Consider the following 144,179-nt stretch of genomic DNA (forward strand, 5'->3'; position numbering starts at 1 on the left):
AAACACTGTGTGTGTGTGTGTGTGTGTGTGTGTGTGTGTGTGTGTGTGTGTGTGTGTGTGTGTGTGTGTGTGTGTGTGTGTGTGAGAGAGAGAGGGGAAAGCACCAGCGTGGTCAGGATTACAGTATGTGATAAAATATTTCTGTCACTAGGTGGCAGCATCACCCTGCGTGTGTGTGAAAATGTGAATTTTCTGCATGTTTTTAATAAAATTATATTTCATGGGTGTCGTGTAACTTACAGAAATGAGTCGAATACATTGTGTTTGTGTGTTTTGGTTAAAGCAGCTGCTTCAGTGGGTCAAAGGTCGTCCAGGCTCACCCTGTAAAGCACACGCAGGAACCCACCTGTAGGTGGCAGTGTAAGGCCACAGTTCATCTGTCATGTACGCTCCACCATAAGTTCACACACCTCCATCTCAGCAATGAAACCCTGGTTAGAGTTCAGGCCTGAGACACAGCACCACCCTCAGAGGTCAGACGAAGGGTGGCTGTGAGAGTCTCACTGAAAATCCACCCACATCAAATCTGACTTTTACACAGAAGCCTGTTTCCAGGCAACACCAAGTATGTGTTTAATAATGCAGCCATCCAACCGTCCTTATTGATCATCCGACCAAACACCGGATCATGTCCGACTGAACACGTTCCTAAAAAGACGAGGGAGCCGTCACATATCACCAGTGGTTCTGTGATGATTGACTGGGTTAATCAATGCCTTTCTTCCTCCAGTGTGTATTACATCACAGGGGCAGAAGATCTTAATGTTGCCTCAGATTCGCTTAAATAGCCAAAGATCCTGGTTGGATCCCAGAGGAGACGCTGGTGGCTCGAGACTGAGCCGGGAACAGTAAATACGAAGCTGTGGCGTCCCCTGTGACAAAGATGGCAGCACACAGGCACTTCTATCGCTGCCTGGACTGTCGTTACATAAATCATAAAGACAGAAAATCAGTTGTGTTCTCTTTGTTTTACTGGTACATCGCATCGTCTTCTACACATTGAGCTCATATTCTTCTTAAAATTGTGGCATTCTCAGTTTAAACATCTGGATTCTAACTCCTCTGCAGAAGCCCTGGCCCTCTGTGCGCCCCCAGTGCTTCTTCACAGGCTATTTGGCATTTCCTGCTGCAACAGCTGAGTTGCTCCTGGGAGACACGACATGAAGGGTCCGCTGGTAATTCAACCACAGTCCTCCTCATCCTGCTCCACTACCCAGCAGGAAGCTAGGGCACTGAGAGGCAGGAGGAAGCAGCATGCCCTGACCCCTGCTGCTTCCAGCCTCCAGGACCTGCCCCACCTGATCTCACCTTTGGTTTTTGAGATGAGTTAAACCGTGACCAATAAGGCAGTGAGCATCGTAGCTTACAGCGGACAAGGCATCCAATGTGCAACGTCGGCCCCGTGAGCAGCACGCTGGATTCTCTCTGCAGAGAGACTCACTCGCCGGGCATCAGCCACAGAGAGGTGCCGTTGGGTAACAAGCCCAGAAAGATCACGGCCAGCTTAGAGTGTGAACCCGCACGACCACGGCCAGTAGGCCAGAAGGGAACCGGTCACAGTCACTGTGGAGGAACTGACAGGGCAGCCACACAGGTAAGGGGACTAATGCTGTCACCCAAACTCAACCACACACAAAGTCTCAACGCAAGAGTCTGTTAATACCTGACTGTAGCTTCATCACATGTTCCCTGACCCACACAGGCGGCGTTTGACTGTTTAGCCTCATCGCTTGACTGATCCTACTGGCACCAGCAGCTAAGCTAGGCCCACGGCGATGGGAACACAGGAGCAGGGTCATCTTCGGCTCCTCGCCCTGAAGTCTCCGCCTCCTCCTGCTGTGTCTGCACCTTGGTCCGGCACCTTCATGACAGTGATGTCACAGGTGTCACATGACACCCAGGACCTCAAATAGACCCAGAGATCCTTTTAAACTCAGAGACGAGACCAGAGAACAATGCATCAGACAGAAAGAGCAACAACAAGGGTCAACAGCCAGAGTTTTAGGGTCCAACAGCCCATTTTTAGCTTGTGTAATATCCTGAGTTATTCGTAATTAGAGCCATCTTCTTATATTTTGTAACTGGCTGTTGTTACAGTCTTGCAGCATCTGTGGCTCCATAATTTCCTCAGGGATGAATAAATATTGTGATTGAATCTTCACTTTCATCAACACTGATTGGACTCCACAGACTGCACAATGCTGAAAACGGTCTCAAACACGACAAATTATCTCCAAATATCCACTCTAGAGTCTAACTCTGAACTCCAATCAGCTTTTCTCACACTGAAAACTCAGTTTCAGCTCTGAACGCGTGCACCCTGAGCTAATAAGCAGAAAGACATCAGAGATTCACCATGGCAACAGCCTCCAATTCAGTCCAATGAAAGCGGACCGTGAAGGAGAAAAGAGGGTTTTTATTTATCGTCGTCCACTCAGGCATCGTTTAATGGACTTCTGCTTCACAGAGACCCAGCTGGAGTCCAGCAGATGTTACACACTGACCGACCCGACGGTTTACTGTCAGACTCAGACTGTTAATGATGTGTTTGAACACCTGAACATATTCAAACACATTCAGACTGTCTGCAAGAGCAAACAGCACCTTTAGACCATGGCTGGTCTCAGTGGCTCTGTGGTAAAGTGGTTAACACAGTCTCTGGCTTGAGCTCCAGAGCAGCCACGTCAGGATAAATCAGCGGTGGCGCCCCCTGGATTCTTAAAGCCCCGTCAGACTCATTTTCACTCAGGTATTCCCATCACTTCAAGCATGTGTTTGGTTTAAACAGGGATTCCTGCAGAGAACTTTTTTATGTCAGCGTAATAAAGTCAGAGTTTTAATGAGGATGTGATCACAGCAGGATCGGACATGTGGCTGCCCTTCGGCCCCACAGAACCAGAGTCTGACCCTCGCTGCCTTTAGTCCACGTGGCCTTGCTCCCTGCGGTGTCTCAGCACAGCTCGGCCCAGCATCAGCAGGAAAAACACGGTCGTCATGGCAGCATACGATCCCAGCACGGTCTGCACGGCGGCTGGAAAGTCGGGATGCGACAGAAGCGACTGGCTGCCAAAGTGGGGGTACACGAGGAGGTGGATCTCTGCCGCCCGGCGACCGTGCAGCCAGCAGTAATACACACCTGCAAGTGTAAAGACACCTCAATCAAACTGAGCAGCACAGAGGTCGGACCTCATCATCGTCACCGCTGAACTGAAATATGATTCAGAGCGTCTAAATAACAAATCTGATGCGGGCCAAACACCGACTTCAGATGGAGCATCAGGTAAGAGCCTCTGCGTGCCCTTCCTCACCTATGACCCCCTACTGTGGGCAGTGACCACCCTGTGATTGCGTGACCCCACACTTCCTGCACCCTCCTGGTTGAGGCACTTCCTGTACAGGGAGGAGACCCCAGATATGCACAGATTTGGTGGCAGGTCTGGGATCCCCAATTTCTCCAGGGTTAGCTTCACAGCTTCACCTGCTGCCACCATAAAGTTCGGAAAAGGGTGGAGAAGACCCCGAGTGTAAAGAGTTATCTCAGAGTCAGCAGCCAAATATATTCACAAAGAGACATCTCGAGTAAAGGTCACCTGATGTGAGCTTCATGACTGGACAATGAGATGAGACCACCTGATGGGGGCGCTGTTCATACCTGAGTCCTGCGTTTGAGCCGGCTGGAACAGCAGGTGGTGCCCGGTGTCTATGAGCAGTCTGAGGTCTGCGCCTGAAGAGTGTTCAGACCTGTAGATGGGTTCGTTCCCTCGGTCCCAGGCGACCGCCATGTCAGGGCGCGCCCCGGGACAGCCCAGGGTGAGGACCTGCCCGTCGGGATGGGTCAGGTAGTACAGAGGTAGCCCGGTTGGCAATGAGGCAGAACTGTGACACAGAAAAACCCAGAGGTGAAACATCTGGATTCAACAGCAAAGAGCACCGCAGGAAATCTTCAGGACACAATCTCAGAGATGATTCACGGAGACATTCGGACACTGTGGTTCCAAGCAGGGCGACCACGCGTCCATGTGTCAGAGACGACAGGTGAGAGCGCACGAGGGTCACCACAAACAAAACTTTACTGGCACAAAACGCAAAAAGGAAAAAAACTACACGGGAACAAAGAGAAGACCAAAAACAAAGACTACATCTACACAGGGGGCTGACTCCAAGCCAGGACATGACAGGAAGTGACACGTACAGAAGAATAGCATGACCGACAGGAAACAGGTGAGAGTGAAGAGACTGTGTCATGAAGAACAAGTTTAGCATGAATAACTAAATAACATGTCAGACAGACGTCCACACACGGACGCGTCTCTGAGTTTTAGCTTCAATAACAAGAAAATAAAACCATGACTCTGGTTTGAAAGGAGCCCCCGTGAGGTCCAGCAGCAGACGGGTTCACCATCACAGTGGTCACAAGCCACTGGGAATCTAAAGGCCTTCTTATTAATTCGATCTTCAGAGAGGAGGATTATGTAAATGTTTCTATACTGACTGCTGACAATCAGACTGGATTGAGACAGGTTGTGCATCATCTTCAGTATCTCTCTGCAGGACCAGTGAGTGATTTTATTAAAGCCTTCGCCTCGACTGACCCGAGCCACTGTGAGAGGGGACTGAATCTGCACAGATGCTCTGTCGTGTCAGGGAGTGAAAGAGTTAGTGTAAAAAGGGAAGCAACTATTAGTGTAATGGGTCAGTGCAATATCAGGAAGGTCAGGGCATGTGCAACACTGGGGTTTGTGCAACAAAACTGATGTGTTTCTGTTACTGATCTCTATACTGTCCTCTGTGTCCACTCGTCATTGTTCTAGTATAATGTGATCACTGTTTTTGTCCTTGTCACATGACCTGTAAATAGTGTCTCTGTATGTTTTTGCTAACGTGTGTGTGTAACACCAGCCTGCCAGAGGGTCTGCAGAGGCTGTAATCTGGCATATTTACATTTGTTAAAGTATTCAATAATATGTAGAGCTCCTCTTTCTAAATAAAAACAATTATAATAACTAAAAGTTCATTACTGAAATACACTTTGACCCCTGAAGATCGGGGGACGTCCAAACCGAGAGACATCAAGCTTCTGATTTGACCTCTGACTTCCTGAGTAACAGGAAGTCTGTAATTGAGCACAGTGACCGGCTTGGTGCTGGACGGGTGTCACGCACACGCTCACCTGGACCCAAAAAGAGACATCAGACCGAGCAGCTTGGAGGGCGGGGCCTGGGACGGACATGTCATACGACAGCTTCTGACCTCCAGCTTTGCTGCGACTCTGCTTTGCTTTAAACCGAAGGCTCTTGGCACCGCCCCCGAGCCGCAAGAAACGACCGTCTGATTGGCCCGCCTGTAGCGCACGTTCAGGAAGCGGGAGCGTATGTAGCAGAGCCCGGCTCGGACCTGCTCGCCCGGCACGCCGCAGCGGTCGCACACAGACCACGGCTGGAAGCTGGTGAAGAGGCGGTACAGAGCGCTGAGGTCGGCGCTCTGGTCCCGTTTCCCGTCGCTAGCCTCTGAAGCGAGTCTGCAAACATCAGCTGATCGTTATTTCTTAAATATCGATTGATTATTAAGCTTAAACAAGCAGGTTCGTGGTTGTCATGAATTCAGTATGTGCTCAGCGCACCTGTTGGTGAAGCTGAGCGTGGGAGCCTCCTGGATGTCCAGGTCGTAACCATAGAAGAAGTCTTTGTGGGCGGAGCCACAGATATAGATGCCTGCATCATCGGGCCCAGCTCTGAAGATCAGCAGGCTGAAGAGTCGGATGGAGAAGCGACTCCGCAGGTCTCCGCTGTGAGGAACCTGGCTGGGATCGAGCAGGTGGTTGCCATGGTGATCAGTCAGCGTTTTGGTGTCCTCTGATCGTTCCAGATGTTTCCGGAAAAACCAGACAACCGACTGGACCTGAAACCGATATTTGAACCTTTTTCAGTCTGCACAGTTGGAAGAGGTTCTTAAATAGACGGAGGGGCTCCAGCTAGAGCCGCTACTCCTCCACAGCGAGCGCAGCACCTCCTGGCGAGGTGTGTCGGACGCCACGGTCATCCTCGGATGGCCACCGGCGAGGGGGTCCTGATACAGTTAAAACCATGAAGTCGTAAATGAAATCTAGACGTTTGATTTGACTTTGTGCAGATGGAAAACCAACAGGAATAAAATAAAGAGGAAATGTTTTTCAGGTTGGTGACATTCGTTGTCGCAGTTTGCCTCACGAGGCTTCGATGTTTAAGGCATCGAACGTCTCAGAGTCAAAAACTTGTGTTTTCACTATAAAACCGAAAGCTCACCTCCAGCATACGCCCTCCATACAATCATATCAACAGACTAAAACTAAACTCTGCAAACTGAAACAGATTCAACACAAAATATGAACCAACACTAACTGGATATTATAAAAACTACAGTTTCTCTGCGCAGATACCTGACACCCCAGGTGTGCAGTAGAAAACAGATGGTTAGTTACTCGTGTACTCTACCTGCTCTGGTTTGCAGAGGCAGGGCAGCTCCACGGTGACTCCTGACAGGTAGGCAGCGTTGGTGAAGGTCAGGAAGGCGGGACACGCCGTTCTCGCAAAAACGTCCTGTTTGTCTTCAGGGGCCTCGTAGCTCCACGCCTTTGGAGTCAGGAAGAGGAGGAAGAGCAGGGACAAGGATGGCAAAGGCATCTCTGAGGAGGAAACAGTTTTTTTTAAACAGTCTGAAGAATGTTTACTTTCAAAGACAAACCGATGAGCTGAACTGTCCACTCCAATGACCTGCAGGAGTCTAAATATGACTGTGGGATCTTTGGGATCTCTGCTTACAGGAAAGACAAACCTGGAGTCAACAGTAATGCACATTTACTCGCTCATAATGAAACAAACTCACATATTTTCATAAGGTGGGAGATTCTCGAGCAGCGAGCACGACTGAACCTCAGCGTGTGGCCCCAGGTGTGAACAGGTGAGAGTAATGCAGCAGTGATGAGGCTCAGCAAACGTGTTTCTGAGGAAGGTGAGAACGAGTGCGCCTGCATGCGTGGCGGCTGAAAGCGCTGAGCAGCTCTATGAATAGGGATGGGTATCGAAACCCGGTTCTTGTTGAGAACCGGTTCCCACTGTTTCAGTTCCTTGGAATAGTTTGCCATTTTTGCAAACGATTCCCTTATCGATTCCAGTCGCCACGAATGACGTCACCACGTTGCGGAGCGTCATTTACCTGGCAGGAAACACGGCGCCTACGCACCACAAACGCTCAAAAGTTTGGTTACACTTTACAAGAACGGATGACGACAGGGCAACTTGCAATACTTGCAAAGTAGATATTTCATTTAAGGGAGGAAACACTACGAATATGCAAAAGCATTTGCTCACAAAACACGCGATGACCTTAAATGAATGTCGTGTTTTTAATTCGCTCCAGGTAAATAATCAACTAACAGTGCATATTATGTTAGCGCGATCTGCCTTATTACAAAACCTGCCATTACTGTGCATTTAGTGACCATGATGAGACAGACAGAGTCTGGCTCAGATGCTGGCAGTTCTCGCTGCAGTCTGCCGGTAGCGTCTCCTTTCAGGCAGGATAGACGAATGTCACCGAGCAGTGACTCAGTTTGTGGTCAAAGGCTTGCACCCATTTGCCACAGCAGATGATTTTCAGTAAGTGAATGTGTTTAATTGTAGGCAGGGACATTACTGGATATTCTTGTGTAATTGCTACAGAATAATTTATGTTATACTTTGTTATTGCTACAGAAGAATATTTATTTTATTATTTTACATTTACAATGTTTTTTCCTGGGGACCCTGTGACACCCCATTGAAGAGCCGCAGGCTGGATCTCTTAAGATCTCACTGTTGGGTTTGTAAGGCCATGTTACTCCTAAATTTCTATCTTGTTCAAAGAGAAGATATAAAACAAAGTTCTAAGCTAGTCGACCTTAGTGTCCTCCGTTTTTAAAAAGAATCGATAAAGAATCGAATCGTTAAACAGAATCGAAAATGGAATCGGAATCGTGAAAATCTTATCAGTACCCATCCCTAGACATGAACGCGTTTCATTTATTCAGAGGCTGCTCGAGTGTTTGCTGATGTTAAAACGTGTCACTCTGCCACTCTGCTTCCATTAGCGTTTGACATTTATTTTATTTGCTGCTTCATTCTGTTCCCTGAAAAGACAAACGTGTTAAAAAAAAAACATTTCCCTCACTTAATGCTGTCAGCGGGAAACAGGACGTTTTACTCCAGGAAGGTCTCCCATTCAAACCAGCTCTTATCCTCTGACCAGTTCATCCATCCTGTGTCAGGGTCGTGGAGGGACTGGAACATAGCCCTGCTACACCTGGACAGGTGGCCAACCCGACACATGGTTAACACAGAGAGACAGATGACCATCCACGTTCACATTTGGAATCACCAGCTTACCTAACCGCACTAACTGCGTGTTTGGACTGTGGGAGGAAGTCAGAGATACTGGAGAGAGCCCCAGGGAGAACATGCCAACTCTACTCAGTTGAACCCTGGACCTTCTTGTGACAGCCCCAACCACTACATCACCTGCTGCCACCTGCTTATGGCGATACCACTACGGCTCTCATCTGAGCTTTAGTTTTATTTATTGGTACCAAATGGCAACAGCAGTCACTTCAAGGCACTTCAATCAATCACATGACCAACGATGACTTTCACTGAGAACATGGAGGGAGGACAGCCACAAGTCTGAGTCTAACAAACATGTGCGTCTGTGTTTGTGGCTCATGCACCCACAAACACAGACGCATGAAGAAGTAGTGCCATGTAGTGCATGAAATAAACTGCAGAGTGGTGCCAGTGTTGCTCGTTAATACAGCGTCCACATCAGCACAGCGACGTCCTGAGCTCTCATCTGTGGAGATCACTGAGTGAACCAGGACTGGCCCTTCAACGTTCTGGTTCAAACTACTTCCTGTTTCCTCTTTAGCAGGGCTGTAAACGCTCACCTGCACAGTCACCTGCTTATCTGTCCTCATTACGGCTGCAGAAACGTGCACACACACTAACGAGGACTACAAAGATGCATTTAATGCTATGCAGCAGGTCTCGCCGGTCTCTGTTATAAGAACTCCAAATGTCATTTCTGCTTTGTGCTGAAAATAATTCCTCGTGTTCAGAGAAAGACGAGGACGAGTGGGCTGAAGCAGACGTTTAATGGACCTTCAGAGCGAGCCAGGGCTTGTAATGGTTGAGAGACAAACACTGAAGGACCTGAGCTGCAGAATCAATGCTATTAGTTAGTCAATAACCGGGGAGCGGGGTCCGATACCTGAAGCTGCACCGATGTGCTGTTTGTCTTTAGTTTGTCACATTAAAGATGCATAGGATGTAATCACAGTGTCACTGCTCTGATGCAGAGGAAAGCAATGAGATGAAGAGTGATGGGAGTAACAATATTACACAATAAACTTTCTTTGACTGATGAAGGGCGTAGAAACATCACTGCCTTCCCCATGATCACATGGTAAAACCTGAAGCGTGCTGGCGCCTGCAGCTAACCTCGGCAGTGTGGAGGCTCTCTCGCTGCACCACCTGAGCCTCCAAATAGAAAGTGGACCAACTGCAGTCCTGCAGAGCGGCTCAAAGATGACCAGAGCGTTTCATAAAAGCAGACATGCTTTAATATCTGAAACCCACAGGACGGCACCCACACATCGCACTGAGCTCAGCTGCTCCCCTCAACGGTTTCAGCTGCTGTTTTCTCTACGATGGGCCCCGGCGGCCTTTTAGAATCAGAGTCAGCCACTCTGACTCCACTTTAAAAAATAAACCTTCTTTTATTTTAGAAATAGGCAGTACATACAAAGAAAAATAAACCAAAAGTGATGCCATGTGCACATGTTACACATGATATAACAGCAGGGGTTCATCAGAGCGACAGCCTCGGGGAACAAACTGTGCCGGCTCGTTTCAGTAAACAGCGCTCTGCAGCAAAGTCTCCCTTCATGCATGTGATTTCTCTATTGTGCTGAAATCAGCAGCCTCACCTGCAGCGAATCCTGTAGCAGCAGCTGACGATTCATTCATCTCACTGAGAAAACCTGATCCTCCTGCAACATAAACTACCTGCTGTTGATCCTGTTCTTCCTCCATCCATGCTTCCATTTCCTCCGGACTGCTGTCTCCTCAGACCTGAGTCCAGCTCGCTCGTCTTTTACTGAACCCACAGAGACGTCACTCCTCCCTGACTGGATCTGAGTCCATGTCCACACTAACATGTTTTCATTTGCAAACTTCCGTCCACACTGAGACGGCGTTTTTGGAACACAGAGCTTTTTAAAAGGCTCTCCAAAGCAGATACATTTGAAAACGCCGTTTTGGCGTGTGGACCGTGAAAGCTGAGGCAATTTTAAGTGCTACGATGGTCTGTCTCTCTTCCATTGTTTAATGCCTTTTTCTCACTGTGTCAAGGCTTCATCATTCACTGCTGCAGAACAGCGGTTTGTTAATCCATGTTGTGTTCCCTGAAAAAGCCTCTTTGAATAATCTGAAATGCACATCATTTTCAGTTTTGGGAAACCTTTTTTTAACGTCTGGCCGTTCACCACTTACCTTTGTACTATTTCAGCTGTTCACTGGACTTGAGCGACGTGAACTGCAATGAATAACTGGAAAAACTGGGGGTGACCAGTAGTGTAGACAAATACACACACGTACAGTCCCGCCCTCATGCATACATATACAAATACAAAGCACTCCTTAGAGTGCTCAGAGCTGTTTGCAACCTCAGAGGGGCAATCGGCCCCAGACCCAGGTCCAGGGGGGTCCTGGGCCCAGAGGTGAGGCTGAATCAACAGACCGTCCTCTGGCACATCCACCAAAACACAACCCTGGCGACACACCACCCGTGACCCAAGCCCCCCATGCCCAGCCAGAACCCCAGCCTGGAGCCAAAGCACCCTCAGAACGGGAGGATTGCCTTCCTTACTGTGTTGGTGGAATATTACTTTCTCCTACTCCCTTGACAAGTGCACACTACAACTATAACCCAGTGATCCATGCCACTTTGCGAATTTGGAAACAAATAATTAAGCACTTTAATCTGAAACCACTATCAGTGTGCATCCCTGTTACATCTACCTCCTGTCCTTCCATCATGTGCAGACGGAGCTTTCAACGTGTGGCATGAACTTGGTATTCGTAAATTAAAAGACTTGTATTCAAACGATACCTTCATGTCATTTCAACAATTGAAAGATAGATTTGGACTACCGTGCAGCCATTTTTTTTATATCCGTACACATCTGCTGCAGTTTGAAAGCATGCCGTCCGACACCTTGGATAGATGCCTTAGTGATAGCCGGGGGTCCGAACAGAGAGTCTCATTATTCTATAACTCACTACAGGAGATGAGTACACCTTCTACTCATCCAATTAAAGAGGAGTGGGAAAAGGAATTTGGGATCTCCCTATCGGAATGTTTTTGGCAGGTCTTACGCAACATAAATGTGCTTTTTATTAATTCCTGTCATTGTTTAATTCAGTATAAAATTGTACACAGGTTACATTACTCAAGGGAAAGACTTCACAAAATGTATCCAGACTCCCCTCTGTGGAAAACGTGTGACACATTATGGAAATCTGTTACATAGTTTTGCACTTTGTCCGAGGCTTCAGGGCTTTTGGTGACATCTTCACCCATCTGTCTAATATTCTTAACACCAAGATTCATCCAAATCCAACAGTAATTATCTTTGGGCTCTCCAAAGAAACACAAAGTTTACAACATGCTCAAAAAGGTCTTGTGTCATATGCACTGATCATCGCAAAGAAACTGCTCCTGCAGCTTTGGAAAGGCAAAGAGGTTCCTGTGTTGAAGATGTGGCTCGCAGAGCTTACAAATACACTTCACCGTGAAAAAATAAGATACACCATGAATGCCGATGTGAAAGATTTTGAACTAATTTGGCGTCCTGTGCTTGCATATCTTGGGAAAATGCAACTTTCTGGCAGTCAGGAACGGACTTGAAATCTACTTTAATCATCCAAATCATCGATTGGTGGATTTTTTGTTCGTCTGCTTATTTATTTAGAGAAAAGGGGGCATAAGTCTTATTAACCTGTAACAACTGTGATACTTGCTTCTAATAAAAGGTATTTGAAACAAAGCACCCTCAGAACCACAACCCCGCCCTGGACCCACCCAGGAGCAGCATGGCTACCAAGCACAGACTCCCCCCAGCAGCAACCACCAGAAAAACACCGCCTAAGAGCCACCAAAGCCCCATCCAGGTCTACACCCCCCACACTGAAGTCCCCCAAGAATCCCACCCCTAGGGAACCCCCAGATGTACGGTGTATTTAATGATTTCTCTCATCTTTTTGTTGTTTCTTACATTAGTATGACTAGCTTCTACAGCTTACACCAGCCTCCAACTAACTGACCTCTGCGGTTTAGTGTTCAGTGCCACTATATTAAACTCGTTCATATTCCTTCTGCATCGATCTTAATGGCATCCATTCACGTCCCGTTAACGGGTGTGGCTGATGGGGACCGGGCCTGTTAGCGGTATCTCAGGCCTTCTGGTTTCTTCTCAGATTAAGCAGGGTAGACACTGGGAGGTCGAGGCAGTTAGAACTGGACTTATTCCTCACCCATCGGCTCTGCACAGCCTGCTGGGTAAGACCCATGGGATCAGGGTGAGTGAAAGGAACGCTGGTCCCACCAGACTGACAGTGTTCTCCAAGGTAATAAAGATATAAGGTTACAAATCCTTGTTTTAACCTCACACCGTCCAATCACACTGCTCAGAAGGATTTTATCGGAGCACTCACACGTTTAAAATTCCAGATTCTGGCTTTGTTAAGACTCAAGCGAAAGCCTTCATAAATCAGCCCCTGGAACATTTTGGCTTCTCCAGCAGCTCCCCTCTCATCCTCTTCATTTTTCTCCACCCTTCACCCATCCGTGAAATCACAGCATCACTGAAGCCTCAAATACATTTAACGCTTTCACCTCCTCGCATTCCTCTCTCCTTATATCTGTCCTGCTCTGAATATCCTCCTCCTCACCCTCTGCAGTCTTCAGACTCTGTCCTCCAAACCCTCAGACTGATGCGCTGATATCGCTGACATTTACTCTGCTGTTAAAGTTTAATCTAATTAAACTCATATGCAGCCTTCACCTTTTTCACCTCCTTATTTCCTCTACTCCTCCTTCCTGTTGGATTTCCCAATTAAGTTAAATGTCAGGTCAGCCCAAACTGAAGGTCCTCATTTTATTCATATCATTGCATTACCCTCTGCAGTTCCTGCATTTCAGCCCATTAGCTGATTTCTGATCACTTGAACAATCCAACATCTTAAACAGCTGCACCGCTCAGATTCCCTGCAGTCTTTAAATGCATCATCAGAGCTGGACTGAATAGATTTGATTAATAAGAGCTTCTGTTATTTTTGTCAGACTAACAGTCCCATGACAGCTGCGCACAGACTTGTCTGGAAACTGAAGGGTTTTTGATTGGATGATAGTATCGATATCCATAAACCAGCTTGTTTTCCCCAGTGCCCTAATGACCTACCGGAGACTCCAGACTTTGTTTCTGGGAATAATTTTAGAGCCATCCATGAGGGTTATGTTTTATACCTGAACACTCAAAGACGAATCTGACAACTCTCAATGAACTTTAACCTTTAAGAACCATCATGTGACTTTGTCCCCATATTTTATTCACAGGAGCTCACACAGCTTCAGAAGGATGGAAGGACAGGCAAACGGACAGCCTGATGGATGGATGGACAGATGCAGGGCCGGCCCGTGGCATAGGCCGTATAGGCAAATGCTAAGGGCGCCGTCCATCAGGGGGCGCCACGCCAGTGCCACAAATGTTGAAAAAAAAAGAAAAAAGTTGGTACTATTATTTCTAAATACAAAAAATAATCCCACGTTAATTAAAATGCAAAGTAAAGCTTATTTAATAGAAATATTATTTGTTACAACGTTACACTACACTGCTGATGTAGGGGGGCGCCACCTAAAATCTTGCCTAGGGCGCCAGATTGGTTAGGGCCGTTTCTGGACAGATGGATGGGTACTTTATTGTACGTACTTGACTCAAGCCATGTTTTTATCATTTATTGTGAAATGCAAAGGAAATCCAGTCAAATAGTTTACTGACTGTGGTCGTCTTTCCTGATTGTTAGCGTGAGAATGTTCATGTTACACCGCTGAAATGATGGGCCAACTCATCTCCCGTGCAACATATTTATTTTTACAGAAACCTGTAAAGACAGAAAAGTGTGATTAATCGGTTCTTTCGGCGCGCAGGCCGTACGCTGCCTCTTCACCACTGACACTACTTCTTCTAGTGTAGCTGACATCACTTTATACAAGTAACTTATACAGCTTCATATTCACATGCACCACTCTTATAAACTGCTTAAATCACAAAAATACATTTTACTATACGCATGAATAACATAGTGAACTCTGATTACAGTTTTATCTTGTTTTTACTACTGTTTTAATCTATTTATGAACCTGTCTTATTAACACTATTTATTTAACTCTATCCCTTTCAAATAAACACTTTTCTTAACATATTTCTATAGCATTCACTCGTCATGAACTAAACATAAAGCAACTTACATTTCTCTTATTGTGCAAAACATATTAAGTGTGGCTTTAACCCAACAATATACCTGCAATGAACTCACAAACTTTAGGTACCGTCTAACACCTCGATCGGCACAGGCTAACAACTGGACCAACTTGGAAATTAGCTCTTTAGCTTAACATTCGCCACAAACAAAACATTTATCATTAATCGCCACTGCTGTCTGTCACTTTTAGAACCTCTGTTTTATATTACCAACCACCCAGCTTACCTGTAAAGACAGAAAAATGTCTGATTAATCAGTTCTTTCGGCACGCGGGCCGTAGGCTGCCTCTTCACCGCTGACACTACTTCTAGCGTCAGCTACCGATGCACAGGACTGAGTGCCCTCTGCTGGTGGAACTTATACAACAGTAAAACTGACATTACAGTGGCCTTACTAAAAGAAAATGTCTCTGAGCATCAAATAAAATGGGGGGCTACTATTTTCATGTCTCTGTCTTTAACATAGTGCCACATTCACAAAGGTCGATAATGTTTATACAGCACTGTGCAAAAGGCTTTTCACTTCTTTACATTTTGCTTCCAAGGAGCCAAACTTCGTCTGTGCTCTTTTTTTCTTTTTTCTTTTTTTTTTGGCCTGTCCCGTTTGGCTCTTTTGCATCAGAATTGTTGTCTAAAGGCAAACAAAGATGCCCAACGGATTTACTTTGCCAAATTGACCATCCCAGCCTTGCCGTAATGGTCCATTTGATTCACCTTTTATTGTTTATTTTATTTTCACTTACTGAATACGGGACAGACTTGACTGGGGGAAAGAAGGGGAGAAAGAAAGAGGGAAAGAGAAACAGCTGAGAAGAGGGACGGGGGAGAAGGGCAAAAGACAAAAACCAACAGAACGGGCAGAGAAAAAAAATGCATATATCAATCACCTGGATCACCTGTTGAGAAAGAAAAAAGAAAACAAGCAGAAGAGAACAAGAGTAATAGAATAAACAACATCACAATGATATATGGGAATATGACAGTAAATACTAAATGTTAAACATTATTGTGCAGCACATAAGATCAACAGAACACAGTGTGCTTTGAGGTAGGAGCCAAAAAGGGTGTAGTTTGTGGGTGTGATCACCCGTGTGTACACCTGTGAGCATGGACGCGCTTGTTTTTTGTTTTTAAAAGGTTCCTTCATGTAATAATCTGCTAGAGGGTGTGGGGGGGCCACAGCCCCGTCCTCCAGGGCATGAAGCAGGTATGGAGGAGATCAAAACTCCAGACATCCAGAGGCCCCCAGAACACAAGAGACCAAGGAAGACCAACAGAGGGGCAGCTGCGCCACTGTCCCAGAAAGAGCTGAGGAGAGTCCCAGATGAGGGCTCACTCAGCAGCCGCGGAGCAGAAGCCGGGGGGAGTTGCAGTGACGCGCCCGTGAGCTCCGCCGGCAGCCAGCCGTGCCTGAGTGACCGAGCCCCAGGCCGAGAGGCCGGGGGCACCCCACCTCCGAAGTGGCCCGAGCGAGCCCCAGGCTCCAGGCCCCGATAAGCGGCCGCCAAGGAGTGAGCCGGTGTGTACCTGGACGCCCACCCCCGGACACAAAGAACCACCAATGCACCGATGTCTGAGGGAGTCCGCCACTGGTAGGGGAAGTGGTGGTAGGGGGAGATAGGCCTCCAAACCTTGGAGGGCCTGAGATGTCCCCAGAGAGGTGGCGTCTGATACCCAACCTGACATATAGACACAGAAATACAGGCACACACAGATACAAACATCCATTCCCACCCTCATGCTCTCATATACACTTACTCCACACTCAACCAACGTGGAGACAGACATAAAGAGACGCTGTACACACGATCACACTTCGTCTGTGCTCTTGAGCAACAGTTTTTAAAGTTCTTCTTTGGACATCGGCTGCTTTTGACTCATGTTCAGTCCCTGTACCTGAGCATTTTCACAGGAGTGTTTTTAACCCCTGAACTCTGACCTATGAAGCACTGAGCTCGGAGATGAACCAGTGTTGTGTCTACACATAACAGAAACCTTAGCATTGAACCAGTTTTACATGGTGTCTTTAGGCTCTTTGTTACCACAAACACACACAGTTTGGCATAAAATAGTATTTTTGTACCAACAAGCAGTGCCTTAAAGAGCTGTTAGCTGAAAGCTCTGCATGTCTGACAAACTGGACCAAAAAAGAAGTGTGAGGGCTAAAACCTGAGTAGAGCTCAGTTTCGGAAAGTCACGTCCTGTAGAAAGAGGCACAGCACAGCCAGAACATGGTCAGTGTGTGGGAGGAGGTCAGGAGGAGGTCCAGCAGTCTGCAGCCATCTGTGAGGACGCTACAGGTCAGTCACTGCTGTTGGAGAGCTTTGATCAACTGATGAGTCCGATCCACCGTGCAGCAACATCTGGAAACATCAGCTTCATGTTTCAGCATGACAATGATCCAAACACAGTGAAGGCACAGCTGGATAGAAACACACGGGGGAACAGAGCCAGACCTCAGCATGACTGAAGCAGCGTGGGATCATCCTGACAGGGAACAAAACATCCAAAGAAGTCCTTTGAATGTCCTTCACGGAGCCTGGAAAACTGTTCCTGAAGATCCTCACAGAGCTGACCGAGAGCTGAAGGATGAAACTGCTCGTACCAAATATTAACTTACAGCTAAGAAATGAACAGACTCTGATTTTGTATTTCCATGTAGGACCACCGAACTCTGCACTGTCACACACACGCAAACATGTGTGTATTTATATCTGGGGACATCTCATTGGAATAATGCTTTCCCTAGCTGCTTACCCTAACCATCAAAAATGAACCCTAACCCTGACCCTAACCCTGACCCGAACCCTGACCATGAACTAACTGCAACCCTGACACTAAAACCACATTTTGAGTCTCAAAAACGCTTTCAAACTCATGGGGACCCACGAGGGCTGTTTGTCCCCACAAGTGTAGTAAATTACCAATTTTTGGTCCCCATGAAGATGTTAATACCCATCCAGACTCTCTCTCTCTCTCTCTCACACACACACACACACACACACACACACACACACACACACACACACAGAGACAAACAGACACGTACTCACACACACGCACACAGTCTCACACGCACACAGTCTCACACAGACACACACACAGTCTCACAAATAGACACACACACACACACACAGACACACACTCACACACACACATGTGTCTCTGTGTGTGTCTCTGTGTGTCTCTGTGTGTGTCTGTGTGTGTCTCTGTGTGTGTCTCTGTGTGTCTCTGTGTCTCTGTGTGTGTCTCTGTGTCTCTGTGTGTGTCTCTGTGTGTCTCTGTGTGTGTCTGTGTGTGTCTGTGTGTGTCTCTGTGTGTGTCTCTGTGTGTCTCTGTGTGTGTCTCTGTGTGTCTCTGTGTGTGTCTGTGTGTGTCTGTGTGTGTCTCTGTGTGTGTCTCTGTGTGTGTCTCTGTGTCTCTGTGTGTGTCTCTGTGTGTCTCTGTGTGTGTCTGTGTGTGTCTGTGTGTGTCTCTGTGTGTGTCTCTGTGTGTCTCTATGTGTCTCTGTGTGTGTCTGTGTGTGTCTCTGTGTGTGTCTCTGTGTGTGTCTGTGTGTGTCTCTGTGTGTGTCTCTGTGTGTCTCTGTGTCTCTGTGTGTGTCTCTGTGTGTCTCTGTGTGTGTCTGTGTGTGTCTCTGTCTGTGTCTCTGTCTGTGTCTCTGTGTGTGTCTCTGTGTGTCTCTGTGTCTCTGTGTGTGTCTGTGTGTGTCTCTGTGTGTGTCTCTGTGTGTCTCTGTGTCTCTGTGTGTCTCTGTGTGTGTCTCTGTGTGTGTCTCTGTGTCTCTGTGTGTGTCTCTGTGTGTCTCTGTGTGTCTCTATGTGTCTCTGTGTGTCTGTGTGTGTCTCCGTGTCTCTGTGTGTCTCTGTGTGTGTCTCCGTGTCTCTGTGTGTCTCTGTGTGTGTCTCTGTGTGTCTCTATGTGTCTCTGTGTCTGTGTGTGTCTCCGTGTCTCTGTGTGTGTCTCTGTGTGTCTCTGTGTCTCTGTGTGTGTCTCTGTGTGTCTCTATGTGTCTCTGTGTCTGTGTGTGTCTCTATGTGTCTCTGTGTGTGTCTCTGTGTGTCTCTGTGTCTCTGTGTGTCTCTGTGTGTGTCTCTGTGTGTCTCTGTGTGTGTCTCTGTCTGTGTTTATGTATTGTGACTTCTTGTGTCCTGTTTCTAGTCTGTCACGTCTCCTCTCTCTCTCTCTCTCGTCTGCCTTTCCTCCACTCTTGTCATGTTCAACCGTTTCCTGTTTTATTGTGAAAGTCTTGTGTTTCCATGTTCGGTGTGTCTAGTTTTGCTTCCCTGTGGCGTCATGTTAATTTGTGTCAGTGGTTTTAAGATAAGATAAGATAAGATAAGATAAGATAAGATAAGATAAGATAAGATAACCTTTATTAGTCCCACACGTGGGAAATTTGTTTTGTCACAGCAGGAAGTGGACAGTGCAAGAGTTATGAGGCAAAAATTAGAATACAATAAGAATAAATACAGTACACAACTGTACAGAATAGAATAAAATAAAATACTATATACAGTAGAATAAAATAAAATAAAAATACAATAAGATAAAAATAGAATACAAATACAAATACTATATACAACTGAGTAAAAATACAACGATGACAGAAAGGATTATTGCACTTAGTATTATTGCATATGTATGGATGTGTGTGCTTGATCAGTTAAAGTCTTTATTATGGAGTCTGACAGCAGTGGGGAGGAAAGACCTGCGAAATCTCTCCATCCCACACCGTGGGTGCCGCAGTCTCCCACTGAAGGAGCTGCTCAGTGCTGTCACAGTCTGCTGCATGGGGTGGGAGATGTTGTCCATCAGGGATGACAGCTTAGCCGCCGTTCTCCTGTCACTCACCACCTCCACTGGGTCCAGAGGGCATCCTAGAACAGAGCTGGCCCTTCGGATCACCCTGTTCAGTCTCTTCCTGTCCCCAGCAGAGATGCTGCCGCCCCAGCAGACCACGCCATAAAAGATAGCAGAAGCCACAACAGAGTCATAGAAGGTCTTCAGGAGTGGGCCCTCCACTCCAAACGACCTGAGTCTCCGCAGCAGGTACAGCCTGCTCTGCCCTTTCCTGTAGAGGGCGTCTGAGTTATGAGTCCAGTCCAGTCTATTGTTCAGATGAACACCAAGGTACCTGTAGCTGTCCACAGCCTCAATGTCCATACCTTGGATGTTCAGTGGTTGCAGTGGAGAATGCTTGTGCCTGCGGAAGTCTACCACCAGTTCCTTGGTTTTACTGGCGTTGATCTGGAGGTAGTTCAGCTGGCACCAGTCCACAAAGTCTTGGGTCAGTCCTCTGTACTCCTTGTCGTCCCCATCAGTGATGAGGCCGACTATTGCAGAGTCATCAGAGAACTTCTGCAGGAAGCACTGGGTGGAATTGTGGGAGAAGTTTTGCTTCCCGTGTTGTGCTTCTGTGTCTGTGAGTCAGCATCTCCCTCATGGCTGTGTGTTTAGTAATTTCCCAGTTTAGTTTGTATTTCCTGTGTTCAGCAGTAAGGCTGTGTCAGGCCCCCGTGAGTCTGCGCTGGGATCCAGACATTTATGACAGATTGACCCATTTTACTAAAAGATTTTCTCCACAAACATGAAGCTAGCAGACTAATGCTTCTTAAACCAGAGCCGCCTGTCACATTTGACTCCATCTGTCTTGTGGTCAGCTCACCCTGCAGCCTGAACACAGCTGCTGTGTTTACGGCCGTATTTCTCTGAAAAGAGCAGCCAGTCTGAGCGACTGATGCTCGAGAGGCTCTGTGACCGCAGCAGAGATTTCAGGTTCTAACAGGAGAAAATGAAATTCTGAAGCGGTAAAGCAGCGAGACAAAAAGGAGCATTAGAGCCATTTCATTTTTTTCATTTCAGGTTCAGTCACATTTAGCTTGAGGTGAATTCTGGTGAGTTTGTCCGAGGAGATGCTGCCCAAACAAAAACACGCTGCACTCCAAAGAAGACTGCCACAAAGGTCATCCAGCAAATGTGCTCGCACAGAGCTGAAATGTGCTGAAAGGGAGCTGAAGAAAACACGTTGCAGCTTCTCTCAGCGTGTTTGTCACAGAGAGAAACGTGTGAGCTCTTTGTCGGCCAGCAGCGTTGCTGTCTGTGTTCGACCTGCAACTCTTCGTCCGCCTTAAAGAACACCTCACCCTGTCCTGCAGAAAAGCTGCACATTTTTCATTCTTTGTAATAAAGCTCAGCCTTGGTGCACCACGGCAAACATTAAACGCCCTACTGAGAGAGAGTTCAGCCTGCCTCAGCAGCTGTTGGTCCATTTATGCTCTGCAGTACTCTGGGCTCTTCTTCATCCCTGCACGGCTTGGATCGGCACCAAACAGGACAAGAACAGACTGCAGCGCACGGTGAGGTCTGGTGCAGCCAGCACCGCTGCAGCCTGGATGCAACTCCTGCCCTCCTGTACGTGCTCCAGAGCACTGCGGACGCCTGGATTTAAATATCCCTCATACATGATGTGTGCAAGTAAGCGGACTATATATAGTCCTAACCACTTATCCATATCCCTACAAATGGCTGTGTCCTGCTGCTTTGGTCAGTGTGGTCAGTGTGGTCTGCGTGCAGAGCTCGTCATAAAGCTGATTCTCAGCGCAGCCACAGAGCAGGCTCGGAGCTTTCTCTGGGTTAAATCTGATTGGCTGTCAGGAGCTTTACAAACTCTTCATGTGTGAAGCGTCGTTCTGCCTGTCATCCACTGTTTCTGTTGCACATAAGGAAGACCTGAGGACCTTGCAGTGTGAGTGCAGGCCGGCACATTACACCTCTTCTCTGGTCTGAGTGCAGTCATGCTGTTTATTCTCGCAGTATGCACGGGCCTCCCAGCTGCTCCTCCTGCTGTTTGCGACTCTGAGCTCTAAGTTTCTTCAGTGCAGATCCATATTTGTGTGTGAGAGCTATTTTTCCCTCTGTTGGCTTAAAGATTATCAATCTGCTGCTGTTTTCTTTACACAGAGTTTTCTTGTATTGTGTAGCGCTGTTTTTGGTTGTGTTGCTTTATCTGTTTAATACTTCATGTTTAGTATTGGGAGCTGCTCTGATGTTTCTCATTTATCACATATCAGTTAGATAACTAACAGACATGGACCAGGAACACCTGGATCAGCACTGCGGTATGGTCCATGCTACGCATCGAGTCCAGCAGGTTGCAGAGGTCTTTAAAAGGTAAACCTAAGCAAACCTGTTTGTTTGTGGGCCTTTCTGTCTGACTCCAAGCAGTGAAACGCTCAGTTGGGCTAAGATCAGCTGACTGACTTGGCCCTTGAAGAATCTCCCACTCCTTTGCTTGAATAAACTCCTGGCTGTGTGTTTCGGGTCATCTGTATTATGAAACACACTGACACACACACACAGACATATATACACATGCAGATGTACACTCATCCCCCCTCCAAACGCCTTCGACGCTTATTCCCCTCCAATGCTGAGAGATTAAGAGTGTTTTCATGTGCTGAGGTGTTTTTTCTGTTCTCAAACTGATCTCCCTGTTGGAGCTCAGTCTGGGGGGAGTTATTTTTTTCTCCTTATCTTTCCTCATGTGGTGCATTTTCAGAATCAGAATCAGAATCAGAATGGGTTTATTGCCAGATGTTGAGGTTTACAACATTAGGAAATTGCTGCGGTGCTTCAGTGCAGACAATAAGAATTAAAGTGCTATGTAGAAAGAAAGATGTGTGCATGAGATATACATGAGATATATACATGAGAATAAGAATTATGAGTGCTACGTAGAAAGATATATACATGAGTGCAGGTGATGGTCAGTGCCAAACATGAAATGATGCAGTGACACAGCGTAGGGTCATGTGTTGGTGGCGAGAACAGTCATGTGGTTATTGTTCATGTGTCCAACAGCAGAGGGGAAGAAACTGTTCTTGTGGCGAGAGGTTCTGGTGCGAATGGACCGGAGCCTCCTGCCTGAGGGGAGCAGGTCAAACAGACTGTGTCCAGGGTGAGAAGGGTCAGCTGAGATCCGGGCTGCACGCCGCAGTGTCCTGGAGGTGTACAGGTCCTGCAGAGATGGGAGTCTGCAGCCAATCACCTTCTCAGCAGAGCGCACAACACGCTGCAGTCTCTGTTTCCATTGTTATACCTCTCTGACCTGTCTTCCCCATGTGATGTTTGTGTAATGTATGTGTGGTCGGAGGGTAAGATGGCGCCGCCATTGCGTGCAATAGGTCGGCAGCCTTATGAAATTTCCAAATTGTGGGACAAATAAAGGTATATCTCATCTTATCTTATCTTAACACCTCAGAGTTCGTTCTGCTGCTTCGGTCACATCATCATAAACACTCATGTCTAGGGATGGGTACTGATAAGATTTTCACGATTCCGATTCCATTTTCGATTCTGTTTAACGATTCGATTCTTTATCGATTCTTTTTAAAAACGGAGGACACTAAGGTCGATTAGCTCAGAACTTTGTTTTATATCTTCTCTTTGAACAAGATAGAAATTTAGGAGTAACATGGCCTTACAAACCCAACAGTGAGATCTTAAGAGATCCAGCCTACGGCTCTTCAATGGGGTGTCACAGGGTCCCCAGGAAAAAACATTGTAAATGTGAAATAATAAAATAAATATTCTTCTGTAGCAATAACAAAGTATAACATAAATTATTCTGTAGCAATTACACAAGAATATCCAGTAATGTCCCTGCCTACAATTACACACATTCACTTACTGAAAATCATCTGCTGTGGCAAACGGGTGCAAGCCTTTGACCACAAACTGAGTCTCTGCTCGGTGACATTCGTCTATCCCGGCCTGAAAGGAGACGCTACCGGCAGACTGCAGCGAGAACTGCCAGCATCTGAGCCAGACTCTGTCTCTCATCATGGTCACTAAATGCACAGTAATGGCAGGTTTGTAATAAGGCAGATCGCGCTAACATAATATGCACTGTTAGTTGATTATTTACCTGCCGCATTAACGGGAGAGGATGTGCAAACGTTACCGCTGCTGCTGGGTTGAGATTCACGAGTCCAGAATTAAAAACACGACATTCATTTAAGGTCATCGCGTGTTTTGTGAGCAAATGCTTTTGCATATTCGTAGTGTTTCCTCCCTTAAATGAAATATTTACTTTGCAAGTATTGCAAGTTGCCCTGTCGTCATCCGTTCTCGTAAAGTGTAACCAAACTTTTGACCGTTTGAGCCGCCGTGTTTCCTGCCAGGTAAATGACGCTCCACAACGTGGTGACGTCATTCGGGGCGACTGGAATCGATAAGGGAATCGTTTGCAAAAATGGCAAACTATTCCAAGGAACTGAAACAGTGGGAACCGGTTCTCAACAAGAACCGGGTTTCGATACCCATCCCTACTCGTATCCCAGTGCCACTGGCAGCCATGCACGTCCAAACCATCACACTACCTCCACCGTGTGTTACAGATGATGCTGTATGCTTTGGATCACGAGCTGTTCCACGCCTTCTCCATACTTTTCTCTTGATCTTGGCCTCATCTGTCCAAAGAATGTTTTCCCAGAGCTGTGCCGGCGTTTTTAGACGTTTGTAGCCGATCAAGCCTTTCTATTCTCGGGGCTTATGAATGGTTGCACCCTGCAGTGAACCCTCTGTGCTTTCTGTCATACAGTCTGCTCTTTATGCTGCACTTGGGTATCGACACGCCTTCCTCCTGGAGAGTGTTGTTCCCTTGGCTGACGTTGTGAAGAGGTTTCTCTGCACCGTGATTCTGCGAGCATCCACCACCGTTGTCTTCCATGGACGTCCAGGTCTTTTTGCCTTGCTGAGTTCACCAGTGCTCGCTTTCTTTCTCAGGATGATTTTGTCACTCCTAATATTGCAGCAATTTCTCAGACGGTTTGTCTTTGTTTGTTTCAGAGCTGCATTGACTGCATGATGTCTGTTCACAGCAAAATCTTCCAAATGCAAGAACCAAACATCAAATCAAATCTTTAATCTTCTTCACTGATGATGACATGACGAAGGAATTGCCCACACCATCAAACGGCCTTTCAGTCGATTGTCCAATTACTTTTGGTCCCGTTAAATAGAGGGCGGCACATGTTAAAGAGCAGAAACTCTTAAATCCTTCAAGTTTCAAGTTGTATTGTCATGTACAGATAAACAGTGTAGCCACGTTTACCCATAATGAAATTCATTAGTGCTCCTCAGCTTTACATGAGCATATAGAATTTTGGTGATTTTAACATCCATGTAGATGCTAAAAATGACAGCCTCAACATGGCATTTAATCTGTTATTAGACTCAATTGGTTTCTCTCAAAATGTAAAAGAACCCACCCACCACTTTAATCACACTCTAGATCTTGTTTTAACATATGGCGTAGAAACTGAACATTTAACAGTGTTTCCTGAAAACCCTCTGCTGTCTGATCATTTCCTGATAACATTTACATTTACAATAATTGATTACACAGCAGTGGAGAGTAGACTTTATCACAGATGTCTTTCTGAAAGCGCTGTAACTATGTTTAAGAATGTAATCCACCCACTGTTATCATCTTCAATGCCCTGTACCAACATAGAGCAGCAGCTATCTGAACGCTACTCCAACAGAGGTCGATTATCTTGTTAATAATTTCACCTCCTCACTACGTACGACTCTGGATACTGTAGCTCCTGTGAAAACTAAGGTCTCTAATCAGAAGTACCTGACTCCGTGGTATAATTCTCAAACACGTAGCCTAAAGCAGATGACTCGTAATCTGGAGAGGAAATGGCGTGTCACAAATTTAGAGGATCATCATTTAGCCTGGAGGAATAGTTTGCTGCTTTATAAGAAAGCCCTCCACAAAGCCAGAACATCTTACTATTCATCACTGATTGAAGAAAATAAGAACAACCCCAGGTTTCTCTTCAGCTCTGTAGCCAGGCTGACAAACAGTCAGAGCTCTGTTGAGCCAACAATCCCTTTAACGTTAACTAGTAATGACTTCATGAACTTCTTCACAAATAAAATTTTTATCATTAGAGAAAAAATTACCAGTAATCATCCCACAGATGTAATATTATCTACAGCTACTCTTAGTACCATTGATGTTAAGTTAGACTCTTTTTCTCCAATTGATCTTTCTGAGTTAACTTCAATAATTACTTCCTCCAAACCATCAACGTGTCTTTTAGACCCCATTCCTACAAAACTGCTCAAAGAAGTCCTGCCATTAATTAATGCTTCAATCTTAAATATGATCAACCTATCTCTAATGATCGGCTATGTACCACAGGCCTTCAAGCTGGCTGTAGTTAAACCTTTACTCAAAAAGCATCTCTAGACCCAGCAGTCTTAGCTAATTATAGGCCAATCTCCAACCTTCCTTTCATATCAAACATCCTTGAAAGAGTAGTTGTCAAACAGCTAACAGATCATCTGCAGAGGAATGGTTTATTTGAAGAGTTTCAGTCAGGTTTCAGAGCTCATCACAGCACAGAAACAGCTTTAGTGAAGGTTACAAATGATCTTCTTATGGCCTCTGACAGTGGACTCATCTCTGTGCTTGTCCTGCTAGACCTCAGTGCAGCGTTCGATACTGTCGACCATAATATCCTATTAGAGCGATTAGAACATGCTGTAGGTATTACAGGTACTGCACTGCAGTGGTTTGTATCATATCTATCTAATAGACTCCAGTTTGTGCATGTAAATGGAGAGTCCTCTTCACACACTGAGGTTAATTATGGAGTTCCACAGGGTTCAGTGCTAGGACCAATTCTGTTTACATTATACATGCTTCCCTTAGGCAGCATCATTAGAAGACATAGCATACATTTACACTGCTATGCAGATGACACCCAGCTCTATCTGTCCATGAAGCCAGATAGCACACACCAATGAGTTAAACTGCAGGAATGTCTTAAAGACATAAAGACCTGGATGGCCGCTAACTTTCTGCTTCTTAATTCAGATCAAACTGAGGTTATTGTACTCGGCCCTGAAAAGCTTAGAAATATGGTATCTAACCAGATTCTTACTCTGGATGGCATTACCTTGGCCTCCAGTAACACTGTGAGGAACCTTGGAGTCATTTTTGACCAGGACATGTCCTTCAACGCACATATTAAACAAATATGTAAGACTGCGTTCTTCCATTTGCGCAACATCTCTAAAATTAGAAATATCCTGTCTCAGTGTGACGCTGAAAAACTAGTTCATGCATTTATTACTTCCAGGCTGGACGACTGTAATTCATTATTATCAGGAAGTCCTAAAAACTCCCTGAAAAGCCTTCAGCTGATCCAAAATGCTGCAGCAAGAGTCCTGACAGGGACTAGAAAGAGAGAGCAGATTTCTCCTGTTTTGGCTTCCTGTTAAATCCAGAATTCAAAATCCTGCTCCTCACATACAAGGTCTTAAATAATCAGGCCCCATCTTATCTTAATGACCTTGTAGTACCATATCACCCTATTAGAGCACTTCGCTCTCGCTCTGCAGGCCTACTTGTTGTTCCTAGAGTATTTAAAAGTAGAATGGGAGGCAGAGCCTTCAGTTTTCAGGCCCCTCTTCTGTGGAACCAGCTTCCAGTTTGGATTCAGGAGACAGACACTATCTCTACTTTCAAGATTAGGCTTAAAACTTTCCTTTTTGCTAAAGCATATAGTTAGGGCTGGACCAGGTGACCCTGAATCCTCCCTTAGTTATGCTGCAATCCGGTTGTTCAGTGATGACGCGACGAATCCTACTTCCGGGTCTAAAGTAGTCTGCGTTTAATATGGCTTTTGTGTTGTTAACATGTTTAGTGTTATGTATTTTCTTCTATTTGATCTCAAAAAGCTCCTAAAACAGTCAGTGATCACTGTTGACCTCCCTCGGCTTTTATTACCGCTAATCATTTATTTAAGCTCAGTTTTTAAAACCTTACGATGTAACTACAGCCCAGCCCATGCAGCAGTATATGAATGACTAACCTCGTATTGTGGATGGATTATCTCAGTTGTTCTCCTGGCTGAAGTTTGGTCCTTTTACAGCATCCTGCCATGCGATTACATTTGTTCCTGACCACCGAGAACACTCACATTAACTTTTATCGAGTGGAAAAAAAGTTAGCTTGTTTATATTATGCTAACATAGCTGTGTCGCTAGCGGTCACGTAGCACATCATTATATACCAGCTAGCCCAACTTCAGTAACCCTACAAACGTCACTGCTGTTTAGTTTTCTGTCTTCATTTATGCTGGAAGTGATAGCAGAGCTGTACGTTTTAATTTGTTTCCAAAACCCCACAGTCAGGACATGCTATATTGTATTTAGATAGAAGCTAGCGAGCTAACTCCCTGCTAACTTCTAACTCCGTTAAATGTCATAAATTCCGTTTTCATGGATGCCTGGATGTTAAACTCAATTGTTACACCTGGTAGAGCAGAACGCTGATCATTTTATTAAAGATGAAAGACTTTAGACAGTTTTTCAACTCTCAGTAATCCCATAGTGATCGTTTGATATATGGACCTGCAGCGGAGTTTAGACCCAGACACGGCTAGTGACGTCAGACTGAACAACCGGATAGACGTAGGCTGCCGGGGGATTCCCATGATGCATTGAGTTTTTCCTTTCCAGTCACCTTTCTCACTCACTATGTATTAACAGACCTCTCTGCATTGAATCATATCTGTTATTAATCTCTGTCTCTCTTCCACAGCATGTCTTTTATCCGGTCTTCCTTCTCTCACCCCACCCCCAAGCAGATGGCCCCGCCCCTCCCTGAGCCTGGTTCTGCCGGAGGTTTCTTCCTGTTAAAAGGGAGTTTTTCCTTCCCACTTTTGCCAAAGTGCTTGCTCATAGGGGGTCATATGATTGTTGGGTTTTTCTCTGTATCTATGAAGCGCCTTGAGGCGACTTATGTTGTGATTTGGCGCTATATAAATAAAATTGAATTGAATTGAATAGAAGTGTGCAGTTAAATTAGGAAGACAATAACAGAAAATTGCAGCAATAATAATGATAAAGAGAAAAAAGACAAAAAGTATTGAATATTTCGAGAATTTAAGACTAGTATTCATAGTTTGTGCAAGAGTATTTATTATTTTTCATCCAGTTTGAATGTAGATACCCTCGAATGACAGCTGAGAGTGTGCACATGTATATGGAGCTAACAGAGAGACAGGGGTGGAGAGGAGGAAACCTCAGCTGGTCTAACAACACTCACAGCAGAGGCTGCTCCTCCTACGATTCCTGAGCACATCTGGCACATCACCAAAGACCTCAATCATTTTTACGGAGCCTTGTGTGGAAGCTGCAATGTTCAGAATCCACCGGGGTCATCATGAGGGCCCGTGGCACACACCCACAGCACCACCTGTTCACACCCCTGTCCTCAGGCGAAAACTGTCTGAATCACAGACAAAAATGAGCCTCAAACAGCTTCACAGGCCATCAGACTCCCGAATCAGAGACTCCCGAATTCTCCTGAACATCAGGACCATTACGGCTGCTGTGCAAATACTAGGTCACTTCTCCCAGTGGGGACAAAACGGCCCACTGGAGACATAATCCTCAGACATCGGAAAGTCATTCTTTCATTAGCTTTGCACTGGGTGGCAGTGCTTACGGAAGATGCATCGTTTGAGTGTCATAATAAGTCAGTGAGACACCCTGATGTCCCTGCGGATGCCTCGGTCTCAGGTCCTGTTGGTTTACAGTAAATATTTGCAGACGTGTGCTGCAGAGGAATGAACAGACTGAAGGCCAGCAGATGATTGGGTCCATTATTGAAAGCCCACACACAGAAACACAATCAGCAGGTAGCAGAAATGTCATTTGGGTAAAGGTCAGCAGGCTTTTTCCTCGGCGGCAGCTCTTTGTTTGTCTCTTTTCATCTTGTTGTTCTGACTGCACACCAATGAAGACCCTCATTAAGATTCCCCGGGTAGCGATCAAACAGAGGAAACAGTGCTCACTCGGCAGCTCCACCCACACTGGGATGGATTCATTGTGAGAAACAGACATGAAGCTCTGCACGTATCTGCTGCTGGTTTCTCTCTGAATGCTGATGAAGGTAATGCTCAAGCCCGTTCCTCCTCACGCTGACCCTCCACCTGCCTGGAAATGATGTTGGTGTAATTGTTGTGCACTTATTATCTGGTGGTGTCAGGCTGCGGTTTCCATTATGGATGGTTTTTGATCTGTGCTGGCAAACACGCACACACGACAGACCGGCAGGACCCAGGGTTCAAAGACTTCCAAGACACAACAAGATTTTTAAAGAAGAGTTTAAAACACAAGGAAACCAGGAAGGTGAAGACAGGCGAGACAATCCTTCACAGGAAAGGAAAACAGAAATGTGTGCTTAGACACTGGGAATCATGACAATGTGTTCACCTTCCTCATCTGCCTTTGTCGTTGCAGCATATGTCATCGTCTAAAAGGATGTGTTTCCTGATTGGATGTATGAGGGTGGTGGGCGGGGCGCATGGCGGCGTCCTCCCACAGATTTGTGCTCAGGATTCTTTGAGCGTCTCCTGCGTTCAGCCTGTGATTATATGAAAGACACAGATTGAACCTTTCCACAGTGTCTGCAGCAGCAGTGCTGCGACGTTCGACGCACACCGAGGACGCTGAAAGGTTCGTCACTGTCTCGTCATAAAGTCATGGCTGGCAGCGTTTCACACGATCCTCCATCGTGCTGTCACGGCGGGGATAAGAAAAGATTTCCTGCCCCAGAGTCGCTCCCCCGCTGCAGTGATTGAATGAGGCTGTTACCGAGTGGACGTCCGTGTCATAAATCAGTGGCGAGTACACAGTGCTGCTGGCTCACAAAGGCCCATCTCAGTCACTGATCCGTCCAAGGCTTATTTCTGGTTTGTAAACTGATTCATGGGACTAATTTTATTTTAAAGGTTCAAACTCGAGCAGAGCGGCCACACAAAACTGCAGCTTCTTCAGCCCGTAGACACGAACCACGTCAGGGCTGGTGCTGTCCAACTCTTCATGCTGGAGACACTTTAATGTTTGCCTCAGTGATGCTGATCAGATCCTGTTGGTCTGGTCTTAGCTCCACTAGCCCCTGAGCATTGTTGTCCTCTGTTGCGTCTTTCCCCATATGCTCTTCCAGTATTCCTCCACCTGCGGTCTTGGTGGGGCTGTTCTCACGTTGTTCCCGTGTCACTAAGAGTACATGTTGGATGGTTCAGTGCAGAACATCCTGTTTATCTTTGTGCAGTGGCTCCCGGCTTGCTGTCCTGTCCCTGCTCTGGTTCCTGATGTGATCTCAGTTCAATAAATCACCTTTAGCTGTCGTCAGTCGTTGGAGTCTGCTCCGTGGACCCTGACGATGCTCTTCTTATTCCACTGTACTACAGTCTATTAATCAATTCATTTATTTTAAGATCAAAGAAAATTAACCAGCAAAATGTTTTGATAATCAATGAGCTATCTTCCAATTTAACAAATGCACGATGTTACGACCTTTCCAGGAGAACACAGGAAGGATCAGATCTGAAACTTGGGTTCAAAAACCGAATGAACAACTTTTCAGTGTGTGCAGGACGGATGATCGTCCTTTAACAGTCATTCAGCACACGGCAGTCACTCACTTATACACTCGTCAGCACAAACGTGCTCATCAGCCTTCAGCTCCGGAGCGAAACAGACTCCTGGGTGAGAAATGCTGAAGGCCAAGAAAGAGGCCAAGCGGATCATCATGGCCTTGCCATATTGGTCCATTTGATTGGCCTTTATTATAATTATGTATTTATTTTATTTTATTTTCAGTTGTTACAGACGGGACAGACATGACTGGGAGAAAGAATGAGGGGAGAAGAGAGTGAGAAAGGGGGAAGAAAACAAACAAAAACAAACAAAAGTAGCAGAGACATATTTTAATAAAAAGCCACCTTCTCAGGGCTGGACTCGTCTTTGTGGTTCTGGTCATATCCACCCATCAGCAGGCAAATAGGTGAGGAGGTCAAAGGTCTTAGCTGACTTAGTCACAGAGTCAAAAACTGTCAGCCTCTTTGACCTCTCTGAAGGTCGGAGGTCAGCATGTCATGGAAGCAAATAAATATGATGGAACTTAAGCCTGGGGGGAGGGGCACAGGTGGTGTGAGCTGATAACGACCTTTAGTTCACACTTATCGGCACGACCTTCCCCCATCAGGTCCATCGGCTCTCAGCCACTCGCTTGGTAACGTTAGGCTGCTTTTCTCAGCTAATGTTAGCTTGTGTTGCTAACTGCTGATGCTGGGAGCCGAAGGAGGCACCGAGGTCCAAAGAGCTCAACCAGAGGAATCAGCCCATGGGTTGTTAGAGGGATGCTGGGATTGTCACTGTTTAACTGCAGAGAGTTTTTCGCTGCAGCATCTTTGACCTTCCTCCACGTGAGCAGAGCACAGCGGAGCAGCCTGCACATACATGCTGGATATACGAACTCTTCTCACCTAAGAGGCATATGCACTATGCGTAACCTAAGCAGCGGGTCGATGAAAGCAGATGCAGGTCAGAGTGCAGATAGGATGAGGGTGAAAGACGAGCTGAGTGGTCTGAGGGCAGGAAGAAGAGGATGAAAGCAAGCCCACATGCACACACACAGACGTCACACTCTGCACAGGTGAAGTGACGTCTGAAACAGATTCTCTAACACGTGCCTGACGTTTCCTTTGCCGTTTATCTCTCCTCAGCGGCGAGCTGGAAATCAGAGATCAGTGAATTTATCAGCAGAGTGAAATCTCTTCGATTCCACGTCTTTCCTTTCTGTTTGGAAACCAGAGTGGGATCAATAATGCGATTTATTTTTCTGTGAGTGTTTCCAGCAGTGTGACACGAGCACGGATCAGCGACTGCTCCGACACGAAGGTGACGAACGCTCTGAGAGAGGCTGCCGCTCGTGCACACGGAGGCCGTCGTGCTCGGTGACCTGCTGCTGCTCGCTGCGCCTGCCACACTACAACAATGTGTGAAAGAGAAGAAGTCTTTTGTAGTTCATGTATATTCAGCTCCAGTGAAATCATTTAACACAGTGCAGTGGGCTGAATATAAACCCAGCACAGACATTCTGGAAGTTTGTATTTGGATGATTTCCTTGTTGTAACGATGCTTCTTGGCAATAAATCTCACAATGTTGGAAAGGCTGTTTATTCCCCCATAAAAGGCGGCACATTTGTAAGGAAAAAATGGGCTGTGCATGACAAACTTGCCAAATCTTCTCTGCCAACAGCTTTTTCTGCTACTGCTAATCGAGTGCAGCATTATTTGGAGTGAGCCCCAGTTTCCTTTTCAGATAGAAGGCCAAGTTTCATATAACGATGTCAGAGACAGGCTGTGAAGTAGATGACAGCACAAGAAGACCGTTTCCTGGGCAGCCTTTAGTGCAAAGAAACTGTTACATCGAAGAAATCATTCAAACACAACTTCCTTTGCTCTTTGAGCCACGTTTATAATTTATGGTGATAAAGGAAGAAGGGAAAACTCTGCACGTCCATTTGCTGGGCAGACCTCTGATTATCCACGTGCTTGTTACTGATTGACTTTATTTCAGAGCTTCTGTCTGCAGAGCTGCTTTGAAAACATGTCCGATGTGTTTCTATTAACATTTCCCACTGATGGATTATGGAGGTGTTTGGGGGAAGGGCTTCTTACTGCTCCAGTGAGGTCCTCATCACCTGCCAGTGTGCAGCGATGAAGGCCGAGGGTTCACGCTCTAAGCATTTACTGACGAGCTGAATAAGAAAGGAGTGCACGCCGTAGGCTCGGAGCTCATCCAGCTAACTTCAGTTTCAACTTGCTGTTCTCACTGATATCAAAGTGTTGCACTTCTTAGCAGGCTATGTTGCCATGGTAACTGTTGCTTTGGAGCAGGTTATGCTCCTGATAGGAAATCAGCAGGGATGAAATCACTGCTGACTGACCAATTAGATCACTGGAAAACAGCAGACGCTCAGACAGTCACAGGGTCTGAAGGTTCGTCTTTATCTGGGGAGCCAGGAGTACCCTTCAGAGAGAGCTGGAGACTGCTGCAATCACAGCATTGTAAGAGGGTGTAACGTTATCCTTCTTCTATCCTGGATCGCCCCGAGTCTTCCCAGCTTTGACAAATATCCTGGGGTACCTGCATTTACTCAGAGCCTCTCTGATATGTAAATGTAGTGTTTGTAACGTGGGGAAACCTGAGAGACAAGATGTTTAACCCACCGAGAACACAATGTCCAGATGAATAGGACTTCCTTACCTGGATGAGCAACTTTTATCTTCCTTTAGAAAATGTTGTCACTATATGTCCATGTCTCTGATTGGTCAGCAGCTGCAAACTCTGTTATGTCAGTGTGCCATAGCTGGACTGATAAACCAAGTTGATAACAACCTTTATGTGACCTGTTAGCCTCACTGATGATGTCTGACAAGCCAGATAAACAGAAGATATCCTGGATAAATATATGGATATGTTGAAGTGGACTGAGATGAAAGGAACTGGCCCCAACGAGGCGTTCATTATTGAATGAAACTGAACCGAGATCAGCAGCTGCCTGTTTAAATCTGAACCTGCACTGTGACTGCTTCCTGAACGATGAGCTGACAGAATGATGAGCTCAGACCAACTTAATCATCATATCTTTATTCATTTAATAAGCACTGAAAATATACAGTTTAAAATTCAAGCTGAAGCAGAAGGTCTGTCTGCACTGACGACAAGCGAGCGAGCGTAAAGTTCGGTCTGTGAGTGCAGAACGCTAATATGGCTGCAGCCTGGGTCACATGACTCAAACCGCTCCAACGTATTTACGATATGACCAAATATGTGCGATTAAAGCACAGCATCGTCATCATCAGGACGTTTTTCCTGCAGCTGTGTCGTGTGAGTGGCGTGGGGCGGTGTGGGTCAGTCACTCGGGTGCTGAGCTAAGTGCAGTCCACAGTAAAACACAGAGTACATTTATAGATATCTATATATATATATATATATATAACAGACTCTGCCCACCCCACACATTAGAAAGAGTAACAACAGAAACAACAGAAACACCAATGAAACACTTTTTTCCTCTGTTCATAAAGATATAGAAGAACAACAGCAACACGTTAGTTTTCTCTTTGTCAGGTCAAACATTCATGTGGTCTGTAAATGTAAACTAACACGAACTGTTACAGCTGGTGACGAAGAACAACCAGAGAGGTCACATGATCGTGTTTTACATGTTCAAACAGAAAGCTGTACACGCTCCTCTCTACGTGCTACGAAAGAACGGCGAACAGGAGGAGAACGTCACGGACAAAGAGCTCGCGGCAGCGTTAAAGCTCCAGAAACGGAGCCCTCGATGCTCCTACACACAGTCTGCTGGGTTTGTACGAAAGGTGACCTGTGCTCAGAAACCACCTGAGAGCAGCACACGTCCACGGAGAATGCTTTCAACCACGCCTCAGACAGACGTTTACGCCGATGACTCTGGGTCCTGCTTTGGACCTCCAAACCAGCCTTCAGCTGGAAGGAGTCCTGGAGGTGCTACTGCATTACAGTCACACTGATGCAGCATGTTAAATACACTTCACATTCTGATTCATGCTGTGGACCTGACTTCATGATGGAGATGTTTGGAAAACAGCAAACAAACTCGCTTCAGTTTGAGCTGTGGGTGGAGGTCACAGACTACCTTCATCAGTCCAGAGTAGCAGGTATACAACCACCTGTGGCTGAAGGCACCGCTGCAACCGTTCTCTGAAGGCTGATCAGTGTTCTGCATCGGCACCGGGGCCACGAAGGCAGACATGAAGCCTCATTTCTTGTCATACCAGAAGACACTTTTATCCAGTTTACTGATGACCTGAATCGTGCTGCTTAAAACCAGACAGCTTTGTTGACATAAAGCAGTTCGACACATTGCTCCCTGAGCCCGGATGTGCGAGAAGTTTCTTCTTGTTAAAAGGGAGGTTTTCCTTCCCACGGTTACCAAGTGCCTGCTCAGAGGCAGTCGTCTGATTGTTGCTGCTGTTGTTGTGATTTTGAAATGAATATTTGTGAGTAAACCGGTGTACCGTGTGTGCATCACAAACATTATTGTAAGTTTCATTGCATATTATGTATTTGGATGATATGGGGCAAGAATTACTCTGTTTTTCCATCACGTCTGGTTTTATCATGTGATCTGAGACAGTGAATCCAGATGCACAGGGCTCAATAATGAATGTAAGACTACATATTGTGTAGAACTGGAAATTTTTCATAAATATTAAGTATTAGTACTAAATATGTGATTTAAATGTACTGAAAAAAATCTAAACTGGATTGAGATCCACATATTTTCAGTTTCTTACACTGGTTTCAGGATCGACCTGTTATACAAATAAGAAAAGATATTCGTCTCCCTTCAGATGAGAGATTGGCCATTTCTGAAGATGTCATATCTTCCGCGAGAACGAGTGCTGTCCACAGACGGTTTCAGAGTACAGGTCTGAACTAGTATAACTAAGAGCAAAGCACCATAAAACACATTGAATCCAGCCAGAGAGCGAGGTTTAGTGACAGACTTCACTTCGTATTTAAGGCAATGTAAGTTAATTGAAATGTTTCTCTCATAACGAAAGCAAAAGTAAACCAACAGAAGCAATTAAGGTGCTGCTAAGAGTGGCTGCACCTAACGAAACCAGGCAAAACCAAACTGTCATGCTCGTTCTGAAAAACCTGTCTATGAAAAGCGCTTAATAAATAAACTTTACTTTACTTTACTTAAACAGACCTGTTTTAGTCTTAACGAAACGAGCAAACCCAACTTCATAGAGAGACACAAATATAAAAGCAAAGAGGATACTGAGGCGCGAACAGAACACGCAAGTTCTCAAAGGCCGCACAGTTTACAGAACAACCAGCATCCAGCTAAACGTAGAACCCATCTCATACAGATGAGTCTCAACGTCTCTGATTCATCCTCGCACTTCTGTTAGATAAACTTCAGGAGACCAAGGACCCTTTAATCAGATTTAGTGACAGCGAATAGAAATGAAAGTTCGATTTAAAGCATCACAGTAACACTGATCAGAGTACAAACACCAACCGATGAGCGTTTCATAGGGTTTGTTCTGTTTTTGTCAGTGGTACCCGAACGTCACACCAACATGCTCTGTGCAGTCCAGTGCTGTCTGAAACTGTGCAGGATGGTAGGAATGCTCATGTGTTCCTGTTTCACAGCTAGTTTCCTCTTTAAGAGACCAAGAAGAAAGAGAGAGAGAGCCCCTTTGTCCCTTGGATTGGGGTCGGGGCACTGCAACCCTGTCCCCATGCTCCGCCCCTGTGGGGCTGGTAACACCCCCATTGTTTAAAGACCCACAGTTCAACTCTCCCGAACCCGACCTGCCTCTATATCCAAAAACCTGACAGCAGTTGCAGTTCAGTGTCCAGAGGTGGCATTTCCTGAACATCTGGGGTCATCTGACCCCTGTCAGGCCCACTCTGATTGCACCTGTGAGGTGTTTGAAGAGGACTGCTTTTGTGAGGGGGCGCTATTTTATGGCTTCAGTAAAACTACGTTTTCCCTGTTTCCACCTCGGTCCGTATGTACAAGGACGGCTGTAGCTCAAAGTCTGAAAAATGAAGCCAGCGCTGAAGTACCTCAAACCTGCATTGCCTTTAAAGTCCAGCAGGGGTTGACTGTTTGGTCTATAAAAGTCTATGAGAAAATGAACATCTTGTTCAGTTGATCTCTGAGCTCAGTGAACTCTTTAGTGATGAGTTTATGGTCTCAGTCGCTACTCAGGTCTGACTAGATAAAGCACAATGTTCGTTTTGGGAATAGCGGCCCCAGTAGAGTCACGAAGAACCGGGACATCGGGGTTGGGCTGCTACTCTGAGTGACCAGTGTACCTGGTGTTCAGAGTCAGATCCAACCCTCGATCATGACTTCGTCTCAGAATGAAGAAAGATAATGAAAAGTCAAGATTGATCTTCACATCATCCATCTTTTATATTAAATCTGTGACCAGTGGCACAGGGTTAGATTTACTGAGCTGCAGAACTCAGGGGCACACACAAACGTTTACAGGGATCATTTTCAGTGTTTATGAAACAGAACCTTTACCTTTTAACTTTTGTCCTTGTGTTGTGAGGTATCATATGCCTAACCCTTAGAGATCGAAGTCGTTGTTGCCGATTACCCTCATTAACCCTACATTAGCAAAACATGTCATTAAAAAAATGTTCCTCTAAGTCTTGGCTGAAGACAAGAAAATAATTCAAGTTTTTTTCAAGTTTTTTTCTTTTTTCTAAAACACAGGGTAAGTGTAGGAGTCGGGGTCATGGATGGAGTCGGGGGCAGGGTAGGAGTCGAGGGCAGGTTAGCAGTCGAGGTCAGGGTAGGAGTCGGGGGCAGGGTAGCAGTCGGGGGGAAGGGTAGGAGTCAGGGTAGGAGTCGAGGGCAGGTTAGCAGTCGGGGCAGGGTAGGAGTCGGGGGCAGGGTAGGAGTCAGGGGAAGGGTAGCAGTCGAGGTCAGGGTAGGAGTCAGGGGCAGGGTAGCAGTCGGGGGAAGGGTAGGAGTCGGGGCAGGCTAGGAGTCGAGGTCAGGGTAGGAGTCGGGGGCAGGGCAGGAGTCTGGGGCAGGGTAGGAGTCGAGGTCAGGGTAGGAGTCGGGGGCAGGTTAGCAGTCGGGGCAGGGTAGGAGTCAGGGTAGGAGTCGAGGGCAGGTTAGCAGTCGAGGTCAGGGTAGGAGTCGGGGGCAGGGTAGCAGTCGGGGGAAGGGTAGGAGTCGGGGCAGGCTAGGAGTCGAGGTCAGGGTAGGAGTCGAGGGCAGGGTAGCAGTCGGGGGCAGGGTAGGAGTCGGGGGGCAGGGTAGGAGTCAGGGTAGGAGTCAAGGGCAGATTAGCAGTCGGGGCAGGGTAGGAGTCAGGGGAAGGGTAGCAGTCGAGGTCAGGGTAGGAGTTGGGGGCAGGGTAGCAGTCGGGGGAAGGGTAGGAGTCAGGGTAGGAGTCGAGGGCAGATTAGCAGTCGGGGCAGGGTAGGAGTCAGGGGAAGGGTAGCAGTCGAGGTCAGGGTAGGAGTCGGGGGCAGGGTAGCAGTCGGGGGAAGGGTAGGAGTCAGGGTAGGAGTCGAGGGCAGGTTAGCAGTCGAGGTCAGGGTAGGAGTCGGGGGCAGGGCAGGAGTCGGGGGAAGGGTAGGAGTTGGGGTTAGGATTGAGATTATTTAGACCTCACACTGTTGAAGTGTTGAAACAGCATTCACAGATGCTCAGGTAAGGCTGTTTATGTCCCACTTCAAGTGTGAGCTGCAGTTTTGAGTCTTTAACCTCAGATCAAACAGGTATGTATTTCACTTTGTATCTGCCAGTAAAAGTCCATCTGAAAGGCAGCGTTGTCTGAACGCTGAATCTCAGTTGTGATTTTTTTCCATCGGGAGCCAAACAAAGTCATTTTGTCAAAGCTGCTGGTGAGTCTGTTACACACATGTTGTCCTTTGGTTTCCAACTCCTGATTTTCATCACAAAGGCTCACGAGTCTGGTGGACACATTTTAATCTAAACCACAGTCAACAATCCTAAACCAAAATGATTTTTAGCGCCTAAACACTGAACAAAATGAACAAATGGCATCTCCGAACACAAAAGGTCATTAAACCTCGACGCGTTTCTCCACCACAGATCCCAAACAACACCTTATCTAACTGTGAGATGCATCTGGCAACACGGTGCAGTGTAAACCCCCAACCCCCCCGCACACAAGCACCATGTAGAAAGTCAAAGGAAACGTGTCCTTCCATGGGTGTCTTAGGTTTGTTGAGTCTCAGCTGAGAAATGTCACTCAAATAAGAAATGACATTCACCTGACCCCCATATTTAACAGAATCTCGTCTTGCTCTTTTACTTCTACAAGCTGCAGATTTCACATCAGTCCAGTCACACTTCTGGCCCAGTAAAATGCTGGCAGCAGCATATTACATTATGTGGCCTCCATTTACCAAAACCATCACAGCAAAAATGTCCTAGTTCTCCAGACTGAAAGCATTTCAAACTTTAGGAATGATCTGCTCCTTCTCTGCATGTCTTCGTGGTCCAGAGTTTCCGATGTTCTATTTATTTATTGTAAAAGCATCAGAGTTTCTGATTTAGCATCGGCAGCTCCTGTTTAACTCCTCCTGATTTTCATACATTCACTTCACCTCCTGCCTTCTCGTCACAGAGTCATCTCTCCAGGGACGCCACAGATCCAGTTTCTTTTCACAAGGCTGTTGTTTTGGAGCTCGAATGAATATTCATCAGCTCTCTTGAAGCTGGATGAGAGTTTTTCCAGAGGCATTTTAGTATTTTATGTGTCCGTCTTATCGCATAAAGTTTCAAAACACGAGTCTGGGCATCGGACATCTCTGCTACTCTTCACTCTAAACTTGTCCCCACATCCCCTCTTTCCATCCCTAAATCCTTTTCCTTTCAAACTCATCCTCCTTGTCGCCCTCCCCCCCGCCCCAGGCCAGTCTCCTCATTGGGGGGCGGGAGGGCTCGTGCCGCTAGAGAGCTGTAATCTGAGTCAATTCTGTGTTGGAGTTCCCAGTTCCATGGGTCTCTCCCCTCTGTGGGGGGTCCACCCCCACCAAGGGGAGCTCCACGCCTAGTCATGCTGGATTCGGCGTCCCTCCCCCTAGCCCCCCGCCGTCTCCGGCTTTGCAGCTGTAGGCAGCCGCCACCTCCCTGGCGATGGTCCTCATTCTGCCAGACTGCTGGGGGTCGAGGCGGAATGGAGACGGGTGGCAGAACTCTCGGAAGCAGCGCTTGAAGTTTTCATCGAGGAAGGCATATAGCACGGGATTCAAGCTGCTGTTGACGTAGCCTAGTGCGATGCAGAAGTGCATGAGGACCACTGTGAATAGGCTACTCAGGTTGAAGCCCAGAAACTGAGCCAGGACCATGATTTGGATCGGGGTCCAACACACCACAAATGCCGCCACCACGACCAGAACCATCCTGGTGATGCGCCGCAGGTTTCGGTCCTTTTCCTTGGAGCCAGACAGGATGCGGACGCTGCGCAGGCGTTTGACCATCAGGCTGTAGCAGATGCTGATGATGGCCACAGGAATGAGGAAGGAGAAGACGAAGACACAGGTACCAAAGACGGGATCCCAGTGGCTCTTTGGCTCGGGCAGAGCCACTATGCACTCCGAACCTATAAGTTCAAAAGAGAAATAAAGAAGAAGTATTAAATACGGGAGAAAAAGGGGGAGGGCAGGGGGAGATGTAGGTTGGTCGGTGTATGTGTTGTTGGCATGAATGTCAAGGACAGCGGCTGATGTTCTATTAAAGGTGGAATATGTTAGTGTGACGAGTTACACTTTCAAACAGAGAAGTACGCGGCAGGGTTTGTTTTGAATAACGTGATTTTATGAGTTCACAGTGAGAGATCTGCTCTTGCTCTTGACGAAGGCGGTCGCACTTTTCTCCTCCTCCTCCTATCCCTTAGCTTCCCTGCTTAGCCTCTTATGTCCTTGTCTAGTCTCGTGTTTTTTGTATTACTTTCCCTGGAACACTCTCTCACAGTCTGTACTCTAAAACCTAAAAGAGAATTATGGAATGGATCAACTGGTCCCTAAATGCAATTGACACCCCTTTCTCAATGAGAAGTCTGGGCTTGAGTGAGCCTGAGTGCTGAAGATATCTACCTATTCGGAACCATGATAACAGGGTTCTGGCTGATCGGAGCTGGCTTGGCCCTGACTTATCGAAGAATTAAGGAAGCGGAACCGGCTGTTCAAACCCCCACAAGGCTGCCCGCTGGGATTGAAATGATGGGACGAGGCGTGAGTTTCTCAAAATGGGCTCATTGAGTGCAGCACGGAGAAGATCTTGGAGAACGCACGGCTGCCGTGAATACTCAGAACAAGACCTCTGAGTGAAAAACTGGATTACATCTGGGGCTAGCTCGAACAACAACTGTGAGCGCAAATTCGATCACATCTTGGGGGAGTGTACTGTGGTTGTGAGTTCTCAGAACCTGCTCTTAGAGCAAAAAGGACGACAACATCACGGAACGTAAGTTTGGATAACATCATAGAAAGCTCACGGCTCTCCAACGGCAGATTGAGCGACCAGTGTTGGACTGTAGAACTGCTTTGAAATTCATATGAGTTGTTCGCACTAAAGTACAGGGAGTGCAGAATTATTAGGCAAGTTGTATTTTTGAGGAATAATTTTATTATTGAATAACAACCATATTCTCAATGAACCCAAAAAACTCATTAATATCAAAGCTGAATGTCTTTGGAAGTAGTTTTTAGTTTGTTTTTAGTTTTAGCTATTTTAGGGGGATATCTGTGTGTGAAGGTGACTATTACTGTGCATAATTATTAGGCAACTTAGGCAACAACAAAAAACAAATATATACCCATTTCAATTATTTATTTTTACCAGTGAAACCAATATAACATCTCCACATTCACAAATATACATTTCTGACATTCAAAAACAAAACAAAAACAAATCAGCGACCAATATAGCCACCTTTCTTTGCAAGGACACTCAAAAGCCTGCCATCCATGGATTCTGTCAGTGTTTTGATCTGTTCACCATCAACATTGCGTGCAGCAGCAACCACAGCCTCCCAGACACTGTTCAGAGAGGTGTACTGTTTTCCCTCCTTGTAAATCTCACATTTGATGATGGACCACAGGTTCTCAATGGGGTTCAGATCAGGTGAACAAGGAGGCCATGTCATTAGTTTTTCTTCTTTTATACCCTTTCTTGCCAGCCACGCTGTGGAGTACTTGGACGCGTGTGATGGAGCATTGTCCTGCATGAAAATCATGTTTTTCTTGAAGGATGCAGACTTCTTCCTGTACCACTGCTTGAAGAAGGTGTCTTCCAGGAACTGGCAGTAGGACTGGGAGTTGAGCTTGACTCCATCCTCAACCCGAAAAGGCCCCACAAGCTCATCTTTGATGATACCAGCCCAAACCAGTACTCCACCTCCACCTTGCTGGCGTCTGAGTGGGACTGGAGCTCTCTGCCCTTTACCAATCCAGCCACGGGCCCATCCATCTGGCCCATCAAGACTCACTCTCATTTCATCAGTCCATAAAACCTTAGAAAAACCAGTCTTGAGATATTTCTTGGCCCAGTCTTGACGTTTCAGCTTGTGTGTCTTGTTCAGTGGTGGTCGTCTTTCAGCCTTTCTTACCTTGGCCATGTCTCTGAGTATTGCACACCTTGTGCTTTTGGGCACTCCAGTGATGTTGCAGCTCTGAAATATGGCCAAACTGGTGGCAAGTGGCATCTTGGCAGCTGCACGCTTGACTTTTCTCAGTTCATGGGCAGTTATTTTGCGCCTTGGTTTTTCCACACGCTTCTTGCGACCCTGTTGACTATTTTGAATGAGATTGCTGCATCCCTCTGCAAGATATCTCACTATTTTTGACTTTTCTGAGCCTGTCAAGTCCTTCTTTTGACCCATTTTGCCAAAGGAAGGGACGTTGCCTAATAATTATGCACACCTGATATAGGGTGTTGATGTCATTAGACCACACCCCTTCTCATTACAGCGATGCATATCACCTAATATGCTTAATTGGTAGTAGGCTTTCGAGCCTATACAGCTTGGAGTAAGACAACATGCATGAAGAGGATGATGTGGACAAAATACTCATTTGCCTAATAATTCTGCACTCCCTGTAAAAACCACCATCACTTCATGCGGATACCCTCTCGGCGCCAGCTGTGGTCTCAAGGCTGGAGCCGAACAACAACACCCTGATAACGACTGTGTTTAGTCTGTCCCTTCCCATTCATGCAAGGCCACCTGGGTTGGCTGGAAGACTGTTTACTTAGCCTAGCAGGGTGAAGGAGACTGTCTCAGCTGAACTCTGGACACACACACACATACACATGGGGCAGGGATAGCTCAGTAGGTAAAGTGGTCGCCCCATGATCGGAAGGTCGGCGGTTCGAATCCACTTAACGGCTACCCTGAGGTACCCCTGAGCAAGGTACCGTCCCTACACACTGCTCCCCGGGCGCCTGCTTAGTGGGCTGCCCACTGCTTCACTGAGTGAATGGGTCAAATGCAGAGAAAAACAAGTAATTTCCCCATGGGGATCAATAAAGTATCCATTATTATTATTATTATTACATATTCTGATATACACACACTCATCCCCCCTCCCTTTCCAAACGCCTTCGACGTTTATTCCCCTCCGATGCTGACGGTGGATCAAGGAGACCAGCGCACGCACGCCTGGATGTGCTGTCTAAATCGGCTGTCTCTCACCCTTTACCCCCCTGCTGCTTGTCATGTGTTTCTTTGGTGTATTTAGAGTTTTTTCATGTGCAGAGGTGTTTTTTCTGTTCTCAAACTGATCTCCCTGTTGGAGCTCAGTCTGGGGGGAGTTATTTTTTTCTCCTTATCTTTCCTCATGTGGTGCATCTTCCATTGTTATACCTCTCTGACCTGTCTTCCCCATGTGATGTTTGTGTAATGTATGTATGGTCAGAAGGGTAAGTCGGCGCTGGCAAACGTCGGCAGCCTTAACCCAATTTCCTTCGGGGTCAACCTTCAGGATCAATAAAGTTTTATTGAATTGAATTGACGTCGAGTGTACGGCAGCGCTTTGTCCTCATGAGTTCCTGGTGGAGAATCGTGTGTGTTAGACTGCTTTTGATTGGATGTATGCTCCAGTTTTAGTTCAAGGATCCACAGTCCTGCACTCAGAGAGGAGTAAACCTCCAGCTACTCATTTGCAATGCAGCCGGCAGGATGGAAGAGAACCTACAGGGAACAACGTCCCTGATATCTGCATATTAATGTGCTTATTAAAAATGCTAATTAGTATGCTAATAACAGAAACAGGCACATAAAAGCGAAAAGAAAAATGGGAGGTGCAAAGGATAAAAGGTATGAATGTATGAATGAGCAGTGACAGGAGAGTCAGCTGGTTTAATCAGTTTAATCATAATACAGTCTGCAGCTGGAGAAGGCAGACAGGAAGATAAATGTGTCTGAGCCCATGGAGAGATAAGAAAGTAATGACTGCAGAGTTATGCCACAACCCAACGGAGGAGACACCAGAAGGAAAAAGAACAAAAGTTCACCGCAAACACCTGGAAATCCAAAACCAACACACTTCCAAATCAAACACAGGCATGTCAGTGGGACATCACAGCGAGAAACAGCCACGGTTCACAACTGCACCTTAAAACAGCTCCGACCTTCTTCAGCAGGTCAGATACCTGATTGCAGCGCACCCTCATCAGTTCACCTTCATCACCTGCATTCACTAAATAACTGAAAACTGCACCTTAAAGACTCAACTTAGACCTGAGCTCACATACTAGTCTTTTAAGTCCAGCACTGAGAACGATGACCACAGCTCATCCTTCATTTGGAGGAAGAGCCCAAACTCACAAAGATCGGAAAAAATTCCTTCCAGAAACGCAACGTTTCATACCGGAATCGAGTCATGTGACCCCAGTTACCAATCAACCTCGATTAACTGACCTGTCCATTAAATAAAGGTCCACCTTCATCCTCCACCCTCCCTCCTCCACACATGTGCAAACCATCTCAGCCTCTCTGAGCTGTTCCTCTGATGGACTCGTCCTACTCGCACCCTGTGAAGGTCTTTACTGAGATTAAGATGCTCAGACCAACGGTCATGTTCATCTAGAACTTTGACAGGGTTTAGTGTTAAAGTGCTGGGAGGAGTCAGGGGCAGCGCCTGACTCTGTTCCTGCTCAGACGAGCTCCGAGCCTGCCATCGATTCGCCAAAGACGCCACAAACGGGCCTAAAAATGATTGATTACCTGTTGGCAGGTAAGTTTGCTGACATTAGCTGGATTTGATGTTTTATTAATATGCTTGAAGAATGCAGATTACAGGCAGATCTTTTTATTCCTGAGGCCTGAGTGCAGGAGCACGAGCCACGGCCGAGCTCTGCACCAATCAGACGGGTCCTGATCCAACAAGTGTGTTTGTAATGAATTAAGAGCATTTTACAGTCCGCGGAGACTTCACACTAATTACAGCCTACTTTTAACTACAGGGTCAGCACTTTGTTTCTAATTTCTAACCATTTTCACACTGCACAGTTAGCACAAACACTTCCTGTCACCATTAATTCAGCCTTCCCTGAGAAAATGTCCTATGAAAAAGTCACAGCAAACTCTGCAAAGCCATGACAGCGATTCAGCCAGCGAGAGCAATAACCACACACACTTCCAAATATGTCCCACTGCAGCCTCTGCTTAACCGTCTACATGATGTTAAAGCTGTTAACACAGAGTTTTCTCACCCTAAACAAAAACCAGACTGAACTGATTGTTTTTGGAGGCCACGCCCCTTTGGATGAGCTAACTCAGAACCTCGGTCCTCTCGCTTGTCATCATTCTCAGACTGTTAGAAACCTCAGAGTGTCTTTAGTCGGATCTTTAAATGAGAGAACCAAGCTGTGAAAAACAGTTTTCATCAGTTCGGTGAAATTGCCAAAGCGATGTCTCATCTTCCTCCTAAAGACCTGGACAAACGTATCGATCACCACTAGACTGGACTACTGCAGTTCTCTCTGTTTGGGTCTCCAACACTCGTCTCTCCGTCGCCTGCAGTTAGTCCAAAATGTTGCTGCACGTCTTTTAACAGGTGTTAGAAGACAAACTTACACCAGCTCCCTGTCCATTATCGTGTTGGTTTTAAGATTTTTAAAGTGTTAAATGGTGGCAACCTCCTCCACATATTTAACCTGAAAACAGCACTGAGATCATCCAACAGATGCTCTTAGTACAGCCGAGGTTAAAGCGTAGAGGAGATTGGGCCTGGACTCTGGAGTAACTTGATATTCGTACTTCAGAGTCTGTGTTTTACGTTTAGTTTGACTACTATCAGGTTTTTTATCAAAGTATCTGCTTCTTCATTTCTAAACCCGACGTGAATGTGTCTCAGTAAAAATGAAGCGCTGCAGTGAGCAGAGGAGAGCACTGATCACTTACACAGGTGTGTGAGTTCTGCACACAGGAAAAGGTTTAAACGACGGAGGGTCAAAGTTCATTCACACTGGAAGACCATAAATTAATGACCACGTCCTCACGCACGAGGACAGTGCAGCCTTAGAGACCCACGACTGGGGCACTACACAGGGATGATTTTCCATCATGCCCACATCTGTGAGTCTCCCAGATGTGTGTGTCAGTTACTAAGACAACGTGCCAACAGTAGTGCAGAACAAGCCGAGTGTGCTCAGAGGTCATGTGACGGTGGACAGATCTACTTTTCAGTCTGTGATTGGTGGAAATCAGAGACACCGCTGCAGTGTGTCGCAGTTCTGGAAAAGGTCAGCCTGCACTCACTCAGTAACGGCTCTTTGTTACTAAGTGACGGATCTTTGGACACGTCTCACATTTTTACAGTAAATGTGACGTAGTGGGTTGACCCCGCCCACCCCAGTTTGGACCTCAAGAGACGGAGACAGAAGATTGACTCTGAGGTGCTTTAGAGTAGAGAGGGTCTGCGTCTGCTCGAGCGTTCACCCATCAGTGCATCACACAACAGTCTCAGCACTTTATGTCGCTGACAAGACTATGGAGATTTTTAACCCTATATAATGCTGAGTTTAAACACACCACTCTAGCTCCGCCCACAAACCACCCTACAATCTCCTTCACGTGACCTCTTCTGTTTCTGTCTGCAGCGCCTCACGTCTGATCCTGATTCTTTCACTATTTCTGTCAATTTTAATTTAAGAGATATATTGATATCGTCGTGACAACCGCTGATTGTCTCTCGCTCAGAGTGAAAAAGCCTTCCTCATCGCTTTCTCCTTTCTTTGTTACACAGTACGGGACGTGTAGCTTTGCTGTGATTGGCTCTTGATGTGCTGCCACCTGAACACGCGAGGGCAGTTAAATTCCCACCTGTGCAGCTCGGTCCAAACCTCCGCGTGTCGATGTTTGACAGGTGGAAGCTTGATCACTGTTCAGTCTTTGGTCCAAACCTGCCACGTGTTAGGACTCAGATAATTCCACGTCATCCCAGTTTTTCTCCTTTAGTGCCGTAAAAAAGCAAAAGTCAGGTTAAACTATCAAAGTGGAAAGCTGTGATCTTCATAGAGAGCAGCATCAGTGTCAGGTCTGAAGATCCAGATGTTGCGATCTGTTTGTCTCTCTACTCTGTACCAGATACAGATCTGCAGGTAGCACGTCCTCAGTAAACCCTCTCCACTGGTCACGTTGGGTCTGCAACATCATCACACGGTCACTTCTATTTATGCTCGCTGTTAAGGTGCTGCAGTATTCTCCTGAACCACAGGTGTCGCCATTCAGTCACAACCGCAGCCAATACTTGCTCAAGTTTTCTCGTCTTTCATCGGGACCGCGGTCCTCCTCAGGAGATGAACAAATGTGCCGTGATGTTTCGTATCATCCATGTCATAGAAACTTGTTGGTTGGTTTCCGGAAAACAACGCCACGCAGAAGCACCTCTGCCAAAATCCTATCTGATGGCCACCAGATGGCGATAAGTCTCCCTGTAGAAGTGTATGTGAAACAGAACCTCCGTAATCAGTGCTGATGACTTCACGCTCAGTCATCATGGATTGGCGGTATGAAACTGCATGCTGATTGGCTAACACCGTGTTGCTCTTTTCGTATCTGAACCAAGATGGTGGCAGCAGTAAAACATCACAAACCAGCGGGGCATGTCACTGAAGCTCCACCCACCTTTCTGTGCTTGTGGATGCTGCGATAACTCCACCCTCTGAAGAGTCTGCAGCACCTGTCGCCGTGTTGTTTTGGACAGATCGGTCTGACAGCAGGGAGCTGCTGATTCTGGCCTCCATCCTGCCGCCCTGTCCTTGTGCAAGGCTTTTGACCCCAATTACTGTGAGCAGCGAGCCGTGACGGTGCCTGCAGCCGTCAGCTTTGAGGCTGCTCGACCCTTTGTTTGTTTGGAGGAGACAGAAGAGGAAGAGGAGCACAGCGAAGCTCCAAGAGCAGGTCAACGAGGTGGAATTACACAGGAAGAAGGAGAGCAGATGGAGAAGGAGGATGGGAACGAAGATGTGAGACAGGAGGAGTTTGAAATTAAATGCAGCAGGGGATAAAGACAAAGATCTAAACTGGAAGTAAAACTAAACAGATGAGAATAAAGAAGAATAAACTCACGAGAGATGAAAGAGAGACAGGAAGGAGAAATGTGTAGTGATTGAAGCCGACAGGTGAGGAAGAGGATGAAAAGAGGACGAAAACAAATCAGAGCAAAGCTGAACAGAGGAGGAGAAACAGGCAATGAAGAGGAGAAGGAGGCAGCAGAGGAGGCGGTGCACATGTAGCTTAGACTAATAAAAGCGATGATGGGATTAGGCCGTCGCTGCAGGCCGATCAATAAGGAGCTGCCGCACTCCGGATCTCTCTGCTGCAGCACATCGCTCCATTCAGCAGCTAATAAGTGTGCTGCGTGCGGCCACGTGTCCCAACGATTAGTTCAGCGCAGAAATAAATGTCAGAAAAGTTCCAGCATCGATTCGAATCAGCGAGTCACGGCGAACAAAGAGAGCGGCGTGCACAGAAACTGTTTTAAGGATGGATTTTATGAGGCTGAACGCCTTTCATCAGCTCACCCTGCAAACACGCCAAAACCAACTGCAGAAAAATCCATTTTTGGGGGGGAGGGGCAACCTCGCTCTCACCTGTAACCACGAGCTTTGGGCAGCGATCTGGGAGCAGAAATCCTGAATGGGGACAGCACCTCCTCAGACAGCACACTGTGTCTGAGGAGGATGTGCGGAGGTGCTTCAGGAAGGTGAACGCACGCAAAGCTACTGGTACGGACGGGATTCCCGGCCGCGTCCTCAAGTCATGCGCGGCTCAGCTGGCTGGAGTGTTCACGCACATCTTCAACCTTTCCCTCTCTCTGTCTGTAGTCCCAGCCTGCTTCAAAATGGCCACCATCGTCCCTGTACCCAAATCCTCCACCACCTCCTCATTGAACGACTGGCGACCTGTAGCCCTGACCCCCATCGTGAGCAAATGCTTCGAGAAGCTGGTCAGGGACTTCATCTGCTCTGCACTACCCGACTCACTGGTCACCCCAGCCATAAACTGTTCAGACTGCTTCCATCAGGAAGGAGGTTCTGCAGCATCCAGTCCCGTACCAGCAGACTGAGAGACAGCTTCTTCCACCAGGCCATCAGACTGCTGAACACGTCATAGACACCTCAGCTTCACTACTGGAACTTTAACATTATGCACTCCATACTGTACAGTAATGCCACTGTTTTGCACATGTCTCAACTCTGTATATTTTTATATATTTTATTTATTGTTTACTCTATTTAATCTGTAAAATATGTGTACACACACACACACACACACACACACACACACACACACACACACACACACACACACACACACACACACACACACACACACACAGGTAGAAAAATATTTAGTATACACATCCAGAAATGCATATACTATTATATATTGTACATATATTTATTAGTTTCAGATGTAGCCATTCTTGTATTTTGCTTGTTTACGTTCTTGTATTTTGCACAACTCTGTTGCTTGTGAAGCTCGCACACAAGAATTTCACTCACATGTGCTGTACCAATGTACCTGCACATGTGATGTGACAATAAAAGTGATTTGATTTGATTTGATTTGATTTGATTTGATTTGATGTTATCGACATGGAACACAAACAGGAAGTGAAAGACACACAGGTGAGTACAGGTGAGCCGAAAGAGTCTGTGTGAGTCTGTGTGTCTGTGTGAGTCTCTGTTGGTCTGTGTGAGTCTGTGTTGGTCTGTGTGAGTCTGTGTTGGACTCTGTGAGTCTGTGTGAGTCTGTGTTGGTCTCTGTTGGTCTCTGTTGGTCTGTGTGAGTCTGTGTTGGTCTGTGTGGGTCTCTGTTGGTCTGTGTGAGTATGTGTGTCTGTGTGAGTCGTGTTGGTCTGTGTTGGTCTGTGTTGGTCTGTGTGAGTCTGTGTTGGTCTGTGTGAGTCTGTGTTTGTCTGTGTGAGTCTGTGTTGGTCTCTGTGAGTCTGTGTGAGTATGTGTTGGTCTGTGTTGGTCTGTGTTGGTCTGTGTGAGTCTGTGTTGGTCTGTGTGAGTCTGTGTTTGTCTGTGTGAGTCTGTGTTGGTCTCTGTGAGTCTGTGTGAGTCTGTGTTGGTCTGTGTGGGTCTCTGTTGGTCTGTGTGAGTATGTGTGTCTGTGTGAGTCGTGTTGGTCTGTGTTGGTCTGTGTTGGTCTGTGTGAGTCTGTGTTGGTCTGTGTGAGTCTGTGTTGGTCTCTGTGAGTCTGTGTTGGTCTCTGTGAGTCTGTGTGAGTATGTGTTGGTCTGTGTGAGTCTGTGTTGGTCTGTGTGAGTCTGTGTTGGTCTCTGTGAGTCTGTGTGAGTATGTGTTGGTCTGTGTGAGTCTGTGTTGGTCTGTGTGAGTCTGTGTTGGTCTGTGTTGGTCTGTGTGAGTCTGTGTTGGTCTGTGTTGGTCTGTGTGAGTCTGTGTGAGTATGTGTGAGTATGTGTTGGTCTGTGTGAGTCTGTGTGAGTCTGTGTGAGTCTGTGTTGGTCTCTGTTGATCTGTGTGAGTATGTGTTGGTCTGTGTGAGTCTGTGTTGGTCTGTGTGAGTCTGTGTTGGTCTGTGTGAGTCTGTGTGAGTCTGTGATGGTCTGTGTTGCTCTCTGTTGGTCTGTGTGAGTCTGTGTTGGTCTGTGTTGGTCTGTGTGAGTCTGTGTTGGTCTGTGTGAGTCTGTGTGAGTCTGTGTTGGTCTGTGTTGGTCTCTGTGAGTCTGTGTGAGTCTGTGTTTGTCTGTGTTGGTCTGTGTTGGTCTGTGTGAGTAGGGTTGATCTGTGTTGGTCTGTGTGAGTCTGTGTTGGTCTGTGTGAGTCTGTGTTTGTCTGTGTGAGTCAGTGTTGGTCTGTGTGAGTCTGTGTTGGTCTGTGTGAATCTGTGTTGGTCTGTGTTGGTCTGTGTGAGTCTGTGTTGGTCTGTGTTGGTCTGTGTGAGTCTGTGTTGGTCTGTGTTGGTCTGTGTGAGTCTGTGTTGGTCTGTGTTGGTCTCTGTGAATCTGTGTGAGTCTGTGTTGGTCTGTTTTGGTCTGTGTGAATCTGTGTGAGTCTGTGTTGGTCTGTGCTGGTCTGCGTGAGTCTGTGTTGGTCTGTGTGAGTCTCTGTGAATCTGTGTGAGTCAGTGTTGGTCTGTGTTGGTCTGTGTGAGTCTGTGTTGGTCTGTGTGAGTCTGTGTTGGTCTGTGTTGGTCTGTGTGAGTCTGTGTTGGTCTGTGCTGGTCTGCGTGAGTCTGTGTTGGTCTGTGTGAGTCTCTGTGAATCTGTGTGAGTCTGTGTTGGTCTGTTTTGGTCTGTGTGAATCTGTGTGAGTCTGTGTTGGTCTGTTTTGGTCTGTGTGAATCTGTGTGAGTCTGTGTTGGTCTGTGTGAGTCTGTGTTGGTCTGTGTTGGTCTGTGTGAGTCTGTGTGAGTCTGTGTTGGTCTGTGTGAGTCTCTGTGAATCTGTGTGAGTCTGTGTTGGTCTGTGTTGGTCTGTGTGAGTAGGGTTGGTCTGTGTTGGTCTGTGTTGGTCTGTGTGAGTCTGTGTTGGTCTGTGTAAGTCTGTGTTGGTCTGTGCTGGTCTGTGTGAGTCTGTGTGAGTCTGTGTTGGTCTGTTTTGGTCTGTGTTGGTCTGTGTGAGTCTGTGTTGGTCTGTGTTGGTCTGTGTGAGTCTGTGTTGGTCTGTGCTGGTCTGTGTGAGTCTGTGTGAGTCTGTGTTGGTCTGTGCTGGTCTGTGTGAGTCTGTGTGAGTCTGTGTTGGTCTGTGTTGGTCTGTGTGAGTCTCTGTGAATCTGTGTGAGTCTGTGTTGGTCTGTGTTGGTCTGTGTTGGTCTGTGTGAGTCTCTGTGAATCTGTGTGAGTCTGTGTTGGTCTGTGTTGGTCTGTGTTGGTCTGTGCTGGTCTGTGTGAGTCTCTGTGAATCTGTGTGAGTCTGTGTTGGTCTGTGTTGGTCTGCGTTCAGGGTTGGTGTGTAGATGCCTTTAGATGGAGAAAAGCTTCTTTTTGTGCGTGCGACTGAACTGAGCAGCATTCTCTGGATATTTTGACCTTTTTAGGAGACAAACGTTTATGTTTGAGCTTCAGCTCCACTCTTCCCTCTCACACAGGCCTGCAGGGTTGTTCATTCATATGAGTTCATAAATATCAACGCGTGTGACTTACATCACCAGATATGAGTGCCTGAGTGGGCTCAGAGTGCAGAGAAGGAGCAGGTGGAGGCATTTAGCAGAAACCGCCGGGTCTATACGGAGAGGAATGAAGAGCAGCGTCTGAGAGCAGATGTGGCAAACACGTAAACTTTCCAACCATTTCATACCTTTGAACATCTGGAGCAGAAACAAGGCTTCATGTCCTGGTTTGTGATTCAAAGCCAGGACCTGCTGACAAGAACAGAAAGGATGACGACGATGTTTTAACTGTGCTACAGGCTGCTTCAGCGGCGGCCCGTTGGCGCTCTGCTGTAAATGGGTAAATGGAGTCTGTGCACCAATAAGAGCAGAGCTCTGTCCTCTAGCACGTGCTCAGTGGCTCTTGTTGCACTTTTTCAGCTCATTTGCAGAATCTGTTCACACCCCAGTCACCTTTCTCACTCACTATGTGTTAACAGACCTCTCTGCATTGAATCATATCTGTTATTAATCTCTGTCTCTCTTCCACAGCATGTCTTTATCCGGTCTTCATTCTCTCACCACAACTGGTCACAGCAGATGGCCCCGCCCTGAACCGGAGGTTTCTTCCTGTTAAAAGGGAGTTTTTCCTTCCCACTGTCGCCAAAGTGCTTGCTCATAGGGGGTTATATGACTGTTGGGTTTTTCTCTGTATCTATGAAGCACCTTGAGGTGACTGCTGTTGTGATTTGGTGCTATATAAATAAAATTGAATTGAATCGCTCACGCTCAGCCAGAGCCTCTGATCAGAATTCCTGCCATCAGACTGGGATTTCCTTTAAAGCTTTCCAACGAGCTGTTTTAGAGTTCACACAATAAACATAAATAAAGTAAATGCTCATTCAACGCTTTCTGCATTTGTTTGGATGTTTGCAAGACTCAGAGGTAACTCATCAGCCCAGTAACCAATCAACCTGCGGTTTGAATTCATGTCATTTTAATATAAACCGTCGCCTGTTTCTAAGACTGTCTCACAAGTTTTTATGATGAAACAAATCAACAGGAATCATTAGCCCGACACATCAACCCTCCAGAACTTCCAGAACTTCTCTTCTTGCACACATGAATGAGCTAATATGTCATGAACTGTGTGTGGAGCAGGCAGGATTGGACCCAAATGTCAGGCAGGACTTGACACAAACACACAACTTTATTGTTGGAACGTCAAAGAAAAACAAAATTAACCTAAACTAACCCAAATGGAGACAGAAACCTAAACAGCAGTGACGTTTGTGGGTTACTGAAGTTGGGCTAGCTGGTATATAATGATGTGCTACGTGGTAGCTAGCTACACAGCTATGTTAGCATAGCATATACACAGTGAAGCTGGAGTATGAACGCTAACTTTTTTCCACTTGATAAAAGTTAACGTGAAGGTTCCTGATGGTTAAACAAATGCAATCGCATAGCAGGATGCTGTAAACGGACCAAACTTCAGTCAGGAGAACAACTGAGATAATCCATCCACAATACAAGGTTAGTCATTAACAGTGTTGGGCAAGTTACTTTGAAAAAGTAATTAATTATAGTTACTATTTACTAGAGGGCCCGGTGGCGCCAGTGTCCGGCAGCCTCGCCTCTGTCAGTGCGCCCCAGGGTGGCTGTGGCTACAATGTAGCTGCCATCACCAGTGTGTGAATGTGTGGATGACTGAATGTGTAAAGCGCTTTGGGGTCCTTAGGGACGAGTAAAGTGCTTTACAAATACAGGCCATTTATTCCCATTAGTGGTCATTAATATACTGCAACAACACGGGAACAGAGCAGCTGTGAGAGAATTCAACATTATTGAATCAATGTTACGGAAGTGGAGGAAGCGCAGTTTTTGGCTTTCCCCATATTCCAAAACGTGCTTCGTCTCTTCACTGTTACTGTCGCGCAACATAATTTGCAGATGATGTTGTTTAACCCTAACCCCTAATGCTTTTGACCAAGACAAACAAACCATCAATATGCGCTATCGTGGTAGAGCGGTACAGTCAAAATCTCTACTGTTGGCCAATTTCATACCGTTTCTATTGCCCACCCCTACTTAGACATAAACCATAATACAAAATGACATCAAAACAGTGGGTCAACTGACCCAGGACATGACAAAATATGAGACTAGATTCAAAATAATTGTGTTCATGTCCAGAAAAACAAATAAATTCAGTTTCATGAACATTTTAAAACCTTTGCTGAAGGCTCCCTACAGAGAGCATGTCAGATGTCACCAAACGAGCCGTGTTAGTGATTAAAGTCCGTCTGAGCCTCACCAGTGCCCAACATTTGCAATTTGTTGCTTGTGTTTTTGGGAGGGGATCAGAGCTCTTCTGACAGATCCTGCCGATATGTTGGAGTGCTGTTGTGTGCTCCAGGTCTTTACGCCAGACGATAAATAATGATGAGAATTTCCATCGAAGCTTAAGCAGCCAGTCAAAACGCCAAACGCTGAAGGACAAAGTGAGGTAAACGCCGCTGAAACACATTATTAATGACGAGCAGCAGAGAACAGGTTAAAGAGCACAGACATGCTCAGCATCAACAAAGAGGCTTCAGAGTACGTCCTGGGAACGAGCGCAGTGGGTTTCATAATTACGGATGTTTGTGCACAGACTTCAGAGAGAGACACAGCCAAGCAAAAACAGCTGAGAAAAGTGAAACAAAGTTTGTTTTACCAGCCCAGTCGGGCCTTCACACCAGGTCAGCACTCATCAACACTCCAGTCATGAGGAAACGGCAAGCCTGATAACATCCCGCTTTGCTCGGCCATTCGCTGTCTGAAGACTCACCTCAGCAGTCCTGAGACGTCTCACGCAGAGAGACGAATTTGAGTTGACTCTAACGCGCCTGCAGTTGATCTGCAGCCATGCCTCAGCTTTTAATAAAATGGCCTGCATTTGTATAGCGCTTTACACTACATCCAGTCATCCACCCATTCACACACTGGTGATGGCAGCTACACTGTAGCCACAGTCACCCTGGGGCGCACTGACAGAGGCGAGGCTGCCGGACACTGGTGCCACCGGGCCCTCTGACCACCACCTGTAGGCAAACGTGGGGTTACTTTCTTGCCCAAGGATATTTGGCATGCAGCCAGCAGGCAGCCTGGGATCGAACCACCGACCTTCTGATTGGTGGCTGACCGGCTCTGCCACCTGAGCTACAGCCAAAATGAAAAGCTTGTCAGGGCTGAGCTCAGCACAGTTGACGGGAACAGAACCTGATCCGGCCTGACTGAAGCAAAGCCGTGCACGTGGCTTCCCGCAGTGCTGCGACGAAGCAGGTTTATGGTCTCGCTCCCAGCCCGTCACAGGTGGATGCTCTATTGACGATGGCGAGCCGCGCTGACCCAGACAGACCTAAAGCAGCACGCGGCCACATGTTCCTGATGGAGTGAGTTCTAATGCTAAACACAGCGTTCAACTCCCTTCTTGGAAAGTTTAACACGTCTGCAGACAGGCTGCACTGATCTGCACACCTTATTGCTCAGAGTCTAACAAGTTCCTCCTCTGGGAGTGATCGCTGATTAGTCTGTGCTGATTGGTTGAGGGTAAACTCTTCAGAGATGCTGCTGAATCTTCTTGCAGCCCGGTGAGCATCAAAAACTTGCTCCTGCTCGATGTGTACATAGCAGGGCCGTGCACCAGCTTCCTTCTTCTTATCCAAAGCGAAGTTGTACTGGCAACAGGGTAGGTTGGGCTCCTCCCGTGCAGTATTTTCCACTATCCAGGTTTTTACAGCCAGACAAGACAGAGATGAGGTCTCTCCAGTGAGTTCTGGGTCTGCTTAGAAAACTTCTAAGAGGAGGCGTCCAAGAGGCCTTCCTGAGCACCCGCCTCCCTTTGAAGGGGCGCAGTAATGGCTCTGGCACCTGTATCCTCAGTCTGCTGGTGTCCTGCCAGAGCTCGCGGTGACGTTAGGACCACAGTCTGCCTGAAAAGCTACTCCTGTCTTCAATGTTACCTATTATACTATTACAGTGATCATCTGAGGATGAAATTATTATATAACCTGGTGAATTTTAAGAGTTTAGGTATAAAAACTTAGTGGAATCCCTGTGACTGTGAAAAGCAACCACAAAGCTCCGTGGGCCTCCCGGCTGACAAACCTGTGATTAATGAGTTTACCCCAAGATGCAGGGCTGTGGTGCAGAGCTGCTGCTGCAGTGCATTCATGAATAAAACACGATGCAGCGTCTTTCGTGATCTGCACCGGTACGGCGACACTGACCTGCACGTGTGCAGGCTCCTTTTAAATGAAAGCCTCGTGTCACTTTAGTTTAGTTCTGCATTATTTGCTTTATTATTCAGTCAAAGTGGTGATAAAGACATGCTGACATTGGTTAACAGCATTAGTCAGACAGCGCGCAGTGACAGCAGTAAGGAGCAGATACTGATCACACCCTCTCTGCAGGCAGCAGTGTGTAAAGCTGCACGTTACTGTATTTAATTAGGGTTTCATCTTTATGGAAGTATCTGAAGGTGCAGTCTGTGCAGGGACGCTCTGTGTTGAAGGTTCAGATCAGTGCACGGCCACGTCTCGCTGCGAAGTACAGCCTTCTAATTCAGCCTCTGCCTCACTTCAGGTTCTTCTTTGTTCCACCCACTAACGTGTCCTCAGGAGAGATAAGAGACTGAGGATCTTTACGCTCCAAGGAGGCGGGACATGCTTAGGGTAATAGCTAACCCGATCGTGCCTCAAGAGTTGGCAGTTTGTCTTGTAATCAGAAGGTTGCCGGTTCGAGCCCCAGTCTCGGTCGTTGTGTCCTTGGGCAAGACACTTCACCCGTTGCCTACTGGTGGTGGTCAGAGGGCCCGGTGGCGCCAGTGTCCGGCAGCCTCGCCTCTGTCAGTGCGCCCCAGGGTGGCTGTGGCTACAAGGTAGCTGCCATTACCAGTGTGTGAATGGGTGGATGACTGGATGTGTAAAGCGCTTTGGGGTCCTTAGGGACGAGTAAAGCGCTATACAGATACATTATAACAGCAGTCTGCATGTTCTAGCGTTAAAGTCTGTCTATCTGCTGTAAGCAGGAAACAGACATCACAGAGTCAGAGCTTCTCACTGGAACAGAGAGGAGTGAGGGCGCTGTGCTACAGCGTTAACAGCCATGTTTCACTCGTAGTTGTCATTAGGATTAAATTCCCCTACAGCCCGAAGCTGTGATTAAATTCAATGCCCTACGGTGCAGGCAGATGAAGTGCTCGTGGGAACAGGTCGCTGCAGCTGATGATGATAATGGTTTTATGTAGACGTGGAGCTGTGCAGGACGTACACGTCAGATCTGCAGCCTGTGGTCCTCGGTGACACTGAGATGTGTGTGTGTGCGCGTGCGTGCGCGTGCGCGTGCGTGCATGTGTGTGTGTGCGCGTGGCGTACTGTTCTCGTGCTCTTCCACATTTCCCAGGAACGTCGCTGGAACTCCGAAGGCGGACGCCAGCACCCACACACAGATGTTCACCACCTGAACACATGAAGACATGAACAGTTTAATGTTTTTAAGACTTCCACATCATCATTTTTACACAAATTAAGAGTCATACACGGAAATTAAAATTTGAAAACAAATTTGTCAGATGGATCAATAAACTCTCCATTTCGAGAAAACTGGAATTTTATATTTCAGCCTTTAAGGGGTTTACAGCCAATCAGGGCTTTATATTTTAAGGTCCTGATACGTCTATAAAAAGAGTCAAAATAACGTAGAAAACCTCTGAAAAGTTCTTTAAACCTGCATTCTACACAATGACCAGCAGGAGGCAACTCCTCTGGCTGAAGACAGCTTATTGTCAGAAAGGTCAGGGAAGCTGCTCACTGGTTCATAACGTTTCACTAATTTAGACTAAACAAACACAAAGTTTCCCTCTGATAGGAGCGAGACGGTGATGTCACAGCGGCGGCTTTTTATGACAGCAGGATAAAACGTACCTTGGCCTTGTGAGGAGTCCTCATGTCCAGCGCTTTGACAGGGTGGCACACAGCCACGTACCTGTCCATGCTCATCACCGTCAGCGTGAAGGTGCTGGTGAACATGTTGTAGTAGTCGATGGACACCATCACTTTGCACAGAGTGTTCCCGAATGGCCAGAAGCCCAGATACAAATCAGTGCCCTGGAAACATCCAGAAAGCAGAGTCTGAGCGTGAATCACACAACTTATCCTGCTCAGGGTCACAGAGCCGGAGCTCCTAGAGGAACAGGTGGTTAACCTACAGAGTTTGCACGCGTGCAGATGATGTCGTACCTGGAAAGGTAGCGTAGCCAGAAAGAGCGAGTCGGCCAGTGCCAGGTTAAAGATGTAGATGTTGGTGGCTGTTTTCATCTTGGTGTACCTGAGCGAGAAGAATCAGTTCAGTCAGACACACAAACACACACCTCAGTGAAGCACCTGACAACAGCAGATAACCACCGGCCCCGCTGACCACTCTCAGTTCATCACTGTCACCAACCAATCAAAATCAAGAAGGGGAGGGACTTGTGGCAAATTTGTAAAAACATTTTTTTTAGTTTGTTTGATTTTTATTGTGGCAGATGAGGAGGAGCACTCGTTCCAGCTGTTCAGCAACCAGACTGCAGGAGGCACGCGTAGCCCTGTGACCTCCCACGGAGGCCGCGTGAACGCGAGCTTCAGTTTCAATGCGACATTTTCAAACTTGAACCGTCACGTGACGCACTTTAGTCACGTATGTGATTTTAGAGACAGCAGGAGGCGCTGTCAACACAGCCACGCCTAGAAGACAGGTTTGTAACCTAGCAACCCGCCTGAGCCTGTAAACAGCGCCCGCCGTAAGCCTGAGCCGAGCCTAAATCTAAAACCAGGTCTAAGGCGGCAGAAGAAGCAGTCGGGTGAGGAGCAAGCTCTGCTTTTTTAACCTTAATTTAGGAACCACGGGGAGGATGGCAGACATCTGGGGTGTAGAAGGAAACACGAACAGAAGCACGCAGCGGAGAGTCATGTGACCTGCGTCTTATCCGAGCGCATCGGCTGCTGCAACTTTGAACCAAGTGTAGAAAACGCAGTGCAGTCAAACCTCCTCCCTGCCCCCAGCCGGTTTCACCCTCGCTCTCTCTCCTCAGCACATCCCCTTCTTTCTTCCACTCTTCCTCTCGTCTCCTCCTCTGCCTCCTTTCCTCTTCAGTCCTCTTATTGTTTCTCCAGCTTCGGTTTTATGTTCCTCGCTTCCTTTACATCCCAACATCTGTGTCTTTCACTCTTTTATGCTTTCGTGCCTCTCGTTGCCTCCCTCTGATGTATCCCTGCTGTACTCAGCCCTCTGACTCCGTCTCCACCTGCAGCTCACAGGAAGCCGCCTTTATTAAGTTAAAATCAGGTCTTAAAGGTCAAAACTGAGAGATGAAGATTCATAGAGAGCGGCTGAGAGAGGCAAAGGAGCGGCGACGTTCAGCCGTCACAATATTAATCCAGGGAAATCTTAATTTCTATTTATGTGCTTCTGAATTATTTCACCCTAAAAAAATGAATTTACTGCTCCACTTAAACACCGGCAGCCTCCGCAGCCAGAGAGGTGGAGGAAGCAGCTGCAGGTGCGTCAGGCAGGAGGTCAAACTTCCTGTTTTTGACTCTCACCATGGTCACGTTCGGTCTGCTATTATCATTATCATTTATTTTCTCCTCCACCTTTCCACTCTTGCTGCTCTTCACTGCTCCACCTCCCAGCTCCAATCAGCTGCTTTCATCTCTCGCCCGGTTCTTTCCTTCCTTCGGTCCTTCCTTTCTGTCTTTCCTTGCTGCCTCCTTCCCTGTGCATGCTGGAGTCTTGCCGGGAGCTCGGGAGTCTTCACACAGAATATTTTATGGTGTTCAGCTGAGCTCTCCGCCCATTTTCACATCGGGACCACATCTCCCCTCCTCTCCACCTCCACCTCCTCTCTCTTCTGTTGCTCTGTTGCTGTAGTTAAAAAACCCTGAAATGCTGATTATGAGTTCAGTGCTCGTGGGCACAAAGGAAGAGGAGAGTGACCGGTGAGGCCGGAGCTCAGAGAAGCGTCGGGCAGTCGTGTCTTCTCACAAACACACACGAACCTTTTTACAGCGTTTGCACCGAGTTTCATCAGCTCTGCTGCTTTGATGATTTACCGCAGGATTGTGTGCTTCACTGCAAAAGCACGCCGACAGTAAGAAACACAAGCACTGAAGACAAACGAGTCCTTCGTGCAGCGGATGCTTAAAGAGCGTCCCAAGACAAGATCCTCAGGAAGAAACAGATCCATCCTCTGCGTGCTGCGCAGAAATGATTCTTCATGAAAACCCTTCAGAATCAGGATGAAGGACAAAGATCATCATTCAGTCAGTCTGCCTGTCAGCAACACAACAAACTGCATCTCTCCATCACAGCTGGAAACTGACCAGAATTCCTCCCGGTTTCTCTTCATTTCTTTTGGTGCGTACATCTGAAGGTACCGGACGTCTGTAAAGGGATCCAAGCCCGACCCCTGAGGACGTCTCCGATGTGTTTAACAGTAATCCTGCTAACATCATGGTCCCGCGTCTGCCGGCCGGCCCTGCAAGGCTACATGTGTTTTTGATTACGCTCTCCTCCTTTCTCTCGCCACTCCGCCTGGGTGGAGCTTACTGCTCCCGCCCTTGGCCCACACACCTGTTGGCCTGCATTTAAGGCTGGGACGCAGGCAGTCTCATCGCTGGATGATTGTGCGACTGAGTGAGCCTTCAGTGAAGTTTTCTTGTGTTAATCTGTGCTTCTGTGTAACCGATGTCTTTTGTGTATAGTTTTCCCGGACCTGTGACCTACCGCCGTGTGGACGTGTGTTAGTTGTAGTGTGAAGTTGAGAGTGAGTGTGAGAGAGCTTCCCCTACCTGGATTTCCACCACCGTATATATTCTGCACCTGGTGACTGTGTAAATAAACTGTGGAACTGAACCCTGCTCTGTGCTTGAGTCCCTGCCATCACTTGTGACAACACAGCGACACACAGTCAGGTCAAATAAAGACCTGAAGAGGGTGAACACGAACCCTGCGACCTCAGTCGCTATCATCCATGACTGCTAATCTCTCACATCTAATTTGTCTATATGATACCGAAAAACGGTGAAAAGCTGTGACATTTCCACGAACCTGTCTTCAGTCCAAAAGCGTGACCCTGCTTTACGTGAAGCCTGTGCAGCAGCCTCCTCGCCATGACGGCGCCCTTCTCCTGCCTCTCTGAGGTCCAGCTGAAGCTTCTGTGTGATAAATGAAGCGCTCACACAGACACTGCTGCTGTGTGTATCCCTCATAATCCTGAAACGAACACTTGATCCTGTTAGCGTTCTCTGTGCGTCTGCACTTAAGGAATCTCCAAAACAAGCATGAAATATTTAAGCATCCATCACAGAGGCTTTACTGCCTCACGCCTCCTCTCAGCTAATTCCTCAGCTCTCACTCTAATTGTCTCCTCACCACTTCTGTGCTCCTCGGAGCCAAGCTAATCCAGCACGCCGCCTCTCACAGCTCCGACCGCGGAGGTCGCTCAGGGCGGGTTGGATTCCTGCTGCACGCCCATCCACCACCCCAAACTCCACCTCCTGACTGGAGGTGGAGTTTGGATGCAAACTAGAGAAATGCATTTAAATAAACGATCTGACACTTCTGTTAGGAAATTACCTCATTCGTGCTTTATCGATGATTACACATCTGTGTTGTTTAAACTTCTCCCCAACTCTTTAACTGGTCACGTCCTGTTTGTGCCACTTTTTTTTAATCGGCAGCTTTTCTTTGTCTCGACTACTGGGCAGAGGGAGGTCTTTGGTACTGACCTTCAACCGTTTAATACATTTTGAACATTTATAATGTGAGTTTGTGTATCTTCTGTGCTGGTGACCCACCTTCTTTCTCTACGACAGCTACGAGCACAGGCAGAGGCTCTCTCAGCTTTCTGCAGACGATATGTCTGCAATGGTTTATCCAGTGATCCAGATCAGCATTCAGCCGAGAGTGAAGCACCACAGATGAGAACTAACACCTCCAATCATGGTGACGGCTCCATCACAGTTCATGAAAAAGGGGTCAGGAGGAGTGGGCGAGTTCAGGTATCTCAGGTTAATGAGCGAGAGGAAAGAGAGGTGTCTGCTTAGACCACTGAGGCAGAAGATGGATGAGAAAGTGCCAACTCAGGGTGGGATCACACCTGAACGCTTCCTTATAAACATTCAAAGCTTCTCTTAGGCTACACTAATCCGAATACATTTGAAAACAGCGTTTTCATCTAAAAACGCTCCACACTATTGTTTTTAATCATTTCCAAACACTTGTTCATCCACAATGAAACGGTCGAAAACGTTGCAGTCCTGCGCATGCGTACAACGCAAGAAGATTCGGCCTGCCTCATTTCTGTCTGCCGCTTATTTACTTTCCGGCTCGTTGAAACGTCGCGGAAGAAAATTGAGGAAAAGCACCGAGTTTGTTAAATGGACTAACGATGAGGTGGAGTCGTTGCTGCGAGTAACACAAAAGTACAAAGTTGCAAAAGCGAGTGAGAATTAAAGAATTTGACAAAGAGCTGTCTGCAGCACGTACAGACTGCCCTATTAATCTTTAATAGGGCTGTCAAACAAAACAACTGCTGTGTAATGCCATCTTAGTTTAATTGGTCACATGACTGCATCACATGATAAAATGTGTTATCGTTTCCATTTCAAAAGTATCTGCTTTCCTTGACCGAAAACGCCGTCTCAGTGTGGACGGAAGACATGGCCTTATCCAGAGGGTGGGGGGTACACCTGGACAGGTCACCAGCAGCAGACACAGAAAACCATTCACCTCTATGTTTTTTAAATGTCACTGAATGAAACTGTGGCCTCGGTGCTGTGATTGATGACAGTCTTTCCTTTAAGTCACCAGCTATTAAACTGAGGCTGAAGTTCATCATGTTTCTCTTTCACTTCAACAAAAGACTCGTTGCTGCCACTTTTTGACCTTTCCTGGATCGCGGTGACATCATTTACACGAAAGCCTATTTCTGGTTGACTGCCCTCTGATTTATCAGAGTACATGTCACACAGTTTGGTGACAGAGTGCACTCTCAAGACATCATCACGTTCGTCGTTCCATCGGTTCGTGCAGAGCTCAGGAAGAAGGCGTTGTCCTTCTCTGCTCCGTCTTCATGGAAGACGTTACAGAAGCACCTGAAGCTCCTCGATTTCACAGACTTCCAACGACGTACAAATGTTTTTGTGAAAAACTTGTCTTTGATACGACTGTGTACATTTTATTGTTGTCTGTTTGTGTGGAACAAGTCTCTCTGGTACATGACACACTGAGTCTCAATGGGACTCAGTTAAGCTAACCCCATTAAGTGCATGTGTTTGGACAGTGGGAGGAGCCTGGTGTACCTGAAGAGAACATAAACTCCACCCAGAAAGCCAAGATGGAGGACGACCAACAGTACTAACCACCGCGGTTAAACCACGTGGTTAGTACGTGCTGTTGGCTGACTTGTGACTGGACGATAATCAGTGATCAGCTTTGGTTTTCAGGTGTTCTTTAGACTGCCCCAGTCTGTTCTTCATTGTGCTGAAGACCGCCAGGCGGAGGGACCCGCCTCCTCGCTCCTGTTGCTTTGGCTGCTCATTGTTGTACTAATAATAAAGGAGACTTCTTCTGCGGTGCCATCGGAGACAGAAAACATCACACAGCCATAAAGCTGATGGAAGTGTGACGAGCATCCTGCCTTCTGCTCTATTAATAATTCACGTCGAGTCAAATTAGAGCAGCTGGAATAATTCAAACCTCTGTGTTTTTGTTGGTTTCCTCTCTTTGATTGCTCGGTTCTCTCTCGCTGCTCACCTTCATATTTCCTCTTCACCTTTCTCCTTTATTTGCATGAGCCCATTATCTTATAATTAATAAATGCAATTAGACCTGTGAACCTTTCAGCAGACACACTCGCAGCAGATAATGAAATGTGCTGCTGCGCGGCGAATAAATGACGACGATGATCGGATCTGCACACAGAAGATGGAGCCCGACCTGTCGTGGTGCGAGACGCTCTTCCTGTAGATGTCCCTGCGGTGGTTCAGCTGGAGGACGAGGCTTTGCCCGAAGCTCCGATTCAAAGCCTCGGCCAGCTGAGGGTTGATGGTACTCAACCCCAGTCTGCTTCACCTCCACTCCCATCATGAGTCACGAGTGCACGCAGACACGAAGGGCTGCAGTGAGTCATCGAGCAATTCCAATAATTCAATTAGAAAACACAAATTCTTTGCTTCGTTTAACACGCGGCTCTGTAGCGCTACTGTCACCGTGGAAACGTGAGCGTTTCACAGACTGACCTGCAGAGAAATGTTTTCAGGAGCAGTGCACGCATGAAACGATTACGCCCACGCACACCGGCGCGTTAGCATGGAGGCAAAGAGGCGGAGCATCCCCATGACGCTTAGCTCAAGTTCCTGTGACCAACATTAAACCTTCACTGCGGTAAAGCTAGCAGGAGTCAGCAAACTGTGCCGTGAAAAAAAGCAAACTCTGTGGCTCCGCCTCTAAGGTTGGCTGATAGTAAACACTTTCCAACCGACGACAGGCGATATATTCACACAGGTGACTTTTTGATGGGCGGGGCGATGTAATCATGCACGGACTGATTTGTGCGTTTAAAATTTATACATTTTGTTTGGAGGGAATTTTTGACCTTCTTTTCTTGTTTGTTTCCATAGTGATGTAGATACTTACTGGATTATTTATTTATTTATTTGAGACGTGAAAAACATAACTTTAAATCAGAGGGTTTTTTTATGTTCGCCCGAAGATACATTTTGATTTTTAACTGAATTTTTGTTGAATTGTGTATTTGTTCTTTGGTTGAGTGTGTAAGACAAACACAGTTAGAGTGGAAATAAGAAGCCAGTTTCTCTTTGCCTCCCTCCACATCACTGTGGGTTTTTATCCAAATCAAATGCAGCCCTAATTTCATCACGTAAAGGCACCGTCTAGACCTTAGACTCAACAACACTCTGACCCAGTGACAGTCAGCAACAACACTTGGACCTAATGATAGTCGGACCTTCATCATGTTTGCTTCCTGTTTCTGAAACTTGCTTCTGGGCAGGAGGACATTGATTTATTGATTTTATTGATTAACATTCAAATTCAAATCTCAGTGAAAACAGTGAAAAAACAAACAAACAAACAAACAATGAAAACAGAACAAAAATCTACACAGCAAATTCAAAAGTGTTAGATTTTTTGGTGTTAATAGTCTTCTTGCAAAAGTAGAGTTAATTTTACTCTAAGCAGAGTCACATTCTTTTAATGTAACTCTGAGGTGTAAAATGATAGTAGTTAAAATCGAGTGTTAAAAATGAGTGTTTCTCTGTCAAATCTGGAGGTGTTACAATGGAAACATTAACTCTTGACCTCTTAACTCTGAACTCCTACAGGGGCTATGACACCAACAGAGTAAATTCACAGATTCCGCCCCCAGCACGGCTCCAATCGAAGCTGAAGTGAAGCCGTTTCAGAACATTTTGCTCTACATATTTGAGTTGTTTGCCATGCTTGGTAAGTCATTTTTTCAAAGATTGTTTCAATTATTATTATGAGCTTTTACTTCTGTGGCTCTTTGGAGTTGAGACAAAGCTGTGTGAAAGGCATTAGCCATGTTGCTCGCTGATAGCATAATATTCTGTTTTAGCTAGCTGAAAGGTATTGTTTGCGTGCAAATACCACAGCCTTGAAAAAAAAAGCTTGCATGTGAATTTTCAGTCAAACGTTTGGTCAAATACACCTAAAACAATGTCTAGAATGTGAAATGTTGGTATAATGGTGCTACTTGAAGCCTGAAAACGATCGCCCATAAAATAAAATAAAAAACGAGCAAACAGCAGTAGCAGACGTCCTGACTGGATTCTACGTTAGCATAGATCCCTCCAGAGTTTGGTGCACACGGTTTAGGTAAAAATGAAAAAGGTTGCGGTTTTACATTTAGTTCAGTATTACCTGTTGCCTGTGTCTTTGTCTTTTGGGAAAATACTTTACACAAGTAATGGCTCAAAGAGGATTCCTTTTTTTTTTTACTGTGCTGCAATTGTTTACTGGATTATTTGTGCCATTAATTGGTGTCAACTAATTTTTATTCGGTCTCCGCACAGGATATGCTTGTGAAGATGGAATATGGGGGAGAGCAGAAGTGCGTTGAAGTTCCACAAAGGGATGAATGAAGGACATGCATATTGTATTGAAGAAATAAGTGATGAGATGCTGTTATTTGCATTTACCATGTCAGACCTTTTGACAAACAAAATTCTAATGAAAGTGAGAACATGTATACTGTTACATCTTTCAGAAAATGTTTTGAAATTGTGGTGCACAGTTCAGAATAAATGTTTTTCAAAAACCATTGCATCTTTTTAGTAAATGTTTATTTCCAAAAGAAATTTCTAGAAGTTCAGAACAGTAAAATTCCCGCTTTTTAGAATGAATTAGAAGATAACTCTTACGTAGTTAAACTAAAATACTCTTTGAGAGTTAATATATAAACTCTTAACACCAAGTGTTAAATTATCAACTCCAGACAGATTTGGTGTTTAACACTAAATCAGAGTTAACGTACCAACTCTCCAAAAAGAGTTAAATTAACACTCTCTGGTGTGGACCCATATAGACACTTTAATAGTGTTGAAATCAAATCTGACAGTGTTAATTTGGACATGCTGGATTTGCTGTGTACCATAAAGAAAGAAAGCATGAGACAAGGCTAATCAAAAGGTATTGGCTGAAGCATTTGCTTATTACGCCAACCCTTTTCACAAAATATTCTTTTTGTATGCAGCTCCTGTACACAGGGCTTGAAGAAAATAATAAAACAAAGCAAAAACCAAACAAACAAAAAAAACCAAAAAAAAAAACAAAGAAAAAAAAACTTTCCACCTTAGATAAGTAACTACATCAAAGCAAAAGAATCAAGAGGTTGTTTTTTTTTCTCCTTTTTGCTCTTTTCATTCTTGATTTCTATATTTTTCTATTACTCTATTTTTAAACATGTTTTTAAACAAGGAAAATGAACTCCACCTTTTTAAATCACTGTCATAACTATTCCACAGGTTACCTCCTCTAACAGAAACACATCTCTGCTTTATATTTGTCCTTATCTTGTTTTTTTTAAAGAAATCTGTTCCCCTTAAGTCATATTGACTCTCTCTGACTTTGAACAGCTTCTGAGTACTGGGGCAAAGCAAGTTATTTTGTGCTTTATACATTATCTGTGCCATTTTATATTCAACTAAATCATAAAATTTCAGGGTATTCAGATTAATAAACAAAATGTTAGTTGGTTCTATATAGTTTGATTGGTTTATAATTCTTATAGCTCTTTTTTGTAACTTGAAAATATGAAGAGTGTTCGTTTTATATGCATTACCCCATATCTCCAGACAGTAAGTCATATATGGAAGCAACAGAGTACAATAAAGTGTGTATAATGTTTTTTTGTTCAGGACATGCTTTGTTTTATAGAGAATAGCAATGGTTTTTGACATTTTTGTTTTCACGTGGTTTATATGAGACTTCCAACTCAGCTTATCAATTATCACGCCAAGAAATTTATTTACGTAAACTCTTTCAACTTCAATTCCATTAACCCTGATTTTAGATACATTTTTCATTTGTCTAGTGCCAAAAATAATCAATTTTGTTTTCTTTATATTTAATGATAACTTATTTACATCAAACCAGTTTTTTAATATATTTAACTCCTTTTCCGCTGCAGTCAGAAGCTGTTCTAAGTTTTTACCTGAGCAGTACAGAGTGGTATCATCAGCAAACAATACACATTTTAACAGTTTGGAAACACTACATATGTCATTTATATATAATATAAATAATTTAGGGCCCAGCACAGAGCCCTGAGGAACACCACAAGTTACCTTCAACTGCTTAGATTTTACATTATTGAATTCGACATATTGATATCTTTCATCCAGATAACTTTTCATCCACTTGTATGCTATCCCTCTTATGCCATATCTCTCTAGTTTATTCATTAATATAGAATGATCAATTGTATCAAATGCCTTTTTTAAGTCTATAAAAACACCAACAGTATATTCCTTATTATCTATTGCATTAGATATCCCTTCAACAAGTTCCATCACTGCCATTGAAGTGGACCTTTTCACTCTAAAGCCATATTGGTTATCACTTAGGAGATTATGCTTCTCAATATATTTATCAAGTCTATTAACAAATAACTTTTCTAAAATTTTTGAGAACTGTGGGAGTAGTGATATTGGCCTATAATTGGTAAACTGACATCTCTCTCCGTTTTTATGGATTGGAATAACTTTTGCTATTTTCATTTGTGAGGGAAACACACCAGTTTGAAAGGACAGATTACAAATGTATGCGAAAGGTTGCACTATATATTCCATAATATATAGTGCGACTTTTACTGCCGTTTTGACGAGCCATCAGGCAGCCTTCACACCTCCAACGGCCCCAACAATAGAGGCACTTTGAACACTAATTCCCCCACCTCTCCCCCCTCCATAGAGCCATCACCACCTTCAAACCGTTCACCTACAACACCCCCCTCCTCACCCCACACAAAAGAGGATTTCACACCACCTCCTCCCACCACAACTCTTCATATTCATGAAGCAGATGTGAGGAAGCAGTTTAAGAGTCTGAATGCTCGGAAAGCTCCCGGCCCAGACGGCGTGTCTCCTGCCACCCTCAGACACTGTGCAAACGAGCTGGCCCCAGTGTTTTCTGGCGTTTTCAACTCCTCACTGCAGGCATGTCATGTGCCTGCCTGCTTCAAGTCCTCCACCATAATCCCTGTCCCCAAGAAACCTAGGATCACTGGACTAAATGACTACAGACCCGTGGCTCTGACATCTGTGGTCATGAAGTCATTTGAGCGCCTGGTTCTCTCCCATCTCAAGACCCTCACGGCCCCCCTCCTGGACCCCCTGCAGTTTGCATATAGAGCCAACAGGTCTGTAGACGACGCCATCAACATGGCCCTACACTTCATCCTGCAGCATCTGGACTCCCCAGGAACCTACGCCAGGATCCTGTTTGTGGACTTCAGCTCTGCCTTCAACACCATCCTTCCAGACCATCTCCGAGGCAAGCTTTCCCAGATGAATGTGCCTGATCCCATCTGCCGGTGGATCACTGACTTCCTGACGGACAGGAAGCAGCACGTGAGGCTGGGGAAGAATGTCTCGGACTCCCGGACCATCAGCACCGGCTCCCCTCAGGGCTGTGTTCTTTCTCCTCTGCTCTTCTCCCTGTACACCAACTGCTGCACCTCCACCCACCAGTCTGTCAAGCTAATCAAGTTTGCAGATGACACCACCGTTATTGGACTCATCTCGGATGGGGACGAGTCTGCCTACAGGAGGGAGGTTGAACGTCTGGTGTCCTGGTGCAGCCACAACAACCTGGTGCTGAATGCCCAGAAGACAGTGGAGATTATTGTGGACTTCAGGAAGCACACAGCCCCACTCCCCCCCATCATCCTGACTGACACCCCCATCACCTCTGTGGACTCATTCCGCTTCCTGGGTACCACCATCACCCAGGACCTGAAGTGGGAGCCCACCATCACCTCCGTCATCAAGAAAGCCCAGCAGAGGATGTACTTCCTGAGGCAGCTGAAGAAATTCAACCTGCCAACACGGACGATGATGCAATTCTACACCGCAATCATCGAGTCCATCCTCACCTCCTCCATCACCGTGTGGTACGCTGGAGCCACTATCAGGGACAAACAGAGACTGCAGCGTGTTGTGCGCTCTGCTGGGAAGGTGATTGGCTGCAGACTCCCATCTTTGCAGGACCTGTACACCTCCAGGACACTGGGGCGTGCAGCTCGGATCTCAGCTGACCCTTCTCACCCTGGACACAGTCTGTTTGACCTGCTCCCCTCAGGCAGGAGGCTCCGGTCCATTCGCACCAGAACCTCTCGCCATAAGAACAGTTTCTTCCCCTCTGCTGTTGGACACATGAACAATAACTGTATGACTGTTCCCTCCACTAACACATGACCCTACGCTGTGTTCACTGCATCATTCTATGTTTGGCACTGATCACCACCTGCACTCATGTATATATCTTTCAACGTAGCACTCTTAATTCTTATTCTCATGTATATATCTCATGTATATCTCATGCACATATCTTTCCACGTAGCACTTTTAATTCTTATTCCTACTTTTATTTTTTTCCATGTCTATTTAAGTGCTATTTATGACACTATGTTTGCACTGAAGCACCGCAGCAATTTCCTAATGTTGTAAACCTGCTCAACATTTGGCAATAAAACCCATTCTGATTCTGATTCTGATTCTGATAATACTTTTAACTAATATCATGTCAATACCAAAACAGTCAGTGGACTTTTTATTTTTAAATGTCTTCACAATGTTAATTATTTCTCTATGAGTTACAGCACCAATAAACATGGAGGACACATTCTGAGTAATATGTTTATTTAGGTCGTTATTATTTCTTGACTGTGGAATTTCTTTTGCTAAATTAAAGCCAACATTTACAAAGAAATCATTAAATTCATTTGCAATGTCTTTAGTTTTATCAAGCACAATATCTTTATCTTTTTTAAAATAATCTGGATAATTCTTATTTTTTGAGCCCTTTTTGATTATACTGTTTAATATCCTCCATGTTTCTTGTGTGTTACTTCTACTTTGCTCCAATAATTTGTGGTAATATTCTTTCTTACTTGTTCTTATAATATTTACTAATCTATTTTTATATAACTTGTACTTTATTTCAGCATCTTTTGTCCTCTGTTTTATGAATCTCTTATATAGATTATTTTTCTTTTTACATGCATCTTCTATCCCCTTTGTGATCCATGGCTTATTTGATCTGTGATGCTTTCTAGTGATTTTCATTAAAGGACAGTGTTTTTCATATAGTGAAATTACAGTTGATAAGAATGCATCATATGCACTATTTGAATCTTCATTTGCAAAATCCTCATTCCAATTGTGTTCCTTTAAGTCCACCTGGAGGGCAGCAATGGCTCTTGTTGTTCTATGTCGTATCATATCAAATATTTGATTCTTTTGTTTAGTTTTAATCCCAAAATAATTTTGAAAAATTGCAAAAACAGGAAGATGATCGCTTATATCAGTTATAAGAAGTCCACCTACTATTTCATGGTCAATTTTATTTGTGAATATATTATCTATCAATGAAGCTGTATCAGTTGTTATTCTACTTGGTTTTATAATTACAGGGGAAAGGGAGTTACTATACATTGTATTGATGAAATCTGTTGTTTTCTGATGTCCATTTGGGTTTAGCAAATCTATATTAAAATCACCACAAATTATTTGCACTTTTTTATCATTTAGGTTGCTAAACATAGCAGCAAGTTTTTCATTGAATATCTCAAGGCATGAACCTGGTGTCCTATAGATGCAACTTATAATTATATTGTTAGCTTTTTCAACATGAATTTCAATAGTGACACATTCCAATATGTTATCTATGGTGCTTGACATACATTCAATCAGACTACATTTCAAAACTTTATCTACATATAAAGCAACACCGCCTCCTTTTTTATTCACCCTGTTCATTGTAAATAATTCATATCCTTCCAGTCCCATTTCACTAACTTTCTCATTATCGAGCCATGTTTCTGATATTGCAATCATATTAAACTTTTTTAACTTACTTAAACATTCTGTAATTTTAGAAAAATTTTTATACAGGCTTCTACTATTGAAATGTATGACCGACAATGCATTTGCCATTTTAATATTCACATTGAATTGGTCATCTGTATAGTACTCACAAGTATTATTGGTGTTATTGTAGAAGTGGGTATCTGGGTCAATGTTACTTTCAGGGTCATGCATGTTGTGCTCTGCATAGTTAAACGTTTTGAAGTTCGTTTTCTCAGCGTGTGTGGCAAAAATAACCACCTTGACAGTCCTTTTCATAATCAAAGTCTTCCTCTTCAATATCTCCGAATGGAAACCTATAATCTGTGTCCAAACTTGTCATTTATGTGTTTTTGTTGTTGTTGTTTCCATTGTTTTTGAGCCATAAGGCCAGAAACACTTTCCATACCCATTGTTCATTATCCAATCGTCACTTTTCCAATAGATTCCATAGCAGATTCCTGATTATTTATATTGCTCTAAGTCTTTGAGTTCTCTTATCATCACAACTTTCGCTTCTTCGGGATTGCCATTTAGTCTTATCATTACTTTGCAGTTCCTCGTCCATGTCGCTTGTATCTTATTTTGTTTTCTCAGGCTGCGTGCCTGTCTTGCAATTTCAGCAGTCTTTTTCGTTAAATGTTCATTTAAATACACACCAGTCCCTTTTAGCTTCTTACCCTGTTTCAGTAACTCAATCTTTGTTTTGCGACTCACAAACCGAAGAATGATTGCTGGCTTTGTTTTACTGTCTTTTCTGGGAAGCGTGTGGCATGCTGCAATATGATGGCTCTGAATACTTACATTCTTCGTTTGAAGGAATTTTATCACTTGCTGTTCAAGCGTTTGCAGCTCCTCTACCGGGGCATCTTCACCGTCTTTACCTCCACCAGCTGTTACTCTGGCGTAGGTTCGGTGTTGCGTCTCCAGACCACTTATGACTAAATCATCCATTCTTGTGTATTGTTCAAGGTCCTCGATTCGCCGTTCCAAGTCGTCTATTTTCTTGTCCTTGTCCTTTATGAGGTTTTTTAGTTGTTTTATTTCATCCATTAGGTCATGTAGCATACCTTGTTGTTTAGCCACTTTGCTCAGTTCATCAGACATGAAATTAAGCGATTTCCTAATCTCCTCCAACTCCTCTTCAACTCCTGGGTTAGCTTTTTTAGGTGGCATTTTGAAAATGGTGAGATTAGTATTTCCTTGTGATGGCCCGTTGAAGTCACTGTTGATTTACTTGTTGGTGCCTTGCTAGAGGAGCCTGGGCCCAGTGGCTGCTGGAGGATCCTGGGCCTGGTGGAGCAGGAGGATCCTGGGCCTAGTGACTGCTGGAAGAGCCTGGGCCTGGTGGCTGCTGGAGGATCCTGGGCCTGGTGGCTGCTGGAAGAGCCTGGGCCTGGTGGCTGCTGGAGGATCCTGGGCCTGGTGGCTGCTGGAAGAGCCTGGGCCTGGTGGCTGCTGGAGGATCCTGGGCCTGGTGGCTGCTGGAAGAGCCTGGGCCTGGTGGCTGCTGCAGGATCCTGGGCCTGGTGGCTGCTGGGAGAGCCTGGGCCTGGTGGCTGCTGGAAGAGCCTGGGCCTGGTGGCTGCTGGAGGATCCTGGGCCTGGTGGCTGCTGGGAGAGCCTGGGCCTGGTGGCTGCTGGAGGATCCTGGACCTGGTGGCTGCTGGAAGAGCCTGGGCCTGGTGGCTGCTGCAGGATCCTGGGCCTGGTGGCTGCTGGAGGATCCTGGGCCTGGTGGCTGCTGGAAGAGCCTGGGCCTGTGGCTGCTGGAGGATCCTGGGCCTGGTGGCTGCTGCAAGAGCCTGGGCCTGGTGGCTGCTGGAGGATCCTGGGCCTGGTGGCTGCTGGAAGAGCCTGGGCCTGGTGGCTGCTGCAGGATCCTGGGCCTGGTGGCTGCTGCAAGAGCCTGGGCCTGGTGGCTGCTGGAAGAGCCTGGGCCTGGTGGCTGCTGCAGGATCCTGGGCCTGGTGGCTGCTGGAAGAGCCTGGGCCTGGTGGCTGCTGCAGGATCCTGGGCCTGGTGGCTGCTGCAAGAGCCTGGGCCTGGTGGCTGCTGGAAGAGCCTGGGCCTGGTGGCTGCTGCAGGATCCTGGGCCTGGTGGCTGCTGCAGGATCCTGGGCCTGGTGGCTGCTGCAGGATCCTGGGCCTGGTGGCTGCTGGAGGATCCTGGGCCTGGTGGCTGCTGGAAGAGCCTGGGCATTGATGCTAGTCTTTGGTTAAAGTCCACCATCAAAGCTTTCTGACTGAAGGCTGAGCAGCTGATGGCCCGAGCTCTGCTGATGGTGAGTGGCCAGTGAAGCAGCAGCTCTTAATGTATGACAGGACGATTCAAAGTGATTTGATGTTTGAACAAGTAAAGGTAAACGGAAACAATGAACGGTTTGATGGTGCTTGTTCTTCGAAGGCTGTCCTCGTCTCTGTGGTTCTCTCAGACTTCATTTCTCTCTCTGCTTCCTCTGATGATTCTTTAATCCACTGAGCCGTTTGGCTTCAAATATTAATAATCACTGAATTATTCACACTACCACTGTGTGTGTGTGTGTGAGGAAACCACAGAGACTGAAACGCTCTTGAAGAAACTTTGATTCTAAATGTTTTGTGAGTTTTTCTCTCTGTTCTCAGCTGCTCAGACTCCACCAGCAGGTGTTCCAGTTATCAGTCATGGATGTGATTAAATAATTTCCCCCAGGGATCAATAAAGTATTCTGATTCTGATTCTGATGATCACAAATCATTCTTCCAATACTCACATGGCATGCTCCACTTCTGTTTCCTTTGGATAAAAGTAAGGAAAGAAAGCAGCACTCTTACATTTATCTTCTATTGACAAACTCAGGGTTACAGACTGGAGGAGGGTGTAGTTAACATCCACCTGCTTCTAAAGAAAGGAGACCTGTCAACAGTACAGCCTCCCCGTCACCCCAAGTGCTGGCCTGGTGGTGTCACCCACCGGTGGTGTCACCTGGTTCTGACTTGGTGGTGTCACTCGGTGGTGTCACGCGGTGGTGTTACCCACCCGGTGGTGTCACCTGGTTCTGACTTGGTGGTGTCACCCGGTGGTGTCACCTGGTGCTGACTTGGTGGTGTCACCCGGTGGTGTCACGTGGTGGTGTTACCCACCCGGTGGTGTCACCTGGTGCTGACTTGGTGGTGTCACGCGGTGGTGTCACCCACCTGGTTGTGTTACTTTGACACGTTGTGACTCACCCGGTGGTATCACCCGATGGTCTCACTCCGTGGTGTCACCCAGTGGTGTCACGCGGTGGTGTTACCCACCCGGTGGTGTCACCTGGTGCTGACTTGGTGGTGTCACCCGGTGGTGTCACGTGGTGGTGTTACCCACCCGGTGGTGTCACCTGGTTCTGACTTGGTGGTGTCACTCGGTGGTGTCACGCGGTGGTGTTACCCACCCGGTGGTGTCACCTGGTTCTGACTTGGTGGTGTCACCCGGTGGTGTCACCTGGTTCTGACTTGGTGGTGTCACTCGGTGGTGTCACGCGGTGGTGTTACCCACCCGGTGGTGTCACCTGGTGCTGACTTGGTGGTGTCACCCGGTGGTGTCACGTGGTGGTGTTACCCACCCGGTGGTGTCACCTGGTTCTGACTTGGTGGTGTCACCCGGTGGTGTCACCTGGTTCTGACTTGGTGGTGTCACTCGGTGGTGTCACGCGGTGGTGTTACCCACCCGGTGGTGTCACCTGGTGCTGACTTGGTGGTGTCACCCGGTGGTGTCACTCGGTGGTGTTACCCACCCGGTGGTGTCACCTGGTTCTGACTTGGTGGTGTCACCCACCCGGTGGTGTCACCCGGTTACAGCACATTCTGTTGCATTTGTGCCGATGGCTCTGTGCCGACGAGCCGCTCTCACACATTGTGCCGTGTGCTGAAGCAAGCCTGAGGCTGATCCACGCTCACAGGAACAAAGTGCTCACGTTCAGAGGAGTTTACAGGAGGTAACGCTGCCTCCGAGAAGCTGCTGCATAAACAGCACTGTGCAGTCTCTGCTTTAATAGCACAGCTCATAAAGACACATTTATCTGCGCCCTGACTCACTCGAAGCTTTTTTATATGCCTGTGTATCTTCAGAGGAAAGAGCTGTTGAAGGAAAGCCTCTCTCAGCGACAATCACAGCCTAATTCACTGCTGGCAGCTGCTGCAGAGGTTCGCAGTATTATCATCCCTCTTCTCGGGTCACAGCATCACCAGCCATGTTCTCAAAGAAAGCCATGCAAAGCATCTACAATTATCTCCACCCTGCTGGATGGAGAGAGAGGGATTACTGAAGCATGTCCCACAGCAGAGGAAGGCTTTTCCTTGTACTCTGAGGATTACACTGCTCCTTTTGAGACTTTAGGACCTCTCCCACTCATTTCTACACAGCTGCTCTCTGTGCAAAACACTAATAGTATTAGACCAAGCAGCCAGCGTGCATCACAGTGACATAAAACAGATGCCTTTAATGCCTCTCAACACTCTCTGCTTGTAGCAGCACAAACATTTTATCCATCCTCACAATGTTCCCGATGGATTCAGCGATCCCAGGTCGTACACGGCCTCTCCACAGACCTCTGGATCTGCTCCTGTTGGCCTGTCCAGAAGAACACACGTGTCCTCTCAGGGTGGAGGAGCTCCTGCCTGAGCCAGGACACCCGTCAGAGGAAACTCCTTCCTGTCACTCTCATTCCTTCTGCCCTGCCCACAGCTGTGCTCACAGCACAGGGGTGAATGAAGACGGCTCAGTAACTCCACAGCTGAAGGCCACAACCTGCTGAGGCCAGCAGCTGTATCGCGTGCAGGAAATGAGGAGGAGACGGGCTCCTCGCAAATCCTGCAATATTACAGATTTTAATATGGAAACTTCTTCACACGAGTTTACCTGTGAAACCTGCGTCTGAGCTCAGAAGCGAGGTGAGTAGTGATGTCTCGGTCGCGAACGAAACGGCTCTTAGAGCCGGGTCTTTGAAGTGAACGACGCTAGCCGGCTCCTTATTGGGAGCCATGGTTTGTTTTCTTTCTCTCGCCCTCTCTCTCGCACTTTTTCCCCTTTTATTATTGTTAATAATAAATTAATTAAAGCAACAAAACAACCCGAAGAGCTGGTTGGGTCTTTTTAGTGAGCTGAGCCGAAAGAGCCAGTTCTCTAAAAAGAGCCGGAAATCCCATCACTAGAGGTGAGTGTGGCGTGACTCCAGAGGTCCTGCCATTTTTAAAAATGTCCACTCACCCGTGAACTCCACAGTGGTGATGGGAATTCTGGCTCTTTTTAGAGAACCGGCTCTTTCGGCTCCCAACCGGCTCTTCAGGTTGTTTTGTTGCTTTAATTAATTTATTATCAACAACAATATAAAATTATGCACAAAAGGAATTACTAATGTAAAAAAAAAAATTGGTTTTATTTATATATGTTTATATATAAATATATGCGGTGGCCGCTAGAGACAAAGCACGTGCAAACTAAAACACATTGCTAGCGTTAAGTGAACTTCAAAACAGCAGCATGTGCAGCATGCTGAAGCAGTGTGTCTTCTGTCTGCCATCAGGCGTCAAACTGCAGCTCTTAGTGCACATTTATACCGTGGACACATCTCTACAAGCCGACAGTCCACTGTTATAACAGTTCATGTGACCACAGTTAGTCTCACTGAGTATTTATCACAGTTGTGTCTTTGTATAATGTGGTGAAAATTGTACTTTTTAACAATAATATGGAGACTTCACATTCAGCACGTTCTGGTAAAAGTGGGACGTTCTTCCAGCGCCGACGCCTGAGCAACAAAGTTGGACGAACCCTGAATCACTGTTCATTACCATCGTCTTTTTTCAAATGAAATTCATCTCTCTCACTGCCACAAAATGTGCAAGCTGCAATGGGCACCATGTTCAGAAGAAAGCTAGGGTGTTTTGTTAACCACGCCCCCACAAATGCGGCATCACCAGAAAGGCCAAACAGATGCTCGACGTACAGGTCTCAGACTGGTGGATAAGAGAGAACGTAACGCTTTACTAACCGAACAAGAGGAGGTGAAAGGAAAATGATCCCGAGCTGAACCTGCAAGGCGCAGACCAGAGGAAATGCCAGCAGACTCTCAGACACACACACGTCCCAGCTGAGTGTGAGAAGAGGTCCTTATCTCTGATCGTGATGATGTCGTCACTAAGCTAACGTTGTTAACTCACAGGGAATATGACGTGTTTACTTACACAGAGAAAAAAGAGTAATCAGACTTCTTCAGACGGTCTGACTTCTGTTTCTGTTGCAGATGAGCAAACCTGCTAAATATTCCTGATGCACACAGTATCGCAAACACTGGCTGTTCTGAGGTGTTGTGTAGATTTTCTGCCTGCAGAGGTGCAAACGGTGATTTTGGTTCATTTCCATTCAGACTTGGTTGTTTCCCATGAGCGCGATGAGCTCAGACTCCATCTGTCAAACGTCTGTTCTGTCTGATCAGGGCTGGTTTTTTTCACGTTCAGCCGTAAGTTCCACCGCTCGAGGGCCGGATATTTGACCTCATCAGTTTAATGCCCGTCTGGTAGACACAGGCTGTCCTCTCTAGGGTTTAAAACAACGATGTTCACATCAGGGTTGGAGATGTGTACTTTTGCTTTGCATCACCATTGGCAGCAGCAGCCCTGAAAGCTGCACCGCCAAAGCTCATTCTGCTTTGACAAGATGAGAACAGGCTGTCTCTGCTCATTATCAGTACCACAGTGGAGGACGACAGAGCGACTCGAGCAGGCTGAAGGACGGGAAAATGCACAAAGTGTTTCTGTGCAAAATAAAACGCTCTTCGTAAAGAGAATTTCTCCTTGAAGAAGCATTTACCCTTTGCACACACACAAAGTCTAAAAGACCTGAAAGCATCTGTGTCGGAGGCAGGCATCAAACACATCACGACATCAGTCCACAGAAGGTGGAAAAGCTTCGGTGATGAGATTCTCACAGACCACAATCCAACACACACGGCTCGGACAGAAAATCAGTGGGTTAATGATCCATCAGGGTTAAACCATCTGCTCCCTTCACACTTCTCCTCAGAAAAACATAAAGGAACGAACTGAAAACTGCAGAATTTATTTTAAAATCGAGTTCACGCGACGATATCAGCATTACAGCAGCAGCACGAACAGCTCAACATGCTTTCAACATCTTTCGCCTGCAGGTTCTAAATTCATCCGTCAGCAGACCTGAATCTGCTCACCCTGTTTAACATGTCAAAGGCAGGCACGGAGCACACGTGCTGCCCTCTGCAGAGGCTGCAGAAGGTAATTCAGCTGCAAATTAGCCACAAATCACAGGCTGAGAGGATGTGCTTTAACCTTTTAATGTGTCCTCGAGTCAGCGTGTTACGCAACAACAAATTTAAGAAGTCATTTACCTGTTTCATTGCTGCTTTTATCCAGAGAGCATGCAGACTTAATGGCAGTCTTTTAAGAGCCACTCAGGAAATTAAAACTACGACGATGACAACCCGAGGACTCACCTGCCACTAAAGGAGACGCAGGTGAAGTCGGCTACACGGCGAGCGCTTCAGCATAACTGCCAACCATGAAACAGCAACAGTGGAGCGAAGGCTCCGAATGATTTACATCATCTCACTGAACACATGGAAGGTCGACCAAACCATACGCGAGTTTGTGACGGTTTCAGACCTCACCGTGTTTGTAGCATCATACGATTATAAACTTGACAGAAACCGACTGCACGCCGCCCTCTGACCAATCGGGCCTGCGTCCTTCACCACATCTGTGATGTCATCACGAAGGTAGCCATTTCCAGGAAAGCACGCAAGCTGGGACTCGAAGCCATGTGACTGTTAGTGACACTGGTCCTGCGCAACGCAACCTCTTTAGTTTACTGCCAGAAACCTCTGGCAGAAGGCGGGACAAAGACACAGCGTGTCTGCAAAAACAACAACAAAAAAAGATCTGCGCTGTGTCACATGAAGCCAGAACAGGGCAGAGCCTGTGGAGTCGGAGGCAGCTGTGGACTTCAACATGCGTCCTTCCTCCCGTTTCCTCACAGCTCAAAGGCTTCCTGTGCTTAGTCCTGACCCGAGCATGCACTCACAGTTGCATCTGCAGGAGTCGTCAACAGACCTGTATGAAGACCTGCAGACACGTGCAGAGCGCAGAGATGTGACGACGTGCGTTTGTCAGAGCCTCACAGCAGCGCTCACTCTGTACCTGCACCCTGAATAATGGATGCTTAAATGTGGAAAAGGAAGTGCTGTGCGTGCTCAGACAGCCGACAGCTCTGCCATCACGCCGCCGGCCTCAGCATGGCCGACTGATGACAGACGCCGTCATAAAACCAGCTGACAGAGCTCATTCATCCTCTTTGGAGCTGCAGATGAGGAGCAGCTTCACTCGTGTTCCTTCATTCAGGTCCAGCTGAGCACTCAGATTAGCTTCATCCTTTTCTTCAGATTTCACTCCTCTGTCCTTTCTTCAGAGAGTCCTAGAAGTGATTTAGGAGCTGGGAAAAACTTAGCATAGATTTGCTTTTATCCATGATGTTTCCAGGAGACTACAAACTGCAGCGGTTCAATTACAGAGTCAGAGGGTGGAAGGAAATCCCACAATTGGCTCAGTTCGTGTATTTATTAGGTCTGAATAAACAGAAGTGAGAGGCGACCGGCACAGCAGCAGCAGCACTCGGGCATCGAGTTTACTCATGCTTTGTGTTTGGAGGAAAGTTCAGCTTGGCTGTCGGTCCTGTTAGCATGTATGTGGTAAACAGCACCTGTCTAACAGTTTGAAGGATCACAACATTAATTACAAGTGTTTAATAAAGAGAAGCCAGCTGCCCCCCCAGAGCCGCCCGCAGCTTCTTCTTTAACCCGATCGTACGCTCGTCCATCACGGATGTAATCCTACCGCCTGCTGCCCGCTGCACTTGTATGATTCCCAAAGCAGGAAGACAAACAGAAAGCAGGTGAGTGTGTTTGCCTCACAGACTGCCTTTGTGCGAGCTGGCCGTGCGTCTAAACCAAACGTTGCCATCTCCTCTCCAAGATCATTGTCAAGAGGGCGCGGCCGTCATCATGTGTGAAATTAGTTTGGATGGGATTCGATGGGGCTCTGTGGGCACATTCAAAGCTGCTCTAATTAGCATGTGGAGCAGCAGAGGAGATAACCGAGGCTGAGCAGGAAACCGTCGGATGCACATTTACTGCACGTCCTGCAGACTCGGGGACTGATCTGTGCTGTTGGGATTTACGAAAGCCAGTCACAGGCGAGGGCACGTCTGACTGCGAATGTGGGAGCTTCTGTTATTTCAGTGAATCCCAAAAACGCCTGTTCACCACCCTGTTACCCTCAGCCGTCTCTCTGGGGGACTGCAGCGGTGGGTGTAGTAACACGTTCTGGCGTAGCTCAGGCCCAGACTTCCGAGTGGATTTACGGATGTAAAATCGAGGCTACTTTAATCTGGAGAGCACAGTCGGAGACTCTTCATTCCCTCCATCAGATCCTGTGATGAAACATCTCACACCTCCCTCCTCTTATTGTAGTTCTTTGCTCCTCTTCATCATTCCTTCACCATCCTCCAGTCTCAGCCCTGCTTTCTGGTTCCTGCTTTAGTCCTTCTTCATCATCAACGCGTTTCTTCATCAAACCAATCAAATTTATTGATCGGTGCACACAGGCAAGAATCGATCGAGGTCTCCTCGATTTAAAGGGCCAGCACTCCAACTGTGGAGGCCGGAGTCCTACAGTAAACCCACCACTCTGCTGCCTTAGTTTTAGGTAAGCAGCAGCACCGTCCTCGGTTACCAGGTGAGCGGCCTCGGCGCCGAGCTGTAGCTTTCGTTGTTGGGGCTGAAACAGGGCAGTGTTTTCTTCTGCATGTGCTGCGAGCTGTGCCGTGACAGAAATCACGTACTCGACAAATAGATCCCATTTTCAGGTTTGTCCACGATGCCGGAGGATCTGCCCGACACTCTTCCTCTTTTTAAATACAAATTGATTTCATAATAGCTTTCTTGATAAACATCACAGTGCTCTTCTTCTTCCTCTTGTCTTCCTCTTCACATCACCCTCCACCTGTCCCTTAACTTTTCTGTTTCTGTTTTTTTCTTCAGTAAGTGCTGTAAATGCAGGTTTTAGAGGCACATCACTCATTTTTACCTCTAAATGGCCTAGAGCTCTTCATGCTCCTCTTCTTCCCCCCTCCCTCCCGCCTCCACCCACTCTCCTCCTTAATTAACAATTCAATTCCCAGCATGCTTCATGGGCACATTCCTGCTTTCTCAGCCCATCTTTTCATTTTCCTCTCTGACTGTTATCTACATATGAATCCACATTTGCTCTGCTGTTCATGGGGCTCACACACACATACGAGAGGATAACCTGCTGGCCAAAAACCTCGTCTGCGCTTTATTAACAACAGCTCAGCTGTGAACATGACCTGTGCTGCTCTTTGTTAACACTGCACATGATTTATTTTAGGGATCTATGTGATTCTTTGATGGCTGCAATCAATACAACAATAAGTCCCAGAAAAGCCATGTGTGATGACACCAAGTTAAATACAGCTTATTAAAAAAGAGGAATATTTATGACCTGCAGCTTGTGATGGAACAGACACAGAGCTCAATAACAGTCAGATTACTGCGCTCGTTTAGAAGCTGCTGCGATGCGTTCACTGTACGCTCACACATAATGGGTTTGCTTTCTGCAGTCTTCTCTGCCTCTCACACCAACTGCTTTTAAGCACACACTCACACACACACCATTAATTATTAATTAATCAGCTCGTTTTCATTCAGCAACAGAGCCGGCGCGCACACGTAGGTGAGGAGGAGAAAGATAGAACAGACTAAACGTTTCAGAAGTGCACACTACCTTTATTTATACTGAACAAAGGGAAAACAAATGCAAACTGCATCCAGGGCAAAAACATCTGCATTACACTGCTAACATCTGCAAGACAGCATGCTAACGCTAAGCTAGTCAAGAATGTTAAAGCTGAGTGTGCAGACTCCAGCCCAGCAGCCAGAGCCTGAACTCCAACAGGTAACAAACTGAAGAGCAATCGGGCTGTTTCTACCTGTTCATGTTTCTATAGCAGCATCACCTTGACGACCGTAAATACTGCGAGAACATTCATGTGTGTCATCATTAGGGACAGCGATTTGTGTTGGTGTGTGTGTGAAAGTAGCCTCAGGTTTATATGTTAATTGTAATTATGTAACAGTGTTTCAGGTCATTTTACACAGTGATGCCACAAATTACTCCCTTTGGCAAGTAATTAAGTAACATATTTTTAACAAAAGTAATGTGTAATAGATTACTTATTTTGAGTAATGACACCACCACACTTTCACAGCCTCTCTCTCTTCAGGATTAATTTCTCTTTCTCACCGTTCTCGTCAAACACGCTACTGCAGGTCTGACCCAAAAGCCGCACAATTAACTCAGCTTATCCTCCTCTGCCTCCTCCTCCTCCGCCTTGCTCTGTCGTCTTTGCTTCCTTCAGGATTACACTGCATGGCAGTGACAGACACACAAACACAGTGATGGGACTTTAATGGATTGTGGTGTTTTAAAATTGCTCTCAGTACCGCAGTTCTGCAGAGAAACTTGAAATGAGGTGGACCTGTGAGGGTGTTTCAGACTCAAACGTGTGACGAAGGCTTTATTTGAACAATATTCGGACCAAATCGAGGCTCTTTGGGTTTTATAAGGTCGTGCCATATCAGTTCGGCTGTGACGCTTAGAGCCTGCGATGGCGCCACTCAGCATGATGCGTTCACAGAAGTTGAAAAAAAAAAATCACAGCTGTCCATTCACACTCCATCTGTCCGCACATTGCTTCCTACTGTAATGCAAATGAAGCACTCCCCGGTCAGAAATCATGCCGGCCCTGCATTGTTAGGAATCAGGAGCAGGTCCTGCAGATGTGGGGCCATGTTTGGGCAGAGCCGAGCACAAATTGGCCGTGCTGATGGTAAATGGCCTGGCTCTGCTTCACCATCTGAGGTCCTCATTAAGGGAAATGCCTCGCAGAGGTCCAGAGTGGGGATGATTGCACACGTCATTAACCAGCCAACACCATGCAGTCTGTGTGTGTGTGCGCGCCTGTGAGTGTGTGTTTTTGAGTCTGTGTGCGTGCAGAGACAATCTCGTGGCGTAGAGAGGAAATGATATGACTGAGCCAAGCTGCATGTTCAACACCAGACGAGCCACCTGCGTTTGGCTAGACGCTGCCACCTTCTCACTTCAGCCTCCATGTCTGCTGAAACTATGAACTCGTTTCTCCACAGATGAAAGAAAACAGCGCCCTTTAGAACAGCACGCAGCAACACTACATATGAGCGGGCGTAGGGAGGTTTGGGGTCTTCACTCACCCCCGTTCTGTTAGCCGTCAGGGCGGGGGGGCTGGGAGGAGGTGCTGGCCGTCGGATTGGGGTCTGGGATGCGGGGCTCCCTGCTACTGCAGATAAGGAGGTGGTCTGGTTTCCTCCACCCCAGAGAGAAGGGTTACATCTCCTGGGTCCGGGTACGGTTTCCCCCTCTGGGGGCGGGGTTACCTGGACCTGGGGTATAGAGTATGTTTGGGGAGTGTGATTGTGTAACAGTGTCTATTTGTGTCTGTCTCCAAGTCGGGTGAGTGCCGAGTGTTTGTTTGTGTATATGGGGGTGGGAATGCACGTTTGTGTCTGCGTGCGCCTGTTCATCGGTGTCTATATGTCAGGTTGGGTCTTAGACTCCACCTCTCTGGGAACATCTCAAGCTCTCCAAAGGCCTATCTCCCCTCACCACACTCCCTGCCAGTGGCCGATGCCCTCAGACGTTGGTGTGTTGGTGATTCTTGGTGTCTGGGGCTGGGCGCTCATGTATGTACCGACTCACTCCTGGTGGCCGATTGGCGGGGCCTGGCGCCTGTGGGCCGGCTGGGACCCTTCCTGGGGGTGGGGTGCCGGCCCGGTCCTCTCTGGCACAGCTGGCAGAGCCGCGGGCACGTCACTGCAGCCCCCTCTGGCCTCTGCTCCGTGGCTGCTGGGTGACCTCTCGTTTGGGGCTCTCCTCAGCTCTTCCCAGGAGGGTGGCACGGTTCCCCCCCTTTGGTGGTCCTCCTTGAGTCCTTGTATTCTGGGGCCTCTGGATGTCTGGAGCCTGGATCTCCTCCATACCTGCTTCATGCCCTGGGGGGCAGGGCTATGGCTCCCCACACCCTCTAGCAGATCATTACATGAAGGAACCTTTTAAATACAAGCATGCTGATCCACACAGGTGTGCCCACAGGTGTACACAGACACAAACTACAGCTTTCTTGGCTGCTACCTCAAAGCACATTGTGCGCTGTCTATCTTGCGTGCTGCACAATATCGTTTATTATTTAGTATCTACTGATATCTACTGCTAGCTAGTTTATTGTGATGGTGCTGTTTTTTTTATTATGTTGCTCTTTGTTGTTTGCTTTCTCTTCTGTTTTTTTCTCCATACAGGTGATCCAGGTGTTTTGTTTGTTTTTCTTTCTTTCTTCCCCCCCTTTCTCACCATCTCTTCTCCCCTCTATTTTTCTTTCTCTCACTCTCTTTCATTCTTTCTCCCTGTCCTATCCCCCAGTCATGTTAATGGCTGGTTGAGCCAATCTTAGCAGCAACAAGTGCAATCAAGCATTTGTGATAACTGGCAATGAGCCTGTTTCAGCACCATGGAGGAAGTTCGGCCCACTCTTCTTTGCAGAATTGTTGTGTGTGTTTTGGATCATTGTCCTGCTGCAGAACCCAACCGTGCTTCAACTCGAACAGATGGCCGGATGTTTTGGTAGACGGCAAAATTCATGGTTCCATTTACCACAGCAAGTCTTCCAAATCATGAGGCAGCAAAACAGCTCCAGACCATCACTCTACTACCAACACACTTTACTGCTGGTATGATGTTGCTTTTCAGAAAGTCTGTGTCCTATTACATGTGGCTGGGACACACACCATTACAAGTTCAACGTTTGTCTCGTCAGTCCACAGAGTACTTTCCCTAAAGTCTTGGAGCTCATCGAGACCATTCCAGGCAGACTCTTTGTTCCTTCTGCTCAGCAGTGGTTTTCTCCTTGAACCACGGACCCCATTGTTGCCCAGTCTCTTTCTTGTGGTGGAGTCATGAACACCAACCTTGACTGAGGCAAGTGAGGCCTGCGGTCCTTTGGATGTTGTTCTGGGGTCTTTTGTGACCTCTTGGGATTATTTTGGTCAGCCGGGCATTCTTAACCCTATTTCACTCACATGTGCTGCACCAGTGTACCAGTAATGTCATGTGACGATAAAAGTGATTAGATTTGATTATTTTGTTTGTCATTTGTTTATCTCAGTTTTTCCTCCTTAATAATAAACACCTTCATCTAAAAACTATATTTTGTTTTTAATTGTGTTATCTTTGTCTAATGTTTAAGTTTGTTTGATGATCTGAAACATTTAAATGTGACAAACATAGAAAAAAATAGAAAATCAAGAAGGGTACAAACACTTTTTCACACACCTGTATCATCAGGTGACCCTGAATCCTCCCTTAGTTATGCTGCAATAGACGTAGGCTGTTTTCCTTTCCAGTCACCTTCTTCACTCACTATGTATTAACAGCCCTCTCTGCATTGAATCATATCTGTTATTAACCTCTGTCTCTCTTCCACAGCATGTCTTTATCCTGTCTTCCTTCTCTCATCCCAACCAATCACAGCAGATGGCCCCGCCCCTCCCTGAGCCTGGTTCTGCTGGAGGTTTCTTCCTGTTAAAAGGGAGTTTTTCCTTCCCACTGTCGCCAAAGTGCTGCTCATAGGGGGTCATATGATTGTTGGGCTTTTCTCTGTATCTATTATTGTACGATCTACTGTACAATATAAAGCGCCTTGAGGCGACTGTTGTTGTCATGGCTGTGTGAAGGTAGGCAGGAATGGTGGACCCAAGAGCTGGACTTGCAGAGGCAAAGTGAACTCAAAACATGCGGTGTTATTGTGGGGTAGCAGACAGAACAGAAAACTAGCTAAACTGGGAAAGAAAAAAATAACAGGCAGGCTGGCAAACAGAACACACAGTGAAGTATGAGGGACAATGCGACAACGAGCTGGGGCAGACACTAAATACAAGAGGTGACAGGACTGAGAAGAAACAGCTGGGAGACACGGACGAGACAGGGAGAGTACAAAACTGAAGGCACTGACATAAGGCACAGACCTACAAAGTAAAACAGGAAGTACACGACAGACACAGCGATCCAGACGAGACACAGAACTTAACAGACGCCGACTCATGAGCAGACATAACAACATCATGGACAGACAGAGGGAACAGAGAGAAGTGGGACCAGGGCAGCACAGAAGCCTAACAAATGGCAAATCATAATGGAAAACACAATCAGAATAAACAAGAACATAAAATACGATAAAACAACACAAAACCCTGAGTCGTCAGACTCAGGACCACGACAGTTGTCATTTGGCACTGTATAAATAAAACTGAAATTGAATTAAAAGTCGGGTCCATGCCAGGAAACCAACAAATTTAAACCAACAAACGGGGAGAGTCATGATAAATCCAACAGAAAACAAACCTGAGAAGGACTGCACTTTGCATCTTTCAAAATAAACCACAAAGTATCGAACGGTCACAGGAGGCACCCAAAGACAGACGGATTCGTCCCCGAATCTCAGATAACGACCGTCGTTTGTTCTTCAGAGCTCTCTGTTCGGATCCAGCTCATTAAATGAATATGAAGAAAAAACGGGAGCAGACAGATGATGAAGATAATCAGAGATGAAAGCATAAAAACAGATAATGAGGGACACAAGCAGAAGAAAGGACCGAGGGCTTCTCCTGCCTCTCCTCGTCCTTTTCTTCTCACTTCTTCAGCTGCTCCGTGATTGAAATGTTCGGCTGATTGGCTGTTCAAAGCCACTCTTCTTCTTCTTTGACAGTGAGAGATGAGCACAAAGTGCACAGATACCAGACATGAAGCAAAGGGAAGAAGAACCAGAGGAAATTAATATTTAACATAAACACAAACATAAAACTAACCTGATGGTACTTCAATTAAAAGCCAGTGTAAAAAAGTGACACCGTATAGAGTGTTGGAGACCCAAACAGAGAGAACTGCGGTAGTCCAGTCTAGTGGTGATCGATACGTTTGTCCAGGTCTTTAGGAGGAAGATGAGACATCGCTTTGGCAATTTCACCGAACTGATGAAAACTGTTTTTCACAGCTTGGTTCTCTCATTTAAAGATCCGACTAAAGACACTGAGGTTTCTAACAGTCTGAGAATGATGACAAGCGAGAGGACCGAGGTTCTGAGTTAGCTCATCCAAAGGGGCGTGGCCTCCAAAAACAATCAGTTCAGTCTGGTTTTTGTTTAGGGTGAGAAAACTCTGTGTTAACAGCTTTAACATCATGTAGACGGTTAAGCAGAGGCTGCAGTGGGACAGAGACATCCAGTTTCAAGGGGAAGTACATTTGGATGTCATCAGCATAACAGTGTTTTCTGAAAATAGATCCCAAAGACAGCATGTATAAGGAGAAGAGACTTGGACTGAAAACAGACCCCTGTGTCACACCACAACTAACAGCGGCAGAGGAAGAGGAGTGTTTCCCAGAAACATACCTCTGTGACGGCTATGAGTTAAACCATGATAAAACTGAGCCTCTGAGACGAACAACGTGTTCAAGTCTGGATGAAAAATGTTCTGATCAAAGGTGGCAGTCAAATCTAAAAGGACTAAAACAGCAGAACAACCCGAGTCGACAGTTAAAAGAAGAAGATTAAAAAGCGTCGTCTCAGCACTGTGACGAGATTCAAAACCAGACCGGAACACTTCACGAACGCTTTGAGGGTCTAAAAATCTCTGAAGGTGCTTAAACACAACTATTTGGACATATAACAGAGTTTAGAGGCCGGTCTGTAGTTAGAATTTGGATCTTTGTTTTTAATAATGGGCTGCACAACTGCATGTTTGAAAGCAGCTGGTACACAACCTGATGACAAGGAAGCATTTAATAAAAATGAAACACTAGGCCCAATAACATGAAGAGCGTTCTTTCGGCTCCCAACCGGCTCTTCAGGTTGTTTTGTTGCTTTAATTTATTTATTATCAACAACAATATAAAATTATGCACAAAAGAAATTACTAATGTAAAAAAAACCAGGGTTTTAATTATATATGTTTATATATAAAAATATGCGGTGGCCCCTAGAGACAAAGCACGTACAAACTCCAAAACACATTTCTAGCATTAACTGAACTTCAAAACAGAGCTACTAGATCACTTAAATTACACAATTGAAAGCATGTGTGTATTGTTTGTGTATTTATACACAGGCACTCGTATATATTTAAATAATTTAAAAAAATGTTCATTTACCTGTTACTGCCACACAACAAATCTGGTCGTTGGTACTTCCTGGCTTGTGTAGCCACTCGGTAACAAAAGCTCAACACTGCCCCCTAGCATCCTGGAGCACTTCTGTTGTGTTTTGTACGTGTTTTGGAGTTTGTACGTGTTTTTTCTCTAGGGGCCACCGTAAATATACTTTTATTTACTCACTCCACATAAAATGTATTAAATAAATCATATGATACAAAAAACAAAAGCTTTAAAAGCTTTTCACAAAGTGCAGAGGAAGCCTCCATAGAAACGGTGGCAAAGGGGTTAATCACACAATGAGAAATATTCAAAAAAACTCGGGGTTTGTGACTGATGACGCTGGACAGAAAAGCAAATTTTGCAGCTCTAACAGTGGTCTATAGTAGGACGCCCAAAGACACCTGGAGTTTGTCCTTTTTCCACTTTGTCTCTGCACGTCGACATTTGCATCTGAGAGCACGAGTGGTTTCATGCAGCCAAGGGTGACGTGAAGATTTAGCGTTTAGTCCTGACATCAGCGACAGAGTACCAGAGCATGTAGAGTTAAAAAGGTCAGCCGGACCTTTAACAGGCAGTTCCACGCTGAGGTCGGCATCGTAGAGGACAGAGTTTGGAAAAGTGGAGGCAAAGTGAATTTCTCATAAATGAAAAAACACTGAAGTGTCAAAGTTTAAAGATGGGCACATGCTAGGTCTCTCTAAAAACACAGTATCAATACACACTGTGCTAAGTCATTACTGTGTTTCTGTCAAACATGCTGACACAGTGCTCATTACATGAGTGTCATTTATAGGTTAAAAGTTTTGCTAACACTGTTGCTTCACAGCACTCGAGTCCAACCTCACAACTTTCAATGTGCACAATGTAACAAAAGCCCTGACATAAATATAGCCCAGTACAGCCACTGCACTTCTTTCACTCAACCTGAGCTCAGTCTCCACCTCTTTGCTGTCCCTGTGTGTAAACAGACTCCGCCTCCACTGCTTGGAGGCGTGGGCTTGATGTGGTCAGACTTTTGATTCGCATGTACTGCAGGTATGTGTTCAGTCGAAACGCTCGTGTTTACATCGTTTGAAACATCGGCGTGTATTAAACGAAGCATCGATGCACAAAGAATCTGAGTAGACAAATCTAATCTAATCTAATAGTTCGAGTTACTTGATGAACGGTTGCGGCCCTGGTTCAGTCTTTTCCCTCTCAGCAGGGGAGCTTCAGCCGCTCGCCTGGCTCTCCTCCTCTGTTAGACATGCACAGGTGATACCTTCAGGTGATTTCTCTTCAGTGTTTCCTCTCACTGCAGCCTCACATTTGCATTATTGTATAGTTTCGTGTTCCCAAGCGCACTGCGGGCTCCTGTAGCTGGTTAGGTTTAGACTTCAGCGTGTTGGAACAAGCGTGCAAAGCCTGGTTGATGGGAACAGATCCAGGACGGTAAAACATTTTGTTTGATTTAGGAGACTTCTGGCCAAAAGAACGCTGGCAATAAAAAAGCTGAGCCAGAGTGAGTGCAGCGTGGATGACTGATGAGCTTTGGTTGAAGTGCAGACGTGGAGCATCAGTCATTGGTCCTATGGCTCAGTTTAACCTCATCACTGCTCTCCTATAAAAGAAATACCTCCAGAGCGCCCAGGCCGGCCTGCAGACGTCAGACTCTGAGGGGAAAACAGCGAGCGTGAAGCCAAACAGCTTCTGTCCCTCTGAGAGTCAGTCGGTCAGAACCAAGCCTCCTCCACAAAAACAGACAGCACTGATGGTCTGGACGCCTCATGGGTGGCGTTTAGCCGTCACCATCTTGTTTTCCTGGCACCACTAGTAACTATATGTTATCAGCTGATGCTAACTACCTATGTTATCAGACTGTATGGGAGCATCGCACAGACTCAGACACCTGGAAATCAGTATCATCCAATCAAAACAATAGAATTTTACTCATTAAACCTGGAGCTCCACTTTCTTGGATGCTCTGTTAATACAGTGACCTCACAGCAGCCATGTTATTGGTCACATGATCCAGCTCAGCCTAGCAGACAGCTAGCAGCTTCATCTGCCTGTGTCACCATCCACTTGTCAGTCAAAGAGGCAGCACCCCTATTATTGCAAACAGGTGAGATCTAAAACCATCATCCCTCCACACATGTGCTATGAAGGGCCAGAATACTAACGGAGACCAGACAGTTTATTTCTGCAGGTGTAAAGATGAACGACCCACCTCTTCCTCCCACAGTACAAGAATAATAATTCACACTGTCCTGTCACCTGGACATTTGACACAGAGACCATCAATAACAGGTTCATGCAAAGCTCCAGTTAATAACACAGACAGGTTATACACATCAGGCTTTGCTGGGAGCCCAGTAAAACTGAGGGTGAAGAAAGGACGGCCGTCTGAGTTTAAAAACATGTAATGTTTATTATAAACTGACACACACAGACACAGACGTCTCCTTCCTCTTCAGCTGTCTTTCTGTCATTCACTCTGGAAACCTGTGAGCCGGTGTTAGACGGGCAGACAGGAACACTGACAGCGTTTTCAGTGCTGTGTGTTTCGTCTGCAGTCAGTACTGTGTTACTGCTGCTGAGAACCACGAACACTCAGTTTACAGTGTTTCTGTTCATGCAAGTGAGAACAGGGGCAGGGACCTGCTTCTGTTTAATAATCAGCTGTGCACAGCAGCTGAAGAAGAGTCTGGCCTGCTCCTCGCACAGTATGATACCGATCATGACCGTACGGACACAGTCAAGGACACTGTCACGGACACGGTCACTGATACGGTCATGGACACAGTCACTGACACGGTCACTGACACGGTCATGGACACAGTCACGGACACAGTCACTGACACGGTTATGGACATGGTCACGGTCACTGACACGGTCACTGACACGGTCATGGACACAGTCACTGACACGGACACAGTCACTGACACGGTCACTGACACGGTTATGGACACGGTCACGGTCACTGACACGATCACGGACACAGTCACTGACACGGTCACTGACACGGTCATTGACACGGACACAGCCACTGACACGGTCACTGACACGGTTATGGACACGGTCACGGTCACTGACACGATCACGGACACAGTCACTGACACGGTCACTGACACGGTCATTGACACGGACACAGCCACTGACACGGTCACTGACACGATCACGGACACAGTCACTGACATGGTCATTGACACGGTCACTGACACGGACACAGCCACTGACACGGTCACTGACACGGTTATGGACACGGTCACGGTCACTGACACGGACACAGTCACGGACACAGTCACTGACACGGTCACTGACACGGTCACGGACACAGTCACTGACACGGACACAGTCACGGACACAGTCACGGACACGGACACAGTCACTGACACGGTCACTGACACGGTTATGGACACGGTCACGGTCACTGACACGATCACGGACACGGTCACTGACACAGTCACTGACACGGTCACGGACACAGTCACTGACACGGACACAGTCACGGACACAGTCACGGACACGGTCACTGACACGGTTATGGACACGGTCACGGTCACTGACACGATCACGGACAGTCACGGACACAGTCACTGACACGGTCACTGACACGGTCACTGACACGGACACAGTCACTGACACGGTCACTGACACGGTCACGGACACAGTCACTGACACGGACACAGTCACGGACACAGTCACGGACACGGACACAGTCACTGACACGGTCACTGACACGGTTATGGACACGGTCACGGTCACTGACACGATCACGGACACAGTCACGGACACAGTCACTGACACGGTCACTGACATGGACACAGTCACTGACACGGTCACTGACACGGTCACGGACACAGTCACTGACACGGACACAGTCACGGACACAGTCACGGACACGGTCACTGACACGGTCGCGGACACAGTCACTGACACGGACACAGTCACTGACACGGTCACTGACACGGTCACGGACACAGTCACTGACACGGACACAGTCACGGACACAGTCACTGACACGGTTATGGACACGGTCACGGACACGGTCACGGTCACTGACACGGTCACTGACACGGTTATGGACACGGTCACGGTCACTGACACGGTCACGGACACGGTCATGGACACAGTCACTGACACGGACACAGTCACTGACACGGTTATGGACACGGTCACTGACACGGTCACTGACACGGTCATGGACACGGTCATGGACACAGTCACCGACACAGTCATGGACAGTCACTGACACAGTCACCGACAGTCACTGGCACAGTCATGGACAGTCACCGGCACAGTCACCGACAGTCACTGACACAGTCATGGACAGTCATGTCAGTGAGCAAGCAGGCAGCAGTACCTGCTGCACACCTGACGTCTGAACCGTAGCACCGACTTTATCGAACATTCAAACACAACAGAGGGATTTCTTATTCAAGGTGAATTAATTCATGTGCACTGATTATTCTCTAAGAGGAAAACATCACAGCCACCAAAAACCACACTGCTTATCTTAGCTTAGAAAGTTCATTACTTTTAGCAATTAATCAGCATAGAAATTGCAAATCTTTACATTTCTAATAGAAGCAGTGCGGTGAGTCCAGGTTAGAGCGCATCACACTGGCACTTTGAAACTGGTCGGTCGAGGTTTTGTAAGTGCCGGAACTCCTCCCAGCGTCTCTGCTTTATCTGTCACACCTGAACAGAGACACGCAAGTTTCTCTGCAGCAGCCATCAAAGGCGTCACTGTGATGTCACTTCACACAGCAGCAAGTTAGTAATTCAAATCAAACTTCTGAGAAAGCAAACCACTGGCCTGTCTTTTCTAGCCTGAATCCCCCCTCCCCCCACCCCCCCACCAACAGGAAGGGGGCTGGTTTATGAGCCGAGTGCAGCCAGACACCTGGGGGTAATACACCAGAATCCGATACACCAGGGCGCAATGTCCGGTCATCCGTGTTTTCTACACTCACTGCTGGAGCCTCATGTGGACATTAGAGGAACTGCAGCTTATGGTGCTTCAGTGTTTTTCAGTGAATCCAAATAAAAAAGTGGAATGAATAAACAGATTTCATGAACAAAGGTAGATTACAGAGCCTACGTGTCCTTCATTGTGTGGAGGAGAGCAAGCCATCCTGTAATGCAGCATTACAGATTTCCTAAACTTTCCTCTTTGTGCTTTTTCCTGTTTCAGTCTATTTTCTGTAAAAACTTCAAAAAAACAGCCGTGAGCTTGACCTCCACCTCCACACACCACCATCCCACTGCTGCACAGACTTTCCCTCAGATGATTGAAAACACAGACAAAGTGTTGGTTTTGGCCTTTGTGATGATAACGGTGAATGTAATCTGACAGAATGAAGCGCCGACTAATGGAGGTCAGACTCGACACAATGCGTGTGAATGCGTTTTCGTTTTTCTACGACTCTCAACGCAGAAAATCACACTTGGACCATCTGTGTGTAATTATCTATTCAGTCGGCTCCAAGCCTCCGAGCCAAAGCACGAACGTTTGATGTCTCTCTCCCTGCACGGACACTTTTGGATGTTATCCACAAACCACCAACCGACAGACACCTGCAGCCTGAAACCTTTCCAATCGTGGCTCACGATGAGTCTTTCTTCATTCGAATCACCTTTTCTTAGCTCACATTGTTTAATGGGTTTCCGTGAAGATGCTTAAACAGTTGTTAACACTGTTACAGATTGCATCGTCTGATCATTGCAGATGTACGAACCTCTGCTGGGCGTCAGGTCAGCTGAGAGAGCAACAATTATTCTCCATACCTGAGGCGACACATGCTGTGTAGGTGGTTACAACTAGCCCGCTAACTTACTCTGTGTTGGCTGGTACTGCAGAAAGTGAGCTCCTCATCTTTGCTCTGTGCCAGTGGAGGATTTACTGATGGATGGTTTCGCAGGAAGTTTGTATGGACTGTTGATACACAGACATTTTCAGAGCTTCAGGATTAACTGGACAAGAAGCAGATAACAGAAACGGTGTTGAACTGTTCAGCTTGTATTTGGCTGCCCATGACCACACTCAGCATGGAAACCAGAAGACCGTCCGAACAACACACACACACACACACACACACACACACACACACACACACACACACACACACACACACACACACACACACACACACACACACACATAGCAAGAGGTCCAAAGAGATGTAAGTAATGGCGGCCATCATTAGGCTGAAAACAAAAATAAGCCAATCAGAGCGGAGAAAGTTTAAAAGTGTCCAGATCATTGTTAAAAAGACGGGCCGCACTGAGCCGACCACAGAAGATATGATGTGCTTCTAAGTGAAGTCAGCTCTCACTCATACAGCAGCTGGACCTGTAGCTAGCAACACACTGTGCACACACTCAGACTGTGTGTTTGCTGGAGTTTGCTGAGCTAACAGAGACATCCTTGCTCACTAAGACTGGCTGTAGGGACATGGAACATCACTTCTCTGTTGGGAAAGGAGCCAAAGCTACTGCAGACCACAGAAGACGGCCATGAAAACAAACTTCACAGCAGCTAACTAGGTCAGAGACAGCCAGATCACTGTAAACATCTACGATCCAGAGTCGCCTTCATAGATGGAGATACAGAGCGTTTACAACCAAGTGCAAACCTCTGGTTACACTCCAGGATGGAACGCCTTGCAGAGGCTCGAGGAACCGAGGGGATGAATGACCCGACACGACCGTCTCACATACAGATGTGTTCAACAAGCGCAAAAGGATACAAGGTTCCAGTTATGATCTGGGAATCACTTCGAAGCCTGACTGCGTGTTCATCTGGGCGGTCTGGATCCATCAGCGCAGCTCAAACTACAGACTGGGACTAATCAGAGTCTGTGGTACCAAAGGCTCAGTCCACCACAGCAGACGAGCTGACAGACTGACCGCATGCTTTGTAAAGCTGGCTAGTAAATTCTTTCCACTTACACAAACGAAGGAGATCCACGATCCATTAGAATAGAATAGGATAGAATAAAATAGAATAGCCCTTTATTGTCATTGTACATATTACAGCATAATTATGGGTGCTCCACACCAACTGTGCAGGAATAAATAACTAACAGTAGAAATACATACGAAACAACAAAGAACAAAGGACCTGGTCTGAGTAGCCCTCACTCACATATGGACCCTACTCAGACCGTGCCTCAGGTTGGTGGACGTGGGTGTGGGGGGTAGTGTTTGGGGGAAGAAGCCCTAACCCCTGTGAGACAGGAGGATGTGGCGATGGCCTCCAGGGGTATCCTGGGTGGTGTTAATGACCTCTGTGCAGTACCAAGCACCATAGCATGCTCTCCTCCACCCTGTGAGGATTCTCTCCTGTAAGTTTTCTGGAAATAAAACTGCAGTCTTGTAAAGTCTGACTGCAGACTGAGTAATGCCAGCGTTGTGTGTGGGCTCAAAGGAAAAGCAGCAGCAGGCTGACTCTTTGCACATAGTTAGGCTGGTGAGCCTCAATCCTCCATTACTGCAGGATCACTGTTAACGTTGCTGTAATTTGATGTATAAATAAAATTGAACTGAACTGTCTTTAAACCTGAAACAATACTAAAATACTTTGATTACATGAAATGTGTTCTGTCATCACACCCACTACAGTAAAGCTCCCACAGACACTGAAAACATCTCATTATGTTCCTTTGAACACATCGTCCTGCGTTCAGGGTGCTGTCAGAGTGAAAACATGTCACAGCACTCCCCCGGAGCAGCTCCGTCACCATGAAGGCAGCACACACACATGCGCTGGAAATGACTCTACATGAAGTTATTGGAATAAATGTTTGAGAACGAGGAGCGAGGTTCTGTTCATGGTTATCAGACCAGCCTGAGCGATTCTCTGCCTGTGGCGCTCAGTCACTGCTGTCATGGCATTTAGCGATTTTCTACACTTTTTCTTACGTCTCGTCTCATGTTCAGCCGTAACGCACAGCAGCACGTTTGAAGGAAACCAGATGGCTCATACCACCTGTCAGCACGCGGATGACGTGAGGGGACCACCGACTCCTCTGTGTACCAAAGTGAAAGAAAAGACTCTGCTGCAACGGTCAGAGCGCAGAGCTGAGCCAACAAAAGGACCGTCCAGCTGGAGCTACAGGACTGCAGAAGCACTGCTTCTAAATGATGGTTTCACTTTTCATGAATAAACAGTGACATAGTGCTTCTTTTACCTGATTATAAGAATAGGCATCGTTTTAAGTGACAAATTTCAGTGTGGCGTCCTTCATCGTCTTTGTTAGTTTTGTGTCTGATGGTCAGCTTTCGTCTGAAAGCACGCCGCAATCTGGAGCTCTGATAGGAGGTTTGGTGCTTCTGGGTCACCTGACACCTGCGAAGCCCGTACCTTCCTTCAGACTGACAGTCCTCTCATCGTTTGAGGTTTCCTCCGAGGAGCATCGCCACGCTTACGTCTCTGAAGTGATGCAGCGGGCCGACAATGTCCTCGCTGTACAACACAGATCGGCCTGTTGTTATGGAAACAGGCTTCTTTTTTCCTACTAAAATCCCTTCGGGTAACACACAAGTAAAGAATAAAAGTGTTTGGTGTGAACACAGCTCCAGCCTGTCATCGCCAGGCTCCCTCTGCTCCTTGTCTGCAGGCAGGACGCCTTCCCTGCGGTCCTCTGCCTTTTCAGGCTGTGCAGCCAGCAGATGCTCGCAGGAATCTCTGCTCGTGGCCAAAAACACGTCTGACGCTGGAGTTAAAGCTCTGTTTCCACCTTTGTCTGACAGCACAGAGGGCTCAAAACAAAAAGCACCGTTTCCCGACAGACACAAAAGCTCATTTAATGCTGCTCGACGGCTCTTCCTCTGTGCCTTTTATCCTTTTATGTTTTTGTTTACAAGGAAGAGCTAAATTAGATGCCGCTGGCTGCTTCCATCTGTCATTAACCCCACCATTTAAATGATCAAATGTTAGCTTTTTCTTCCACCTCCTTGCCATTAAAAAGGTTGCTGTTGGAGCAAACCTCCACCTCTCTGTTACATCTGCATATCACATATTCCTCACACAGTTTTAGGTTTTCTCTGACTCTGATCAGAGACAGATCCTTAAGTAGAGCAACCTTGGTTTATTTGCTACTGCCAAAGGACAAGGATCAGCACCAGACCTGATGACAGACAAATAAATATTCAGCAGATGAGTTTGGATGTCCTTGACTTGGTAAAAGGCAGCACAGGGCTGCTGCTCTTATTTCTGTAGTGTTCATGTGCACAAAACCCAGAAGACCTCAAATTCAGTATATTCAGCATTCAGACAGGAAGCCTTAACTGTTCTGATTTTTTAAATATTTCTAAAATGAACAGGGAGCCAATAACGAGAGGTTATAAAGACTTTAACTGATCAAGCACACACATCCATACATATGCAATAATACTAAGTGCAATAATCCTTTCTGTCATCGTTGTATTTTTACTCAGTTGTATATAGTATTTGCATTTGTATTCTATTTTTATCTTATTGTATATTTATTTTATTTTATTCTACTGTATATAGTATTTTATTTTATTCTATTCTGTACAGTTGTGTACTGTATTTATTCTTATTGTATTCTAATTTTTGCCTCATAACTTTTGCACTGTCCACTTCCTGCTGTGACAAAACAAATTTCCCACGTGTGGGACTAATAAAGGTTATCTTATCTTATCTTATCTTATTTACAGGAATGATGTCATTCGAGCATCGAGCCTTATCAGCAGACTCTGTTTTCACTGATATCCAATCAGCTTGAGCCTGGTTTCCTGAGACACACTGTGTCCTTTATACAAACAAACGGACATCTGAGGCCATTAACGCTCGGACAGGAGGCAATATCAATGGCTGCCATGTGAGTTTTATAAAAAGATTCCATGTTGGTCCTCCTTTCTTCTCGAGGTGTTCCAGCAAAAACACTCCTCATTGATCTCGCTGCTCACTGACGTTTCATGTTCACAAAGTATTTATATTTCTCTAACAAAGTCCTTTCTGCTCGTCTCTGACCCACGGGGTGAGGCTGGTAACCTCCTGGAGTTCATGCACACATGACTAACTTTGTTACCTCAAGGTCAAAGTGAAGACTGGCTTTTAATTTCAAAATAAATCTTCACTTTTAATGCATATTGTGGAAGGTCCAAAACTAATCATGCAGATATTGGATTTATAGAGGCGTGCATATTTTATGAATATGCCAACATAGCATCCATTTTCTAAAGCTCTCTGGGTCAGGGCAGCAGTCAAAGCACAGACCTCCCTCTCTCCGGGTACCTACTCCACCTCTTCCCAAGTCATCTGATATAATAGTGTGCTCAGGGTATGCCCTGGGGCTCCTCACAGTAAATATCCCTGAAACACTTCCTGGTCAGATGCCTGAACCACCTCTGCTGGCTCCTGTCAATGTGGAGGAGTAGTGGCTCCACTTTGAGCTTGAGCTCCTCACCCCATCTCTGACCTAGACTACCAGCAGAGGAACCTCACGCCTGCAGTTTCTACCATCAGCTAATTCTTCAGACACTACCCACAGGAAAGGGTGGGAATGCAGGTCAACTGGAAAAGCAATCTTTCACACCCGGCTTTCACACACAGCTCTTTGGAGAAGAGTGCCTGGTTAAAGAACACAGGGTTGTTGCTGTAGACCAGGGGTGTCAAACCCCAGCCCTCGAGGGCCGTTGTTCTGGACCTTTTACATGTGTCCCTGCTGCAACACACCTGGTTACAATTAGTAGGTCATTAGCAAGACCTGACTGCATACTGAGGTGCCATACACGAGTAAACTTGGAAAAATGTAACTAAATGTAAGTGTTCTGAAAAAAAGAGTACTTTTATTGGACCATGCTGATTGTGAGCTGCTGTAACATGAATCAAATGGCAGCCACCTCGGCATGCAGTCAGGTCTTGCTGAAGCAGCAGGGACACATAGAAAAGTTTCAGGACACCGGCCCTCGAGGACACTCCTGCTGTAGAAGATCAGTGCTCTGCAGGTCAGGCAGCAGTCAACCCTCGCTTAGTAGAACTGGCTTTAGGGATGTGCATGAGGTCCCCAGTAGATATAATTGGAACCAGTCTTCTGGAGAGGACATGGACTATCCAGAAGACTGGTTCCACTCTGGAGTTACCCTCGGAGAGTATCCCTATGGCTCTGTGTCAGTATGTCGGGGTTTTCCCACAGTGGACGAGAGGATGGCCTTTGTTCAGAGTGCCCAGACTTCTTGGAGTCCCTGAGTGGGTCCTGGAAAAAGCCCCATAAGGCAATGGCACCAGGACACTCAGGTGAAGATAGGAGCAGAGCTGATCACCACCTGGTGGTGACACTTGGTACACCCATAAATCAAAGGCATCACCTCCAACCAGCTGCAGGCTGGTTGTGCTGGACATTTCTTCCTGCTAAGAGGGAGTTTTTCCCTCCTCACTGTCACCGAGTGTTTACTCACAGGGGCTCATATAATTGTTATTTTTTCTGTACTACTGTAGGGTCTGTAAACAAAAATAAGCTGTGATAAGCTCTTGATATATAAATAAAACTGAAGTGGATGTGATTGTTTGTCATTGTTGTCCATTGTTGGTTTTTCACTGCTGCATTTTGTATTTGTTGTGTTTAAATCTGTTGCAGGCAGAGAGGGTACAAATCCACAGTTTGGAGGTGTCTCTAGTAAACCACCTCTTTGTGTTTTCAGTACTGATGTCGGTTCTGCCTTTGGAGCTTCGATTTCCTTTATCTGTAGCGGTGGGGTTGCTCCAGCTGATGGAATCCATCTGTCTCTCTCTGTTTGGGAATAAATAACAAAGGGAGCAACACACAGTACAAATCCCCCTGACCCCCCACCCACACCCCCACAGCCGCCCTGTTTCAAAAACCTACCGTTCATCAGCGGGGAGACTGTGGACCATTGGCTGGTCAAACTGCTCAGTTAGGTTATAGAGTAGGTTTGAGAGTAATGGTCTTTTAGCTTAATACAGAACAGTAACCCTCATCAGTCTTGTTTGGGAGTGATGAACTCTACTCACCGATGCCATAAACCGGGCACGGACGCCAAACGACATCTCGAGCATAAACGAGCAATGCGACTGATGCCCCAGGCAGAAAACGAGCCAGAGGATCGGAACGTCTCTGCACATGCCTTAAACAATGTCAAAGGTATGAACTGCCACCACCTCAAGGGAGACAACAGAAACTAAGGCTACGTCCACACGTACATGGGTTTTCCGTTTTCGTTTTAAAAAATAATCCCGTCCACACGTAAACGCAGAAAAGAAGGAAAACGCTGCTAGGAACATGCCAAAGCAACAGGTGGCAATATATTCCTAACCGTGTAGAAATGTTGGCCAATCAGAAGTCTAGAAGCCTTGGTGGGAAATAGTAAACAAGGATGGGGCATAGAAGCAGAACCGAGTCGTATGTGTGGAGGGACAGTAACTGTGTGTATATGTAAGCATTTAAACACTGCAGAGAGAACAATTAACAGTAACAGTATTGTAGAAATTCATTTCACCGAAACAACGTGGCGCACAGTGTGACCTCAAAAAAGGCGCACATATTTGACACTGCGTTTTCTCCGTTTTCTCGTCCACACGTAAATGCAAAAACTGAGTTTTCAAAAATATCCACCCTGGCCGGAGTTTTTAAAAATCTCCGTTTTCAGTGACCGAAAACGCCATTTACGTGTGGACGGGAGGTGCAAACGCATAGAAAAATCTGCGTTTTCAAAAATACCCGGGTACGTGTGGAAGTAGCCCAAGTTTTGCTGTTTTTATCTTCACTGCAGATCCAATGAGCCCCCTGAAATGTTGTCCATTTCCTGGATCAGGTGCTGCTTTGCGTCCTCCAGTGAAACCAGTGTAAGGAAAAGCATGTGGGAGCACAACACCAGAGGACTGGGATCCACGTCTGTTTACACCAGCAACCTAAAAGATTACTGATCCACAAAGAACTCCTCCAATGCTAACCCGTCCTCAGTATCAGAGCACCACCTTCAGGGGAAGCAGGGACAGCAGGTCCAAACCTGGACCAGAACGGGACTGCACGTGGATCATCTCCAGGCAGGAGTGGAAGAAACTACCTGCAGTGGTGCTTTACAGCATTTACAGCCTGCTCATCATTAATGTTTTGTAATTCATCTTATTTTCAATTACATGAAATTATTTTTCAAATGTTTTGTTTTTCCTCATGTTTGAAACGTGAAACGCATGACAGGAAACTCTGTGGTAAATAACCCGGATTATTTTCTCTCATCAATTACACAACTTCATACATGAGTGCTGCTTTGCTGCAGGGTAAACTTGCACACACACATCAGAAACACAAACAAACAGCAGCTGCCCGGTGGGCAGATACGCCAACCGTCAGAACGTCTGTGAGTCCACCTACGCCACATTCAGTCAAATCACACACACACACACACAGTGCATGCTGATAGTGCAGATTAGGGCTAGGAGCGATATGGCCTAAAATCCATATCGCGGTATAATTTCAAGCACGTGCGGTAACAATATACATCACGATATATTCCTTTCTTCTGTCTACTGTAAGGCACACTTAAAATCCTTTAATTTTCTCAAAAATCGAGAGTGTGCCTTATGTATGAATTCTGGTTGTGCTTACTGACCTCGAACCGATTTGGGCAGAAATCTGTTAAAAATGTTTTGGTACAACTTTGGTAAGCCACACTGCTTGATGGATTGTCAGAGCATTACGGCTGCCGTAGGGAGGAGCTTCGCGGAGTAATCTGGGTCCGAAACTCCGTCCACTTCAGGTCCCAAAGTCAAACGAACACAGAGTTAAAAACGGTCTAAATTCTTTCATCTTTAATAAAATCATCAGCGTTGCTGCTTTATCGGGTGTAACAATTAAGTTTAACATCCATGAAAACAGAATTTATTAAATTTAACGGAGTTAGAAGTTAACAGGAAGTTAGCGCGCTAGCTTCCACCTAAACATTTCATACCATGTTCTGACTGGCTGTAGCTCAGGTGGCAGAGCAGGTCAGCCACTAATCAGAAGGTCGGTGGTTCGATCCCAGGCTGCCTCCTGGCTGCATGCCAAATATCCTTGGGCAAGATACTAACCCCATGTTTGCCTACTGGTGGTGGTCAGAGGGCCCGGTGGCGCCAGTGTCCGGCAGCCTCGCCTCTGTCAGTGCGCCCCAGGGTGGCTGTGGCTACAATGTAGCTTGCCATCGCCAGTGTGTGAATGTGTGTGTGAATGGGTGAATGACTGAATGTAGTGTAAAGCGCTTTGGGGTCCTATGGACTAGAAAAGCGCTATACAAATGCAGGCCATTTACCATTTCTGAAACTAATTCAAACGTACAGCTCTGTTATCACTTCCAACATAAATGAAGACAGAAAACTAAACAGCAGTGGCGTATGCAGGGTTACTGAAGTTGGGCTAGCTGGTACATAATGTTGTGCTACGTGATTGCTAGCGACACAGCTATGTTAGCATAACATTAGCACAGTGAAGCTGGAGGATGAACGCTAACTTTTTTTTCCACTTGATAAAAGTTAACGTGAGGGATTCTGGTGGTTAAGGACAAATGCAATCGCATAGCAGGATGCTATACACGGGCCAAACTTCAGTCAGGAGAACAACTGAGATTATTCATCCACAATACGAGGTTAGTTATTAATATACTGCAACAACATGGGAATAGAGCAGCTGCGAGAGAATTCAACATTAATGAATCAATGTTACCTAAGTGGAGGAAGCGCAGTTTTTGGCTTTCCCCATATTTCAAAAGTGCTTCAAGTCTTTGCTGTGACTGTCGCCCGCCATAATTTGCAGATGATAATGGTTGTAGCCGCTGAGATGCTTTCGATCAAAACAGGCGCAGCTTGATGACATCATCAACATGCGGTAGAGCGGTAGAGTCAAAATCTCTATCGTTGGCCAAATTTATATAGTTTCTATCGTATATCGTTTATATCGCCCACCCCTAGTGCAGATCTCCTGCAGCAGTTCAGTGTGATGCTTCTAAATGACTGTAATCTCTGGTTACCCAGTTATGCTCAGTCACTCACAGAAAACAAGGCCTGATTGGAGCTTTAGAGGTACAGCAGCCTCAGAGGATCTACGGTTGTGCCTCTGACAGGAACTACTCACGTCACAGAGGCCGGTCTGAACCTTGGCTTTACTGCTTTAATACAAAACTGGAGAAAAAGTGCAAAATGAAGTAGAGTCTGATGCTGGTGTAGGACGTCATTAAACACAGCATGGTGTTACGGAGTGCTCAGAGCTTTTATCTATGTCGTGTTTGCTCCTTGGGCTAACTCAGAGACTGATACTGAGACTGGATCCAGATCAGTTAGTGACTCTTTATTGGAGACGTCGAGATGAGCCTTTTATAATTTCATGATACGGTGGTGTTTTTATTTGTCACACTGAAATGTTTCAGCTCATCCAACAAATTCAAATATTCGACAAAGATAACACAAGGGAACACAAAATGCAGTTTCTAAATAAAGATATTTATTATTGAAGGAAAACACATCCAAACCTACACAGCCCTGTGTGAAAACGTACATAGTCCTACACCTAATGAGTGGTTGAGACGCCCTTATCAGCAATCACAGCTGGATGTGTCATGTAAACCTGTCCAGATCACCAACAAAGCGAGCCAATCATCTCCACGGCAGTGAAGCCAAAGGAAAAGACAGCTCTTACTTTATAAACCTGCCTTTTAAATCTCTCATCATGTAAAAGTATTCTCTAATAAAAACTGTTTTAGCTTATCTGCGCAGCTTTGTAGTACTCGGGTCCAAAAGTTTCTCAAAAGTACGAAGGACTCCAGCTCAGAAAGGATGAAAGAGATTTTATTAAATGAGTGTTAAAACTGAAAATGAATAAAACATCTCCCAGCCAGCACACTGATGAATAACCCTCGAGGACAACCTTTTCTTTGTTGAAGCTGAATTATTTCTGTCAAAGCATCAGATCATAGAAGAAGTATCTGACTGCACTGCTATAGAGTCATATCCACCACAGCTTCAGTGTGAGGAGGTGTGTATCTTACCTTATGATGACATACATGACGAGGAAGTTTCCCACCAGACCAATGATGCACACGATCATGTAGACGACCACGATGGTGACCTTCACCCCCATTGGCAGGTAGTCGGTGTCATTTTGAGGGTAACTGAAGTTGTTCGGAAAGAATGATAAATTGTACGGCGGCAGCGCGAAGTCTTCAGGGTAGTCCATGTTTAGCTGAGATCGAAGAAATTTTTACGCTCACTGTAAAGGAAAAAAGAAATGTGGTTAAACACTGTAACATACAAAAATGTGATGGAGCATTTTTACGAGCTCTCACTTTTTAAGTTTACTCAAAAACGCCAAAACAATCATTAAAAAATGTGTTTGCCGGTCCTGTACAAAGGTTTGTAGTTACTGATTTATAAAATCAATAGATCAATCGCCCCATTTTAATTTGATTTCGAAGTGGGGTGACACGTGTGGTTGGAAAAAGACATTGATTGGCCATTTCAACCAGTCGTGTACACTAAAAAGTGTATTGTTCCTCTGCCCACTCTATCGAGGATGCAGCAGGTGGTGCCAAGGATCCCAGAGAAAATGGCCTGTATTTGTATAGCGCTTTACTAGTCCTTACAGACCCCAAAGCGCTTTACACAACCAGTCATCCACACATTCACACACTGATGATGGCAGCCACATTGCAGGCACAGCCACCCTGGGGCGCACTGACAGAGGCGAGAACAGGTGTTTGCGTCACAAAATAAATGCAGGTTTTTACGCAGGAATCTAGTGGATCTATCAACATACTGCCTTCCTGCAAAAGAGCACCATTGCTGGCCTAGATTCTGGTCTCAGTGAAGATTAAAGATAAGAAATACTTTCCAATGTTTACTTTAAGTCAGTGTTTTGTTTGTTATGGAGCAAATTGGCTGAGATTTCAAACTGAGCTTCATTATTTTATTTCACTTTAATGTTTTGCTCTATCCGTTGATAGACGTGAAAATAAACGTTTATTACAATCATGACCCCCTATGAGCAAGCACGTTGGCGACAGTGGGAAGGAAAAACTCCCTTTTAACAAGAAGAAACCTCCAGCAGAAACAGGCTCAGGGAGGGGCGGGACCATCTGCTGCGAGCCGGGTGAGAGAACATGAAGGCACTGAAATGTGAGAAAGGGCGTGGCAGTAAGGCAAAGATGGATGAACCAGAGGGCGAAGACATCGATCTTTCTGGATCAGTGCAGTGGCAAGAGAAAGCAGAGGTTTCTACTGCAGTTCTACAGGAGAACGGGTTTCTGCATTTACGGGAAAAGTCGATGTTGTTCTGTAGTGTTTAAAAACCCATGCACCCACGCAGACATCCTGTCTTCTCCACAACGCCCCCCCTGTTGAAACAGCTCACCTCGGAGGGTCCAGCAGGGAAGCGGTCTTACTCAGCCGGCTCCTTTTGAAGTCTGCCACTTAAGGCACAAACAAAGATGATCCTCAGCAGAGAGTTTCTGGGCTAATTAGCACGATTCGTCTCAACTTTTATCCTCATCAGATGATGATGATGATGATGTATGGTCCTTGATCCCACTTCTAACTGATCTAACAGCAGGTATGTGGTAAGCAGCGATTACTTAGAGTGCCACCAGACTGACTTTGCCTCGCCTCTGTCAGTGCACCCCAGGGCAGCTGTGGCTACAATGTAGCTTGCTATCACCAGTGTGTGAATGTGTGTGAATGGGTGAATGACTGAATGTAGTGTAAAGCGCTTTGGGGTCCTATGGACTAGAAAAGCGCTATACAAATGCAGGCCATTTACCATTTACTTTGAGCTGTTGAGCTGAGCACAGGGCATTCGCTGCTTCATCAAACTGAGACTGCAGCGACGCAGCTGCAGGCCTAAAGGTCTGAGGCTGCAACCCGGAGAGCCGCTCCGCCTGGTCTGGGAGAAAAATCGCTGATGGCGGCCTTTGGTGCTGAGCAGTGAGTCGCTACATGTAACGGAAATATACCTGCATGCACACGGACAGCTGAAACACCCACTTGGGCTTCAAACCTCGCGGCGCTGTGGAGCGCAGCGATAGGGGACCTCTGTTAACTGCCTTCATACTAACTTTCTAATATGATCCGAATATGACAACAATTACCTCCAAATGTATGTTTGAATCTTCAGCGACAGGCTGTTCAACCCACAGCTGAACATCACACTGCTGCAATACAATCTGTTACTTATCAAGAATGTAGGTTTATATGCAAATCAATCTCTATAAGAAAAAACTATCAAATGATCGAAGTGAGTTTAAGGCTCTCCATAATTCAGTTTGCATTTGTCCTGCTGTGTTGTGTTGCAGCCTTTATGGTGATCATGAATGACATCTATGAGCCAGTCCACAGGAAGCCTGAATGACAGAGGACTCATCTCTGCAGCAACGAGACCAAAGATCAGTGAAAGTGAGTGTTTTATAAAGTATGAGCCAGCTCTTTGTCCACATGTGAGTTTGCTTTAACATTTGTGATGAGGTCAAGTAACACAGGATGATACTGTTTTAGTCCACCATCACATTATGACTGTTAGGATGGGTGCAGAGGAGGGCACAAATCTGCATGTGTGCAACAATGAAAACAGGAAATACGACACAATCATGTAACAAGGTTGGAGGGAAAAAAGACCAAGTATACACAAGAACATGTCTCAACTCTGTATATTTTTATATATTTTTATTTATTGCTTACTCTATTTAATTTGTAAAATATGTGTACACACACACACACACACACGTAGAAAAATATTTAGTATACACATCCAGGAATGCATATACCATTATATATTGGACATATATTTATTAGTTTCAGATGTAGCCATTCTTGTATTTTGCTTGTTTACATTATTGTATTTTGCACAACTCTGTTGCTTGTGAAGCTCGCACACAAGAATTTCACTCACATGTGCTGTACCAATGTACCTGCACATGTGATGTGACAATAAAAGTGATTTGATTTGATTTGATTTGAATGTGTATGAAACACTAAAAACCTAAAAACCTTAGAAATAGGAACCATCTTATCTTAATGACCTTGTAGTACCATATCACCCTATTAGAGCACTTCGCTCTCGCTCTGCAGGCCTACTTGTTGTTCCTAGAGTATTTAAAAGTAGAATGGGAGGCAGAGCCTTCAGTTTTCAGGCCCCTCTTCTGTGGAACCAGCTTCCAGTTTGGATTCAGGAGACAGACACTATCTCTACTTTCAAGATTAGGCTTCAAACTTTCCTTTTTGCTAAAGCATATAGTTAGGGCTGGACCAGGTGGGTCACCAGGTCCAGCCCTAACTATATGCTCCCTTAGTTATGCTGCAATAGACAGAGGCTGCCGGGGGTTTCCCATGATGCATTGTGTTTTTCCTTTCCAGTCACCTTTCTCACTCTCTAAGGTTACGTTCACGCTGCAGGTCTTAATGCTCAATTCCAATTTTTTAATCAAATCAGATTTTTTTGTCTGCTCGTTCACACTACAAATAAAATGCGACAGCAAACGCGCTCTAGTGTGAACGCTCAAAGCGGCCGCATGCGCAAAAGAAGACGTCACACACAACGCGCTCTGTTTAGACCCAGACCAACAGTATTGTTTGACTGATGGCCCTTAATATAAAGACTTAGGACTTTACATTTCCCAATTTTTGCTTTAAGTTATTTTGTTATTTACATAATAATGTAAATAACCTAAAAATGATCCTTACTGCTGTTTTAGAGGAGCGGTGCTTCAAAGGATAGTTGCAGATTTCTGTCAGAATCTGCAGGTTATACAGCACAAAGAAAATGTTCATGTTGTCTTCCCAACAGTTTCACTGACATCTACACTGGATGGCCAGGAAGCGTTCACGATGTCTTCTTGGGCGCTTCTCCGGCGCTGATAATTGGCGTCTGTCTTGTGTCAGTGACGTAAAAGACAGATTTAATGCGACGTGACCATCAAACAGCAGTCGCTTTCTAAAACATCAGATATGTATCGGATTCAGGACCACATACGAAAGTGACCCAGGTCGGATTTGAAAATATCGGATTTGTGCCGTTCACACTGTCAGACCGTGATCGGATATGGGTCGCAGAGGGTCAAAAAAGTCGGATTTGATGCACTTTCGCCTGCAGTGTGAACGTAGCCTATGTGTTAACAGACCTCTCTGCATTGAATCATATCTGTTATTAATCTTTGTCTCTCTTCCACAGCATGTCTTTATCCTGTCTTCCTTCTCTCATCCCAACCAATCACAGCAGATGGCCCCGCTCCTCCCTGAGCCTGGTTCTGCTGGAGGTTTCTTCCTGTTAAAAGGGAGTTTTTCCTTCCCACTGTCGCCAAAGTGCTTGCTCATAGGGGGTCATATGATTGTTGGGTTTGTCTCTGTATCTATTATTGTACGATCTACTGTACAATATAAAGCGCCTTGAGGTCACTGTTGTTGTGATTTGATGCTGTATAAATAAGGCTACGTCCACACGTACACGGGTATTTTTGAAAACGGAGATTTTCCGTTTTCATTTTTTTAAATCCCGTCCACATGTAAACGCTAAAAATGAAATGTTGGCCAATCAGAAGTCTAGAAGCCTGGCAGGGAAAGACTAAACAGGGTTTTGTACCCTCACAAAACATGAAGTACTTCTGAAAGTTTGTGTTTTTCTGGAAAGGCAGATAATTTTGTGTTACTTCTCAGGTGCCTTCATCATTTCCAACGTTAATAACTTAAGACAGTATTTTGGACTCACAACTTAGGAAAGAACAAAGTGCATACAGCATGCATAAATCTAAACTTTAAATTAAAAAGTTAATCTATTCAAATATTTGGGTTGTGTCTGTTGAATGAAAGCTCACTCTGACGCCTCTGTCTGTGTAAATGGAGGGACAGTAAGTGTGTAAGAGCTGCAGACAGTCAGATTAACAGCAACAGTATTTTGTCTCTATCCACCATTGTAGAAATCTCATGTAAACAATAACGTGGCGCACAGCGTGACGTCAAAAACGGCGCACACCTTTGAGGTTGCGTGAATAAATCTGTTTTCCTCGTCCACACGTAAACGCAAAAACGGAGTTTTCAAAAATCTCAGTTTTCAGTGATGGAAAAAGGTGCAAACACATAGAAAAATCTGTGTTTTCAAAAATACCGTGTACATGTGAGCGTAGCCTAAAGCTGAAATGAAATGAAAACGCACACAGAGGACACAAGATTCTGTATACATGTAAGATGCAGGAAGGAGGAGCTGAAGCAGATAATCACAAGAAAAGAAAAACAAAAACAGAAATGACAGAAACCAACAAACCAAAAGCACACAGGTCCTGAAAATCCAACAGAGCTGTGTCCTGTGGAGGTAACAGGAAGGACCGGAGGACGCCACCAGACACATCCTGGACTCAGAAGGCCTCATCGTCTGCTCTGACACAGGCTGCAATCCAACACATACATATAGAGAGAGCTGGGATGTGTGTGTGGGGCGTAAACACAGTGTCCACCATAATAAAGCAACACGTGTGTTACACGTCCACCGTGGCGTTACTGTACAGGCTGCTTCACCGCAACACGCCGGCATGCAGTTGCAGCAGCAATACATCACACTGCCGCCATAAAGCGGCGCCTGTCTCTGCATACTCATGAATATTCATCGAATCCCCGCAGCAGCAACTCGCCGCGGCTCCCCGAGGGTCCTGCCAGCCTTCATATACGGGCCTCCGACTGCAGAGCGTGTGTGCCATAGCTGTGATTAATAAGCAGTTAAAGTTGAAGTCCGCAGTGTGTCCATGTAAGGCTGCGATGCCACACTGGGTGGGCCACTCTGTGCCACAAACAGCACAAGTGAGCACATCGAGGAGCTGTAATGAAAGGAACGAGGCACTGAACACATCTATGTATGTGGTACTTATTTAAAACAGGAGCTAACTGGTGGAGATGTGGATGGTGGTCCGGTTCCATCAGCAAACCGAGCTCCACGGGAATGAGAATCGAGAAGGAGTGGCGGTTCAGTCTTAGGCTGCTCCAGACTGCATGCCAGATATCTTTGGGCAGGACACTAAGCCTGAGTTGATTTCAGATGCTAGATCAAATGTTAGATAAAAAAGCACTTGTACAAAGTGCTTTGACTGCTTAGGTAAAGCAGAAATATACGTCCATGTACCATTAGCTAACATTGGCACACGGCTTGGTCCAGTTTTAGAAAGCTTCAGTTTAGAGCGAATAATGAGAAGGTCACTGCACCTTTAAATCTTGATTCCTTTCAGTCTACTTTTAGTGCATAAGAGCCCAGTGTTTTTTTCATGCCTCTGTGTGTTTATTTGGAGAAAGTGAGGCCCGAGACTAAATATGACGGGAAAGCTCGAAGAAGGACGGGTGGATTGTGAAAATGTAAACAGACAGAAGAAGGCAGCTTCCTCTAAATCTCAGAGGAAACAGGTAACACAAACAGCTGTTAATACGTCCAAACAGGTGAGGCGAACTGTGGAGGAAGAGGAGACGCACCCCTGCAGAACACACAAAGAGCTGCGGTCCTTCAGCAATGAGCCCGCACGTGTGCGCCACACAGGCTGATATCCAGCTGCAGATCTGCTGCTTTCCTTTAAAGGTCTGCAGGCGGGGAGCGTGCTCGCGCAGACGTACAGCTGCACGCAGAGACGGCAGGTCTACGGCTGCTGAGCAGGTCCGACTGCAAACACGCCGTTCGGTTACTGTTTGGATCCGAGCGATGATTCATTACTCCACACATCTCTGCACCGCCGTGTGCTAAACATGCTTCATCTTTATCAGCATTAAAGCCTCAGCTCATCCCATCCAGCAAAGAGGCACAGATGACACTGAACAACAGCTTCTCTGAATTCAGAGGAGTGATCCAAACGCTCCGAGGAGCTTAAAAGTTTGGCCTGTCTCCAGTTCAGGAATATCTCGTTGTGCACCTCTGGACAGTTTCCGATTTTTTCAGACCTCTCAGAGGATTTACTGTAGTCCGTGTGCTCGTCCTTTCTGTGGTGTGCTGGGATCAGTTTTCATGTTCAGAAAGTGGACGAAAAGGTTTCCTGCACACACTTCGTGCTGTTACAGGAAAACACCCGATGGGATTTGTGGCGCGCTGCCTTCAGGTTCCAGAGGGGATCCTTCACCTAACATTTAGTTTAAGATGTAAAATCTCAGCGTTCAGACTGACATGGAGAGCTCTGCCATCTCATGTAACCATGGTGACTGAGCTTGGTCTGTGTTCAGTCACTGAACGCTGCATTAATTCTAAGTTTGTGGTTAATCTCAGACGTGGCTGCTTTAACTGCACAGGACCAGGACCCCTGACCTGAGTTTATGTCCATGTGAGGATTTTCATTCTAAAAAGCTTTAAAAGAAAACCAGCAGGACTGCTTTGAGTTTCTTAATCCAGGCTTTAAGTTATGACGTATGAATCCTGCTTCCGGGTCCAAACTATCCATCCATCCATCCATTTCCTTTCGCTTATCCGGGGCCGGGTCACAGGGGCAGCAGCCCAAGCAGAGAAGCCCAGACCTCCCTCTCCCCAGCCACCTCCTCCAGCTTATCCGAGGGAATGCCAAGGCGTTCCTTGGTCTACCGTTCCAGGGTTACCGGGGCCCCGCCCTGGAGCCAAGCCCGGGGAGGGTGCCCGAGGGCGAGGTCTGGTGGCTGGGCCTTAGTCCATGGGGCCCGGCCGGGCACAGCCCGAAAAAGGGACATGGACCCATCTTCCTGCAGGCCCACCACCCGCAGGAGGCACCGTAGGGGTCGGGCGCAATGTGAGTCGGGCGGCGGCCAGGAGTGGGTCCAATCTGCTCTGCGTTTATTAAGGCTGTTGTGTTTTTTAACATGTTTTAATGTTTTGTAAGTTGTTCTATTTAATCTCCACAAGCCCCTAAAAACAGTCAATGATTACTGTCGGCCTCTCTCAGTTTTTATTACCACTGTTTATTTTAAAGCTCAGTTTTTAAGACCCTCCACTGTAACTACACATCATTATATAGCAGCTAGCCCAACTTCAGTAACCCTACAAACTTCACTGCTGTTTAGTTTTGTGTCTTCATTTATGTTGGAAGTGATAGCAGAGCTGTACGTTTGAATTTTTCAGAAATCTCTCAGTCAGAACATGCTATATCATGTTTAGGTGAAAGCTAGCGAGCTAACTCCCTGCTAACTTCTAACTCTGTTAAATATAATAAATCCTGTTTTCATGGATGCCTGGATGTTAAACTTCATTGTTACACCTGGTAAAGCAGCAACGCTGACCATTTTATTAAAGAATGATGCCGCAGTGTTCGTTTGACTTTGGGACCTGAAGCGGAATTTGGACCCAGACGTGGTTAATGACGTCAGACTTAAAGACCGGATACGTTTCATCCCAGAGAGTCTCAGATTTAAGCCCTGTTGGGACTCCTCTCTTTGGGACGTGGATCAAGCTGCGCCTCATCACATGAGCCATGGTGTGAAAACAGGTGTTGATCACTATCAGCAGAGGTTTCAGGTGAACCCATTGTGATGGCTTGCCTCACCCTATCATGTGACCTAATGAGGTCAGCTGACACAAGATGTGAGGGGGTTTGAGGCACCTGGGAAGGATTACATATGGCTGGTGTCGTAAGCCCCGCCCTCTGTCCAGTCACTGGAGTACCATGACCTGAATGATCGGGAACCTAAACGTCGTTGATTCAAAGCATTTATTTATTGAACTACCTTTCACTGAACGCCAAACTTTAGTCCAAACAGACGTCAAAGTTCAGCTTTATGAAACTGATGTGAGAGCAGACTGACTGCTTTAAGATGAAAATAGGACTTTTACTTTGAAAATCAATGTTTACAGAGCTCGTTTCCTTCAGGATTTCTCTCTTAAACAGCTGCAACAGTTCGTGCATGCCTTCCTCAGGTCTGAACACGATGCTAGCTAACATTACTGCCGTCATCGTTTTATTTCTCTTATTTCATCAAACGCAGCCGCTCTCTGCGCAGGATCGACTGACACGATTAAACTGAAGTCACTTCCTGTTTTTAACCTTGACTTATTACTGCAGGTACTTTCAGTTTTTTGACTGGTTTTGTTTTTAAATTTTCTAGAAATGGGGTCTTAAAGTCAGGCGGTGACCCCCTAATGGGCCCTGGAGGTACTGCAGGAGGGCACTGTGATGACCACGTGACCATGTGTGTTCTCTGTGATAGGCTGGACTGAACATGAGCACATGAAGAGCAGAAGGGCGGAAGTTAGGAAGAACCGGTCCAAAGTTCGGGACTGCAGCTGTGCAGGAACCCGCCCTGCTTCAGCGCACGCACGTGGACGAGCCGAGCACCCAAATGCAGCACCGGGACAGGCCCGTCACGGGTCCGAGTGTACCTTAACGCGCGACACACCGGGCGCGCGTGCACGCACTCACGCATACACCTTAGAACCACTGCGTCGCGCACGCGCGGTGTTCGCTGACATGCACACGAAACAAAGACGGACACGCGCATCACCCACATGTCGGCGAGTACACGGATGACTGCAGCAGGCTGCGCGCACTCACCTCCAAGTTGTTGTTCGTCTCCGCGTCGATGCGCGCTCACGGCTCCGGTCCTCCGAGCTGAGTCCGAGCTCCGGCAGCGCGAACACTCCGAACCGAACCTCCAGAACCTCCAGGATCCACGCGGATCCACGCGAACTGCAGCGGGACAAAGAGCCGAGACAGAAGCTTCACCTCCAGCATCCGCGGCACCAACAAAAGGAGGAGGAGGAGAGGAGGAGGGGTCTGAGAGATGAAGATACTGCCTCTCTCTCTGTGATCGATCAGGGTGTGATTACCCCCCCCCCAACACAGACACACAAACAGGCACATACACACGGACTTCTTTTGCACATTTGAAACACCAGTAAAATCTGTGTGTGTGTCTGTGTGTGTGTGTGCGTGTGTCTGTCTGTGTGTGTGTGAGTGTGTGTGTGTGTCTGTCTGTATGTGTGTGTGTGTGTGTGCGTGTGTCTGTCTGTCTGTGCACGTGTGTCTGTCTGTGTGTGTGTGAGTGTGTGTGTGTCTGTCTGTATGTGTGTGTGTGTGTGTGTGTCTGTCTGTCTGTATGTGTGTGTGTGTGTGTGTGTCTGTCTGTCTGTGCACGTGTGTCTGTCTGTGTGTGTGTGAGTGTGTGTGTGTCTGTCTGTCTGTATGTGTGTGTGTGTGTGTGTGTCTGTCTGTATGTGTGTGTGAGTGTGTGTGTGTGTGTGTGTCTGTATGTGTGTGAGTGTGTGTGTGTGTGTGCACGTCTGTCTGTGTGTGTGTGAGTGTGTGTGTGTGTGTGTCTGTCTGTATGTGTGTGTGAGTGTGTGTGTGTGTGTGTGTCTGTCTGTATGTGTGTGAGTGTGTGTGTGTGTGTCTGTCTGTCTGTGCACGTGTGTCTGTCTGTATGTGTGTGTGTGTGTGCACGTCTGTCTGTGTGTGTGTGTGAGTGTGTGTGTGTGTGTGTCTGTCTGTATGTGTGTGTGAGTGTGTGTGTGTGTGTGTCTGTATGTGTGTGAGTGTGTGTGTGTGTGTGAGTGTGTGTGTGTGTGTCTGTCTGTGTGTGTGAGTGTGTGTGTGTGTGTGTCTGTCTGAGTGTGTGTGTGAGTGTGTGTGTGTGTGTCTGTCTGTGAGTGTGTGTGTGTGTCTGTCTGTATGTGTGTGTGTGTGTCTGTCTGTGCACGTGTGTCTGTCTGTGTGTGTGTGAGTGTGTGTCTGTCTGTATGTGTGTGTAAGTCTGTCTGAGTGTGTGTGTGAGTGTGCACGTCTGTCTGTGAGTGTGTGTGTGAGTGTCTGTCTGAGTGTGTGTGTGAGTGTGCACGTCTGTCTGTGAGCGTGTGTCTGTCTGTATGTGTGTGTAAGTCTCTGTCTGAGTGTGTGTGTGAGTGTGCACGTCTGTCTGTGAGTGTGTGAGTGTGTGTGTGTGTGTGTCTGTGTGAGTGTGTCTGTCTGTATGTGTGTGAGTGTGTGTGTGTGAGTGTGTCTGTCTGTGTGTGAGTGTCTGTCTGTCTGTGTGTGAGTGTCTGTCTGTATGTGTGTGAGAGTGTGTGTGTCCTGAGCTCGTGGTTTTCCTGCTGTTCCTAAACTCCTGTCTGACTGTATTCCTGCTTCTATGTCACAATGTTTGGGAAAATTCAACTGTGGAAGTCTGAAGGTCCACAGTCGTCCACATGATGATGAGATCACATGATCAGAGCAGCTCCTCAGTGCTGCTGCTGCTTGTAACGGTTTTGTTGTTGCTCAGCGGTGACCCGGACACGTCAGGCTGATCGTTTGATTGTAGAACGGTTCAGATGTCGTGTTAAAGCACAAACACACAGCATCCCTGTGACAGCCGTGCTGCGGCGCATTAAAAGCACGTTATTTTCAGAAATTAACGAATCTTTATTAAAGCTCAGAATGGCAATGTTAATCATACGAAATCATGCTGCAGATTCTGAGAGGCAGCTTTTCCACGGAGGTGTCACAGGAAGCTTGCACTTTCCTGTGACCTGTGGGGGGGTGCAAGGCTGGGGTGGGGGCCTGATGTTTCTGTTCCAAGGCCCAGATAAGTTGCCACAGTGGCGTATGACAGCTACCTGGTTACCGCCCTGCAAACGCTGCCCCTAAACGCTGACCTGCTCTGCCACCTGAGCTACAGCCACCCCTGGGTTAATGTGACAGGAAGAAGATGCTGAAAATGGAGCAAACTTCAGCCCGCAGCCCGAGGGCGGCGATTAATCTGCTCTTGCTGGTGCGATTACTCCTGATCTTCAGCTCCACACTGGGAGGGATTCTTCTCTGAAGCCCTCACATGGCTGCAGTTTTAAAATCTAAACGTTCACAGGAAGCCAGTTATCGAATTGCTAAATTAACCCAGCGTTTAATCTGCATGAAGGGGCGGGGCTGGCAGCCTCTGAACACGGGGCCTTTCACAGATGTGATTTTTCTTCCACAGGAAATGAGCCCTGAGTGTCACCCACTCCAAAGGCACAGGGTGATTAAAATCTATAGAGGTAGAAGATAAAAGACAAAATGCATCATTGTTGTAAAAAGCATGAGAAACTACATGGTGATTTTAGCACAGAGCCGTAAAACAGACACAGTTTGTGTCTGAGCGCGCTCAGTGCTGCTGTTTGTTTCTAAGGCGACGCACATTTCATTTATTTATTTATTCCACACATGGTTCAACAGTGTTTCATTTCCTTCATATAAATCCTCCTTCCCACATCAGAGGCTTTAAACTGGATCCATGAAGCCTGATGAAGGAGGCGTGGGAATCAGAGCAGAGGGAATGAATGTGATTGGCTGAACAGGTATCCAGGTGTATCCTGTGTTTGAAGCAGTGTGACAGACTCCGCAGCAGAGCTGAGGAGAACAACGTTAAGACAGGAGAGGCTCATTAATACATGGATATTACCGTGAGCGTGCGACACACAGCCCCCGCCTCATTCAGCTGCACGTCTGAAACATTCCCCCCAGCAGAGAATCTCCTGAAAACAGGTTGCAATAAAGGAATCAGTGAACTCCAGACCAGTGAAACTTCTCTCAGCTGCAAACTCGCTGCTGTTTAAGAGACTGACAGCAAACATTAAACACAAAAACACAATTCAAAGTGTATATGAGGCAGTGTAGGTGTGTCACGGTCCTGAGTGTGATGACTCAGTGTTTTTGTGTTAGTTAACGTGTTTCTGTTTTCTGCTGAGATTTCTAGTTCTTAGTTTTTGGTTCCCATGTTCTCGCCGTTTCAAAGGCAGTCATGTCTCAGGGTGAAGTCTGAGTCTGTGTCTTTGCATGTGTGTCGTGTTTCCTGTTTTACTTTGAAGGTTCATGTCTTATGTCAGTGTATTCTGTTTTGCTTCCTCCCTGTCTCATCATGTTCAGTTAGGTTCAGTTGTGTCTCCCCCCACGTGCCATTTCCTCATTTCCCTCTGTGTATATTTACTGTGATGTCCTTTGCCCTTCGTCATGCCCCATGTCACCCCTCCTCTCGGTCTCCTCACGCTTCCAGGTTTTCAGGTCTCTAGTTCCAGGTTCGTGTTCAGTTTTAGGTTCTGTTCGCTCCACGCCAGTCATTTCCTGTTTTGCTCGTATGTCACAACTGTAAATAAAAGCTCAGTCTCAGCAAAGTCTGTGCCTGCACTTGGGTCCTTTCTCTCATCTGTTCACCAGTATAGGGACTAACGCGTTATTAAGTAATGCATTACAGTAACTACGTTATTATTGTGGTAACGAGCACGGTAACTAATTATTATGCCAAAATCAGAATAAAATGTGAACAGGCAGGACTGAGGCCTCAGTGTGTAGCTGTCCATACCTCAACGTTACAAAAGCACAACCACTGTCCACACCTCACAGTAAATGATCATTTCCATTTTAAGCATTTCCAAATGATCATTTTCCATACTGCCAGTATAAATATACACAGTATACAGCATCACTACAATATAGATGTTTTACACACTCCTTTTGTTGTTGACATTTACTGGCTGTGTGCAAAAGGCCACACTTTTCAAATTCATGCCAACTAATATTTTTACGTCCAGTAGGTGTCCTACTAGAGCAAATGAAGCTTCAAGACGCTTTGCGCTGGGGTGAACCAATTGGATGAAAAGCTTCAGTGCTTCATGAAGCTTCATCTGCCCATCACTATGTAAAGGTGAAGAGATAAGGGGACTGGCCATCCTACCTGTGTCAGATAAGAGCCGAAGTTAGAGCTGCTTACATTTAATCATTGTCGGTAACCTAAACATATGTTATGTTCTGGACATTTTCCAGTCTGGTTTCCGCAAATTGCATTCCACTGAAACCGCTTTGCTTAAAGTGTCTAGTGACATTCTGATGGCAGCAGACTCTGGAGAGTACACTGTTCTGGTTATGTTGGATCTCAGCTCTGCTTTTGATACTGTTGATCACAGCATCATGGTAAATAGGCTGAAGGACTTGTTTGGGATTACTGGTGTTGTTTTAAAATGGTTTATGTCGTATCTATCTGAGAGATCCTTTACTGTCTGTATAAATCATGTGCTGTCGGAAACATCAGTTCTGCCTTCTGGGGTACCTCAAGGATCTGTTTTAGGTCCTATTCTCTTTTTGCTGTATATCCTCCCTCTAGGCCACATTATCAGACGTTACAATAATATTTCTTATCATCTCTATGCTGATGACATTCAGTTGTACTGTTCTTTCAAAGCTTCTGAGTTGTATAAATTGTCTTATTTAAATAATTGTCTGTCAGAAATCAAACAATGGTTAAATGACAGTTTCCTTCAGATAAATGCAGATAAAACAGAAACTTTGATTATTGCACCTGATCACATGCTCTCAGAAATTAGGCAGCATATCAGTTTTTTAGACCCTTCATTTCAGTCGAGTCTCAGAAACTTAGGTGTTATATTTGACAGTTCGATGTCTCTTGAGAAACACTAAACAACTTGTCCGGAACTGTTTTTATCATCTAAGAAACATTTCTAAACTCAGGCTACTGGTGTCAAAGGCAGAACTTGAGGTGATGATTCATGCTTTTCTCTCTTCTCGTTTGGATTATTGTAACGGTCTTTTTACGTGTCTCAACAAACCAGCTCTGGATCGCCTTCAGTCTGTACAGAATGCAGCGGCAAGACTTTTAACTGGTACAAACAAGAGGTCACACATTGCTCCAGTTTTGGCTTCTCTCCATTGGTTGCCTGGAAATTTTAGGGTTCATTTTAAAATTTTAGTTGTAACTTTTAGAGCTCTGCACGGTGAAGCTCCCCAGTATATCTCTGACCTGTTGAAACCTCATGCTTCATCCCGAGCACTCAGGTCTTCCAGTCAGAGGCTACTGGTGGTCCCACGTACCAGGTTTAAAACACGTGGGGATCGGGCTTTTCAGGCACCGAGGCTGTGGGACTCTCTGCCGTTGTCTTTACGCTGTCTAGACTCTACTGACTCCTTTAAAAAGCAGCTGAAGACATTTTTATACAAACGGGCTTTTAATTAATTTTAACTTGTATGTCTGATATTATTGTAAAGCACTTTGTGATTTTTATCTGTGAAATATGCTATATAAATAAATTTTACTTACTTAACATATGTGAAACGACAATTTGTGAAAGTACTCACCTCTCCTGGTTGCTTCTTTTCTTTCTTTCTTTTCTTTCTTACAGTTGTATTGGCGGTTGGCAAACAATTGAAAGGTGCATTACCGCCACCAACTGGTATGGAGTATGGTCTGGAACGACGCTCAAAAAAAAAAAAATCCTCAAATCCTTCCAAACAGGTTCCCCTCTTTTAAAAACTGAAATAAGGCCTGATAACTTTTACTTACCGATTCCTTTCACAACAAATCAACCAGATCCAGTTTGATTTTTAGGTTACTAAGATTTTGAATCAAATGTCTCCTCTCAACCTGATACCTCGGACACTGAAACATAACATGTTCCACAGTTTCCTCTACCCCACAGTAATCACATTTTCCGGTACTATGTCCTGGTTGCTTCTTGCAGGGTGTGAAGCAAAAGAGTGGAAGCAGCTCAATCACCTGCTGATGAGCTCCTGGAGCAGACCAGTGTGCCAGGTTATGGGAGTGTGGTTAAGAAGGGCTTTAATTTAGATAGTAATGGTTGAAGCTGATGTTATTGATGTGTTTATAGTATGTGTTGGAAATATGTATATGTTTGTTATGTGCTCCAATGTTATTGTATGTTTGTTTGTGTGGAAGGTTATGTTTTCATTTTGAGTAGTTAACCCCCATACCTGGGCTAGTCCGGATGCTCACCTGAATGGTAGAGTATAAAGGAAGCCATTTTGTTTTTAGTGGGTTGTTGGTGTTTGTGCTATTAACATGTGCCTTCTTTAATAAAGTGCCAGTCCATGGATATATTTTATTCCAGTCTCACGTCATATTATTGGAAGGAACCTATGACCGCCAGCCAAAACTGACAAGTGGTGTCAGGACTGCTGCCTCTAATAAATGAGGTAAACATGATGATGAGAAGTGGAAGGCAAAATGACTTTAATGAGCTGGCAGAGGATGGTGAAGGTGCTACAGCTGATGCAGTGGTTAAACCAGGAGCTAAACCAGGCGATAGACTGGATGAACTGACAGATCTGGTTGATGCAGTCTCAAGCAACAAGAGACCAGAGAACGGACAAAGAATCAGCCCGACAGGAGCAAAGATGGAAAAGTATGCAACACCAGTTTCAGTAAATTCAACCTCAGGTGAAAATGAGGAGGGAGGTGAACCTGATGGGGGCCTGGTCTGACTGGTCAGCAGATGTGGTCTCTGCCAAGACAGGAACCATTTCACTAGAGAGATCCCAAGTTGTTGCCACTCACTCCAGATGATGACATTGAGCATTTTCTCACAACCTTTGAGAGAATGGCTCAAGTCTGCCATTGGCCGAGAGAAGAATGGGCTGTTCGACTCGTACCTCTGCTCACAGGTAAAGCACGCAGTGCTTATGTGCATATGGACATTGCTGATTCGGAAGTCTATGATAAAGTAAAGGATGCCATTCTTGCTCAATATGAAATAACTGCTGACACATACAGAAGACGGTTTCGAGCCCTGGATATTCACCCAGGTGAAACTCCAAGAGAACTTTGTGTGCGATTAAACGATATGTTTTACAAATGAAAAATCTACAGTGAAAGACATTTCTGAACTGATGATCTTGGAGCAGTTTCTGAGGATTGTCCACCCAGATCTGGAGGTGTGGATCAGGGAACGTGCCCCCAAATCTGCAGAGGAGGCTTCACAGCTAGCGGAAATCTTCATCTCTGCCAGAACAGGATCGAGAGGAACCACCTTTGGCCGGGACAGCTTCGTGACTGGACAAAGTAAGTCTGATGGGGGTGTAAGGAGTGGTGGTATAGACCAGAGTAGAAGTTATCCTGCAAGCAGACATTTTGTTTCTGGTAAAAGTAAGAACACTAAAAAGTCACATTCAGGTTCAAAATCAGATGTTAGATGTTATCACTGTAACCTTCACAGCAACAACACATATGGCCCACCCTGGAGAACTGGTGCCAGAGGAACAACCTCCTTCTAAACGTCAGTAAGACAAAGGAGCTGATAGTGGACTTCAGCACTAAGCAGGAGAGGAACTACCAGACCCCCGTCATCAACGAGTGCCCAGTGGAGAGAGTGGACAGCTTCAAATACCTCGGAGTTCACATCACGCAGGACCTGTCATGGTCCTGTCACATCAACACCGTGGTGAAAAAGGCCCGACAGCGTCTCTACCACCTCAGACGCTTGAGAGACTTCCAACTGCCCTCCAAGGTGCTCAGGAACTTTTACTCGTGCACCATAGAGAGCATCCTGGCGGGAAACATCTTAACCTGGTTCGGGAACAGCACCATGCAGGACAGACGAGCTCTACAGAGGGTTGTGCGGTCAGCTGAGCGCACCATCCGCTCCGAGCTCCCTGACCTGCACTCAATCTACAGCAGGCGGTGCTGGACCAAGGCCAGGAAGATGGTGAAGGACCTCAGCCATCCCAACAACAGACTGTTCTCTCTGTTGAGGTCAGGAAAGCGATTCCGCTCCCTGAAGACCAACACAGAGAGACTGAGGAGGAGCTTCTTCCCGCAGGCGATACGGTCTCTCAATCACACCACCACACAGTACTGACCCACACATACAGTTCTTACACACACTGGACATTCTGGACATTTGTTTACACTAGTGGCTGCTGCACAACTACATTGCATGGTCATGTAATCTAATCACTTTATCACAAGTCACTGAAATAAATAACTTTAAGCATATTTGCACTGCACAAGACACTTACACATGTGGATTACACAACCCTGGACATTATATTCTTCATTTCCAGTTAATACTTGTACAGCTGCTGTTATTGTGTATATATTTATTTATATTTCTTCATACATTCTTATATAGTTCTATATTGTGTATTTTGTTGTACAGTTATTTTATTTTCAACTTTAATTTATATATTTTATCTTATTCCTTCCTAGTTAAATTTACCCTTTTTAATTTTTCATATTTATTTCCTATCTTATTCATAGCCTTTTCCTTTTTTGTTCTCTTTAGGTCACGAGCAGTTGTCCAAGCATTTCACTACATATCGTACTGTGTATGACTGTGTACGTGACAAATAAAATTTGAATTTGATTTTATATGGATACACCGTAACAACATGGGAATGGTTGGTGATATTAAAGTCCTGTTTGTGGCACATTAGTATATGTGAGGGGGCAAACTCCTCCAGATGGGTGGTGACCATGGTGGCTATTTAGAAGTCGGCCATCTTGGATACAACTTTTGTTTTTTCAGTAAGAAGAGGGCCATGTGACACATCAAGCTTATTGGTAATGTCACAAGAAAAACAATGGTGTGCTTGGTTTCAACGTAACTTTATTCTTTCATGAGTTATTTACAAGTTTCTGACCACTTATAAAATGTGTTCAATGTGCTGCCCATTGTGTTGGATTGTCAATGCAACCCTCTTCTCCCACTCTTCACACACTGATAGCAACACCGCAGGAGAAATGCCAGCACAGGCATCCAGTATCCGTAATTTCAGGTGCTGCACATCTCGTATCTTCACACCATAGACAATTGCCTTCAGATGACCCCAAAGATAAAAGTCTAAGGGGGTCAGATCGGGAGACCTTGTGGGCCATTTAACTGGCCCACAATCACCAATCCACTTTCCAGGAAACTGTTCATCTAGGAATGCTCGGACCTGGCACCCATAATGTGGTGGTGCACCATCTTGCTGGAAAAACTCAGGGAACGTGCCAGCTTCAGTGCATAAAGAGGGAAACACATCATCATGTAGAAATTTCAAATATCCAGCAGCCTTGAGGTTTCCATTGATGAAGAATGGACCCACTATCGTTGTGCCCCATATACCACACCAAACCATCACTTTTGTTGTTCCAACAGTCTTGGACGGATCCATCCAATGTGGGTTAGTGTCAGTCCAATAGCGGTGGTTTTGTTTGTTCACCATTCACATAAAAGTTTGCCTCATCACTGAACAAAATCTTCTGCATGAACTGAGGGTCCTGTTCCAATTTTTGTTTTGCCCATTCTGCAAATGCTGTGCACCGATCTGGGTCATCCTCGTTGAGATGCTGCAGTAGCTGGAGTTTGTAAGGGTGCCATTTGTGAGTAGCTAATATCCGCCGAAGGGAAGTTCGACTAATGCCACTCTCCAGTGACATGCGGCGAGTGCTACACTGTGGGCTCTTGCTGAATGAAGCTAGGACAGCCACTGATGTTTCTTCATTAGTCACAGTTTTCTTGCGTCCACATTTTGGCAAATCCAACACGGAACCAGTTTCACAAAACTTAGCAAGCAGACCATTCCCATTTTATTACGGTGTATCCATATAAATGGCCCACCCTGTAGATCAGGACCACAACTTACAGAAGCAAGAAATTATTCTGCAGGCACAGCCAGAAAGTGCAATCCCCAGTTTGATCACCACAAGAGCTCAGAGTGCAAATGACCTGTTGAAAGAGCTACCTTTCTATGATGAAGAATTAGAAGTAAGCCCAGCAAACCCAGCTAAATCTCAAGCGCAAAGATGAAGAGACAAATTTAGGGGTTCATCCAGGTTAGAGGTTGTAGACCAGAGTCCCAACTAGGGCTGGGCAAAACAATTATTTTCCTAATCGATGAATCCAACGATTCATTTTTCAATCCGATTCTATTTTAATTTGATTTGATTATCGATTATTTTCCCATTATTTGACTTGTATAGCAATTTCATATTTACTAATTTATGTATCTCAATGAAAAACACAAATTTCTTCATTTGAACACCTTTTAATAAAAAAATTGCAAAATAAAGTTGTAGTAGTAGTACAATCTTATATTAGAGATAGCATTTAATAAGAAATGAAATGTGCAAACATATATAAAATTAAGGAAAAGTTAACAATGCATTTAAAATAAATAGCAGCAATGGTGTCTTTAAACAAACAAAATGTAATTTTGTTTTCTGCAAAAAAATGCTCTTCATTCACAAAATAAAATCCATTTTGTTGCCGTTTCTCACGTTTCTGTGTGTGTGAGTTCAATCATCAATCATGCGCTGGTGCATAGCCGTCGTGCTTTTATGATAGGACATTTCCACCTTACAAAGCCCGGAAACGACTGAATCACTTCCTTCCATACTGTAGAACTGTGTGTTCGGGTGGAGTGATTTAAGTTGACTGCGGCTGCCTCACTCATGTTGCCGCTACTCACTGGCGCCATGTCTGTTTTGAAAGTGATGCATCGACGCACATTTTTTTACGTCGACGTATTTTACGCGTCGTCCCAGCCGTAGTCCCAACCTCACTCTGGAACTTTTTATCCCACCAGATATCTCTTCACTTCAGCGGGCAGATCCAACATTAAAATCCTGGTTTGATAAGGTGTCTGAGGTTGATGGACAGGTGCAGGGGAAAGTAGATGTGTTGGCAGCTGCAACCTATGTGCTGAGAAATGGTGTCCTTTATGAGTGTAAAGGCAAGACTGAAGCCATAGCATTACCACAGGCACTAAGACACAAAATCATGGAACTTGGTCATTCTGTACCTTGGGCAGGCCATCTTGGTTTTCAGAAATCTCTGCATAGGGTTGCAAGCCGTTTTGTGTAGCCTGGCATGTACACTCAACTACAGCAGTTTTGTACCTGCAGGATTACTAACTCTGAGCTGTTTCTGGACCCAACGGCTCATTTTGGTTTTCTGCTTTTTCGCCTTGCGTCACATTTTGTCCTTTGTTCCCATCTCCTCCCTTGAGGTCCTTTGACCTGCCCTCAGGCTCTCGGTGCCCCTCTTAAAGTCTTTACCACTGAGTGAAATTAATCGCGGTGCAAAATAAGGCTGATATCTGAGGGGTGTCGTGTATCACATATCACAGCAGCATTACTGGAGATAATTCAGCAGCAGTGAGTCACTCAGTGTCTGCTCTGTAGTTCAGCACTATGTGTCCAGTTTGCAGCTAAACTCCGAAGAAGTGTACATGTGGTGTACATGTGGTGTGCTGTGACAGTCTTAAGACAGGATGATTTATTAGGTGAGAACATCAGAGGACCAAGTGCTCCTGTGGACTGATTTCTAATGGCAGTAAGGATGCGTAAACAGGAAACATGGAAAAACTCTTTCTGTCTTTGAATACAAAGAAGAGGAGGAGGCGCAGGAGGAGGTGCTGTGCTCCTGCCATGGACGCAGGGATCACTGACACTGTGTCTATATAGTTTAGAAGACTGTGATGGCTGAAATACTCTGGTAATGTTCGTGTTTACATTGTGCTGCAAAGCGTGATGACAGCACAGAGGCTGTTTGGTTATGGCTCTGTATGCTGTATGAATGATTTTCTGTTGTTTTTGAGTGACCTGACAGCGAGGATGGATGTCTCCGTCGCTTTAAAAGACCGAGCTGCAGTTTAGTATGCAGTAAAGTTTTTAACCGTCTCTAAGCTCTCTAAGCTGCTCTCTGAGAGGAAGCTAGTACCATGCTCTCCTGAGTTTTAAATGCACTTTAGAACAGCACACAGCAACACTACATATGAGCGGGCGTAGGGAGGTTTGAGGTCTTCACTCACCCCGGTTCTGTTAGCCGTCAGGGCTGGGGGGCTGGGAGGAGGTGCTGGCCGTCAGACTGGGGTCTGGGATGTGGGGCCTCCCTGCTACTGTAGATAAGGAGGTGGTCCGCTTGCCTCCACCCCAGAGAGAAGGGTTACATCTCCTGGGTCTAGGTGCGGCTTGCCCCTCTGAGGGCGGGGGTACCTGGACCTGGGATATAGAGTATGTTTGGGGAGTGCGACTGTCTGTGCAGTGTCTATTTGTGTCTGTCTACACGTTGGGTGAGTGCCGAGCATTTGGTGGTGCATATGGGGTGGGAATGCACGTCTGTGTCCGCGTGTGCCTGTTCGTCTGTGCCTATATGTCAGGTTGGGTCTTAGACTCGACCTCTCTGGGTACATCTCAGGCCCTCTAAAGTACGGAGGCCTATCTCCCCTCACCACACCTGCCGGTGGTTGATGCCCTCAGACGTTGGTGTGTTGGTGGTCCTTGTCGTCTGGGGCTGGGCGCTCATGTATGTACCGGCTCACTCCTGGTGGCCGATTGGCGGGGCCGGGCGCCTGTGGCCCGGCTGGGCTCCTTCCGGGCGGTGGGATGCCCTCGGGCCTCTGGGCCTGAAGCTTGGTCCTCTCTGGCACAGCTGGCTGCCGGCAGAGCCCGCGGGCACGCCACTGCAACCCCCTCTGGCCTCTGCTCCATAGCTGCGGGGTGACCTCTCCTTTGGGGCTCTACTCAGCTCTTCCCAGGAGGGTGGCACGGTTCCCCTGCCTTTGGTGGTCCTCCTCGGGTCCTCGTACTCTGGGGCCTCTGGATACCTGGGGCCTGGATCTCCTCCATACCTGCTTCATACCCTGGTGGACGGGGCTGTGGCCCCCCCACACCCTCTAGCAGATCGTTACATGGAGAAACCTTTGGAATGCAAGCATGCTGATCCACACAGGTATGCACACAGGTGTACACATGGGTATTCACAGACGCGGACTACAGCTTTCTTGGCTGCTGCCTCAAAGCACATTGTGCGCTGTCTATCTTGCGTGCTGCACAATATCGTTTATTATTTAGTATCTACTGATATCTACTGCTAGCTAGTTTATTGTGATGGTGCCGTTTTTTTTATTATGTTGCTCTTTGTTGTTTGCTTTCTCTTCTGTTTTTTTTCTCCATACAGGTGACCCAGGTGTTTTGTTTGTTTTTCTTTCTTTCTTCCCCCCCTTCTCACCGTCTCTTCTCCCCTTTGGTTTTCTTTCTCTCCCTCTCTTTCTTTCATTCTTTCTCCCTGTCCTATCCCACAGTCATGTCTGTCCCGTTTGTAGCAACTGAAAATAAAATAAATTCATAATTATAATAAAGGTCAATCAAATGGACCAATATGGCAAGGCCATGATGATCCACTTGGTAAAATAAATCCGCTTGGCATCTTTCTTGGCCTTAAGACAACAATTCTGATGGCTAAAGATCCAAACGGGACACAAAAAAAAAAGAAAAAAAAAGTTTTTAACCGTCTAATGAGGTCACATATGACAGCACTGTAGTTTCTCTCAGCACCTCTCATTCCTGAAGTAATCTCAGTCCAGGTGTTACCTGGAGCAATGGAGCTGGTTCATCTGGATGATACACACAGGAAGTAGATCTGTTTTCATTTTTTATTCTCTTCTAATCTCCAGCACTAAGTCTCTGCGGCTAAAAGCACTTTACATAATAACCGGAGACAGAAAAGACATTCGAGAGTTTTGTTTTTCTGAACCCCACTGTAGCCCTGACCTTTCTGCATGGACTGTAAATACAGAGAAAGGCGTCATCATCGCAGGTTTGGAAGCCTCGAGCTGATTTGATGCCTGACTGAGACTCCAACAGGTGCTGCATGCTTACCTGTCGAGCAGAAGGTAACCTGCTCTAAATCCAGTCTCTAAAAATAAATAAACATTCACATCTTAAAAGTGAAGCCAATACAGACATGTCTGCTTTCTCTCTAGAGTCCATGAGAAAATGAGCCTGCTGGTCAACTGATCTGGTCTGACTGGTCCCGTTAGAGCCACAGAGGAACAGGAAGCGGGGCAATGTGAGGCTACCTTCGTTTGTCACGTTAGTCTGTGGATGTTTAGCCTTGATTCTGATTGTGTAGAATAGTTTGAGCAGTTTCCTTGTTTGTTCTCACAGCTGAATGCATTTTAATATGTTCATCACCATATCCACACATTAGGGCTTCAGCAGGAGGGGAACGCGTCACAGTTCGCAGTCTGCCTCAGCCTCATTTTGTGTTATCGGATTCACATTGTTCCTGTGATACGGGGGTCTTTAAATACACTTTGAATGAGAAAATAGCACAGTGAGTCAGCAGCACATCACCAGGGAGAAGCTCCACTGCTAAAACCCTCTGGTTCAATCAGTGACAGCGTTGAGAGCGAGTCATTCATCCATGTGCTCGACACCTATGCTCTAAAGGGTCTGTCAGTTACTCCGTAATATAGTTCACAGCAGCCATGTCAGGTACACTGTGAAAGATCCACGACAGACCAACCATGGCTTCATGCTTTTGCTGTTTACACTGTCACGGCTGCAGCTTTTCAGTTGCCAGCCGAACACACCAACAACAACAACATTATTCAGGACCCCGTGCAGACTTTAGGCTGGCGAGGCATGATTGCGGATGCCGTCCAGGTGCGTTCACCTCCCTTGCAGCATTACGCCCCACACAGGAGGGGGAGGGAATCAGCTCTGACCATCAGTACCCCCAGTCCCTGGCCCAGCGACAGGGAGGTGTTGGTTTCGGTGGCTGCCCGCACATCCAGCGGCGGCGGTGACAAGGTGGGTCCAGGTCCCCCGAGCTGGTCCAGGGGCCACCTGTGTGGCAATTAAACAATACTGCGCAAGTACAGCTGGTTTAAAGTGTTTCAAGCTGAAATGATTTTCTCTCTATAAAGGACTGCACCTGCCCACCACCTGTTTGACCTGCTGACTGCAGACTCACTAACAGCTTCTTCCCCCCCCCACCAATCCGAGCCATGGTCTGAGTAACCTCCATCACTCAGGTCACTCAACCATGGACTCAATCCTCACACCAAGTCAACGTGTCCTCTAATGTGTTTCTATGTATTCCTGCTGTCTACTTTTTATATTCTTTTCTGCACAGTTGGTGTGGCTCACCCACAATATCGTTGTACATGTAGAGTGACAGTAAAGGGCTATTGTCAAGGTCTGCTGTGTGGCAGGCAGGATAGGACCCAAATGCATGAACTAAAAGAGGCAGCTTTATGTTGGTGGTAAACAACTTTGAATACAAAACAAACCAGGAACTGTGAACTAGGAAACAGCTAAGAACACGGAGGGAAAAACACAGCATGGTGAGGGTACGACACAACAAAGGGCAAAGGAAAACACAGGACTTAAATACACAAGGGTGTAAGGAGGGAATCGGAAACAGGAGGGAAACACAGCTGGGATTAATCTGACATAATGAGACAAAACTAGATACACTGAGACAGAGAGGCTGGGTGCTGTTAGAGTTGGAATTATTGTTTTTATTATTTTTCTATATACACTATGCAGTGTGCTGTTAACGTGCTGGCGCTCCGTGTCTGAGGCTCAAAGGTTTCGTCCGGCGCTATGTCTGGATTTGGGGGTGGCTCAGTGTTTCACACTTGGTCATGGTCTCATGGTTTAACTGATGAACATCGTGCTGTCAGGTCAGTTTGTTGATCATTCATGTGCAAATTGTCATGACATTGATCAACAACCACTGTTCAAAGTGGGACCTTTTGGGGATGAATGACATTGGTCTCAGCACAGAGCCCTGTGGAACTCCATAAATGACTTTGGTGAGTAAAGAAGACTTTTCATTTGTATGTGGACTCTATCAGACAGAATCCACACCAGCACAGCACGTTCTGTCTAACAAGAATTTATTTTCATCTGCATATTGAAGTGTTTTGAATGTATCCAGTGAGACGGAGATAAGTCCCCACTGTCTTAGGCTCTGAGTCACGTACAGCTCATTTACGAGTCACTCTTTAGATGCTGGGAGGTGAATGTTTCATCATTTCCTGGGCTAGTAATGCCAGTAGGTAGTCTTGTGTTAAGGCAGCATGACACCACGGGAGACGGACAAATATGGAACAAAGAAAGAAGAGAAATAAAACGTAAACATGGGGAAAGCTGCAACATTATTATTATTATTAGTAGTAGTAGTAGTAGTGTGACATCTTTGGCTCATTTCTGTTGCATGTGTGTGACTATTTTTGGTTATTTATTAATACCCACAGTTTTTTACTTTTATTGGCAGAAAAAAGATAAATTATTTTGTTTTTTAATTTTCTGTGATGTTGTGACGCAAAGATTTATATTAAACCTATGTGGGTTTCATTAGATTTACAATGAAAACTACTTTAGCAACCAGTTACAAACAATGTAAAGTCATTTTGTGTAGTATGACATGGATCATTTTTAAAGGACAGACACGGTGGGGAGTGGAGGGCATGCCCCAGGATGTGTCTCTGCTGCCTTGCAGCTCACACTGGGGTGGTTTACACATGAACTTGAAGCAGCCGTGACACTTCCACGTTTGAGGCCGTGGTTTGGGAACCAGAGCGTTGCTGGATCGAGTGTTAGACTGACAGACAAAATGGGCTAACATCCGATCACTGGTTGTAAATGTCTGTAAAACTGCCCTCTGTTGACAGTTTATTAGGTACAGCTGTCCAGGACTAATTGTAACAAACAGCAGACCTGTCTCCTAAGCCCAGCATGTGTTTCTATTGTGTTGTTCAACCTGCTTGTATTACTGGTGGTATTTTAATACTAATACTGCAATACCGTGGAACTGCTCCACGTAAACTTTCAGGGGACTCGGGCAGGATAGGAAATCTTTGTTCCTCCTCTCGGTTACCCTGAGCAACAGGATGTCCTGTTTTGGTCAGATGAAGCCGAATCGGTGCATGGTGGTGAAATGCAGCTGACCCTCGGAGCATCCCGTTGCTGCCTCATTACGCTGTCATAAGAGCTGTTTGTCTGAGTCGGCCGCAGGGCAGCTCGGAGGAAGGCTGCCTCATTACTTCAGCTGTCACTGCTCAGCATGCAACAGCCTCCGTGATTGGAGCAACAGGTACATGAATTCTGACTGATTGCTGTAGTGAGCATGATTATTGCAGCTCTCTGCATGCTGCCACGGTCACATACAATAACAGTAAAAGTGAAATGCTGTAACATTACGGATTTTATCTATAAATATTTTTCTTTTAAATTTAATCCTCCGAACTTTAATGACCCGTTAAAGTTTTGTATTGATTGGTGTCAGCCCGGTGTGTCATGGTCCTGGGTCATGTGACCCAGTGTGTCTGAGTTTCATGTTATTTTGTTATTTCATCTGTATTCCAGTTTCTTTTCAGTTATCTAGATATTCGGTCAGGCCTAGTTTGCAGTTTAGTTCATGGTTTATCAGGTTCCCCTTGTGCCATGTCTACGTCTCAATGTTTCCTGTTTTATTTTGAAAGAGTCCAGTGTTCTGTGTTCATTGTATTTAGTTTCACTTCCCCTGTCCTGTCATTAGGTTCGTGTGTGTCAGCCGTGCTCCCATGTGTGGCCACATCCCTTGATCATCCCTTATGTGTATTTAGTCTCTGTGTTTCATTCAGTCTGTCGCGTCGTCTGTGTAACCTTCCCAGTTATGTCTCGTCATAGTCATCACGGTTCTCATAGTCACAGTCATAGTATTAGTTTACATCACAGTTTCATAGTCTCGTATAGCGTTCAGTGTCATAGGATTTCATAGTCTGTTTTCCAGTTTAGTTGTCTTGTCTGCACTCGTTTTAGCTTTTGTTTTGCCTTCTGTCATCAGCCATAATAAAGGCTCGCCTTTTGTTAAGTCATATCGCGTCTCCTTGCCTATGTCTGCTCTTGGGCCCTGCTCTAACTAACACAGCGGCGCACCTCGCCGTGACACGGTGTCGTTCAGCAGCAGCATACGACATGTCTGTCACTCTACGCTCGTCACATGGTCGCTTGTAAACGACCCCTTGGCTTCACATTTAAACACATTTGGTAAGCATCCCTACGTCCTGCTGGGAACAAGCTGTTGTCTATGCAGGCTCCTTCATTTTGCAGACTTCTGTCTAAACACGACCAACCACGGCTTCTCCTCAAGACAGAGCAATTTATGCACAGGAGACGTGAGAGGAGCCATGTTTATCTGAACAGTGAATTACACGTGGTTCTTCCAATCCAGCTGAAACTCAAATGAAGAAAGGTTGAGTAGACATTGCACACCTTCACAAGTGCCATCTAGGACACTACTGCATATATAGATGGATCTATAGGCAGATGAATAACTAGAATGTAACATCCAAAAGTAAAACCAAATGTAAAAAATGTCAATTTATAAATAACTCAAATTCTACGCTCGAAAGGCAGTGGGGAGCGTGGCAGAGCAGATTATTTGCTACTCGGTAGGTTGGTGGTTCTATCCCCGACTGCTCCGGTCTGCAAGCCAAATATCCTTGGGCAAGACACTGACCCCAAGTTGCTCTCCAAGGTATCTGTCAGAGTATGAATGTTAGATAGAAAGCACTGCAAAAAAGTGCTGGTGTGAATGGTGAAACAGGCAAGTTGTATAAGTACTTTGAGTTCTCACATTGAGTAAAGTACTATATAAGCTCCAGTCCATGTATGTTGCTACCCCTCATTGCTGTCTAAGGAATAATTTCAGTATACGTGCACATTCATTCCTGACCATTCCCATGCAAACAAATCAAATTACACACACCTGTAGCCATAGATTCACTCACACCTGCACACTCTTTATAAAGGAGAGGAGTGATGAGCTAAGACTGACTACATGGTTAATGAGACTTGCCTTCCCTGGATCGCTGCCTCCTTTCTGCTCTGACCAGCAGAAACATCACACAGAGGCGAGTCTGAAACATCAGTGTCACAGCTGATCAGCTGTGTCTTGGAGACACGGATGCCGACAGGTACAGACTGCCAACAGGTGAGACATCGGAGCTTTATCTGATAAGATGATGTGGAGCAGCAAGGAGCTCCACCGAGGGCTGAGCTATCTCCAATCCTGCTCACTGTTTACAGCTTGAATATCAGAACAGCTTACTGAATGATGAGCTGCTGTTTCTTCTCTAACAGGTGTAAGTTCAATCTTCAGGCGAAGTGACGTGTTTTTGGTCAAGGTACGAGATCCCATCCTCAGGCTGAATGCTGGGTGTTAAATGGACGACAGCTGCTGCGTCTGATGTGTTTCCACTCCATTAGTCTGGCTGAGGAAGTGTTTCAGCCACAGGGCGCCTGAGAGCGATCTCGTCTGTCGGTGTCAGTCTCTCAGCTCAACAGGCGACAAGCGCTGCAGCAATAACACGACTGAATCCTGCTGATCCCTGCTAGAGGCCGTGGACCATCAATACCAACAATCACATGAGATTTTGTGTCAGATGACCAGTTTAACCAGTTTAAGTGGTGTTTATACACCTCTCTGCATTTAATCAGTACTTATTAGTAATCTCTGGCTCTTATCCACGGTGTGTCCTTGTCCTGTCGTCCTCCCCTCACCCCTACCGGTCACTGTAGCTGGCTGCTTCTCCCTGAGCCTGGTTCTCCAGGAGGTTTCTTCCTGTTAAAAGGTCGTCTTCCCTTCCCACTCTTGCCAAAGCACTTGTGCACAGCAGGTCATACGATTCTTGGAGTTTTCTCAGTATTATTGTAGGAGCTTTACTTTACATTATAAAGCACCTTTAGGCAACTGTTGTTGTGATTTGGTGCCATAAAAGTAAAACTGAAGCACTTAGGCTGGTGCTGGTGTGAATGGTGAAACAGGCAAGTATAAGTACTGAGTACTCAGAAAAGTAGAAGAACTTGCCATGCTTGGTGTAATGCTGATTCTTCTTAGTCTTACTAGTTTCATCCACACCATGGGGACCCTGACCACGAACATCTGCTGCTCGGTGGTGAGGTTACACTTTTTTCTTTTGCAATGCTCAGAAATGATTATAGAAGATAATTGCTTTGGGCCGGCACAGAGTCCTTTCATCTGATTCAGGAAATAAAGACAAAAAGAGGAACAGATCAGCATCTCTGCGGCTGATTACTCCAATAAACTACCTGCTGAGTGTACAATGCCTTTAATGCCGGTCTTTGAGTTCATTCCTCTCATCTAACTAACCGTTTAAAATCACCTCAGTGTTGGTTTGAGCTTAACTTTTGCTCAGTGTGCACAGAGTTACCTCTCTAACCTTTCCAGCTCGACTCTGCAGAACGTCGGAGCAGACCTGAAGGTGTCTTTGGATGTTTGAGATCGTTAAAAAATCATTTCTACCTGTACACCAGAAATATGGTTGAGATTAAAGACTTTCACCTCTGCTGATTCCTCCTTTGGCTCGAACGGGTCTAAAAAGCTTTGCATCACAAAAAGGTCAAAGTTGATTTTTCAGACATACATGACATATGAGAAGTTCACAGACAACCAGCTGAGATGAAGTGATTGGAGAGCTACCAGTGAGGTGAAGCAGGAAGTTCACAAACACAGAAATGACAAAGGAAAGAAGAAGGTGAAGTCAAGCCTTCAGAACAACAGTTAAAATCAACACTGGGTTCGTTTGCTGCGGATATCACTGAGGCATTATGGGTATTTGAGTGCCTTTTCGTCAAACTGGCAGATAAAATAATGTATTCACTGCACACATGTATACTGTCCAGTAAACGTAACTGGTTTTACTGGTACTGTCTATTTAAGCGCACAGTAAGAGGCTGTTAGCTCCCTCAGGTCAGTGTGCAGCGCTGCAGTCTGGATTCACTGCAGTGACGTACGTTTGCTTCTGAATAATTAATGGAAGACAGAAACTGAACGACAGCAGGAAACCGATGAGGGGAGCTCTGAAAACTGGTCAGCTTAAAATAAAGATGGTGGGTGGGTGGCAGAGACTTTCTGGTACGTTCACTCTGTTCCCTGTCTCCATCTGAAGTCACATCTTAGTTTCCTCATTGCTTTTGTGCTGAGGTCAAACGTGTTAGAGTGGATTTCTTTCTTCTTCCACTGCATGTTAAAGAAATGTGCTATTTTTCTGGAAACAGCTGGCGGCTCACACTGAGAAATGTGAAGACGCTGCTAAACGGTCTCTCTGCTTAACTGGTGTTTGACATTAAAACTGTCACCATAAAGACTGAAACACGCTGCAGGAAAATCACCGAAATAGATCAGCAGTGAAAGACGAGGCAGAAGCTTTGTGAGGACGAGTGAGGACATACATCAGAGGGCTGGTGCCTCGTTCACTGATCACCACGAGGCAACATCCAAAGTGACCTCACTGGTATCCCTCTTGTCCGATAATCACACAAGCTTTTAAACTTAGATCGTGTGCGGTGCTTCCAGTTTAACCCAGCAACGGTTCCCCGTGCCCAATCCGCTCGTCTGCTGACGCCGACTCTGCAGGCAGCTGATGGGTTTCATGAATTCCTGTCTCATTCACAGGTCATTGTTAGTGATTGCTAATACATCACAAAGCTAACATCACCATCAGGTAATAGCTGACAGTCATCAGCTTGTTTCTGAGAAGAAAGTTTTGCTTCTGTCCTCTGAAAGCATTTCAACTATAACCTGAAACCACAGAAAGTGACTGCTGCCTGCAGACTGTTGATTCCCGTGTGCAGATATGTAACAGAGGTCTTACAGACCTGCAGAGGTGGTTGTTTCATCTGCTTGTGTGTTTGCTGTGAGACATAATATTGAACCCACTGTGCTGCATCATTTAATCAGATAAAACTCTTCCAACTTCTTGCAGTCTGCACATGTCTACATCCTGCACCTGTCTGCACCTGTCTGTGATGAGCCCGTTCTCACTCCCGAGGCGTAACATCCCGACGTTTTGTCACGTCCCGCGGCGTTCCTGAGGAACGCGAAAGGTGACCTTCCACGTTCTTATGGTACGCACCAGGTAATGGATTAAATCCAGTGGAATTACGCTCCCGCGGTAATAGACGTTCAAGCCCTGTATTGCAGCCCTAAACATAACCTTATCCCTAACCTTAACCACCACTTTAATGATGTGAAATAGTGTTTTCCCAAAGCGATTTTAAGGAAAAGAGCAAACGTGTAGATCGCGTCCAAACGGTTCTCATATGTCCTCAGTTTTCCGATGTCGTGATGTAGGAACGTGTTGGTGCCCGAAAACGTATGTTGACGATTTGTCACCTAGCGTAAAATGTTACGCTTTGGGAGTGAGAACGTGTTGCTGTGATCTGTCTGTGATGTGTCTGCGATCTGTCAATGACATTGGAGATGATGGAGGTATGACCCCCCTGTAGCATCTGTCTCAGTACCAGCTGCTGTATCATGTTTAATTCACTGGAGGAGATGTTTTAACCTGTGTTCTCATGTGAAATCAGTCTCTAAGTGCAGCAGGTCAGGATGAAGCTCTGATGTTAAATGGTCATCTTTTCCATTAAAGGATGGAAGAATTTGTGAACATGCGTTATGGAATTTCATTAAATTACACAAGGCAGACTGTGTGTTGGGTCTGTGTTTCCACAAGCCCCGCTAGTTTAGAGACTTATTCCTCATGAAGAACTAGAGATGGACCGATCCGATATTACGTATCGGTATCGGTCCGATACTGACCTAAATTACTGGATCGGATATCGGAGAAAAATAAAAAATGTAATCCATTAAATATCACGAAAGCACCTCACATAACTTGCAACACGCCGTAACTCGCCTCAGAACGTTAGCACGTCGGAGCAGTATGCATCACGTGATAGAGCGGCTGTGGCATGCGGGACCTGTCGGTGGTCTGGATAGCATGTGGAGCTTCGCTAGCAACCCGGCATTTCATCTCCGACAAAGTTATCCCCGAGAGAAGTAAAGCAAGTGTGTAAGTCCATCTCTGAATGTAAAGCATTCCTGCGTTAAGCTTACCAAACGATATATGGAGCGACTGCCTCTTCTTGCTGCTACTTCAATCATGAAACTGATCAATGATCAGCTGATCGGCTTTTCTGTGGCGAGTCCGTCTCTCTTGTTTGTTTTTGGCCCACTTTGCACCAGAAAGAGGAAACCAGCGGCTGAACAACAGCAGCACGTTTAAGCTTGATCAGCTGTTGTTAGAATGTATTTATTATTACTTTCTACTCCAGGATCTTTTTCTACGTAGCTGACGTAACTGTGCAGGGGCGGATCTAGCAAAGTTTAGCCAGGGGGGGCCGATAGGGCATTAACAGGAAAAAGGGGGCACAAAGACATACTTTTCTTTCTTATTCTCATTTAAAATGTCGAGCTTTTAATAAATAATTATCTGACACCCAAAGTTTTAATTTGATGTAAAATGAATAGAAGTCCATTACTGTATATAGTAACTATTAAGTCTAATATACCCTAGTAAGCTATAGTACTTTTTCCTTTGGGACGGTACCATCTGTGCAGTCTGCAATTTTGTTGAAGAAAGATGTTGAATCTATTTAATATTTCTTGACAAATAATTGATTTCTGTGCATTTGCATCTGGGTCCTCTGGACCCAGTGGAGGTGGTGAGTGACAGGAGAACGGCGGCTAAGCTGTCATCCCTGATGGACAACATCTCCCACCCCATGCAGCAGACTGTGACAGCACTGAGCAGCTCCTTCAGTGGGAGACTGCGGCACCCACGGTGTGGGACGGAGAGATTTCGCAGGTCTTTCCTCCCCACTGCTGTCAGACTCCATAATAAAGACTTTAACTGATCAAGCACACACATCCATACATATGCAATAATACTAAGTGCAATAATCCTTTCTGTCATCGTTGTATTTTTACTCAGTTGTATATAGTATTTGTATTTGTATTCTATTTTTATCTTATTGTATATTTATTTTATTTTATTCTATTCTGTACAGTTGTGTACTGTATTTATTCTTATTGTATTCTAATTTTTGCCTCAACTTTTGCACTGTCCACTTCCTGCTGTGACAAAACAAATTTCCCACGTGTGGGACTAATAAAGGTTATCTTATCTTATTTTTTTTCCACACTGCATCAAATTAAGGTTGATTACGTCGATTAAGCATCATGAGGTGGAGCGTGAGGGGTGGTTCCCTATTTTTTATTTATTTATTTTTGTTGTTGCTGGGAGTTGGAACCCTATTAGTTAGGTTGCTTAATATTTACGCTAAGTACTCTTTGAAATACCAGAATAGGGAGGATGGTGTAGGTTTAAGTTTATTAGATTGATCAGTATTGCTGAACTATGAAAATTTTTTTTGCATACAGGTATAACAGAATAGCTTTAGTGTAGTTGTTGTTTTAAACTTGAGTATGAACTTATACAAAATGCAGCAAGACATTTAAAAAAACAGTTTTGTTGATTAAAACACACTATATCTGTCACGGCTGCCGGCGTGAGCCGTGTGGTGTAGGAGGAAAAGGACCCAAAATGCAGGCAGTTGACTGGTGATGAGAATGAAGTTTTATTTGCAGAAGTGGAGCGACTGAACAGGTAGTGAGACAAGACGAATGACTGAAAAAACCTAGACTGGGAAAACTAAATAACAAACCTAAGCATGAAACGGGGAGCGGAGACTGCAGAGAGACGTAGTTACACCGAGAAACACAGACGATCCGACGATGAACAGAAGCCAACACACACTATAAATACACACTAGGTAATGAGGAGATGACATGCAGGGGTGGACACAGCTTACACTAATGGACATGATGAGAGGCAGACCTACAAAGTAAAACCGGAAACACCCAGACTGTTTTACAACAAAAACACAGGGACCTGAACGGAGCACAGAGGGGAGACACAGGTAGGGATAATAAACACGACAACCAACCCAAAGAATTAATACAGAATCAGAATAAACACCAAACACAAGATGAACCCAAAAAGAAACACAAAACGCTGGGTCAACGACCCAGGATCACGACAATATCGGATTCATATCGGTATCGGCAGATATCCAAATTTATGATATCGGTATCGGACATAAAAAAGTGGTATCGTGCCATCTCTATGAAGAACACAAGACATAACAGAACACCTTCAACCGTTTTTTCACTCGCTAACGAGGAAGTGTTGGGTCAGAACCAGCTCTTGGAGCTCACACTCCTCACCTGACTCCAGCCCAAATCCTTCAAAGAGCAGCTTCCTCGCAGCTATTTATTGACAAACTGTTACAATGTCATGGTCTCCGTGCCTGCCCGTCGGGCTCCACAAGGATACATGTGTTGTTTGGTTCTCTCTCTCTCTCTGTCTCTCTCTCTGTCTCTCTCTCTCTGTCTCTCTCTCTGTCTCTCTCTCTCTCTGTCTCTCTCTCTCTGTCTCTCTCTCTTCCTACACCAAAAGCTTTCACTGGAGAAATTGATAAATGTGCTGGTTTCCTTACTAAATGTGCCCTACAGTTTTGCCAGCAACCGCAAGCCTTTTCTACTGATGGTGCAAAAATTGCTTATATTGTCCAGTTACTCCAAGATCGTGCTCTGACCTGGGCACAAGCTGTGCTTCAAGCAGATCCGGACATCACTTTCACTGACTTTCTTGTTAAGTTTAAAGGTGTGTTTGACAGAAAGGGCACAATTGCCACTCGCGCTCAAACAAGGTAAACGAAGCATGGCTGATTTTTCTATTGATTTTTCTACTTTGGCCGAACAGACGAAATGGGGGGAAGAGGCCCTTAAGAGTGCATTGCTTACTAATGTTAATGAGGAAATAAAGAATGAACTGATGCTTTGTGAACTACCTACCTCCCGAGATGCGCTTTTGGCTCTGTGTATTCGGGTGGACGACCAAGTGTGCGCACACCGGAGCGCACGCACACGTTCGGGGCATGGATTTCCACTGGATTTCTGTGGGACCTCTACTGCAGCCCGTGGGCCGCGTGACGCTGACACCTGGGTTGAGGAAGAACCCATGCAGCTTGGGCGCTCACGGCTGTTGCCCGCGGAGCGCCAGCGCCGCCTTGCCGCCGGTGAGTGCGTTTATTGCAGCCATAAGGGCCACTCCTTCTCTTGCTGCCCGACACTGGCAAAAGGGCGCGCTCACCAGTAATCGAGAGGGTGCTGGTGGGCGATCTGTCGAGTGAAAGCCCTCTCGCCAGACTTCTCTTACTGGCTAAACTACGCGTTCAATACGCATCGGGGACACTTTGAGTATCTCGTGATGCCGTTTGGGCTGACCAACAACCCCGCAGTGTTTCAGGCGATGGTTAATGATGTCCTTCGTGATTTTGTTAACCGTTGTCTGTTTGTGTACTTAGATGACATCCTGATCTTTTCTAAGACTCTCGAAGAAGACCTCCTGGAAAACCAGCTCTTTGTGAAGGGGGAGAAGTGCGACTTTCACGTGACTTCAGTGAGTTTTTTGGGCCACATCATCGAGAAGGGGGACTTGCGGACTGATCCGGAGAAGGTGCGGGCAGTGGTGGAATGGCCTGCACCTCCTGATCGCCGCCAATTGCAATGTTTTTTTGGGATTCGCTAACTTTTACAGACGGTTCATTCGCGATTTCAGCAGGATAGCTCTTCCTCTTACTGAACTCACCTCTCCCAAAGTTCCCTTCCAGTGGGATCCTGCCGCTCAGCGAGCCTTCGGCCTGCTCAAGGAGAGATTCACCACTGCACCCATATTCCGGCAACCGGACCTTACACAGCAGTTTGTTGTGGAGGTGGACGTGTCGGACTCTGGGGTGGGGGCGGTCCTGTCTCAACAGAAGGACGGTAAGCTGCACCCGTGTGCCTTTTATTCTCGCCGTCTCTCTCCAGCAGAATGTAACTATGACATCGAGGACCGGGAGCTTCTGGCCGTCAAGCTGGCCCTGGAGGAGTGGAGACATTGGTTGGAGGGAGCAGCACAATTATTCATCGTCTGGACGGATCACAAGAATCTGGAGTACTTGTGCTCGGCTAGACGTCCCAATTCCCGGCAAGCCAGGTGGGCGCTGTTTTTCTCTCGTTTTGACTTCACCAGAGAGGGGCAGTAACGCGTTACTTGTAATGCGTTACTGTAATCTGATTACTTTTTTCGAGTAACGAGTAAAGTAAGGGATTACTATTGCCAAAACGGTAATTAGATTACCGTTACTTTCCCGTAGGAACGCTGCGTTACTGCGTTACTAAAACCGTGATTTTTTGCGAGAATGTCTCACGACAGTGCGACGTTCGTGACAACAGCTGTGTGCAGATCAACAATGGATCACATATCGATTGTGGGAGAGAGTATGAGCGTGCAGCGTTTAAAGCGTGGAAGTACTGACCTTACTTTGAGTTTGATTCCATAAAAAGTGACAAAAACATTAGCGTCCGCTGTGCGTGGGAAGAAAACTTCTTTTTACAGCGAAAAAACCCCTAAACTTCCAACAAGCACCGAGTAGCTACGACGTGATGGGAAACTCACAGAGAAACTCGCGGATTCTTCCACTGACCGCAGCACACCTGCTCCAGGGTAAACCTCCGCCTACCCCACTCCTGCTTTACAGGTGAAAATAGAGCAACAGGACCGCTGAGTCTTTGACTTTATTTATTTTCTGCTGTGTTTTACTTGCATCTATTTGAAAGACTGAGTGTAAACACACACAAAAAAATTATTTTATGTGCTGGAATGTGCAGAAAATAGGTTTAAATGTTAAACTAATTTCTTCCAGTCAGAGAATGTTGCAGATAATTAAATTTTTGCTTGATGCATAAAGTTAAAAGATTAAAACTGATAAAACAAGTTAAAAAAAGAGACTTTTTAATTACATTTTGTATGATGGATTATGTAGAAAAAGTAGAATTGGGCTGAAAGATCTATCGCTTTATCACCTCTTCAGGTTGTAAATCGTGTTTTTAAAAAGTATCTAAGTAACTAAGTAATTAATTACTTTTGAAAATAAGTAATCAGTAAAGTAACGGGATTACTTTTTTGGGGAAGTAATCAGTAATTAGTTACTGATTACTTTTTTCAAGTAACTTGACCAACACTGGACTTCACTATCACCTACAGGCCAGGATCACGGAACGTAAAGCCAGACGCCCGGTCCAGGCAATTCTCCATCACTGGGGAGGACTCGGAACCCGAGCCTGTCCTCCCGGCCGCCTGTGTGATTGGAGCCATCTCATGGGAGATCGAGAGCCTCATCCAGGAGGCGCAGGAGACCGAACCGGATCCTGGAACCGGCCCGCCCGTTCTCCAATGGGCTCACACTGCCCGTTTTTCATGCCATCCTGGGGTCCTCCGCACCTTATCCTTCCTCCGACGCTACTTCTGGAGGCCCGCTATGGCTAAGGATGCCAAGGAGTATGTGTCAGCCTGTTCGACCTGCGCCCGACCATTTATTGGCCATTTTCCCATCTACGGCATTGTGAACTCTGTGTTCGTCCGTCTCAAACTGCCGCGCAACATGCGCATTCACAACGTCTTTCATGTGTCTCAGGTCAAGCCAGTGCTCTCCAGCCCGTTGTGAATGTGTGTGTGTGTGTGTGTGTGTGTGCGTGTGTGTGAGAGTGTGTGTGTCTCTCTGTATGCATGACCTCCTGCTTACCAAAAGAAGCATAAAAGAAGGAAGCAACATCACAAGAAACAGATCTTCCACATAGGATGTATCTGCAATAAAACCTCCCCCAGCACAGAGTGGCTGGAGAGGTGGTCAGAGACAAAGGAATGGCTTTGATCCTACTGCTTGAACCAAGACTATACAAATTTAAGAAACACAATGACAACATTCAACAATTAGACTTAAGACTGTGTGTACAGTGTAAAATGGTAGAAGTCCATGTTTGACTACATTATGATGGTTTTACATTTGATAGCATTAAATATTCCCCAGTGAGTGCAGGTACACTTCAGTCAGAGAGCATCTTTCCTGCCATGAAATCAGCATCACAGTCTCTCTGGTGACTCACAAACTCGCAGAGCTCAGATTCCTGATTTGTACTGGACATGTTAAGAGAAAAGAGAGGAAGAACGACCACCACCACCCTCCCCAGTCCAGACTCAACGACCTCCATCACACCTCTCACCCCCCTTTCCTCATCCCTGAAACTCAGAATACACACTCAGGATGTGAGCCGACTATTTCAGAAACAGAAGCCCAGGAAAGCCCCCAGAACAGAC

General features: G+C 46.0%; 2 protein-coding genes across 3 annotated transcripts; both read right to left on the reverse strand.

Annotated features, from left to right (window-relative positions):
- Positions 1-2,918: 2,918 nt before the first annotated feature.
- LOC308406582 (Ig-like V-type domain-containing protein FAM187A) lies at positions 2,919-8,983 on the reverse strand (the record flags this gene model as incomplete). The annotated part of the gene is made up of 6 exons (XM_080897662.1): positions 2,919-3,136; positions 3,653-3,876; positions 5,171-5,518; positions 5,621-5,898; positions 6,471-6,661; positions 8,752-8,983. 6 exons carry the CDS (start codon positions 8,981-8,983, stop codon positions 2,919-2,921), a joined length of 1,491 nt encoding a protein of 496 aa, XP_080753788.1.
- A 25,161-nt stretch (positions 8,984-34,144) lies between these two features.
- oprl1 (opiate receptor-like 1) lies at positions 34,145-115,445 on the reverse strand. Of its 2 annotated transcripts, XM_080899174.1 has the most exons (6): positions 115,146-115,445; positions 105,678-105,898; positions 58,914-59,001; positions 58,599-58,781; positions 58,050-58,134; positions 34,145-40,660 (listed from the first exon to the last, which is right to left on the reverse strand). In XM_080899174.1, exons 2-6 carry the CDS (start codon positions 105,863-105,865, stop codon positions 40,113-40,115), a joined length of 1,092 nt encoding a protein of 363 aa, XP_080755300.1. In that variant the 5' UTR covers positions 105,866-105,898; positions 115,146-115,445; the 3' UTR covers positions 34,145-40,112. The 2 variants fall into 2 exon arrangements, with proteins under 2 accessions (XP_080755300.1, XP_080755301.1); XM_080899175.1 differs by lacking the exons at positions 105,678-105,898; positions 115,146-115,445 and adding an exon at positions 83,697-83,750.
- Between the last annotated feature and the right edge of the window lie 28,734 nt (positions 115,446-144,179).

The sequence above is a fragment of the Rhamphochromis sp. 'chilingali' genome (genome assembly GCF_963969265.1).
Source record: "Rhamphochromis sp. 'chilingali' genome assembly, chromosome: 12".
Lineage (NCBI taxonomy): Eukaryota > Metazoa > Chordata > Actinopteri > Cichliformes > Cichlidae > Rhamphochromis > Rhamphochromis sp. 'chilingali'.

Coding starts and splice junctions, on each gene's coding strand:
- oprl1 (XM_080899174.1), bottom strand. CDS start 105,865: ATGGACTACCCTGAAGACTTCGCGCTGCCGCCGTACAATTTATCATTC. Junction 59,002..105,677: donor GTCATGTATGTCATCATAAG/GTAAGATACACA, acceptor CTTCTCGCTCAG/GTACACCAAGATGAAAACAG. Junction 40,661..58,049: donor TGTGGAAGAGCACGAGAACA/GTACGCCACGCG, acceptor TTGAACTTATAG/GTTCGGAGTGCATAGTGGCT.